This window comes from Ixodes scapularis, unplaced genomic scaffold, assembly GCF_016920785.2.
Source record: "Ixodes scapularis isolate PalLabHiFi unplaced genomic scaffold, ASM1692078v2 PGA_scaffold4__175_contigs__length_147842914, whole genome shotgun sequence".
NCBI classification, from domain to species: Eukaryota; Metazoa; Arthropoda; class Arachnida; order Ixodida; family Ixodidae; genus Ixodes; species Ixodes scapularis.
In genome coordinates, this window is record NW_024609879.1 from 106,195,718 (window position 1) to 106,315,811 (window position 120,094).

Sequence of the window (120,094 nt, forward strand, 5' to 3'; positions counted from 1 at the left end):
TAGCGACGCACACCGCTCGAGTAGATGATTCGGTCCTGCAACGAGTTTGTTGCGCCAATCATGCGGCGTGAATAAATTAGGGCAAGGTTTCCTACCTGCCCACAGATGCATGTACTGAGACCATTTTTTATGTTGTGAACGTAGTGCTCTTTCTTTATTTTGGAAGACGCGTTGGTGCATTTATTATGGTACAATCACTTGAGAGTTGAGAAATTGGAGAGCGAGCAAGCTTTCTCAACTTTGTCTCTTTCTCTCTGGCACTGCCCTGTTTCAGTTTCAGTAGGCATATCAACTAGCAGGTACAAACTGCTCTAAAGCAGGTAAAAAACGGGAAGCTTAGGACGGTGCGGACTCCGTATTTCGCGCTTTTCGCAAGGTGACAGGGTAAATACTTTTGTGAGATATGCGGAATGTGCAAGCGATTTTGTTATGCCCGTCGTTTGCGTCTCTCCAGCAAAACGAATAAGATGATCTACTACAAAGGCGCAATCACTAGCCAAGATTTAAGATAGCAGTCGTTTGCTTCGGTGATCCGTGTAGCTGTATTTTACCCTGCTCTCTGCAACACCGTGTCATGACGAAGAGCTGGAACGGTTACGGTTTGTGCTGGCCTCCCGGTTGACAGAAACCCGCGTCGCCCGGATCGGCACCGAGTGCGCTTGGGCTGTTGATGCTCAAGCCTTTCATCCGCGGCTTGTCGCCAGCTCATCCTGCTGCTCAACGGTGAGGAAGCGGCGAAAGTAACCTCGGAAGTGAATGTAAATCCTCGTTCATTCAGTTATCCGGTGTCAAAGTGTGGAAGATGTCCAACGTGTACTGAGGGCGGGAACTACGAGCGTTTTGCCTTGCTTTTATAACCGAAACCAGACCAACGAGATAACTGCCTTGCGTACTCTAAAATGACGGAAGCAATAAGTTTCAACAGGTCGAGTACGTCACCGGGGATGTAGGCGAGACGGTGCACACTGTTTAAACGCTTGCAGTATCCACGAGTGGTACCAGGAAAGCGACGTCAACAGAGAATTAGCTCGCGATTCAGCATAATGCACTGCTACGGGCCCGTGTATCTTCAAAGTTCGGGGTGGTGGCAGTATAAAAAAAAGACGCATCAGCGCCCCACACCAGTGTTCACGAATAACACCGGTCACAAACTCCCAAGCCCCACCGCTCTTCTCGACACCGACACGACATACGACAACAAACTGCATCAAAACGCCCCAAAAGTGAAGGCGTCTGCTCCCGTACTGCAACTGCTGCAACTAGCGGAAGTGAAGTGTTGGGCGGATGTCCGGATGTCCTTCACAAAAATATATAAAAAATGCTTTGCGCAAGGATCATTTTCATTTATTTTTGTATACGTAATGACAAAATCCCAATAATTTGTTTTCCTATCTGATTCAAGCTAGTCGGACTGCTCATAACACTGGTCAAGCAAGAAAATAACAAAAATTTGAACTTTTTCATGACCGGTTTAAGATTTATTGTTAACATATCGTTATTTATTGCAACGGACTAACATTATAGATTTTGCCTCCATACTTTTTAAATGCAAACAGTTCTGACACACGGCTGTCCATTGCGCCGTGTTTTGTGTATTCTTCTATAAATCTGTAATGGTCAGCGACCAAAGAGCTCACCCGCACATGTCAAGCTTATATGCGCCGCGGGGAGAATTGGATAACGAGTAGGAAGTGTCGGGCGTAGTGTCGGTTGTTGTGTTTGCGTCAATGTCGGTGCTGTGTAGCTGTGTGCTGTGTTGCCTGCGTTGTATGTAGGGTTGCTGTGTAGTCGTGGTCGTTCGCAGTGTTAACAGACTCGTCTTTTTTTTTTAAAAAACAGGCTGCTAGAAATCTCGATAGGTGGCGCAAGTTACCGCCCGATTCTAAATAGTTTGCTCAAGTTATTTATCTATGTAAGTTCGGCATTCGCTTTTTTTTTTTTTTTGGTCTAGCGGCTCGTTGAAGCTACTGACGCCGCCGACCGCCGACAACGCACGTACGTAGCTTTGCAAGTAGCTACGTCCGCCGCTTGGAGACTTTACTGTGTATAAAAGACATCGAACGAGAACTAACGCTCCCTGTGTGCTTTCAATTCGGCTGAAAGGCGCGCGGCTCGCTGGGCTCGTCTCTCGCCTGTTCTCGGCCGCTGGCCGCCATGTTTCATAAGGAACGCGCTCGAAACGGTTTTGCGGAAGGCAGACACGGTGTAGCGTGTTAAGTTTACACAGCACCTCATGTGTAGACGGAAAACACAGATGGCCTCGTGTAAAACGAACACGTTTTGACGTGTCCGCTATGGGACAACGGTTTACACGTCTGGGCGTGTTATTTTTGCTAACAGTGCAGTCATACGTTAACCGGAGCGGAGCGAAACTACTCAGCAAGCGAAAAAGAGTGCCTGGCAATTATTTTTGAGCTTAAGAAGTTTGACATGTACCTTGAAAGCGCTTCGTTTATTATTCAAACTGACCACATGGCTCTCTCGTGGCACAAAGGGCTTCAAAACCCTGCAGGACGACTCGCTCGATGGGCCCTTTCAGTCCAGCGCTACAAATACACAATAGAGTACAAGCGTGGAGTGGTTAACCACGTTGCAGATGCGTTGTCCCGTCCTCCACTTCTCGGGCAGAAAATGCAGGTGGATCCCGACTTGGTGGCACTGGCCAAAGCGGCGCCCATCACACCAGATTCGCGGTGGGGAACCCTGGTGAGCAGAGAGAAGCTCCGAGCGGCCCAGCTGTCCGATGGACTTTGTCAGAAGGTGATGCCCCAGCTGGCAGAAGAAAACGCAGCCGACGCTGGGAATGCCAGGGACTTGGACTCATACCTGCTCAGCAGCGACGGCATCCTGCTGCGATACATCCCCCAGGCGGACGATGGGTCCAGCGGCCCGCCATTCAGGACTGTAATACCACGTAAACTGTGTAAGTCATTCATAAAATATATGGATGATCCCGCCTTGGCAGGCCACAGCAGTGGGAGCAAAACTTACGAAAAGTTGTCCCAAATTGCAACGTGGCGAGGTATGAGGCAGAATGTAATGAGGTACTACCAAGGTATATGAATTGACCTTGGTACTACCTAGAGCACTATATAGCTCCTTCGGAGCAGAGTAGCGCAATCTAGAACGCCGTCTCTCGGCGACTAGCGGCGAACGCCCGGGGGTTCCAACTCCGGCCACAAATGCATGGGGAACGGGAGAAAATCGCTGCTTCCTGATTATCTTGGGAATCTATGGAACGACAATAGTCTTTGACATTATAAGGGAATAGTCTACAATAATGTGCGCTGAGCTGTGCGCCATGAAATAAATAAATTTTTTTTTTTTTTAAATTGCCTGAGCAGCATCATGCAGGAGACGACGCGGCGACGTCACGCCGTTCACGTGACCCGCTCCGGCCAATCCATAAAGTCCATATCCGCTGCGTAAAACAATCGTCTGCTTCAAACGCCATTGCTTTGAAAATTGCATTCGTAAAATTTTCACACGCATCCAATATTATTAAAACTTTGATAAAGTGTTTAGTGCTTTACCCAATTCACGACAGACTAGTTTCGAAAAGTGTGAACTTGGCGTTTATTTTTTAATCAGCCGTGTTGAGTCGATCGCCATGTATTCTCCCATAGGGCGGGCCGCCTCTTGGAACCCTGAGTACCACGTGACTCGCGCCGAGCTGCTCTGTCGGCCATGTTGTCGGCGAAACACGCGGATCAAAGGATTGCGCTACTCTGCTCCGTAGGAGCTGTATAGTGCTCTAGTACTACCACGATCAATATGAGTGCGAACTTCGCTCCGCGTGTCACGCGCAGGTCACGCGGTACTATCAGTGCCCCCTGTCGACTTCTCTTTGAAGTGCATGTGCACCTTGGTTTCGAGACGTATCGTCTCTAGCGATCGCCGCACCACTCTGCACTTCCGGGTCGTCTGCTAGCGAAAAACGGTCGGCGAAACCGCGAAACGGTTCACAAATGACGAGCTTCCGCAATGAAGGCTGCCATTTTTCGTCCGGGCAAGCGGTCATGCAGCGGGGCCACTGGATGGATGAATGGTATTGGCTAAACCCTTCGTATCGGGCGTAACTTGCGCCATGGCAGTGGTGCGGTCGCTAAAGTTGCCCTCGGTATCCGGTTCCGTGTCAGCGCTCGGGGGCTCGGGCAGCTCGGAAAAGTGGCCGAGCATTCGGCTGGCGCGCTGTTCCTCTCGCTCGGATTTCGAGGCGCTCCCGTATCTCCCAGGGGGGCTATGTTGCGCTTTTTGCACTCCCAGGAGACTAGGGAGAGGGAAGTGACGTCAACGACACGGCAAACGCAGATTGGGTGTTGATTTCTTTTTCTTCTGTCAACATCCAATCTGCATTTGCTGTGTCGTTGACGTCACTTCCCTCTTCCAAGTCTCCTGGGAGTGCAAAGAGCGCAACATAGCCCTCCAGATCCTTTTCAGAGGATTGGGGTGCTGAAAAACGACCAGCTGAAGATACCTTAAAGGACACATGCAAAGGAAAAAAACATTTTTTTTAGAGAGCTTAGATGGAAAAAGGATGTCATAAAACGATTTTACAATGAAAGAGAAAAAATTTTAGAGCGATGGAGGAGGAATAAACGTCTTTATTTGCCTGCAGAGCTAGGTCAAGCGTAGCCGGTTATTTACGGCGCTATACGATTTTGTAGTTGGCGCTCGCGGGAGCCGCCGCTGGTCACGTGGTAGGCCCACGCGCCGCCGCGCTGCGTCTCCGCCGCACGCTGAGCGTTGTGCGAACGCCGCTTCAACGCGTTTCTCCACGCCGCCGTCGCCGCCGCCGCACAAGTTCGTCTGCTTCGGGGCGCCGCTGCCGTCGTCTGACCGGCGCACAGGTCTACCACGTCTGCTTGCGCTTTTTCAGGAGTTTCCTTTGGGCTCTAAAAGTTACTTATTCATCTTAGTTTTTTTTTTGTTATACTTCAAACAAAGATGAATAAGTTACTTTTAGAGGCCATAGGAAGCTTCCGAAAGAGCGCAAGTACCACGTGACAAATATGGGCCCGTCAAGGGCCACTTCTCCGCGGCGCCCGGCGGCGCCAACTACAAATTCGTATAGCGCCGTAAATATAGCTCTAAAAATTTTTTTTCTTGGTTGTAAAATTGTTTTATGATATCCTTTTTCCATCTAAGCTGTTTTAAAAAAATGTTTTTTTTCCTTTTCATGTGTCCTTTAAGAATAACGCTCCTTTCCACACGCCCTCTTCGTGATTAGATTTTTTTTTCTTTATTTAACAATACTGCAGGCCCCGCTAGGGCCCCGGCAGGGGTGGACGTGTAACACATAGTTCAGGACATAATGAAAAGGGAAAACTTCAATACAATGAAACAACACTCTACACCAAAAAATAGCAAAAAAAAAAAAAAATCAAATCAAACTGTCAGGCTTGTAGAGCTCGTAGATGTTCAAGAAAGTCATCCGGCGATGAGCTGTCGACGATCTCTTTAGGGAGCTCATTCCAATCGGTTATTGTTTTTGGAAAAACGAGTTTTTGAAAGTGTTATTGTTACTGCGATATGGTTCCAGCAATCTACCGTGATTGAATCGCGTATCACGACGCAAAACAGGTGTTAGGTAGGGGGAAACGTCAACCTTCAGGTGTCCATGGTAAAACAAATATAACAACCTAAGTCTCAAGTGTTTTCGACGTAAATGAAGATAATCTAATCTAATGCTTTAATCTTTCCACCGTCGGGCATAGCTCCAACGGACACGGTTATCGCGTTGCCATGGGCGACTGTGCTCTGCTGCCAGAATGCCGCGGTTACCTAACAAGGAACTGGGATACGTCTACGAACCAAACAGCCTGTCGGACTTTCCTTGCTTTCGTCGCGGATCGCAGGCATTAAGATGACGGACGAGAGGCAGCAGGCCAAGTAAGTTGCTGTCTCTTTAATACCTTGAGCATTTAATCCCCAGCCTTTAGACGATTCCCAAGGCACCCACGGCGGCGATTGTTAAATGTATTGGCGAAGTCAGCTGAATTTTGAGCGAAACTTGTAGTCTTTCTTCTGCATATTCGTTGGAACGTAGTTTACGCTACCGGTTGGGCGGGGAAGTTCATGGCGGTAGTTGTTGGTGGAAGGTGTGCCAGAAAATCTTTATTTGTTTGTCAAGTAAAACATTCAAACTTGAATTTGGTAAATGGTTGTGGTTTTAATTTAATAATTGAAGATTATACCTACGGTGTGTTCATTTTTGTACTGCGTCACGCGTAAAGGAGTTGCATGTTAAGCGATCTAGAGCGCTTGGTTTTGGAGCTCACATAGTATAAACGTGAATTAGTGCTTTGTGCAAGTGAGTGATTTTATGTTAATCAGATGGGACATCGAATATAGGCGAAAGTTAAAATCAGCGGCAGCGTAAAATCCTTTTCTTTGGCAGATGTATTAATTGACCCATGAGGGCAGGGAACGATTGTATATACTTTGGCGTTTTTTTTTTATTGGATCAAAAATTAAGAAAATAAACTTTGTGTATTGTTGCTTTAGGTCTGGATAGCCATTGGCAGCCATGAGCGCAACAATTAAAGGAGACAAAATGGTTAATCAGTTAGATAAGTCACCAAAATGCTTTCATTCACAACTAAAAGTTTTGTTTTTGGAGGTATAATGTATTCGTAGAACTCACGTTCGACCTCATTAGAGTATAAGCGTTTAGTTAAATTTTATTGAAACAAGTTCGTAGCAGGCGGTTCGAGGCGAGAAGGGTCACCCTTGTGCTGCATACCTTCAAACCGAAACTAAGCGTTCATGTAGTGGCGCTATCACTTTTGGGCATTGCTTGCAGGACGGGCGGAGGGCTAGAGGATCGACGTCACTGGTGCTGTTTACCCAAATAGTTTCGGTTTAAGACATGTACAAGGATGATATTTCTCATCTCGGAACGCCTACTACAAACATTTTTTAGCAATATCTTAAAATGTGTATTGGAAACGTTTTAGGCAATTGAAAGCTAATGAAATAATTTCGAGTCTTTTCTGGTAGCCGTCGCGGTCACTAACTTAACCAAAGAATCACAAAAAAGAAAAGGAAAAAACTAAAGCAATTTTTTTGCTTAAAGAATTATTGTTTGACTAAGAAACGGCTTGTATGAAATTCACCCACGATTTAATATATCGTTCTGGTAAGAATATTGCCGCGCGCCAAGTAGGCAGCGCGGCCGTAGCCTAACGGTTATCGCGCTTGCCTCCCACGCGATGGGCCAGGGTTCGATTCCTGGCCGCGGCTATGCATTTTTGTTGACACTGTAATGTGATGTTCTGGTGAAATCGAGAACCGTCTAGCTGATTCGAGGTCAGAATGTTCTACGCGTCGAACCTTCTACGTCGAATGCTCCAGAAGCCAACGTGTGTACAAAAGCGGTTCCGCGGGCAAGCCGGAGTCAGTTTTCGTCTAGCGTTCGACTCTGCTGCTACGCCGACTTCGACGCCCGCGACGCTCCGTTATTATCTTTTGTACCCTTTTATTTTTGGCATAAGTCCGCCACATTAAACGTTTATTTCTTCCTGTTTATTTCCTGTTTTTTTTGGTCACCACCCGTGACAATATGTTTGTCGAGGTCAGTGGTTATCGAACTCGTTTATAAGAGTTCATCTTTGAAGTGAACGACGTAAGGTGGAGTGGTATAGCTCGTAGTCGCTTCAAGATTGAAACGCTTAAAACAATAATTGTAGGCTTCGGACTTTATCAAAGTGAAACAAATCTAACGAACAAAACTCCAGATATTGAAGTGAACTTAAAGGGTTTGAGTGTTGACAAAGTTTTAATTAATCTGTAAAATGAACAGGTGACGAAGGTATTTCTATTTTGTTTATTAGGTCGATGAATCTATCACCAACAGAAAAGTAAACAGAATTAAATATTACAAATAAGTCAACCTGCGAAGTAAGATACATTTTGTAATTTTTACGTCACGGTTCAGAAGTACCCCAAAATATTAAACACGTATTAAACACTTTGTTAGAAAATAAAATTCACCACTGTCTTCTGGCCGGCACTGTGAATCAGTGTGATGCGTTAGTCAGTCTTATCTTTACTAGATTACGCACTGCTATCAACACAGATTCTAAAATTTAGGAATTGACGGCCAAGTGAGGTGTGAGCTTACAAAATAGGAACTTCGAGGAATAATGGGGAACACCGCAGAACACTCTATGTCGAAACCGTGGGCTTTTGTTTTCTTTCCAACTTCGCGTGTAGCTCAGGATATCTGCGGCCGTCACCTGCTCTTAAATGTATTAGTGACACTGAATTGCGCATAAAAATGGGCGGCGGTTTTCGCTTAAAGAAAATAACATGTTTTATTTGACAACTTAAATTGCAGAAGACTGTTTCTATTTTGCAAAATTTGGTTACACATATTTCAAGGAAATGTTTTGAAAACATTTTAGTGGTGAGCCAATATAGGGCAAACGTTCTGACGAAGTGCGAAAATTTTGCTGAAAAATAATACAGAAACTTGCGTTTGTTTCGTCAAGAACGACTGAAGCTCCGGAAGCAACGAATTCAGCGGGACAACCTTCTCACCGCACGCCACTTGACAAGTGATGCAAAAAGTAGCTTCGTGAAGCACTCGTGGATCACGGATGTACACTTTTGTCACTGACAGGACTAGAACGGCATGCAGGTGTTTCAGCTGTCCGCCTTCCAGTTCGGATCACCGACTGAACCAGTGCCGCACAAAAGACGAGGAGGAGGGCGGCACCTTCCTTGTGCCGGATCGGTTTGGTCGGAGATACTTAACACGCGAAGACGAGGACCGTGAGAATGCACTTCTGCCGCTGATTTATAGACTACTCCGTAAGGTCGGCTGCTATCAGAATTAAAAAGACGAGGTCAAAATTCACACTATACCCTGTTTCATCTTTATGTTCGAACACTACTAACCTTACGAGCCAATAGGGTCTAATCAACCCTCTCAGAAAGTGCTACAGCACGAGAGGTTTTCAGTTTCTATGCGGGCGTTATTACCAACTGATTCAATCAAGCGACACGAAGAATCCTTCGTGACATTGCCTTTGAAGTCTGCTTGTGTGCGCTTGTGTATCGAGTCGCGACTAGTGTTTTGGCCTGCACGGGTACAAGAGAAAACAGAGTCGAGACAAATATAACCACTACACCTTACGAGTGTTGGCCGTAACACGTTACAAGTAGCGGCGTCACCGGCAACTTGTTACTTTATTCGGTAGCACAGTAACGTACTCGTTACATTTTCGAAACAGTAACGGGTAATGTACTCATGTTACTTATTTCGAGTAACTGGTCACAGTTACCCTTACGTGTTACTTATTCCTAAAACTTAAAAAAATTACGCTTCAATATTTGTTTCGTGTTTTGGCGCCAAGCCATGTGAATTTTCACGTTTTTTTGCGTTCTTCGCATTTGTTCTTGTGAGTATTTAGGTGAAACCATAAAAAAAGACGAACTGATTATGTTCACTTTTTGCATGAACATAATGTTTCATGAAATATGGCGCTTATGAATACCTCTACCGTCAAAACGGTAAAACGTTCTAATTCATAATTTAAAAAGTAATGCAAAAAGTGACGTGCGTTACTTTTCATCCGTAGCGGTTAAAGTAACGCGTTACTTTTTTTCGCAAGTGATGGGTAACGAATCTCGTTACTATTTTTCGGTAACGCCTACTACACCTCTGCTACTTACCAAAGAGATAGTCTGCACATCACAATTTTTCGCGTATACGAACCACTCTGAAAAACTCAATTTAGTCATACCTAGCGTTTCGAAATTTAACCGCTTATTTATCTAATTTATAATAAAACTTTTTTTTTTAAATTTTTTTATTGCTGAAAAATTTGTTTGGCTTTATTGATGCCCCTGCTACACTTTTTCAAGGCTTAGACATCCTTAACCCAATGCCTCTATCTTCCTCTTCGTATCTTTTGTTCTAAAAACCTAAACCAAAATCAACCCCATTTTTTAAGAAACCTGTTTCGGGTATTGCTCTATCTTCTATAAAAGTCGTACGCGCATACTTATATTAAAATAGATTCAAATTAATTTTTAAAAAAAACTAAAGAAGAATGCCGTCTCGGAATGTTCCCCGTGTTTTCAAAACGAAAATGGGTAGTGATTATGGGAGGGCGGCATGATAATAGGTTCTCCAAATATACCGGGTGTTTAAGCGACGACTTTAAAAAATTTCTACGAGTAGGGTAGGGTGATTGTGGAAAAAATAATCCCTTTTCGGGAACAAAAGTGGCAGCCACAGTGGACGTCAAGAATTGCAAAAAAAAAAAAAAAAAAAAAAACATTATTACTTAGTGTACAGCTGCAACGGAAAAAGAGTAGCACAAGTGACCGAGGACCGGAGCGGCAAAATCGCGACACGCGGCGCTATTGTTCCCGAGCGCGCCGATAGCGAGAGTGCCAGTCACGTTGTGTATCTCAACCTGGGGGTGGCCGGCATAAAATTAAGAGATAAGATAGGATTTAAAATGCGGGTTTAAGACGGGCTGCTTTCTGCCGGCCGCCCCCGCGTTGGGGCATGGGACGTGACTGTCACTCTCGCTATCGGCGCGCTCGGGAACAATAGCGCCGCGTGTCGCGATTTTGCCGCTCCGGTCATCGGTCACTTGTGCTACTCTTTTTGCGTTGCAGCTGTACCTAAAATTTGCTAACTTAATTTTTAATTAGTGAAAATACCAATGTGCTTTCGATTAGAAACTTGCTCAGCGTTATCGAAACCCTCAAAATCAGTCTATATTGTTATATTTACACGGTCCTCCACCGTGTTGGATTATTTTTGCGCGTGTCACCCCTCCCCTAACGAGTAGTCGGCGACGAAAGTAAAATCCATTCGATTCTGTCTCCAGTCGTTTTGTTGCTGCATTTGTCATGACACTCAAAGGAGTGAATATATCGGTGACTGTAATATTACTCTTTCCGAAACTTATGGGTATTAAAGTCTCTATTGTTACTCAAATTTCTCTTAAGGCCACACAACCAAGATATCACACGTCCTTCTAAATCGTGTTTTGTGCTCGTTTTTAGCAATGCTAAATCACTTAATATTTTTCCAGTATCAACAGAGAATTTCGTCCAGTGAAAGGATTCGATGGGATTGAAGTACGTTACTTGAGGTTTCCACATGACGTACTAGACAAGGCGGAATGTGATTATTGCCAGTACATTCCAAAGCAAGTATATTATCTTCGTTGCTTCAAGCATAAACTCTGTCCGGAATGCAAGCATTATTACAGCGCTTATTACTGCAACAAATGTGGAGTTCAAACAAGCACCAAAGAGGTGAGCATTTTTATTTCATATTTAGCGGAAGAGGTACCGTCCAATGCTGAGGATTTCATTTTTCTATATAAATTATATGGCGGAATATTGTTTCTGAATGCGTACATTGGGAAGATATTTTCTCTCTAGAATGAATTTGTCACTTTCCCTGTCTAGGAATTGTAAACAAATATTTTCTAAAATTACTGTAATTATAGAAATGAACCCCAAATTTTGGTGTTTGTTAAAAAGCTACATCTTAGCTGATGCTGCTGAGCTGAGTGCGAGTCCCCCTTTCTGCGACCACGCAGGGTGATTCTCTGCATTTGCCAATATAATTTTTTATGACCTTTTGCACGCGTTCTTTACTAGGACTTGGGGGAGGGGGATGGGGGGATGCAGACGTCAGGGTGCATAAAAAATTATATCCATTTAAATCTGGAATTTTAAAAATAAGCACCTTTTAGTACAAATGCGACTCCATCGTTTAGAAAAGCGAGATGGTAAAAATAAACGTCATCGTTTCTATCCGTGCCAGCTTGTACATCTCTCGCACTATAATGCCCTTTTTGAGCAGCCGGATTACCTGAATAGACAAATAGATATAAGTAATCATATTGTGACGGAGACAGACAAATCAGTTTGTATATATGTGGATAGATTTAGACGTATGTTAGAACCCACATCACGTATCTCAAATAATGAGTTTAACTCTGTTCCTTCTGAATATGTCAGCTGTGGAATTTGTGAGTTGCACATTCTAGGATCACATGTACTGTTTGATGGTTGAGGCGAGCGCCATCCATTGTGTTTGGAGGAAACAACCAAGAGATATGAATATTCCTGCGGGTGCAGGAATCGATATTTGTATGTGAACTGAGAACTTAATAGAATAATTCTTTAATTAAAAAAAAAATATTGTTTTAACACATTGCTATACGACTAGGTGAATTCAACAAGTCGCAACATAGCGTGCATCTCAAGAATATTTTTTTCACATTTTAATTTTATTGTGCAAAATACTAGGAAGTGCACGCTCTGTCACGTAAACTGGCCTGACAAATATGGCATGTTTTAAAATAATAAGTGCATCTGTTATTATTCCGCCAGTAAAGTTTCGTCGTTGTTCTTCTTGGCTGGCGGCTTGGTTGTTTGGTGGACGATGGAGGCTTTTGGGGGTTACGAGTTCAAGACATTTATTTACATTACAAACTCTGTACAGTTTTATGTACAAGTAGGGGAAGTTTGCATCTCCGTCGAACTTCTTTACAGTCGTTCCCAAGCAGGCAAAAATCGCCCCTTCCCGCCCTGACACGAGCTTTTAAAACCTCGGTCTTCCTCGCCCTCGGGAAGGGATCGGCCAATAGGTTTCAAACCCCTCGGAGTCACGTGCTGCCACCCGTCCAATGTCCGACAGGGCGCAAACAGGCACATTCGTCAAGTTTCCAACGGACCCGAGGTGACAGCCCCGTAACTCCGACAGTGGTCGTCGTCGCCGTCCTCGTGGCGCCACAGGGAGCCCCTTAGTCGAAACCCGCTCGGCCACGGGGGTGCGCCCGGCAGCAGCCGCCCTCGTAAACAAACAAAAGGTAACACTTCTCGCGCACAGCGACCACCCGGGGGCTGCCCAACCTGCATCGCACCGAAGCGCGCAGGCTCCTAACGAACCCGAGGGGAGAGCCCCATAACATCGGTGGTGGTCGCCGTCTTCTCGGAATCGCAGCGGACCCCTCGGTCGAAACCCGACCGGCCGCGGAGGATTCGCCAAGTGGCAGACGCCTCCGCAAATACAAACAAAAAGAAAACACTCCCCGCGCCCAGTGACCACCCCGGAGGGGCGACCAACACGGCTCGCCCCGAGGCGCTCCAGCTGCGGACGGGCGGCCGCTAACAAAATGAACAAAACGAAACACTCTGCGGCGTCACCCAACCTTACACCGCCCATGGGGGATAAGCTACCGTGTTACCTGCTTTGAGTGCTGTGCCTTATACACACGTATTTTATATATGGCTTGTATTTTCTAAGCAGAATATGCATTTCATATATCTTGTATTGTATGTGCCCCTTTTTTGCTAGTTTTTCTACTCATTATGTGCTATAAAAATTAAAAAGTATATTCTTTTTTTTTTCAAATTTACCCCAAGTAAGCAAATTCCTGGCTAAATATAAACAGCATTAAAAATATATTTTCAGCTTAGTGATGCTAAGAGATGTATCAACGATGAGGCAAAACACCTGCGGGTGCTTTGCCCATTTTGTGAGAAGGAAATGCGGCTGGAATTGATGGAGGTACGTACGCTGAAACCTATATGTTTGAAATATTTTTAATATATCCTTAAAAAGCTTCAGCAAAATGACTACACTAAACAGCAGCAACACATACGTCAAAACCGGTGTTCGGTTGAAGTTTTTTTTTGTTTGTATTTATCAAAGTTTAAAGGGAGCTCCGGCAGAATATTCATATTCACTGATTGGCTTCCAAATGGGTTAAACACGTTAACAGACACGTCTGAACTACTCACCTGAATTACAAGTAACTGTAACAGGTTTCTTGGCGAAGTTATTGATATAACAAATTTGGTCTGAGGCCACGGGGGAATTACTGGCAACCCTGAAAGCGTAACGTAGAGGTAACATAGGACACGTAGAAATGTACAAATAAATATCTGGGAGTATGGTTAAGTGAAGGAAGACGGTATCTAAAAGACCATAAAGACATTGTAATAAAGAAGGGGAAATGAGATTCGGCTATCATGAAACACAGGGCACTATGGAACTATAATAGATATGAAGTTGTTAGGGGTGTATGGAAGGGAGTCATGGTGCCAGGGCTGTCATTTGGGAATGCGGTATTGTGTATGAGGTCAGAAATTCAGGCAGATACAGCAAAGGAGTGTGGGTAGGTTGGCATTTGGGGCACATGGGAATACACCAAATGAGGGAGTGCAGGGGGATATGGGTTGGGCATCTTTCGAGAGTAGAGAAGCGATCAGTAAAGTAAAATTTGAACAAAGGCTAGCTGAAATCGAGGATACACGGTGGGAAGCGAGGGTGTACAAGTATCTATACACCAACTCAACTCTCCTACGTCACGCCGCGGTGGTGGCGCGCCGGACGCACTTCCGGTCTTGGGCGGTGGGCAGAAGTCGCCGTGCCAGACATGCATTCCTGTGTTCCCTTGGAAGAAACGAGACAAAAAACCTTCCTTCTCGTCAAAATGCTGCGATGGGGGCTTTACCAAGAGAGTCTGGGAAGGTTTGAAGATCAGTTTTCATGTGTTTTTGCACCCTCCGTTCGTCCGAGAACCGTGAAAAGGGCAAACCAGACGCTGTCGAACTACGTTTGCGTGTGCGGGCAACAATTTGTGGTCGCCAGATGTACTTGCTTTGTTCCAACATGACCGAGAGAAAAACCCCAAGTTGTCCGGACCACCCACGGATTCAGTGCGTCTTCAAATTCACATGGCCGCCCGATCGTTCGAACTTTCGTCTGCTCTTTCAAAGTTGTCTGTTTTTTGTCGTCTGCTCGTTTAAACCAAAGCGGCCCGTAGACCAAATTTTGACCCGGTGATTGCAATAAGAAGTAATTGCAGGCCTCAAAAGACTTAAGTAGGCTCGGTATAAACAGTAGATACAAGATATGTTAATTATTGGTACCAGTGGCCATCACCTACTTGTTACGCTTGGTCTGTTCCCGCTTCCGATTTTCAGTGTCGACTTCGATCATCGCCGCTACCTTTTACACTTTTGCAGCACGAGCGACGTCGCGACCGAAAATAGCTGCAAGAATCTCATCATGTTTTTGGCGTCCATTCTGCAGCGTTCATGCGAATGAATCGCCGCACGTCAAATTATTTACGGAAAGTTTAGCGGCGTAACAAGCCTTCATAATTTCGCTCAGGCGATTGAAGTGGTAAGACATTGCGATGAGGACGTAGAATCGACAACTCCAACACGAAAAAGAGTGTGCAGACTCACACAGACGCCGACAACGTGACATTCGAATGGTTTGTTCACGCGGGACGCGGTGCTTCTTGCCGGTACTCCATTGCGCGTGCGTTCGAACTGTCGTCTGCTCTTTCAAACTTGGCTGTTTTTTGTCGACAGTTTGTTCAAACGACAGCGGCCCGTAAACCAAACGTTGACCCGGTAATTGCGATAAGAACTAAGTGCAGGCCTCAAAACACTTTTGAAGGTTGGTTGGGGTAAGTCGGCTAAGTGTAAACAGATACAAGAAGTTGTTGATCATTGTTACCAGTGGCTATCACCGACTTGTAATGCCCGATTCTACTTGCGGTTTTCAGTATCAATGTCCACCACCTCAGCTACGGTCCACGCTTTTGCAGTCCGAGCGACGTCGCGACTGAAAATAGCGAGCAGAATCTCATCGTGGGAGTCAGGCTTTAGCGCCCATTCTGCGGCGTCCACGTGAAATGAATTGCCGCACGTCACATTATTCACGCAAAGTTTTGCCTCGATAGTTTTGCTGAAGCCGCTCAAGTAGTCAGACATTGTTAGGAGGACGTAGAATCAACAATTCCAACGCGAAAAAGAGCAGGGGGACTCCCACCGACGCCGACAACAACGCAATTCAATGGTTTGTTTATGGGCGACGGCGGGCTTCTTGCCCACCATCCACCGCGCATGCGTGGCGCCGGTGGCGTCCGCTAGGGGCGCTCCGGTTTGTTTGTAAACATGAGTTGGTGTATATATGAAAAGTCTAAACACTAAGTGGACAAACCGAACCCGCAAGCTGAGATTTAAATACATTCAACGAAATGGAGCCGATCAGAGCATATCAGTAGAAAAGGGAGTAAAGGAAACAGAGGAAATTGTGGGAAGAAAGAATGCAGGGAATATCAGCTTTAACAATATACAGGGCACAAAAACAGGAAATAAAGAAGGAACAGCTGTATGATAATTCAGTGGGGAGCTCTTTGTTGTTTGAGGCTAGAACGGGGGTGCTGCGAACGAAAACGTATAGGGCTAAATTTCAGGAAGTAGACACTCTGTGCGACGTATGCAACCGCGGAAGAGAAACTATAGAACATGTAATTTTAAGGTGCACAGGGCTTCGTCCCGCCCTCTTGGGGGGATGACTGCGGATTCGGAGGGGGCACTGGGTTTTCCGGACATGGATGGACGAATGGATAGGGAAAGAATTGCGGTAACTAAGACGAGATTGGAAGATTGGTGGAAGAGATCTAGGGAAGGATAAAATAAAAAAACATATAAAAATAGGCAATAAATTCAATTTAGAAGAGAGGGGGGTCGGTTATAACAAAATTCATACAAATAACAAAAATAGAAGCGATGACCAAATGTTAGGCTCGGTGGCGCAAGCTGCCGCCCGTTACAAAGGGTATAGCCATTACCATCCATTCATCCATTCAAGTGTCATGTGGTGTGATACGGGTGCATTACAGCTTGTTCCCGGCGAGTTACAACAATTTTGTAGGTGTGAACTGAATGCTATAGTCGGTTACAAGTCAAGAAGGTAGGAGAAGCTCCTCCCACAAGCGTGATGCGCCCGTTTTAAAACCCTCCGCAGTCGAAAGAAGAGTTCACTGGAAATGCTCCTGGTTCCGCCTCAGTGGATAGATAATAACCACAGAGCGGTGCCAACTTGTCTTCGATCCCCACTTTTTAAGAAAGCGACCTTTGTATTTATTGGAGAGGGAACCGAGCCCCTGAAAGCAGCCTTTGTATCCATCGGAGGGGGAAGCAAATCCCCGAAAGTCGTATTTCTTTCCATCGGAGGGGGAAAGCTCTAATCTCCCTCTCGTGGCTTCCTCAATGCTAAGTCAAAGTCGACAGATAAAGCAAATATGGTACGGAAAGGCAAGACCGTCCTCGCGCGTTGGCCGCGACGTCACGGAAACTTTGGGACGCTATTGGATGCGGAGGTGGCGGAGGGATACATGATTCCATTTGAGGTGCATTTGCCGCTACCTTTTTAACCTGTAACCTACTATAGTTAAACTCACGCAAGCAAAAAAAAAAAAAATGTATGCGCCATTTATTGCTTTTGGTCTGTCTTGTCGACTTGCAAGTTATGCAATATGTGACATCACAAAAATAAAGATCGCGGGATAATGTGTATATTTGTTTTGTCATTACCTTCATTGTCAGTTTTCTCACAGTTATTTTGAATTTAGAGATATTAAATTGCATCCCTGAAAAGTAATGCGAAAATGTGTTTATTCGAAACATATATAACAAAAAAACCAAAAGTTCTTTTATTTTTCAAAGAATTTTTTTTTTAGAAAATTACATATGTACCTCTTCTTTTTGTGTGGAATTTTTATTATATTTCTAAGTCGTTCGGAAACGGCATATGTATCGAAACATATACGCGGTGTTGATGGGCAGGAGTGTTATTTAAAACGGAAGTAGCGCGGATGGAAGTTTTCTCCAACAATACAGGGCGACTTTCTTTTTTTTTTTTCTTATAAAAACCAATTTTTACAAAAAAAAAAAAAAAGGGGGGGGGGGGTGATAGGTATGTGGATGCCGTCTTAATCTTGTGTATTCGCGTCTCCAGCTCGTTGCTCGCCCTCCCGCGGCGGAAACGGGAAGCTCTCTAGTGAGAGTCCCCCGATTCTCCTGCTCAGCGGGCACGGCGGAACTGCTCACGATCATGGCTTGACAAAATGTCATTTCCGAATGCAAACAACACTCTTCACTGTCCCAACAGGATTGCACCTATACTAGAGAGTTCAGTATTGCGTATAGAAGCAAACGCAAGCGGTGTGCGTTTGCGTTAGAGTTGTGGGCCCCACGTTGTGCGTGCGCCTCATCGCCATGCACCAATCCAAGACCGCAATTTTGGGTTACGCGCAGTGTGGAACACGCAAAGCTAACGCAAACACACGGTCTTTGGGTTCGCACGTAAACAGAATACTAAAAGTCCCTACTGTTTCACCGGCTTCCAACGCCAACGAAACGTGCTGCAGTGAGAAGACTCGCAAGCAGGTAGGCGTTCCCTCGAACTGGAAAGGCTGAGATTGGCAAAACCACGGAGCGTAAAAATGAAAGTAACTAAATGTTATAAAAATTATTAATTAAAAAAAGGTTTTTTGTTTATTTATTTTTTATTTGTTTGCTTTTGGGCATTTCGTCCGGAAGAATATTGGCGGCGACTTTGGACGTTTTACCGATTGTGAAAAGTCGCGATTTTGATAGCAAAATATACTTTACCCACAATTAATGCTATTTTACATGAATTCCTCTCGTTAGATGAAATGTCTTGATTGACTTTAGACTATTTTTATTTTATTACTTGGTAATTTAAAATTCTGCAATTGGCACCAGTGAGATAATTAGCACATTTTTGATTGTCATGTTTGTTCGCGCTTTTGAAATTAGATCATAAGCACCAAATTATATTAGAGCTTGAAAAATTACGTATTAAAATATATCAATTTTAATATTATTATTAATACAAATCATGGAAATTAACGCCAAGATCACGAAAATACGCCATTTATTTATAATAGTCTTTCCAGAAAGGTATAATTTTGTTTTCTTCTTAGAATATGATAAAAAGCTCTGACATCGTCATCAAGATAGACAGACATTCAAACACTGGATGCAATATAAAGTCCTATGCGACACGCGCTGCTATAAAAAACACACTAACTTTAGCTATCTGATTCCGGTTCCGTATTTGGGTTGTTTTAGTGAGAACCGCGTTTATTAATTTATACGTTTTGAGGACATATTGTTAAAATTGGATTTGTTATCTTTTTCTTGTGCCCGCAATTTATTATTTGCCATCAACAATTATCTGAGCGAGAAAAGGCAGCGAGAACGCACAAATATAAGCACCGATTTTTTCAACAACTACAATATTCTATGCTATTTCTAAGTTGTATGAAAGACGCGGTTTTTAAAGGGACATTGAAATCTTCAAAATATTTTGAAGTGCCTGGATCGAACATGTATGTCACAAAATAAAGTGTCCGCGAACAACTTCTCTAACTAAATAATTACGATGCGAAACACATCTTGGGGTATGAAAGAATCCGAAATTAAGACTTGTACCGAGAAATTAAATCCAAAATAGAGGTTGGTTTCGGTTTCGCACCAGAATTAAAACTTGTATAAAACTTGACGAAGGGACTCCCGGCCCTTGGCCGGGAGTCCCTTCGTCGTCCTCGACCACGACAAAGGCGGTCAGCATAGGGACTTGGGCTATCCGCTTCTCTCGACTGGGAGTCGTGGGCAGCGACCGGGTCACCACGAGGGAGAAGGGAGGGGTGGGGGGGGCGAGTCTTGTGGGTGGATGGACAGATTCTGGTCATCCTTAGGTTGTTCTGACGCCGGGGAGACGACGGGGATAGTTGCAGCCTTCTGGGGCGCCTCGCGAAATGGCAGGGCGGTTGTCGACTGCGTGACGGCGGCATAGGTCTTGCGTTGTGTGCAGTCCACCGTCGCGTGGGTATGCCCACACCGCTGGCATGGGTTGGTGCAGCCGGCTGTTGCGTGGCCAAGAAACGCACACTGGTTACACCGTGGGGTCTTGCAGGCAGGCCCAATGTGACCCTCGTGCCCACACTTGCTGCGCACTCGACGCAGTCCTCTGTAGTCCACCATGACGCGGTGGCCCCAGATGTTGATGAGGTTGAGGATAGGTTTGGTCATCTCCACCTTCATCACCCTGGTGCCGGTCACGATGTCTGGGCGGTCACGGAAGGTCACATAGGAAATGCCCTTCACTTTTCCAAACGTGCTGAGGGCTTGGACGACGGGTTCCTGAGTCACGTAAGGGAACAGAAGGTAGACGGACACGTGGAGGAGTTGGGCGCCAACTAGCTCCAGAAGAACCACCACGTTGCCAAGCATCAAGTCTCCTTGAGTTACTAAACGGTCGGCAACAGCCATGCTGCCGACGGCTGCCATAATCCTCGCCCCACCCTGGTGATAAAGGTACTTTAAGCCACCGGGACTGGCGGCAACTTGGAACGTGTCCATTATCGCGTCGACTGCAGTATTGCTTGGAAAGTTGAAGAAAAAACATTGTGCCTTCGTCGGCGCGGAAGGCGCCGCCATGACTTTCATTTCATTTCATTTATTTTTCCCTCAGGGCCCGAGGGCATTACAGAGGGGAGTGGGTTACATAATATAAAGTAAATCTAAGATATGCACATGAAACAGAACATGAAAAATAACAATAGGTTAGTCAAATTCTGGAATATAAATATTGGCAATACAGTTTTTAAACGCCACACCATCGGAAATCGATACCGCAGAGGCTGGAAGGTGGTTCCAGTCAAGCGTGGTGCGAGGTATGAACGAACTATGAAAAGATGTAGTTTTACACGAGGGTACGTCCATTTTATGTTGATGATCGAGACGTGACGAGATGTAAGGTGCAGGCGTTAGTAACCTTTCACGTAGGAAAGGGTTATGATGGTATAGCTTGTGATACAGGCATAAGCGAAAAATTTTTCTGCGCAAAGCAAACGTTGGCAGTTTTAGGCCCAATTTCATTGATGTTACGCTAGCGATGCGGTGATAATTAGTGAGGATGTAGCGAGCAGAACGGTTTTGGACCGCTTCAACTGCAAGGGTTAGTACGTCAGTACCGGGGTCCCAGATGGAGGAGGCATAATCCAGTTTTGAGCGAACGAGTGTTTTGTAGAGAAGTAATTTTAGCGACACAGGAACTGTTGACTTCCAAAAAGAAACTCGGGGGACCGTTCAAGAAACTGGTTCACGGGAACGCACGTGAAAACTTAACTCACCGGCCGCTGATATGACAAGCGGGTTTCGGATTCACTCTCTCAATCAGTACTCTGCGTAAAACATTCTATCCCCGTAAAACAATGTCAACATACACGTTGAATAGTAAGTTAGTAGTAAACTCCAGTAAGCTAAATATTTTTCACGCCTAAAATTACGATCCTTTGTGATTTGGTATTAAATTAAGCCGATCTGTTATGTTGAATTTCTAGAATGTGCGGTAAATATTTTCAATATTAGCGGAAATTGCCGTTTTGGGAGTTGCAGAGGAGGTCCAATATGACGTGCCCACGCTTTGCCCCCTTGGAGCCCACATCTATGCTACCTTTGACCTCGTATTCGCGACTCCAACGAACTATAGGTGGCGCCACTCGTTTTCCAAAATGTCGGTTATAGTGAGGGTCGGAGATGAATGCCGCTGCTGAGCGTGTCTAGTGTGCTGGCTTTACTAAGTGACACAAATTATTTCTGGTAATACGAGGAGGCTAGGGTGTTTTCAGCGCAGGTCACCTAATTATCCTGAAAACAAAAACGATGTTTGGCATAACACTTACTCCAGGAGGCAGGTTTTAATTCTGGAGCGAAACCGAAACTAACCGCTATTTTGAATTTAATTTCTCGATATAGGTCTTATTTCAAATTCGTTCATAACTCAAGATGAGTCTCCAATCGTACTTATTTAGTTAAAGAAGTTGTTTCCGGAAACTTTATTTTGTGACATACATGTTCGATTCAGGCACTTCCAAATATTTTAGAGATTTCAGTGTCCCTTTAAAGACGGTCTTTCATACACCTTAGAGGTGACATAGAATCTTGTAGTTGTGAAAAAAATCTGTACTGATATTTGTGCGTTCTCGCTGCCTTTTCTCACTCAGATAATTGTCATGTGAAATAATGAACTGCGGGCCTTTTAATGGGTTTTGGATATTTAGGTGATTAATTGCTTTGACAGTATTCCTAGTAGAAGAATAACATAATAAATCAAATTTTTACAATATGCCCATAGTATAAATTAATAAACGCAGTTCTCACTACAACAACCCAAAGACGGAATCCGAGTCAGACAGCTGAAGTGTGCGTGATTGTGTTTTTTATAGGAACGAGTGACGCATAGGACTTTATATTGCATCCAGTGTTTGACTGTTTGCCTCTCTTGATAACGATGTCAGAGTTCTTCATATGCTAAAAAGAAAAAAAGAAAACAATTCTACCTTTCTTTGGAAAGACTATTATGTTTAAATAGCGTATTTTTGTGATTGTGGCGTTAATTTGGGGCATACATTGCCGTGATTTGTATTAATAATATTATTAAAATTCAGATATTTTAATACGCAATTTTCAAACATTTGTTTGTTATGATCTAACTTCAAACGCGCGATCAATTATGACAATCAAAAGTGTGCTAATTATCATCATTGGTGTCAAATGCAGCATTTTTAATTGCCAAGTCATAATATGAAGATAGTCTAAAATCAATCGAAACATTCTCGCTAATGTGATAAATTCATGTAAAATAACATTCATTGTGGGTAAAACATATTTTGCTATCAAAGTCGCGACTTTTGACAATCGGCAAGAGTTACAAAGTCGCCGCCAAAATCCTTCCAGGCCAAATGCCCCAAAAGAAAAAAGGTATGTATATATATATATATATATATATATATATATATATATATATATATATATATATATATATATACCAATATTTTTATAACATTTTGTCCCTTTCATTTTTACGCGCCGTCGTTTTGCCAATCTCAGACTTTCCAACTCGAAGGAACGCCTACCTGCCTGCACGTCTGCTCACTGCAACACGTTGCGTTGGCTTTGGAAGCCGGTGAAACAGTTCTGAGGTTAAGTATTGCGTATACGAGCGAACGCAAGCGCTGTGTATTTGCGTTAGCGCGCGCGCGGAGCCCGAAATTGCGGTCTTGGATTGGCGCCTGGCAATGAGGCCCACGGACAACGTAGGGCACGCAACTTTAACGCAAACGCAATGCTAAGACTTTCTAATAAGGTAAAATCCCATACTGACTGCAGCACTACGTTGGGACAGTGAAGAGTGTTGTTTGCATTCGGAAATGACATTTCGCGAGCCATGATCGCGAGCAGCTCCGCCGTGCCCGCTGAGCAGGAGAATCGGGGGACCCTCACTAGAGCGCTTCCCGTTTCCGCCGCGGGAGGGCGAGCAACGAGCTGGACACGCGAATAGCCGAAGGAGGACCCACAGGGGCATTGCATGGTCTGCCCAAGTTTGGTATGCCCGCGCGGTGCCCCTGTGGAGCCCAACGTTTTTGCTAACTTTGACCCCGCATAGCCGAAGTGGACCCACGGAGGTATTGCATGAGAAGCCAAGGTTAGGAGTGGCCACGGTGTGCCTAACTTTGCCCTCGCATATCCGAGGTCGGACCCACCACGGAACTGTAAGGGAAGCCCATATTGGGCATGCTCACGCTGCGCTTAAGTGGGAGAAACGTAGGTTTCGTAGTGGCTGCCCGAGCCTCCATTGCAACTTGGGCCTATGAAGGGCCCACATGGGCCCCACCCTCTTCTGCTACTTGGGAAAGATAAAAAAAAAATTCGTTTCCTTGCTGGAACGACTGTTTCTTCGTTTAATTATATATTTCTGATAAACTTCTATTTTAATCGTTACATATCGCAGAAACAAAAATCCGGGTTCTTTATTAGTGAAAGAATAAAGTGCCTTTATTATTCGAATAAAATATTCATAAATTCGACTTCCTTCCCATTAATAAGGAGATTTTATATGTACAGTTTTTAACAACAGTTCGGCGTGTATGAAAATCATTGTGCAAGTAGTCTTTAACATGTTTTATATTGCTTATCACAATATGAAGGATCATTATCAAGAATGCCTCAAGAAGCGAATTGTCTGCATCTTCTGTAAGGGGCAGATACTACAGAAGGAGAAGACGAAGCATAACCTCCAATGTCCATCGCGTTTTGTGCGCTGCGAGAAATGTGAAACGTTCTACGCCTACTCTTTAGAAAAGGTGAGGAAAATGCTCGCGATTTGTTGTACTAAGGTGCCTGAAGCGTATCTTCGACTTGTGTGTTTAGCGTCCTATCGCGTCCATACATCAAAATTGCTCCCGAAGGGGTAACAAATGACGTCACAAAGCCAAATTGTCTTGTTAATGGATGTCGTGGTCCTGGCGTTTGGACCTACGAGTCATGACCAAAAGTACGGGTGAAGGCGAGACTCCCTGTCGTCGTGGAGACCCAACTCTTGGCTGCTAAACTTCCGTTGACGGCCAAGCTCGAGAGCGACCTGCAGTAGAACAGGCGTCTGCCAGATTCACCACCGCTGCTATGGCAGCGCCAGGGTCGCGCGCAAAGGGACCACTTTTTAGGACGTGGTAAGGGGTGGGAGTTGTGAAAAAATCTAAGAGATTACAACGAATCGGTTGCGTAAATATGTAAGTGAATTATTTTACAATCACTCTAGCAACTATATAATTTAGTGACTAAATTACTGATAAATTGAATGGATTACAAGTAATTTCGTTCCTTGTAACGGATTCCGTACAAGTCTCAGATTAACTTGTCACTCGAAATTCGTACAAGAGCAGGTTTGCGGGTAACGTTGTTTGCGGTTAGTTGCGGTGGCCCGATTGATGGGGTGCTTCGGCCGCTTCGATCGGTGGCTGAACGGCTACGGGATCCTGTCGACGTCAGCCTCGCCGCAGCTTCGCTGGTCCCGAGACAGTCTACATCACGATTGCGCAGGATGTCACGTGCTCTCCGCTGGCTGCTTTCCGAGCGCTTGCCATAGTGGGGGTCGTTTATAACGAAAAATACAGCCACGGAGGCTCAAACTACAAACCTGCGATTCCCATTTACGGATATTGTGGGTCATATTCAGCCTATTTCTGGACACGGCGGGTATAATATTTCGCATTTCGTTGAAGTATCACTATAATGCAGCATTGATACATTGTACTCTAATAAAGTTAAACAAGTATTCGTTTTGAAAAAAAGAACACCCTGTTGGTACATGGAGATTTAAACGAGAGGCATCATTCGCTGTAATATGTTCATTAATTATTAGCCTCCAATGAAAATACTTAATTGCTAATAGCTTTACATTTCTAAATAATTTATTACTTTATTAAATAATGAATGCTCGATGGCTATAATTAAAAATTATATTTTGTATAGCGTTTCGCAAAATGAGACTGATGAGTATTCAATAATGCGATGCTTCCTCATCTGTGTTAAAGAAAAGTTGCACCACCGTACTTCTAATTGTACTACTTCTACCTCATTGTTTTCATACTAGATTAACTTCAAACTTTACACGGGATGTACCAACAATAATGCATACCAAAAAGAACAAAAATAATTGTTATGATATGTTATTCAAAGTTTTTCGCATAAACACATATTTACAAACAAAAAGCACAGAACAAAATGTTGTGAACCTATTGTTTGAAGTTTCGAGTAATGAGAAGTCATGTAAATGCCTGTATAAAAAAGACGTCACCTAACTTTAGGACTCATTGATGGAATTTTTCAGGCACTGTCCGCCCTTTGACTGATGACTTTGCGGAGAGCAACTCATCTGCTTTTTGAGCAGGGGCTGTGCTGACGTCAGCACGATGCTGAGTTCTCAATGGCTTAGATTATAATGACCTCAATGCTAGGTGCCTTGAGGTATACCCACTATTTTCAATCAGCCAATAAGAGCTGGGAGTTCTGACATCATAGCGTCGACGTCGTGACCTGCGTTCCGTATTACACCACTCCTCACAAAAATCGAAGTTTTTTTTTTGTGCGATGAACGGCGAGTTTGAGAGTGTGCTGATATCTTTCCGGCTTCATTCTATGTTCATACCGGGAGTTTCTGCAAATATTAAAAAAGAATTGCATAAAAAAAGGGGTGGTTGGGGAAAAAGAAAACTATCTTAGGGAACAAACTGTCACCCAAGGCGGAGATCAGGGATATTGGAAATACACACCGATTAGCAAACTATTAAACTAAAATTTGAATAACCTTTTAATTAGTTAGAACAAACTTATGACTGCAATTTGAAACTTTCTACGCGTCATACAAAACTCCAAAGTTCGTCAATTTAAGAAATCTTGAAGCACGTGGGAAGCAGCGGGAGGGGGGGGGGGGGGGGGGGATTGCTCAAGTTTCAACTCCTGCAGCAGGCGGAAGCCTGGTGATGGGAAGACTCGATACATAAGCTAACAGTTTAGTTTTGCGCTTCGCCAGCTTTCCGTTTGCTACAAGAACGGAAACTTCAAAACTTGCCCGCTCTTCTCACGTGCTTTAAGTCGTTTTAAAATGAACTGATTTAGGTTTTCTGGTAGGACTCAGCAAGTTCATATTAGAAACCACGTTAATCTTTATTAATTAGAAGGTAATAAGTAAATGTTACGTAATTAATTCGCTAACTAATGTTTCGCTAATTAGTGTTTTCTTTTACAACCCGGCGTCCGCTGTAACTGTCAGTTTGTTTCCAACAGTTTTTTTTTCTGAATCGCCCTATTTATAGAGAGTTTTAAAAGTATTAGTAGAAACACCGCGTATTATTTTTTCTTGATGGTCAGCAAAAGTACTGCGATTTTTTTTTTCTGCTGCCAGTTAGCAATTTACGCTAGTTTTTAGTTATTATTTTATGATCATCACCAGTGTATGCCCAAGTGTGTTCTTCTTCCCAGAAACACAAGTCTGAGTGTCCGAAGACCGAAAGGAAGGGTTCCGACGGCGATGTCAACGTTCTCAACGAAAGCCTACAAAATAATCAAGACATGGAGTGCCAGGAGCAATTGGTTTCTTGTGACACCTGCACCGGTATAATGATTTATGAGGACCTTGGCGTAAGTGCTTTTTAAGGCTCGGAAAGAGTGCAGTATTTGATGTCTCTCCCCCGCTGCTTTTTTTTAATGAAGTATTTCTTTAGCACCGAGTTTATAAGATTCTTTATTTCTCTTTTTCCCGTTGTGATGCAGACAAGATCCAGATAATACTAAAAAGAAAGGATAAAAACAAAAACTGGTTCAAAATTGCACACAAAAAGCGCCCGAAACACGGCCCACAATGATGCTCAGACGAGTGACGTAGTCATCAGTCATGTCATCACTATCTCAACAGTGTGTTGTCGGCCCCTCTAACAAGGACGCGCCACCGAGATAGTGGTCTGGTTCGATTAACCTTCACCTCCTGCACCCGCTGCACTCGGTGCAGACCGCCGTATTCGATTTACGGGTGCAGCCTATCTGAAAACAAAAGAAGTACATTATCTTTCACTTTTCTGCACGGGTGCAGGCTGGTGCGGGGCAAGAAAGAATAAACCCAGTGACAACGTAATTGAGATTATTACGTCACTCTTCTAAGTGTCAGTGTGAGCAGGGCTTCCGGCGCTTTTTTTTGGCAGTTCTAAAATTGGGTGAAAAATCGCGACAACTGATTTATGACTGCAAAGGCCGTTGCCTCTTCGCGAACTCTTTCAATCGGTCTATCGGTGACGAGGTGTTTAAGTGGCGCCACCTCGCGGCCGCCCTCCTGTGACGGAGGTGGTAGGATGCGTGCAGACGACGCGCTAAGTCAAAGCACGGAGTGGCTATGTTAGTTTGCATCTATGAAGATTAAAAATAGTTTGTATATACATTTTTTAAATAAGTGTAAGGCGTTTTTTGTGAGCGACACTTCTAATGAATACCAGCGCCTTGAAGTTGCTTTTTATAGTAAAAAACTTCAAAATGTTCAAAAACAAGCCTGGAGCTTCTCATTACAGCTTGCACTGCATGCATCAGGGCAATTCACAGCCTCTCTGATTCTAGTTTTTTTTAGCTCTGTGGAGGATGGTGTAGAAAAAGGTTTTGCAATCATCAGGGTAAATGACGTGCTGTCTTCTTAGCTGTGGAGGCGCGCATAGTTGCGTTGCAAAGCGCCGCCCACTTGTTTTAGTTACATTGAGCTTGCCGATACCGACGCTTCTATCCAAGTGTGACTCTACAGTTGCTGACGACCAAATGCTCGTTTGCAACTGCCCTCCCGCATCCAATACGAGGCAAAGAAGTTTGTCACATCGAGACTCCTATTCGAAAGAAAAGCCTAAATTTTCATAACTTCTTAAATTGCCGGAAATGGGCAACTGTCGGTTAGCTCCTCCCACATCGAATACAAGGCAGAAAAGTTTGTCACACCACGACTTCTGCTCAAAAGAAAGGCCGAAATTTTCAGAAATTTTTAAATTGCCGGTATTGGCCCTGCAAATTCAGGCGATTGATTCATTAGTCCTATCCAATTTTTACTAAGAATTGTTTGCAAATTTAAAATCACTCGCTGAGAACCATACCACGGATTATGGGCCTTTGTGCTCGCAAAACTGAACATACAAACGGTAGCAATTCATAGAAGGCGTATACCTTATCGTTTTGGGACGGTGAAGTGTCACCGACTTATTGAAGTGTCGCCGACTTCGATCTCGAGGGGGTCCCGCACGTTTTGCGTCGATAGGGTGAATAGGCAAGGATTTAATTCAAACGACTCCGGAAGCCAGCCACGGCATCCTCCTGCCAGTTATTCCGAGGAAATGTTTGATTACTGGTTTATAAAATTAAGAAAGGAATAAACTCAGAAGTAATAAGAGACCAGCACTCGCACAACACGCTGGAACCAACAGCATACACGGAGTCACTTTCACTGAAGTGTTTACGATACACACACAAAAGGCTTTCGAATTTCGTTTTCCTATTTTCTTCTAATCATAAAAAAAATACACCCTAATCGCCGTGGTAGACGTTGTAGTGGGGTGAAGCGCTGGACACTCTATTTCCATCGTCCAGCTTTTTGTACTGGAGTCGGGTCTAGAGAACAGCACTCCACCATCCGAGCGCTTCGATACCTCAGCGCCAAAAGTGTTTGTTAGCACGACTACGCGAGCTACGGTTTCAAGCTTTGGTAAAATGTCCTACTATAAATATTACTTCACCACATAATGAAGAATAGAACCAGTGTAAAATACATTAAAACTCAATCGAGCGTGGTTTCATGTCAGAGCATCTGGTGATACATTCTATTTCTACTGAATACATTACATTACATCACAAAAAAACACCTCGTTGCATAGGAGTAAACGAAGAAAAAAGCGACATTGTAAAAATAGCTAGAAAACAGTTATCATATGTAAGTTCTAAAGACGCATGCAAGGCACGTGATGAAAAACTAAGTGATATTCAGGGACAACTCTTCTTGTCAATGCAGTGGAAGGTACAGGCAAGCGTTCCCTCTTTCATTTTGAGCGCTGATTAAAGCTGTGCGCGGGCTCCCCTCCATTCCCCGCTCGTGCAACAGCCGTAAGGCTGTCGATGCGAAAACACGGTGGATAAGACGATCATCCAAGTTTTTGCATCGCCAGCCTTCTGTATGCTACAGGAGTGGTAACTCTAGCGCACGCCCGTGCTGACCACGTGCTTCAAGTGTTCCTAAAATTAACTGATTCGGGGGCTTTCGATGACGCGCAGCAAGTTTGTATAGGAAACCATGTTTATTTTTACTAATGCAAATATTAAGAAGTACATATTAGGTCAGTATATTGCTAATATGTGTGTTGTTTGCAATCCCGGACGTCCGCCGCAACTGTGTTTATTACAAGTTTTTTTTCTTTCTCAACCACTCTATTAGTAGAAATTTCTGAAAGGATTAACAAAAATACCTGGTATTCTTTTTTCCTGATGGTGGACAAAAGTGCTGAGATTTTAATTGTCTGTTCCCAGTTTGTAACCCGCGCTGGCTTTATTTTTTTTAATGCTCTTCACCAATGTATGCAGAAACGTATGCTTTTTCCCAGACGCACAAGTATCAGTGTCCGTTGATGGAAAGGGAGTGTTCCGTCTGCGGTGTCAACGTCCTGAACAGAGACCGTCAAACTCATCTAGACTTGGAGTGCCAAAAGCGAGTGGTTCTTTGCGGCGCCTGCGACAGTACAATGTGTTACGATGAACGTGACGTAAGTTGCTTTAAGGTGCGGAAATAGATGACGTACTTGCTGTCTCGCTAGCGCTGCTGTTTTAAACCGACAATATATTTTAAACCCAGAGTTTCTATACTTTTTGTTCATTCCTGTTGTACGATGCAGACAAGATCCAATTAATACTAAACATACACAATGAGAGAAAAAAAGTTCAAATTTGCACAGGAAAAAAAAAAAAAAAAGCGCCCGAATTCCTGACCGTAATGTCGCCTAGCAGAGTAATGTGCTCATTTCAGTCATGTCTTCCTTATCTGAACAGTGCGTTGTCGGCACCTCCACTAAGGACGTGCCACCGAAATAGTTGATTCGTTTTATTTACCTGCATCGGCACCAGCTACGCTTGGTGCAGACTGCCACGAGTGAAGCCCATCTGAAAACAACCGGAAGTATATTGATCTGCACTTTTCTGCACCGGTGCAGGCTGATGCAGGTAAATTTATTTATTATTTATCTTTTTGTTTATTTAGTACATACACTAAGCCTTTCGAGGTCCAAGCAGGGTGGGCGGTAAAGATAAATGACACTACACAAAACAATGGTTACACATAAAACAAGAAAACAATGGTTAAACAACTGCGCCACAGAAATACAAGAAATACAAAATATACATATATCAAAATCTAGTAAATCACAAAGTTACAACAATGACCCATCAAAATATACAATGACAAAGATAACAGTGAAACTACAAAGCTGAAAGCTGAAAAGTCTACCAAAATATACATTGGCAAAAGATTACATTGAAACTATAAAGCGGTAAGGGTCACTGGGATAGATTCCAAAGATGATGCAAAATCAGGTGATTAAAACAGTTCCAGGGGCAATTTCTTGGGAAATACGAAAACTTAAATATATTTGTACGTGCGAAATAGGTCGTTAAAGAGTAGCGGTGATTGTGTCTTGTTTGCCTGGTGGAAAGTGGACTAACGTCAGAACAGGAATTTAGAGAAACCTTAGAATTGGCAAGTTGGTGTAAAAACTTTAAAGAGCAATCTTACGTCGGTGTTGGAGGGTAGGTATATTGTTTGTGTGCATTAATATTGATGGGGAATCGGTGCGTTTGAATTTACCATAAACAAAGCGAGCAGCGCGTCTTTAAACATTTTCTAGAGTGTCGGAATATTTTTTTGTAGATGAATCCCATTCTATGAAACAATATTCGAGTTTGGGTCGAATGAGAGAAGTGTAGGCTAACAATTTACCGTTTGGGGGTGCGTTCTGAAGTTCATACCGTACAAGATCAAACTTGGGGAAGGCTCCCGAGGAAACATTTTTCACGTGATCGGACCAACTCAGGGTTTATTGATGGTAAAACCAAGGTATTTAAATTGATCAACTTCAGAAATGAGGAAGTTTTTAATCGAATAGGAATTTGTAATTCCTATTCAATTATGAGGAAGTCCTTAATTGAATAGGAATTTATTTGTAATACGTAAAAAAACGGTATTGTCCAGATTTAACCTCATAACCCACAGGTCGTACCAGTCTTGTATCGCACCAAGAGCTGAGTTAAGCAAGCATTGATCAGATGATGACGCTTTACTTTTAAATAACACACAGTCATCCGCTAAAAACCTTATACTTAACGAAGGAGCAACTGCGTCAACAATATCATTTGGATAGATTAAAAACAGTAATGACCCCAATACGCTGCCCTGTGGCACTCCTGACGTTACATCCAGCGTTTCCGAACAACAACCCCCTACGTCGACGAATTGTTTGCGATGTAATAAGCATGAGCGAACCCAGTTGACGATTGGCGAAGGAAGACTTTTATTATCCAGTTTTTATATTAGTTTGCCCTGGGGAACCCTGTCGAAAGCTTCACTGAAGTCTAAAAAGATAACATCTACTTGGCCTGCCTTATCCAGTATTTGTGCAAACTTGTGAATGGTAGTTAGGAATTGTGTTGTGGTTGAAAGGCCTTTTCTAAATCCGTGTTGAAACTGGGTCAGTAAATTATTTTCATTTAGATGTTCTCTAATAACATTACTAATGATGTTCTCTAAGAATTTACAACATCTGCACGTTAGAGAAATAGGTCGGTAATTACTTGGTTATAACGGGTCACATTTTTTGAAAACTGGTATTACAATTGCAGTGTGCCAGTCATTTGGAAACTCACCCGAAGAAAAAGAAGCACGAAAGATTATAGTCAAAAACTTTGCCATGATTATTACGTACCGGTTCAAAAATGAATTCAGCATGCCATCTGAGCCGCACGACTCTTTTTACTTTTAGGTTTAAACACATTGAATATATGCCTTGATAAGATATAACGTCAGCAGTAAAAGAAGAGCCGTCGTCATACTCAGGCGCGTCAGGGGCAGAAAAGACCGACTGAAAGTACCTATTGAACTGCCCAGCAATTTCACCATTGATCGGAAATGAAAACGTCGTTTACTTTAATCTTATTGAGTTTTGTTTGTTGCCAAGGTTCCTCCAAAATTTATCTGGATCGTTTTTTATGAAGTCAGGGAGCGGGAATGAAAAGTAACGTCGTCTCGCCAGTTGTACGTGCGTCCGTAATTCACTTTGAAGTTCAGGAATTTGAGCTTTATTGCGGTTCCCCTTTTTTCTGGGCCGCTTGATTCTACGTTTTAAGTGGATTATTGTTAAATTAAACAATGGGTTGCAACGCTTAACACGTTTACGTACACTAGGAACAAATGTATCAAAGCAGTAATTACATATTCGTTTGAACTTATTCCAGATAAAATTAATATCAGAGTCATTAAAGTTGTTTAGTGTCTTCTAAAGGAATGATAATAGAATTATGTTCAAAACGAGAAAAATCTTTGACACTCTTAATGTTAGCTTTTTTGTTGGTTGACTGGATGGGTAATGAGCAACGAAAGTGAACAAGTTTGTGGTCAGAAATATTCTTCTCAACCGAAACTGTATATTCTGTAACGCTTCGACTAATAAAAACAAGGTCCAGAATAGACCCACTACATCCGTGTTCGTGTGTTACCTCATTGACAACTTGCAAGAGGTCGAAAGCAAACATGGTGTCAAAAATGTCAGTGTTTTCACAAGAGCCAGGTAACAGTTTCACCCAATCAACATTGGGTAGGTTAAAGTCACCAACAATTATTTTTTTATTGTTTCGGTGAGATAAATGGTTGCAAAATTTATGCAGAAATTCAGGAGGAGAATTAGGAGGTCTGTATACAGCGTACAATATAAAAGCGTGCTATCTTTTATGTGCTAACTTTCAAACACAAGCTATAATGTTCATCTATTTGGTCCCAAAACAGCGAAATCGACATTTTTTTTTTAACACGAGAGGTACCCCCTCTAGGTGATTGGCGGTCTTTCCTAAATATTTTATGAGATGCAAGAATGATGCTATCATAACCAATGTGGACACAGTCATGTCTCAGAAATCACTGTAATTGGGGGATCATGGGTTAACAACACTGAGTCAAGATGTTCAACACTGTTCACAATGCTTCGAGCATTTAAGTTTAACACACAGTTTTTTCACCGATGGGTTTTCTGGTTGTCAATTCGGTGGATTTGGCAATGACAGAGCGGGAAGTTTGACACGCGCGTTCTTTATATCGTTCCAAACATATCAGTCATCATCGGCTCGCAGTTTGTCGTTAGAAAGAGATACCCTTTTCCCTGCCGTTATCGGCTTTAGCACTTTCCCGGAGAAACCTTCGTTTGGACAAAGTGTATTGCGAATAGTCATTCCTTATGTAGATAGTCGATCCCTTCAATTTCTTTGCATTGTGTAGTACAGCTTGTTTTTCAATATAATCCTTAAAAAACAGAACAACCGGTCTTCGGCCACTACTTTTTCCGAGCCCATGTATTTTGTCAATCGAAGCACATTTCACTCCAAGCCTTTGCTCAAAGACTTCAAATATCACTTTGCTCCTTGATTGCGACTCGGTTTCTGTCTGTTTCCCGAATTCCATACACAAGAAGATAGAATGACGGCTCCGATCTTCATGAGCGGCAATTTTACGGTTTTGGGAACTAAGGGAATCCTTAAGGGTTAAAATAGTTCGTTCAAGCACCTCGATTTTCTCTGTTTTCACCCTAAGTTCCTTCAGTAACTTCTCAACATCGGACAATTTTATACGCAATTCATCGACCTTAGCGTCTGTTGAACTCTGTTGTTTTCTGACAGTTGCAACTTCGGTTTTTATAGCATTTTGTCCCTCCATGATTTGCGCGAACATTTCTTCAGTCGTGGGACCCGGATTGGTCTGAATATCACCACAAAGATTCAATTTGCATACATTAAGACAATCACTAGCAATGTCAAAAAAGGTTTGTGGGCCCGGCACAACTATCATTGTAAGATAGTCACTTTTGCATAAAGATATTTTGCTACCAACCTAGACAAAGAACAACATTGGCTTAGCGATCGTCATGCTCCTGTGACGTTCGCCGAGCCCACGTTGTCACTCAACTCGAACGAGTCCAGTGACAACGTGCCTGAGACGAGAACGTCACTCTTCTAAACATAATTTGTGAGCAGAGCTTCGGGCGCTCTTTTTGGGAGCAATTTTCAAATCTGGCGAAAAATCGCAAAAACCTATCGACGGCTCAAAAAACCATTGCCTGTAAGCAAACTCTTTAAATTGGCGTGGCCCCTAATAGTTATTTCGGTCAATAACGCAATTGCAACGTGACCCTTAAAACCAATATTTAGAAAGTTACTCACCACGTGTTAATTACCCAACTTACAGTGACGGTTATTCCCTTAATTAATGTCCTTTGAGCCTCATAAATAAGTGCTGGATATGCAGCCATGTAACTCTCATTTAGTAGGGTACGTTGTTGGGCTAGTTGGTTCATCTTAGTAAAACATATGAAATAGCACAACAAAAAGACAAGGACAAGAAGTATACAGACAGGCGCTACTCATTCTTTTTTTTTTTAATTAGTTCGAGATAAAAATAGACAGCCCGCCTTTTTTCATAGTGCAGGGCCCATATCTATTTTATTTGAAGTATACCTACACTAACTAGGAGACATCATTATAGCATGACAAGCAGTCTTTCCAAACGTCACCGAAACTAATATTTATCTTCTTTGTTCGTGATGCTTACCGGTTCAATATTAAAAACATGCTACAATCAACGTTCGCGGTCAGTGGAGGTTGTTGACAGCATTCTTAATAAAAAAGCACTGTTTAATAATTATATGCTCCCCTATGTTTTAAAGGCATTTGCATTTCGGGCAGCGATATGATTGGTATACTATCATATCTTATATCGAATAAACTAATAAGGACAAAATCTATTAGTTGATACTATTTCTAATTTTTTAGTTTGTTCCCTGTTTTTAGTAGATTCAAAAATGTATAGTATACCAGCTCACCAGTGAAAATACCCATGTTTGAAGAATAGAACCAAAGGAAAATGCGTTAAAAGCTCAATCGAACGTGCTTTCGTGTCAAACCATCTTGTGATTAATTCTATTTCTACCGAATGCATTACATTACATTACCAAAACAAAACACCTCGTTGCATAGGAGTAAATGAAAAAAAAGCTACATTGTAGAAATAATTAGACAACAGCTATCATGTGTAAGTTCTAGGGACGAATAGGAGGCGCGTGATGAAAAAGTAAGCGATATTCGGGGACAACTTTTCTTGGCAATGCAGTGGAAGGTACGGGCAAGGGTTCCCTCTCCCATTTTGAGCGCTGATTAAAGCTGTGCGCGGGCCCTTCTCTTTCCACCGGAAATGCCAACAAAAGTTGTCGCTGAGAAGATTCAATACAAATATAGTCTAGACGGCCTTGTCATTAAAATGGCGATTTTATATGTATAGTTTCTAACCATAGTCCGGCATGTATGGAAAAATAGTGCAGGTAGTCTTTAGCATGTTTAATATATTTTATCGCAATTTGAAGGACCATGACCAAGAATGCCCCGAGAAGTTAGTGTACTGCGACGACTGTTCGGACAAGGTTCTACGGAAGGAAAAGTTCAAGCATGCCTCCGAGTGTCCAATGCGTGTTGTGTACTGCGGGAACTGTGAAGGGTTTTACGCCTACTCTTCAGAAAAGGTGAGGGATAAGCTCGCGATTAATTGTACTAGGGTACCCGGAACGTGTCTTCGGTTGGTTTGTTTAGGCCTCTATCGCTCCATGACATCAAAAGTGGTCCCAAAGGGATAACAAATGACGTCACAAAAGCAAAAGTGTCATGTTAATGGATGTGGCGATCTTGGAGTTTGGTGCTACAAGTCATGGCAAAAAGTATAGTTGAACGCTGGCGTCAATGTCGTCGTAGAGACCGAACTCCTGGCTGCTGAAGCTTCAGTGCCACTGTCAAGGTGGAAAACGACCTGCAGAAGAACAATGTGTGAAAAGGCGGTGACGCCGCCAGGATCGCGCCCGGCGTCATGACACTTCTCTGACGTCATGAGGCGCAGCTGGACGGACTACTTTTTAGGAAGCGGGAAACACTCCAGTCCGAGACGTGTCCCACGTATAGTTGTACGTAGTGTTGCCGTACACTTTGTTATATTCACGTCGTTTGTTCCGAAAACGTTACAATGTTAGATTGTGTAAAGGGCTACTCAAGACCAAGTAATACTTAAAATAGATACTATGTTTGTATAGCTATAAATAGGTATACAAACATACATTAATATCTATACTTAAAATATATATTAATGTATGTTTGTATGCTTCTTTATTTTATTTAATTAGGTACACTTTTGTTCATTCTCCTACTGATTCGTACGGGAGGGCGATATAGGTCGGGTTTATTAAAGACTTCTGCGGATAGTTAGCAGTTGGGGTCGCTGATGCTTTGCACCACAATTTCTACGATGCTTCGTGAAGTACAGGCTTGTGAGATGTTTTGTTTCACGCTATAAAATAGACTTCAAAGCTTTAATAGCACGAAATAGTTGGGCGGTTCCTTTTGAGTTCAGGAAGTGGAGTAAATTTGTAATTTTTTGACTTCCTGTAAACTTTCAAATGTTGTGGTGTGAACCACATAAAATACAACGCACTACATCTGAAAGCTCAGATATGTTTAGTTTTTAAAGAATAAAACTCATCATGAGCGTGAAGGACGACAGAATATTTTATTGTCGTCACTGACTTGTTATATTCGCGCTTGAGTCCTATATATTCACCACAAATACTTCATACATCTGAAAAAGAAAGAAAAATCTAATTTATTTTTGTAGTGAAGCCGAGCAACCAACCTTTTCTTACAGCCTAGTCAATGATGACGAAATGCAATATTGACACATTATTGTCTTTAATCAACTTAAGCTATAGATTTTTCTTAAAAAAAAAACGTGTTGGCGAACGAAGATTTAAATGTAGAGGTGTCATCCGCTGTAATATATTTGATGTTATTACCCAGGAATGATAATGCTTGATAATAAATATACACTTCAAATAATTAAAAATGATAAAGAATAAATTTTTGCTGGAAATAATGATTTCTATTATGTATAGCAGGTTTCAAAGTGATAGAAATGTGTAATTGAGAATGCAATGTTAATCTGTTTGTATTAATATAATAAAAGTTGTACCCAAGTAACTCTGCTTCAAAGCAGCAAGAAGTAAAAAAAAAATAGTTCCACATCAACGTGGTTTCTTGACTGCAATACTTCAAAGTTACGCTGGTACACAAGAAATTAAGATAAACTGCTAGTGTTAAAAGCTCTTGGTTTTGTTACATATACCAGGTGTCATTTATGATTGTAGTTGTTGTGTTTGTTGATTTTTCTAGATAGACTGAGCCTTGATCTATATATCTAATTACAGGAGCACAAAGAGCAGTGTGAAATAAAGAAACTTGCTTGCGAGTACTGCACATTGGAACTGAAAGGCGATGATGAAGTGAGTATTGGTTATAAATGTCAAAGCGGACATTTTGCCGAACTCTTAGAGTATGATGTTAAAAGTCGGTGTCTATTCTCCCGGCTGCAAGTAGAATAATTTCCCTGAAAATCCATCGGCAGTCACCTTCTATTGGCGGCGGCAATCAGTTCATAGAACGACATTTTGTCGACAAATCGTTTCATCGACAACCAATGTTTCGACAGATCGTTTCATCGACAGCTGAGATTAGCTTTTCCTGTAATGAGCCGTCCCAGACTGTCATCGCGAAGCGGCGTTAACGGGTGGGCCAAGTAGGTTATCACGCGCTCCAGTGACGCGCGACGAGATATCGCTCCAGCCTGTGATTCGCGTAACGCGTAACGAAAGCTAATTGACCTAGAAAATAGAGGAAGGCGAAATAATCTACTTATATTTGGCTTACCCGAAAAACACAACGAAAGCACTGAGGAACTGAAGCGTACCGTAACGAAAGATGTCTTCCTGGAGACTCTCGGCATCACAGTAACTTCGATTGAGCGAATTCACAGACTTGGACGTAAGCGCGAGGAAACGAATAGACCGGTCATCATAAAGTTCTTCGACTAGAACGAGATAGAGGAAATATTTAAAAACTGTAGAAAACTAAAAGGAACTAAGCTCAGTATCAGTCGTGACTACGCAAAAGAAACAGTGCAAGTAAGAAAACTGTTATGGGGAAGCGCGGCATCGAACAGAGCAAAGGGCGATAAGGTATAACTTGTACATGACAAGCTGAAGATTAATGGTGAAACATTTGTGTGGGATCTTAATCTAAACCAGCGACGTCGTGTTCAACCCAGTGGGGCAGCCTACAACTGACGCGATGCAAGGGCGGCTGAAAACGATCCACCTGAATTGAGAGTTATTAGCCTAAACGCCCGAAGTGTGGTTAATAAAATTGAAGCTCTAGAAATTTTGTTTCTTGCCCACAGTCCCCATGTGGTAGCTATTACAGAAACATGGCTAAACTCCAATATAGAAAGCGATTGCATTGTTCCCCCCAATTATAAATTAGTTAGGTGTGATAGAACTACCAGAGGCGGGGGTGTGGCTATTTGTTTGAGAAATGACATTGATTGTGTGGTGCTTGAATGCGACTGTGATGAAACTGTTTGGTGCCGAATTTCTTATTACAGTCGAACAATCCTTTTCGGAGTGGTTTATAGAACGCCAAACGCACCAGTAGAATTTTTGGAGGGCTTGAATGAGTTTTTGTGCAAATATGTAAATGATACAACCAAGGTAATCATGACTGGAGATTTTAATTTGCCCCATGTAAATTGGGCTCTTTTGACAGCTGGTGGCATTGATATCCTTAACGGAGAAAAAATAATTGACATAACGCTTATCACAACCTTACCCAAATAGTCAAGGAATACACTAGAATCACCGACCAGTCTCAGTCAACATTAGACCTTGTCTTTATTACAGAAAACATATCGGATTACGAGATTTCAATTGTAAAAGGAATTTCAGACCATAAAATGATTTTGTTTACGATTCCACTACCACGACAGGGTCATTGCAGGGTTGCTAGGCCCCTAATTGTTAAAGACTTTACTCGCGCAGACGATACAAGTATTATAGATTACTTAGAGACATCCTTAGAAACATTAGACCAACTAAGCATTACAAGTACAGTAGATGATCTGTGGAATTTTTTTAAAACTACTACTTCCTTTTGCATTAATTCCTTTGTTCCCAATAAAACTAAAAAGACATATCGCACAAATCCCTGGATAACGCGTGAAGTTATCCACCTAAAACGTCAAATCAAAAGGCACAGAAAAGGTTTTAAAGAACATATAAATGCTCTAAAAATTAAATTAAAAACATCACTGAAACAAGCCAAAGAGAGATTCTTTTCAGTGACTCTTCACAACTTTATAAAAACTGCCCCTCAGAAATTTTGGCGTTTCTTAAGAGGAAAGAGGGAAATGATCGAGCAGATTGTTGAAAACGATGTGGTCATTACTGACAGTGCAGAAATGGCAGATCGGTTTAACGTGTTTTTCCAATCAGTCTTTTCAGCCCACGTGGTACAAAATCTCGATGAGGCCTTTCATTCTGATATTGAAACGAGTACGCCAGAAATAGAGATAAGCCAGTCCGGAATATTTGCTAAGCTATTGTCACTGGATACAAAAAAATCAACAGGCCCGGATAAAATACCTAATGAATTCTTAAAGCGATATGCAGAGTGGCTATCTTTTTATTTAAAAATTATCTTCGACAAATCATTACAAACGGAGTCACTCCCGCAAGATTGGTTATCCGCACGTGTCGTCCCTGTGTTTAAAGGAGGAAGCCGCTTTACGATAGAAAACTACCGGCCTATTTCATTGACCAGCGTTTGCTGTAAAGTGATGGAGCACGTCATTTCAAAATATATATTTACTTTTTTTAGAGGAGCGAAAGACGTTATACTCTCATCAGCATGGCTTTCGAAATGGTTTGTCAACCGTAACGCAGCTTGTTGAAACGTTTCATGATGTTTCTTTATCTGTAAATAATAGGGAACAGATCGATGTAATTAGTATAGACTTTTCAAAAGCATTCGACCGCATACCTCACAAAAAATTACTATTCAAATTAAAAATGATAGGGTTGTGTGATAAAATCGTTAACTGGATAGAAGCATACCTGTCAAATCGGAGTCAAAAAGTTGAGATAAATGGAAACATATCTCCACCTCTATCTGTAACCTCAGGAGTCCCGCAGGGCTCAGTCTTAGGACCATTATTGTTTTTGATATATATAAATGATATAGCTACGCATATTGCAGAACCAGTAAAACTAAAACTTTTTGCAGATGATTGCCTTCTTTACTCTGTCATAAACAATACTAATGATCAATTAGCTCTTAATAGGAACCTGGAAAATCTAAGGCAATGGTGTGAGGACTGGCAAATGCAAATAAATTTTCGTAAGTGGACATATATCCATATAACGAACAAAAAAGCGTTTTGAAATTTTGTTATAATATAGGCAATGTTTATTTGAGTGTTGTAAACAGTTTTAAGTACCTTGGTGGGGTGATCTCACACGATTTGCAATGGCGCACCCATATAGATAATGTCTACTCCTCTGCCTATCGAAGTTTGTGCTTTCTTAAACGAAAGTTAAAACATGCAACTAGTAATGCCAAAATCACAGCTTATAAGACAATGATCCGTCCTATTTTAGAGTACGCCAGCATTGTATGGAGTCCAAACAAAAAGTAGACATCAATAGACTAGAAAAAATTCAAAGGCAGGCTGCACGTTTCATTCTTAATAAATACAAACGAACAGACTCTGTGACTGAAATGCTTAGCCAGTGTGGACTTCAATCATTAGAAACTAGACGGAGAATAGCGCGGCTAAAGTTCTTATTTGCGTTGTATAACAATCACTTAAACATTGAACCTGAACTGTATTTAAATGAAACACATAAACGATCGCGCAGATTAAATCACAATAAAACAATCCAACCGTATAATAGTAGGATAGACGTTTTTAAATATTCATTCTTTGTGCAAACAATTGAAGACTGGAACCAACTTCCAGATTATGTCATTAATTCTGCAAATATGTCCCAATTCGAGTCTTCTTTAGAAAAGATATTTACCCAGCAATAAATAAGAGGGGCGTTTTTCCTTTTTTTCTATTTCACTTCTTTTTACAAAGTGTGGCGATATGGTTCACGTTGTCTTCAATTAAAAATTGTATAACAGTCTTCTTCTATTACGTACATATGTATAGAGTTCAAATTTTTGATATGACTGTATATATATTGTTGTTACCTCTCCTGTAATAGCCTTCAAGTGAAGGCTGACAGTATTCTTAAAAAAAAAAAAAAAAAAAAACGAGTGTCAATGAAACGTGTAACTACGAAACGTTGTCCACGGAACGTGTTTGTACGAAATGCCGGGATGATAAGAAAGTTAGTATCCTAACGGCAGCCGTCACATGATTTCAGACAGTCAATGGGAGATGATTCTCGGTAGACTTTCGGGGATTCTGCCGGCTGCCGAGAGGATAGAGCCGGCCATATGTTTAGATTGTTTGGGCTGCGCGAAGCACTTTGTTGTTCGCGAACGACAGGGTTAATTGTTCATCTAGTACTGGCACGACAATGATTTATTTAAGCAACCTTGAAACTTAATTTTCGGTGTATCAAATGATTCATTAGGTACCACCTTCCATTCGCAAAATTATGGTCCCTTTCATCCAACAATCATGGCAAAGGCAGCTTGAATTTACTCTCTCGACGGATATTAAACATTATTAATATTATTTTTATATTATCATTAATAATAGTAATAATAATAGTATTTATAATCATAAGAATATTAGTCATTTGAATTCAATAACATCTATGAAAGTGTACAAGACTGCGAGGGCAAACAAAGCCAACAATGGCTTGTGTGACGCCGCCGAACTAAAAGTTAGGAAGTGAATTGCAAAATAATGTCCGAAAACAGAGGCAGCAACTGTCGCTCAAAAAAAAAAAAAATCTACAAAAGCAAAGTTCAAAACAGCTTGGAAAACAACAAAAAGCAAGATGACAATTATAATACATAGTTGGCACGTACTAGATAGAAAAAAATCATTAGGAACGCAAATCGTTTAAGACATCAGGCACATAATATTCGTGTGTAGACCTGCCGTGTGGAGTCCGCACAATGGGAATTTTGAGTCTATTGGAGTCGAAGCGAACAAAGTGAAGGGTGTTGGGTTTTAAAATCGTCTGACCAAAAGTACCGTAGGACAACAGTTTGAATAAATAGTGCTCGGAGGAGGTGGCAATTTCAAATAGGAAAACATGTCAGTACGCTCGGAGATTTTGATGCCATAGGAAGTACTTTTCGATATATTTCTTAAAGGGCAACTCCGCTTCTTTTCCAGCAGTGCAAAACTATACAGTTCTCTTTGTTATCATCTACAAAACCCCCATGGCAAATATTACGACGGAATTCCGCCTAGAAGTTCATTAAACTCGCTGTCAAAGTTTTGACAAGCACGAATCCGCTGGTTTTGGATGAGACGTGCAGGCCAGACAACACTGCCCGGCTGCATTTCCGCTTCCTCCAAATTCCTTCTCCCGGCACGTCCGCGACGTCATCAAGCATGTACAGCTTCTTTTTTTTCAATTTTGTTTTCTTTCCCGGGGAGAGCACGGGTGGCGCCAGCGCCGTGAAAGACGTGAGTGACGCGCTCGGCCGGCCCGGCGCTCGACTATTGATACTACTGATAAGCCGATCGCCTCGTTGAGCGCGGCTTGTGTTACATCTCATACTTTTGAACACCAAGTAAAAGGAGGAGAGGGAAGCTGCTTTTGTAAGAATTTTGAGTGACAGGTTAATCTTCTATAATCTTCTGGGAGGAGAATAGCGACGCCTGTGCTAATCCAGGAGGCACAAAGGAGGATCCTGATAAGAGGGGAGCTCCTTCTTCCCCTTGTATATCACGTGGGTGTACATGCTCAGTGATGCCGAATATACAATGTTGTCCGGCTTTGCCACCGTTTCGGTTTCGGTTTGGGATCACGGCTAGAGTAAAATTACACGAAAAATATTTGATTTTTCGCGAAACAAAGGATTGGGGATTGTTTTTGAGTGCTTCGAAAAGCGAAATCGGCCACTATCTCAAAATTTTTGAAATTAAGCGGAGTTGCCCTTTAATAGAATCAATTTTGTCATAGCAGTAGCCGGAAGAGTGTCCAAACACCGTAACCCCATATCTTAATACACTTTATGCAAGCGCATGAATGATTATTTTACGTACTGAAAAAGGCATAAGTGATTTTCTATTATATAACACGCAACACTCTTTTCCGTTTTGCAAAGAGGGATGTAAGTAAAGTTCAGGTTAAACCACAGTCGAAAACAATACAAAGCTATATTACACTTTCGACGTATACTAAAGGAAGTTATTTGCAAAATACTCATTTTGAGTGATCTAGAAGAATAGGGAAATCCAGTCGCACGTATTTAAAGGGATTATAGGCACAAATTGTTTTTGTGTTCTTTACATTGATGTCCATAAGACTTTGCTCAAACCAATCCATGCCCGTACCCGCAGCGCATTGCATTGAACGGGCAACATGTTCGTAATTAATATGACGCGTGACAATGACCGTGTCGTCTGCATAATGATAGTTTGGCCCCAGAAACAAATGTATGAATGCCATTAGCAAAAACATTAAGCAGAAATGGATATAGAATGGCGACATGAGGTACAACTACTCTCGGTATTGTTCGTGGACTTGGCGACTCTGCTGCAATTTCTGTCTGATATCTTTGTTCAGCTTGCCCATCGTAAGAATAACCGAACTGGCTCAGCTTAACCGCGTGAAATTAAAAGTTGTAAGCTATTTTTATAAGGTAGGCTGAAAGAAGGGAGAGAGAAAAAAAACTGGCAAAAAACCCAAAACTGTTAACCTTCTTCAGTAGATGTGAATGGCTAACAATATCAATTGCTTTTGATTAAAAAAAATCTCAGCTAACATGGTGTTTTTGAAAACAGAAATTAGCTAATATGCAAAGTCCTCGAGCACCTTCTGTGTTCCCCTCCCCTGAAGAAAACTAAACTGACCTGGATGAAATGTCAATATAAACATCCAGAAATGACGACATAACATGAACATATATTTTCCTAGAACTTGTGCAATAATCGGAAACAGAGAAATCGGGCGGCAGTTTTCAATCCGATTTGCTGCTCCACGTCTGAAAAAGGGCCTCACAATGGCGGCTTTTAATTCTTCCAAAATGTCGCAACTAATAAAAAAAAAACATTAAGCATATGAAGAAGTATGTGTTTTATAACCATGTAATAATAATAATAATAATAATAATAATAATAATAATAAATTTTTATTGGTACAAACATTTCACAAGGCAGATACTTGGGTCTGTCAAAGCCAGAAGAGGCTTGTGGGACAGCACCCTACAGTTCATGCTTGAAAGAGTCCCCACAAACAAGAAGTTCAAAACTCAAACACAGCTACAGACACAGAACAATGTAGGTAATGACGGTTATTTCCACATATGCACACTAAAATATAGTTACAACTTCTCCCTAATAGCTTGGAGTGATTCTTTAAATTTTTTAGAGCCTACAGGATAGATATGATCTGGTAAATTGTTGAAAATAAATGGAACGTAAAAATTTCGCACTTTGTTTTCGTACTTCGTTTCTGCGAAAGACACCTCAAACCATTCAGCATGCCGAAAGGGTCTACATAGGATGCGATCGAGGCATTTTAGAAGTATTGCTCCGGAAGTATTTTAGAACAACCGTGTTTACAGGTAAAGGATTAAAAAAAGGCAACCCCAAGCATGTTAGCATTTCTTCTTCAGTTTGTGACACTGCACTGTGCACAATACTTTTAAATATTCCTTTCATGGCTGAGTAAATTTTTTTGCCCTATAGTCCTGGGCTGTGACCAAAAATGGTATTCCCGTAGCGTAATGCACTGTATGCTAAAAAATAAAATCAAATAATAATATTAAGTAATAATAATGCAGGATGTAATGCTGCCTAAAGCTAGATTCGATCCCCTCGCCGCCGTCTGGAACGGCACGGCAACTCCAGTATCAGAACTTCGGGAGGGAGACATAACATAACCGAGAAGATGAAAATTTACGCCGTGCCACGAATTCCTCGTGAAGGGCCCTTACCAGGAGGCGCACCCAAGTGAAAACTAAAATGAAAAGAAAAAGGTTGGAGTGCTTGGCCACTAAAAGCCTGAATAGCTTGCTCGTTTCATTAACAAGTGTTAAGGAGAAGAGCGGATCGTTGGCGTCGGCTTGATTATGTGTTGCGACTCCGCGGGAGCAGCTCGGCATCTCCTCAGCAAGACACGCGGCTGGCACTCGAGTAACTTACATCTACTTAGGAACACACGAGGCTGGCAGTCGCGTATTTGACTGCTATAGCATTTAAAAACGCGAGTGCCAGCTTCTCGCGTATTTGTAAAAAATTGCAATATTATAAATGGTGTCTCCGAAGACTTCTTTGCGACCGTGTCCGCCTAATGTACGATACAAAAAGCGCACAATATGTTCCGTTTGGAATAATTGCAAATATTTATTTTTATTTGTTGACATTGTAACTATATCGCCCTGTGGGCATTATTGTATTTTTTTTTTTTTAAACACTATTACAAGTGAAAAACGACAGCGTCATTATCATCAATGGACACAATATCTTCCGGGAGGCCGCTCTATTTTCTCGCGGTTTTGACAAAGAATGAATTAGCAAACCTGTCAGTCCTGTAAGTGGATACGGTAACCTTCTTAGAATTCGGAAAAGGGGGTTCAAAAAAAAAAAATAAAGTCATGTTTTTTTTTTACTACGAAAACAAACTACGCACCGTCAACCACTCAGTTCCCGTCCAAATGTACCGCTAGCGGTCGGAACCAGAAGCCAAAGTTTCGGAAGGAGCCGTTTTCTCGTTAAAAGTTAATTGTTTTAGAAAATTTTCAATGGTTAAATGGTGGCTGAAAACGTCTACAAATACATGGGCCTGAATGGCGCAAGCTAAGGAGAATAAGCCCCGTTTTTCCATTGAAAGGTTCTGAAAATCACGTAACTTTTGAATAAGATAACTTTTAGTTCTGGCAGTGGAGCCTCGTACGGAGCGCTAGAGCTACATTTGGCCGGACACTGAGCTTTCGGCGTTTGATTTATGGTGGTGAAAATATCCCTGCCACTTTGTTTTGTGGCACACTGTAGATAAAATGTCGCCTGTTAAGCCTGCTAATAGCTAAACCTTGTTAATTTTGATCTCGCAGAAAAACGCGCACCTTGAAACCTGCGAAGACGCTTTGATTGAATGTCCTTTTAAAGAGTTTGGATGCAGCGAGAAAGTGAGTATGTTGTGTTTAGTTACATAAACGGGTGTCATAGTGCCTATGATCAAGCTGGATTAAGACACGTATATATATATATATAATTTTTTTTATTCATTTTTAACAAGCTTTTTTTTTTAGTCACTCAATTTGCCTCCAGTTTATACCTCCAAAAACGGTCGCGCGGACTTTCTATAAACCCCGACAAATATGCGAAAAATATTTAGACTAATACCTTGCTATAAAAAAAAGGATGTGGCTAAATATGGTGGTTTTTCGTTGCCGGCAAACTAAAAATGCTTTATCCAACAAAACACGTAGTATAGATCAATTATCAGGGCGTATGAGGCAAAGCGTCTACCTTTTAAAGAAGGACAATCACCTGATAGTATGCAAATAATCTCATGAGACTAAACTCCCGCAAATTCTGAATGCCTTGTTTAAAATATACCGACATTATGCCAAAGGAAAACCGAGGTCCTTTGTTGAGCTAGGTATGTATAAAAAATGTGATGGAAGCTGTTCTCCGGAAAATTTTCCAGGGACCAATTTTATTTTGCTGTTCTTTGCTATTTTAATAAACTTAACGCGTAACAACTAGATATTGCTCAAATTACATGCTATTTTGAACAACCGTTTTTAGCCCCAAAGAAAAAAAATGCAGGAACATGAGAACGACCCACACAATGCACTGCTTAAACAAGTGATCGTTGTGAGTATACGCTATTTTTCTGTTGGGTTCCTTGGATAGGTGATTAGTGGAGTCTCTATAGACATTTTCCACAAGAGCGCCGCCATCTTGAATTGTCGTCACTTCCAGTATGGGCGACGACAAAATAGTAAAACGTTTCAACCTGTAACTAGTAAAAAAATAGAGGGGAGCCAAAACGAGAATGTATGACGGTTAGGCTTATATCCTAAATGTCTTCTATTGGTGTGGTGACGGCAAAGTAATGTTTTCGCCCATACTGGAAGTGACGACAATTCAAGATGGCGGCGCCCTTGTGGAAAAGGTCTATAGTCGGTTACAAGTCAAGAAGGTAGGAGAAGCTCCTCCCACAACTGTGATGCGCCCGTTTCAAATCTCTCCGCAGTCGAAAGAAGAGTTCACTGGAAACGCTCCTTGTTCCGCTTCAATGGATTCCCACTTGTCTCCGATCCCACTTTTTAAGAAAACGACCTCTGTATTCATCGGAGAGGGAACCAAGCCCGTGAAAGCAGCCTTTGTATCCATCCGGGGGGAAGCTAATCCCTGAAAGTCGTATTTGTTTCCGTCGGCGGGGGAGAACTCTAATCTCCCTCTCGTGGCTTCCACAATGCTAAGTCAAAGTCGAAAGATAAAGCAAATATGTACTGAAAGGCAAGACCCTCCTCACGCGTTGGCCGCGACGTCACGGAAACGGTGGAACGCTATTGGATGCGGAGGTGGCGGAGGGATATCTGATTCCCTTTGAGGGGCATTTGCCGCTACCTTCTTAACCTGTAACTGACTATATATAGTGCACTCGTGTGCGGGGCGTTACACTTTGGTCGAATTGTATCTGCGAAAAGTACGAATCGCACTGGAAGAATTTGTCACGTTACTGCCTGCCAAACGGTCTATTATGTTAAGCCGTTCAGTATGGTAGATGCTAAATTATTTCTTCGTTATTAACTTTTTAACTGGTAAATTGATAGGTATGGTCTCGATTATAAACATTCTGGCCAACGTCGAAAACCATCAAATTAGCGCGCTTTGGGGAAATAATTTATATGGGCGGCATTTTACGACGTTAAAAAAACACTCAATTTGGACGCGATTCTATAGGTTATGATTTTTTCTCGGAGCTTTCTTTTGCTCCGGTGGTTCTGCTACCCGTGAGCCGACCTCGCAGTTACCGCCTGGCCTCTTCCGTATATGAGAGAAGCAAGTGTGGTGTCAGTTCCAACCTATCCGTTTCTGCTCTTCGAATGAGAATACAAGAATTGGCTTTGATTGTTCGGGTTAACTGCGTCATGCGAAAAATGCGTTTCGGCGCACGTTGATTTCGCGCGTTGGCCATCGCGGACGAAGGCAGCTGGTGCGGAGATGTTTTGATAAAAAAAAGACTATTTCAAAACGCTTTTCAGTTAAATTTATTCTCGGAAAGCTGTAAAAGGCTCCCGTGCCACATAATTTCGTAGAGTGCGCTGGTTTAGTTGTTTCGGTGATGGCCACGGTCTATTAAAAACAACAAAAAAAATTTTACCAATGAAACGTTAATTACTCGAACGAATACGTGCAATATAAAACACATTTTTTATTCTTCTGTCATTGAATCAAAGCACGCTTCTGGTAAACTACGACGGGGCATTTTGATTCTGTACTACTGCTAAACATAATAAACATAATATTTTACCAGATACGTTGATAATAGTTTTTATTTATCCTCGTTTTCCGATGTAATAACTTTCCTCGAGAAAAATTTGAAGCTCTGAAAACAAGAAGTTAAATGAAGAAGCACTAGGCAAAGTATATAGCATTTAATTAACGGGACATGAAGTGATATTCCCAATAGACGACATGCGAAACTGCTTGGTGCTCTGGTAGCACCGTGTTCGCCGCCATCTTGGCTGAGTCAAGTTTCTTGAGTTTTGTTTTCATAGCATATTGAGGGCAGTGACGCCGTGCAAGTTTTTGTGATGTAGCAGCTTCGTGGTTTTACAACTTTCGATCACCTAGTGTGGACGAAGGACTGACCGCCGTGGCCCTGATCTCCGAGTAAACTTTCAATTCTTTTTCAACCGCAAGGCTCACGAAATCGTACTGTCTAGCGGTTGAAAAGATCGCCCGCCATCTTAACTTTAGGCCACTACTTTTTTTTATTACTGCAAAATCTATAAAACGACCACTAAACTGAGATTATAACGAGTTTTTTTTTTGTGTGTGTTTCCAATCACAGAAGGCGATGGACACGATTTCAGAGCTTCAACAGAAAGTAAAAGAAATGGAGCGGTGCAACGTATGTATATACATTTTCAGTAAACATGAATGAAGTTAAATTTTTTTTATTAGAAATCCATGTGCAACTTGGATATACTAAAGCAGTGCAATCGAATCGTTGTTAATAACGATTGCAAGTGTAATGAGATTGAACACTGCAGCGTTCTCGATGTGATTCGCATTAGCTTCGCCTGATAAAAAAAAAACTTCCACGCAGAAGAAATTTCTTGAAGCACGTGGGAATTAATTCTTCATGTGCAGGTTTGGCTCGTGCCACCTGCGATCAATATTAATTTATGCATGTCATAAACTTCAAGGATTCACAAATTCTATGCCTCGTGTGAGGCTTTTGTGAGGCTGTGAGGCTTGAACATACGATCATATCAGATATGATTTTGGTTATGAGGCTCTTCAGGCCTTGTGAGGCTCTATCGGGTACCATGGGTCGAAATGTCGGCGTTTTAGAATACGGCCCACGGCCTTGTACACGTTTAAAGAAAGAATATAGATGAATAAATTACAAATATTTTTGTTTACGAATGTAATCAAATAAATTACTTGAATGCTCAAGAATAAAGTAATTCACCGTTACTACAAAAAGTAACCGTTCCTTTTCGGATTCCTTGATTTTGAAAGCGAAATATTTGTTTTTGCCGGTTTGTCGACGGGGTTTTCAAACTGTTTATTATTGGATTACGGTACAGAAATTATATTCTAACCTTAAGCCAGCAATTTTTTTGTAAATCACGCTTCTATCGGAGACTCTGTTTGATCATTTATTGATATAAAAACTTAAAAAGAAGATCGCCTTTAGAAAGGGGAGGGAAACATGGGAACTGTTAAATGTAATTTCGATATTTCCAAAATAAATAAATGTAATGTTGCGATTGCTTGGTAATAAGTGTGTTCAAATTATTACAGAATTACCACAAAAATATTCGATTACAAGTAATTTGATTATTTGTAGTGGGTACTGCAGAAGTGTGAATACGGGGTAGTCTCGGAACCTGAGCGGCTCGCATTAGGAGCGTGGTGTAGATCGCGGCAGATGTCGACACCGGTGCATTTTCGGTAGGGTGGTAGGGTCGTGTGGCGTGCGCCGCAATAGGCACTTTGCGAACGTTTGCGAACGCCTGAAGCAGTATTCGGCAAACTTGACGGGCTTCAGCGAATTGTTGTCTACACACACAGCCTCACGAGCTCCCATTGCCGAGCCACGCCGGTCCCAACACTACCCTACCCTGTATTCTAGTATACTCTAGAATTGTCTCAAGCCCTGCTCCTTCTTTGTCATCTCACGTGCTGTCTGTGATGATTATATCCCACCTTCTTCAGTTCATTTTTGCAAGTCTAAGCCAAATTTCCGAAGAACGCAATCTTCGATGTTCCGTGTCTTCGCTATGTAAATATAAAAAAAAACATTGCGATGTAAAATCGCGTTGAAAATATAGGAATATGGGATCCCGCATAGTTTTCCTGATGGTAATATTCGGAAATCGCAATAGCATAAAGATAAAGTCAACTTATGATTACTACATTTATTTAGGTTTGAAGGAAGACGGAAATACATTCTTGAGTGAGCATATATACGAGTGTTTATTATTTTTTGCAGATGTCTCAACAAGAGGAAGCGAGGAATGAAAAAGCGAAGCTGGAAAAAAGAATACAAGAACTGGAGAACAGTCAGGTACAGTGAAATACATCTAACTAGAATAATATTGAAATGTTTCTGCTTTTTGTAAGCTACCTTCAATTCGGAAAAACAACTTGCATTGGATGTGGTGTAATGGTGCTTACGAAACTCATTTCAGCTTGAGGCGGATCAATATCGAATTGACCTTGAAGGTCTCCAGAACTGTGCTGCAGGTAGGTTAAAAATTTAACCTCGTAACTTCGAACACTACATTAAGTTTGCCTGAAAAAACTACAAAGGTAATAGACAGCCTGAGACCCTGTAGGAATGTTTGTTTTGTTCGTCACGCTGTGCCGAAAATCGCCGCTGTAAATTACGTTTACATTCAGGTATTCGTTAGGAAGAAGACTCATGCGTACGCAGTTATGGCGGGTGCAGGCGATGCCACCTAGTAAACAATGCCGGGGCCCTCACCCACCCCCTCCACGGCCACCCAAGCATCATTTATTTACTCGGTAATGCAACCTCTTTGAGGCTTCAGCATGATGAACACTGCGGTGAAGCAAAGTAGACGCCAGTCGCCGCGAAATGTTAACATAGCATAAAGGAAGACACGCTTCAAACTTGAATCCCGATGGCCCAACTATACTCCGTTTCAAACATAGCGTGCAACGTAGTCAAAGCTAGCGCGCCGGTTTGCACAGCCGACCGCGACTACGTTCGCTCCACAAAATAGTGCGGCCCCTGAAAAAAAAAAAAAAAGTCGAAAAGTGTACATCTTTGTAGCTAGTAACTAATAGTGGCGTTATGATTTCGAGAGAACACCGATTCTTTTTCAATAAAAAGGAAAAGATAATGTAAACTACTCCAAATTATTTTCCGTTTTCGTTCGTGCGGCACTCGCACTCGCTTCGGGTTTTCGGGTTGTGCGGCTGCCCCTGCCTCGCCGGTTTCGTGAAGATGGCGTCTTACGCGGGAAGCTTTCTTTTCCTGCTCGGATATTTTCGAAGATTCGTTGTATGAAGATCTCGCAAAAGTGCAAGCAGGTGATCGCCAACGTGTACGCGAGTTCAAGAACGTGTTTCCCGGAGACGTCGGTCCGAGAGGTCCTGGAGACGTTCAGTAACGACGCCGGAGTGTCTGGCAAGGTGGCGTCCCCGAAGCGAAGACCTCGCAACGTGAAAGTTCCGAGCACGCGGACAGTATTGTGAACTGCCACCTGTTGTTTCTGGTGTTGAAATCGGCCTTATGGCTTCAAAGTGAAACAAGCGTCAAGAAGGAACTGTGTCGGTGATGAATCGTGCCTACGGCTCCGTCTGCTTGCGGGACCTTACAGCAGGCGGTGCCCGTGATTGCATTCCGAAGCGTCTGGGTTCTTCTGCCTGCGGGACCGTAACCATGGTCGGCTCCGTCTGCCTGAGGCACCTTAACCTTGGTCGGCTAAGTAAACGACGCACATGCCCGTGCCTGTATTCCGAGGCCCCTGCTTTCCTCGAAAAGGAAACAACACTCGATCCTGATCTCGAGTGCCGTGTGTTGTGTACGCGTCTATTGTGAATCACTCCCGGTTCATGGGGGCGCCGGCATTAGAGCACCGAGATACTGCCGTCTGGATGACTTTTTCCATACACCGGCGAGTATTCTGACTCTGGAGGAAACTTCCATGAAGTCACATCACGTGAGGGAATGCCAAGCCGTCTGAACGATGGCAGTGCGGTCCCCTAATCACAATATTCGTTATATAAAGGACCGTCCACCACACTCTCAAGGTACTCTCTGATTTTCACGCTACCATGTAAATAAACGGTTTTAAATAGAGACGCCCTGGATCTCGACCGTTCTTCCGTTTTGACGAGGCCGGCGCAAGTTCGAGCGGAACACCGGCCCCTAGTCTACCTTCTTATAAATAAAATCAACAAGAAAAGAGGAATTGAAATATGCACTTCCGCAATACGCACAATCTTGCACAAAAATCGGTCGAGAAAAAAAAAAAACAAAAAAAAAACTTTGCGCCCTAAGTGGATTCGAACCACCGCCACCGAGATGTCGGAATCGCAAGAGCAGCGCCTTGTACCGCTCGTCCACGAAATCTCGCGGAGTAACACAATTTTGTGTGTTTTTTCATGCGCACTACTTCAGTAGCTTTCCCAGCGTTGCACGCGATGTTTGAAACGGAGTATAGTTCAGACAAATCATTATAATACACCAATAAAAACATTTCAAGAAACCCGTACAAAAGATGTTAGTCAAACACTGTACGCCAAAAGCAAAACTAAAACACGTAAGTAGGTAAGATGCAACCTTCCAAAGCAAAACATCTCGAAACATTCCTTGACCCCTCAGCTCTGGTGAGGGGCACTTCTTTACATGATTGCCCATTAATGCCTGAATAAAGGGCCGTTCACCCTTCAAAGCTACAAGCACCATACTCCGTTCATCGTTAAGCTGACCAGGAGCTCCGCCTTCAGCGTGAGCTCGCTGGCTTCGGCAGTGCTTGGGTTGCGCGTGCCCGCGCGTTAATACTTGTGTTATCAAGACCAGAAAGCTCGCGCTGAAGTCGGAACTTCTAAACACAGCTTAAGGGTGAAGGGCGTATAGCTATACCCCGAGATCGGGGCTTTGAACACTCTTCTGCAGAACGAGCTCTAGCACTAGAAAGGCACGTCTCAAAGCCAGTAGCCGGGGCTAGTTCGCGCTTCTAGCTTTAGCTGGATTCTCAGCACAAGGTTGAACGGAGTAGAGGCCATTGCAAGCATGGCTTTCCGGCCGGTGCCCCCTGCGTGCAAGCACGTGCGGCATGCGCGTGAAGAAACGTTTTCCAGGTCCGCGATTGCGAATGCTTTCTCGCTCGAGTAGAGAGACGCCGGTAGCCAGATGCCCCGCTTGCAATCGTCTGTAGCTCGCGTCAGCATCGCAGCCAACGTGTCCAGCAGCGTTCCACAACAAGCACGACGCAGTCAGGCGGCGACGCCAAGACGGGCGCGTCGGAAGGTGCAGCGACTCTCGAGGAGCTTCGGCGTGATCCGCTTGGGGCGGGCCAGGAATCCACAAACGATCACGGTACGCACACGCCTTGCATAGGTCGTGCATAGGACTTATGCTGCAACGTAGTATAGGGGACATAAGTGGAGGCCGCGGTGGTGCCCTTGCGTCGCTCTGGTCGGGCCAGGTGCGCTGGAGCCCCGATGGGGCCTCGGCTGGACGAACTCGGGAAGGTTCCATGGAGCGCGCTCGGTCCTGATTGGATTGGCGGGGAGGATACGGCATATCTGCACCTGAACCTCGAGGGTTCTTCTACAAACATGCAACGTTACCTTCAAGGCCCGTTAATTATTAGCCATTTATTTCCCTATTCCATCTAGACAACTATTCCCCTTCATTGGTGACATAACATTTGCCTTCCTTCCTTCGTCCGCTCAGCTTTATTTTGTTTTATTTTATGATAAAAGCTATGTATGCACAAACAACACTAATGGTGGTATGAAGGTATGCGATACATGACGGACTGCGAAAACGCCCCCTGAATATACTCGGGTGCGTTTTTCTGGTCAGCTCCGGATCGCTCCCAGATTTCCCCTCCCCTCTCTCTGCCTCTCTCTTTCTCACACGCACACGGACACACCGGATTGTCGTTTTTTTTTTTGCTTTTGTTTTTACACATAGAAGCATGTATGAGCATGCAATAACAATGTTTCATCTAAGGGTGTGACTTTTTGGGTGGCATGTAATTATTTTCTTTAGGCGACTTCTATTTCGGTGTGCTACTTCGTTACACAATTACGAATCTATGTAGTTCAACCTCGTGCTTCATGGCGAAAACTAGATCTAGGAATTGCTATTAAACTCGGTATTCGACGACCATGGAAACAAAGAAATTACAATTCTGAATAAACAACGGCCGAGTAGGGTCACTCGAGCGAGTGACCTCAGGTTGGGATATCGAGGTGTCACTACATTGTACCATGTCACGAAAAGTGCAAGACAAGAAATATGTCTTAGGTTGGGGGAATGCACACATGAATGACTATTTTGCCTATGAAATAGTTTGTCCATTGTACAAAATATTTTTTCACAGAGCGTGCTACAAAGTTACTGAGAATAAAATTTGCGGTCGGTATGCGGGAAACAAATCCTCGGCACTGAAAGGGTATATGGTGATGTAAATCAGTAGCCTATATAATCACAAAAAAGAAAAGAATCTTGCCTGCCACAGAGTCTTCAGGCGTCGTCTTTTCCGTGCTTTTTTTTTTTAGCGTAAATAGCCCATTTATTTATTTCAATTAAATATTGCAAGTTATGGTGATGACGCGGTGATAAAGAATGACATATGATTGCGTAGCTTCTCTTTTCTTCTTTCTCACCAGAGCCTAGAAGATAAAGTCGGTCGCATCTCAAAGGAAGCAGCCACCCGAAGGAGAGTGGACATGCTCAACGAAAGAGTCGAGACGTACCTTGGTTCTTTGGAACGGCTGCTGAACGGCCTGCGTGATGTAGACGAACAATGAAAGGCACTCCCCCACTTGTACCTGTCTCCGATTCTGTCTGTATCGAGCTGCTGTGTTCCGAGCGTTCCAGCACCCATACTTCTGTTGACTGCATATGAGTGGCAGAACTCATCGATTAAACCAGGAGTCTTCAAAAGTACACGTGTTCAGGCGTTAAATAAAATGAGTAGTTTCCAGATCTATACATTTTATGGGGTTTCACGACGTTGCTTGCGCTTTTGTTTTGTTCAGAAATACTGAGTATCTTATGTAAAGACAACCTTAGAAATGTGAATTCGTTTGCTTCTCGTTTGCGCGGTAAACATTCGTGATGCAATTTATAACCCGCCCAGTGGACGTTTTTTTTTTTTTTTCAAGATGGGTTCTTCACATGTGCAGGCCATCTTCTTGCAGCGGCGAAGGCTCGAGCTTCGCTTGGCGTTCAGAAGAATACTTGCACTACCTCTCCTGCCTCTTTCGCGACTCGGGTCAGCCGCAGAGAAGTCAGGAAAGGTATCGCAGCTCCCATTCCACACACCAGCCGTAGTTGGAGTTTTTGCCACTTGGTGTAGTGTTTGATAAAAAGTTCCATTGAAGAAATAGTGTTCGCTATATAATACCTCGTCTTACGTGACAGTAAAATGTAACTTCTCAATTACTTAAGGTGAGTCTTGAGCTGGTCGAAAACTTGCTAACTACATTAGATATTTTCAACAAAACTATAGATCATTCCAATAATCGCCATCTTCTAGCCGTCATGTTCGTCTGCTTGGCTGTTGAACTGATGCTGAGTATGTGTCGTAGCTTTGTTTTCGCGGAATATCCAAAGGGCGGCCAGCCTCTGATATTGCTTCAAAGTGGTATAGTGTTTGCAATTTATAAGTTCTTTGAACTTACAATTAACTGTCATCGTATGGCACCAGCAACGCGTCTTGGACGGACATTTTGGCCAACAGTATACAGGGTGTGCGGGGGTAAGCAAAAACATAAAATTGAAGGAACTTCCAAGGGCAGTGTGTTCCTTCCAGTTGGCTATTATTTTTGCGTTGTTTTTGAGGGCCCGCAATGAGTGGTGAGTATTTTAATGATCTCAACGTCGAGTGCTAACTGCCGTACCTCCTAAGATTTACTTATACGGGATCGACATGCCTTCATGATCCCGTGGGTGTAAAGAAAGTTCACTTGTTTCTCGAACAAATGACAAATCTGCAGAAGCTATCGTGGGCGCATCTTCAGCGCTAGCTATTTGATTAGCTTGATCCATACACCTGAGCACGATTTTAAACGTACAAATTTCTAAGCGTTTCAGCTACTTCGTGAACGCGTCAAGGCATCGGCTTTGGGTACCTACCTACCCGAGGCGCCGAAGATATGCGCCGAGTTTCCCCTCGGGCACCCGCAGAGGTCACCGAGCTGGGTCCTTGTTTTAGCAGACAATCTTTCGAAAGCATTTTTTTAAACTATTATCACGGCTCCTTTTACGCGAACGCTAGTCCCTATATACAATTTTCTGGTGTTTCGACTTCCCCACTATGGTATTCAAGGTTTCTTTCTCAGATCATCATGCACATTGCATTTGGGTGTATAGTGCGCTGCAATATGAAAAACCCTCTGGGAACGCGAGTCCGAGGCGGTGGCTTTCGGGGGCGCTGCGAGCGCTCCGGGCAGTTCCATTCTGCTTCGAGGGGAAAACGCTCACTCGGGGCTCAGCTAAAGCGCGCGCTTATCAGTTTGTGCTGAGCCCCGAGTGAGCGTCCTCCCCTCGAAGCAGAATGGAATTGCCCGGAGCTCTCGGAGCGCCCCCGCCAACCTCCACCTCAGCCACGCGCTCCCAGGGGGTCTTTTATGTTGCGGCGCACTGTACAGTGTGCTCAACTATTAAATAAAGCCCGGGAGCGGTGGTCGAAACTTACATCAGAGCTGTCCAGCGATTAAATCACTGATGCGGCGGAGAATAAGGCGGCTCTTATTCTTGCGATTGTCGCCACTCCCCGCTACAATTATCGCATGATCTCCTGGTTTCTTTATCGCCTACGCTCTAAATTTGTACTTCTTTGATTTGTTGTTTTTGCCGCCTGTTTTCTTTCTTAGTCACACCGACGGACTGACCATATGGGCTACCATATCTCGGTGATCTTGCAGTTTCCCTGATAAAGGCAACGTTTTTTAAACAACACAAAACAAAATCGGAGGACGACATTTTTTATTAATCGCCAAGTCGCGCACTGGTGATTTTTTTGGAGCTGAGAGTGTAACTCCAGAAAACAACAGCGGCATAAGCTGCCAGAGAGAGCCGGTAGATGACGCATGCAGTCTCTCCGGCCACCACCCCGCGTTATATTTAACTGTTGAGTACACTGTACTTGCCGCTCGCCGTAACCGTAATGGCCCATCGCTGTAAGGAGAAGGGTCGGTCGAGGCGCCGCATTGTCGCGCTTGTCGCGTTGCGCCATCTGTCGGCAGCCCATCGAAGCGGGCTAGCACATTCTATCAATGCCGCCGCCGTCCTGCGATTACCGTCGTCCGGCAGACATCGGCAGCTTAAAAAACATGACACTGGGGCATTTCGAGGGCGTATTTCTTACGGAATCGCTCGCAAGTCCAACAAGAGTCGTTGCACACCCACCCAAACACAAGTTAAACATAAAAGAACAGGAAGTAATTCTGTCTCCCTGTCATGGCGGCCTGAATTGGCCCGCACATCTTGTATACAGCCAACGGTACATGCCCTTCTTCTCTTAGAAAAATCTCAATGCACTACGACCCCGGAAACTCGGCAATGAGGCCCGTGCCTGACGCCAAGAGGCCGTGAACAAATTGGTCAAAAACCTGCGCCAGTAAATGTTGGCGATTGCGCATTACGAATAACGGCGATAACGGTAACACTTTGATTTTCTCCTGTGACGTAGCAACTTACGAGTTAGGTTTTACAAAGAGTAACAGATAACGTACTTGCGTTACTAATTTCGATGACGGGTAACTTCGTTACGTTACTAATTGCATCTTCTCCGAACTTAATAAAAATGTCTCATCGAAATTTCTTCGTGTTTCTAGGCGCCAAGCAATTAGAATTTTTGCGTTTCCACCTTGTTTATTTCCGACTATTTCTTACCAGCATTCAAGTGGAACCATGAACAAAATAAGGTAATTATACTATAATCGTGAAGGGCATATGTTTTGAAATATAGAGCTTACGCATGCCCATAACGTCAAAACAGTAAAATGTTTCAATTCATACATACGAAGTAACACGAAAGTTACGTGCGTCACGTTTTATCTGTAGGTAGCGCGTTTCCTTTTCTTTGAAGGTAACGTAAATCGGTAACGAGTTGCTTTTATCTAGAAAAAGGAGAACCATTTTTTATGTTGCTCTTTTTTAGTAACACGCCAACGACACGAGTGTCAGCCGATCGCTAACGCATTACTCGCGTCGGATCAGGGCCGGCACTCGGCCGTGATGCGATGACGTCACACTCTAAGTTCAGGGGCCTTTCTAACCCATACTTTGTTTCACATTAACTCCGACTGCTGCCAACGTTACGATCCGGTTGAGCCATTACCATTAACTGTTTGTCCTTTTAGACGTAGGCTATAGGTGACGCAAGATACCGCCCGTTACAAACGGTATAGCCATCAACATCCATTCATCGAATCAACTGGTACATAAAGTGCAACGTCACGACTCTCGCCGCTATTGTGCGCTTTCTATCACCGGCTCCACCAATCAGGAATAGTGAATGCGGTCTGATCATGCACTTTTCTATGTGCGTGATTGGCTGATCCGGGGATTGCAGACGAACAGTCACGACGGACGCCGTAAAGGTGCACTTTTGGGGCAGCCTGATTGGGTCCATCGGATCATAGCCTTGGCTACGGTCGGACTTCATGTGAAAGAGAGCGTAAGCTGTGTTTCTTTAGCTTACTAACCTGCAGCGGAGGAATCGCCTAAGTGCCAACAAAATGTGTCAAAGGAGCCGGCGTGTCACGCTGCGCGATGCCAATAACCTGAAGTTTGGTTAGACAAGGTGAGTCGTAGGAATCTTTAGCCCTTTGAGGGCATCGCATAAATCGGTTCTTTAACATATTGAATCAGTGTTTTGTATGCAGGTGGCCGATGATTGTATGTTTTTGAGAGTGAACTTACCCGAGGAAAGAGTACGAAAATACGAGCTTGATTTAAGCGACCTACGGCCTTCGTCTGCTAACAAAAGGCGTGTGATCGGCGAAACAGCGGGCAGGTAGGTGCATGTAAGAGTGCACGGGTGCGGGGTGGTGGAGGGTTGTATAGAGATCACGTCACGGGCAAACCGTTGCACAAATTTGTTTCGTTGACCTAATATCTGCCATGTCGCCGAAAACGAAATATTTGAACATAAAACAAAAATGCTGGTGTATGACGAGCCTATAGGGGAAGCGCTCGCCGCCCCCCGTCCTTTAAGTTTACGCGTGGTCACAACCCGCTGACACACACAAAAAGAAGCATTATGAATAACGCTTTTTTTCAAGCGCTCTCTTTCTTATTTTATTCTGCCTTAATCTTTCCACCACAGGGCGACGCTAGCTCCAACGGATACGGTTATCACGTTGCCACGGGTAACTGTGCTCTGCTGCGAGAATCCGGCTGTTATCTGAACGAGGGACCGGCATACGTCCATAGAGTAATATAGTAAACGTAAAGAGAGGACACAGGAGCCGATTCGCGGCCCAGATAGTGCGTTTCATACCCTCCGCTACGTGGCGCTTTTCTACAATTTGGTTAGAATTAATTAAAACTCTTTTTGTGAAAAGTATTTATTTTTTAAATGGCAATGCTTTAAAATTGTTTAAAGTACTTAAAACGACTAAATAGATTAAATCAAATACGTCACAAAAACCACGTGATGAATGGCGCCTGCCATGGCCTGCCTGCCTGCACGCCGTCGCCTCCTCTGCATCATTCTGCATGGCCTCTGCTCGTCCCTGCGTCGTTCGTGTGTGCCGTGCGTGCCGTCCATCTGTGCTTTCTGCTGCATCATGTTCCGTCGACTTTGCAACAATCAAGGTGACGCATGACCGCCCGCGTGCTCGCATGCTCGGCGTGAATTCGTGGAGCCGATCGGTTCGAGCTTCTCGCGCTGTTGTTTCTGCCGGGCTGTCTGGCTGCACTTGAACGTGTGTGCATGTTGATTTTCGATGAGATTGTTTTAAAAAAAGAATTTAACTTACGACCTTGCACACGACATTGTCCATGGGTTTACATATGACGGTGTTGAACGGACCTCTAACATTGCGGATGGAGCCTTGGTTCTTATGCTTTCTGAAATTTCCAGGAGGTGCGTTTGCACACACTGTTGTGCACACTCCAACAACGTCTTCTGTTTAACGCAGTCTCCTCATTTCTCTCATTCGGGAGCTTAAAGGGGCGGTGCAATGATATTCAATTGGAATGTTTTTCACTTTACACGAGCTTACTGGCACTAGTGGGACTCAAGGATACTCGCACGCAACGCCACTGACCAAGAAACTCCTCTGTTGCGCTGTAATTTCGAGGACAAAACCCAGTGTTTTTATTCAATCTCTCCTTCGAAAAACCTGATGACATAGCTGGACGGTAGCAGTACCACCCAGTGACGATATTTGAATACGGCTCATAGATTGGACCCGAGCATGGCGTGGACACTCGATTTGGGCTCGTGATAATCGATAGCTCGAGAAACATTCGGGTAGTGTCCTGTGTCCAATCGCTGCAATGACGACAACCGCCGAACCATAACAATGTCTGGAACTCAGCGCGTATCCTGTGCCTTGCCAACCCCAGCGCATGACTATGACCAACATTGGCGGCATGTACTCGGCTCCAGATCACGGGGCCGCTTCTTCTGGCTGCGAGTTGAGGGGGTGAACTCTGCTCGTTCTTCTTTATTTTTTTCTGCGACTTCGATTGCGTGTGGTGAAAACGAACGGGTATATTTTACGGATCATTAACGTTAGGGATTCTTTCTAAGCGGTATTTGCGCAAAATACAAATATCAGTGCATCGCCCCTTTAAGACTGTTGGCTTCACAGTAAAGGCTGTGGTCTGTGGTTAGGGGGCTTCAAACGTAAGCTTGGTGTGTCTGGTGATAAGCCATTTTTTGAAGTTGACAACGAACACGTTTACTTTGATGAAAATAATCCCTGGAGAAGGGGAACAAGAGGGACAAAGGTTTGTCCTTTGTCCCTCTTGTTCCCCTTCTCCAGGGATTATTTTCATCATTCTTGTCCAGCTCGCTTGCACCTTTGCATTTAATTGCATTCTAATTAAAACGTTTACTTTGTCTCTGATGTTCCGGATCTTCCCAAAACAACCAAGAGCAATCTCCAAGGCCACAAACTTTGCATTGGAAATGAGGTCATTGAGCGGTCTTCTATTGTTGAACTTCATTGTTCTATCCATGAGATTAGCTTGCAATTGACTCCGAAACTTACTGAGAGACACATTTATTCAAAAACCTTTCTGTAACATGGAAGAAAATTGTGCCCCACAGGTACTGAGTGCCTCAAACTTTCATGTAATCATATCTCTTGTTTATGCAAAGGAACTTCCTGAGGCAGCCATGGCTACAGCCTATTTCTGTGATAGGATGGACATACTTTTTGATTGTCAAAATAGCTAAAAAATTCAAGAAGACAGGGCAGAAGTTGTGTCATGCCATTCTGAAGGGTGAATCTCAAATACTTGATTTTCTCCACCAGTAACTCGGATGGATTTCAGCATGGCAGTTCCAAAGTAGGAGGCAGCCATAAGCCATCATTGGGTGGCAAGTTACTATAAAAAGTGTCCTCATGCTCTGGGATGAGCTTTCAAGCAGCCATGACTTTAAGTTCTTACTTACACGACGCCTGCAGCAAGACGCACTTGAGAACGTTTTTGGAGCTAGATACGACAAATGCTGGGCTGCAACACAAACCCAAATGTGCATCAGTTCACCTCAGGACTAAAACACCTCTGAATAAAGAAACTGTTCAAACTGTCGGACAATGAAAACGTAGAAGATGACAAGGCTGACCTCCTAAAGGAGTTGCAAATATCTTCGCACCATGAAAGTTTAATTTCAGACATTGCGGAATGTCTTCCAACTGATAACTTCCCGCCACTAGAGGATATTTCTGAGCTGGCATCAGACATCTGGTCTAACATAATTGATGACTCGTCCACGTTTTTATTAGGTTTGGGGCTATTTGATCAAGCTTTTGCTTGAACAGACAACTTACAGCTGTGGTTGTTCTCAGCTGCTATCGAATGAGTCTAATAACTTGACCAGGCCTCACCAGTACTGCCTTGTTCCTAAAGCATACCACGTGCCTGGAAAATTCTTCGGAAACTTAGTAGTACCATCACAGGCTGCCTTTCATTTCATTCAGCAACAAGAAAATCACTTTCTTCCCATAATAGAGAGTGTGACAGATGTTCGAGGAGTGTGTGCCGCCTTGTATAGCACACTTTAAGGTCTCGGTGGTTTTCGCCTTTGCCCAGAGGAGTACCACAAAGGGTTTTTAAAATTGTTTTGCAGAATACGCTTGTGTTGACATGTTTGATTTCTTAACCGGAATTCGGACAAAGTTCGGTTGCACTCTTCAGTGGCTAGTAAGAACGAGACAGGTTTAACTGTTAATAGCGTATTAACAGAGGCGGTTGCCAAACCAAAAACAAAAAGTGATTAAGTGGGCGGTGCAGCTTGCTCTCCAAATATTTGTTTCCCCCTTTTTCCAGCGAATGTGTATCACGGCCCTCTAACAAAAATATTTGTCCACTTTCTAAACAAATTCGATAGAAAATAGTGTATAGAGGCTAACAATATCTGAAAGAAAATGTATCCACTTTTGTATCCACTGTCCATAGTTTTTTAGCCTCTTTTTTCTGAAGTCATATTTCTTTTCTGGACAATTTCGGGGAATATTTAGGGACGTTGAATCTTGTCAGATTTCAAATAGAGTTCTCATTGTTTGGTAATGGCTCGCCCGCAGTGAGTTTGAGGCTATGCAAATTGGTGTTTTTTTATATTTGCCGGAAATCGGGAATTTGTGTTATCCGGCGTGTGCTTCGCACTGTTATTATACTCTTATGACTGGTAATGATAGCGATGTCTTATTTATTTTTGCACTTACTTCTTGTACCCGAGTCGGCGTGAAAGTGAATGTATCATACAACATGTTCTCCGTGGAAGGGTTTTGTTAACTTGGTTCCGCTAAGAATCTATTACGAAGTGTACGAATGCCGAAGTCCTTCATATTCATTTATTTTTGTGAGTATCGATCTCTTTCGTATAAAACATACAGAGCTTCTGAAGTAAATAATGTGTACATGAATGTGGTCCAATAAAATGTGTTCGAACCACTTACTGTTGTTGACCCCAAAATGTTCCACCAGCCAGGAGTCAATGCGGCGATTGTGTAACTTCAATGCTTTACAATAGAAAAAGAACAAGAAATATATATACTTCTGCTTTGTGAAGTAAGTTGAAATATTGTTTGACACATTTTGCACGGACTCTATCGTAAAAAATAAAGCAAAAGTGTGTCAGTATTAAAAAAAAACAACAAAAAAAACAGCGGCTTTGGGAGTCAAGGTGCTCCCGAGAGATGAGCGAGGCGGGGAGGAAAGAGAGAGAGAAGGGTATTGGAGAACCGGAGCAAAAACGCCCAAACCGAAACCGAAACTAACTTGACCGGAAACGGAATCAGATTACACTTAATACCGCCCGCTAGGAGCGCTACCTGTCACTGGTCTATCTGGGCCGCTGGGGCCTATGGCAGTGTCCGCTCTTTACCTTGTGTATATTACTCTATGATACGTCTGCGAACCGATCGAGCCCGTCGGATTTTCGTCGCGGATTGCAAACATCAAGATGGCGGACGGGAGGGCGCAGGCCGAGTAAGCAGCTGTCTCTTTTGCATCTCGAGCGTGAAATTTTTAGATGATTCCAAAGGCACCCTCTGGGGCGGTTGTTCAATGTCATGGCGAAGTCAGCTGTATTTTGGGCGAAACTTGTGGTCTTTCTTCTGTATATGCGTTGGAATGTGGTGTAAGCTACCGGCTGACGGCGAGTTTCATAGTGGTAGTTGCTCGTGGAGGGTGTACCAGACATGCTTTGTTTGTTTTTCAAGTAAAATATCGCAACTTGAATTTGATAAGCGGTGGTAGTTTTAATGTATTAAGAGGATAATATATCTACGGGGAATTTTTTTACAACGTTAAGCGCAAAGGACCTGCCAGGCTAAAGCGATCTGGAGCACAAATGTTTGAGCTCACGTAGTATAAACGCGAATAAGTGCTTATTGCGAGTCAGGAATTTCATGTTTATCAGGTAGGAAATCGAATATAGCCTAACGTTAAAATCAGCGACAGCGTAAACAAATTGTTTGGCAGATGTATGAATTGATCTATGAGGGTGGGTAACGGTTGTATACATACTTTTTGTAGTATAACCGGCGTTTTATTAGTAGGTCAAAAATTAACAGCATAAACTTGGGGTATTGTTGCTTTAGATCTAAGTAGACATTGGTAGCCATGAGCGCCACAAGAAAGGAGGTGAAGGGTGTTATTAGTTAGCTTATTAACTAGAATGCTTGCATTCACATCTACAACTGGTGGCCGACCTCAATAGGGTCTAAACGTGTAGTTAAATTCTAATGAAACAAGTTTGTAGCAGGCGCTTCGAGGCGAGAGGTTTCATCCTTGTACCGCATACATTTAGATCAAAACTAAGCGGGATGGAGTGGCGTTACCGTACCCGGCTTCGCTCGTGGATCCGGCGGAGGGCGAAAGGATCGATGTCACTGGTGATGTTTGCCTGAACATTTTCGGTTTGAAAACCAGTACAGTGATTCTATTTCTCACCGCGGAGCGCCTACAACAAGCTTTTTTTTTATAACATTTAAAAAGCCGATGGAAAAGGTTTAGTTAACAAAAGCTAATTAAATATTTTCGCATATTTTCTGGTAGTCAGCATCAGGGTGTTGGAACGAAATGTTTTTCGTTCCGTTTTCATTTTCGTTCCATACAAAAAAGTTCCGTTCCGTTTCCGCTCCGGAACGAAAAAATAATGCTCCGTAACGGTTCGTAACGGTTTCTTTCTATTAAAAAAAAAAAAAAAAAAAAAAAAGATCGCAACAAAAATTAAAAGGAACGTAACTTTTATTTTTACACAAAAATAGATAATTCAGGCGCTCTAGAGGAATCCGCGGAAACGACATTGCTTCTGAGATCATGTTCATTGCCTTGAGAATGAGATCGTGATCAAGGCACAGAGCATAATCTCAGAAGCAGCACGTCATCAAGTGTGCTCGGTGAAAGGCAAGACCTCTGGTCCGATAAAATAAATTTCAGCGCCGAGAAGGCCCTGAAGGCCCATAGGGATGAAGAAGTACACCTTTGCAACAGAGTCTCAGACTGCCATATCCGTAGAAAAACAAAAGATGGACTTCTACAACGCCGGGTCACAAACTTCCCTCGCTTGCCGTGATCTGTTGTCTGTCTGTGTCGTCCGAAGAAAGCATGGAGGGAGAGGGCGCAAGCAGAGCCGTATATGTAGAGAGTTTGGCCATTCGTTGGGAAGTATAGGAGACAAATGAGGAGGCGCCATTGGCTGAAAGCTGGCTGGGCGTGTTCCAGGGCGTGTTCCAGGGCGTCTTCAGAAATTCGAAAATGACCAACCAGAAGCCGGAAATAATACCCTGGCGGTGGTCGCGAGAAACAAAGCTGATAACTGCATTGGAGTAACTCTCGATGACTGAAAATATGGTACACGTGATGTTTCAATCACGCTCATCCAAAATGATGTGGAGGAGTGCGACTAGCGGAACGATCGACATAATCCGTACGCCAAGCGCCGAGGGCCGGGAATCCGCCGTCCGAGTGGTCACACTCTGTCCGAGCAAACCAGAGTTGAGTGGCGCATTCGTTTCTTACATGTTTCTGCATGATCATGATCAAAACAACACGTGCACCCTATTTTCAAGCATAAAGAGTTACTAAACTTCACTCTGACGCGCTTATTAAAACCATATACGAACATAGACCTTTGATCAGAACTGTTTCTCGCTACCACCGCTAGGGGATTCTTTTCGGCTTCTGGTTGGTCAAGAGAGCATGCCAAGCCCTCTTTCCGAGTCTGCCGCACGCCCTGGCTCTGCCCGCACCTCCCCATTGACCAAACTCTCTACATATACGGCTCTGGGCGCAAGAGCCAAGGAGAGCATTGCGAGCGTGTGGAGGCGTCGCGCCACCGCGCTCTCATTGGTGGGAAGCAATGGCGCCTTGCGTCATGTTTTTTGTTTCTCGTTGTATTTTTGTCTTTGTTTTTGCTATGCTTGTTCGCCCGGAGTTAAGACGTGGGGGCGATGGCTTGCTTGTCTTCTCTTTAATTATGGTACAAACCAACGGCTGTCTCTTCGCTGCGTGAAACGAATTACTGAAATACCTGATATTTTCCCTTGAACCAAAAACCGAAAAGAAAATTTTTCGGTTTCACTCCGGAACAAAATAATAAATAACGTTTCGATTACGTTTCCGTTCCGCCCAAAAATATCGTTTTTTTCGTTTTTCGTTTTTGGTTTTCGTTTTGTTCCGATACCCTGGTCAGCATAACCACCAGCCTGGCAAAAAAATTTAAAGAACGGCTAACGAAAGATTTTTTTTTTTTAGTTCTGGATTGATGTAAAAACACCTTAGATAAAGCTCAACCACTGATTAATATATCGTTCTCGTAAGAATATGTTCGTGGCGGTCAGTGGTTTTCGAAGTAGTTATTAGAGTCCAACTTCAAAGTGAACGGCGTTTGGTGGCGCAGTGTAGCCAACTGCCGGTACAAGAATAAAACCCTTAAAACAATACCTGTGGGCTTGGGACTTTCTTACTAAAGTAAAAAAAAAAAATCTACCAAACGAAACCCCAGATATTAGAGCGGACGCAAGGGGTTTGAGTGTTGACAAAGTTTCAATTAAACTGTTAAATGAACAGGTGACGAAGGTATTTCTATTTTGTCTTTGTAAAGTAATCTCGCAAACACGGAAATAAACAAACAAATATTAATAATAAAAACCAAACAAGGTAGTCTAACAAAATTTGTAATGTTTTTATCACAGTTTGGAACCTTGTGTAACGTTCAAAAATACACTAAAGTAATAAACATTTTATTAGAAAATAAAGTTCACCACTGTATTTTACCTGTACAGTAAGTCGGTGTGAGGCGTCAGCCGGTCTTATCTGCCTTAGATTGCGCACTGATTTTAGCAGAAGTCCCAAGATTAAGAATGGACGGCCCAGCGAGGTGTGAGCATATAAAAAAGAAACGAGAAGAAATAATTCAGAACGCCGTATAACTGTTCGCGTCGAAACCGTAAGCTATATTTTGCCTCTTGTTTGCTTTCCAACTTTGGGTGTAGCACAGGATGGCATCTGAGGCCGTTAGTGTTCTTATATGTATCAATGGCACTGAACTGTGCATAAAAACGGGCGGCGGTTTTTATTTAAAGATTATATCATGTTTTATTTGACATCTCTAGTAGCAAACGGCGGTATCTTTTTTTTTTTTTTTTTTTTTCAAAAATTTGGTTGCATTTATTTTAAACTGGTTTTTTTGAAAACCTCTTAGTGGTGAACCGAGATAGAAAATTCTGACGCAGCGCAAAAATCTTTCTACGGAGTGATCAAAAAGTGCAATGATTTCGTCAAGAACGACTAAGCGCGGAAACATCAAATTCACCGAAACCAACTTTTTGCCGCACACAACTTGACAAGCGATGCAAGAAGTAGCTTCGTGAAGCACTCGTGGATCCCGGATGTATAGTCTCATCACTGACAGGACTAGAGCGGCATGCAGGTCTGTCAGCTCTCCGGCTTCCAATTTGGGCGTCTTCCCTTCGATGGTACTTCGGCGTCTCGTAAGCTTCGAGTGTTCACTCGCAGCCGGAGCACAGCAGAAGGCAACGAGCGCTTGTTGGATGCCGGGAATTCGAAAGTAAAACAAAACACCCTGTCGTTCTTACTCTGTCAATGACTATAAACTCTGGGTCGTTTCGTTCCCCCAGAATAAAAACTTGTCGTATTAGTCCTCGCACTCAGAAGGTAAACGGCAAGACTCCGTTTCACTTTGTCTGACGGGATCCGACGCCACAATCTGATGTATCCTATTATGAAGAGACAGAAGTGCATTCTCACGGCGCTCCACGTCTTCGTGTGTTAGCTATGACCGACTAAACCAATGCCGCACAAAAGACGTGAAGGATCGCGGCACCTTTCTGCTGCATGATTGGTTTCGTCCGTGATGCTTGACACGCTAAGACGAAGTGCGCCGTGAGAATGGAGTTCTGCCACTGCATGATTGGCTACATAGTAACGTCAGCTGCGATTGGACTTAGAAAACACCGCCTGTAGACGCTTCCATCGCTTATCACCCCGGTGAAAAACGCTGAGTCACTGAGCTGTGGACGCACGCGGAGCGTCTGATACGCCGCACAGCAGATCGACAGCGCATGCTCAAAAGGCCTTCACAGCCCAGCAGACAAAGATGGCTGTGGCCAGAGGGCGATTTTCGCAAAGGTCTATAGTCTTACTATACTGAGCTTAGTCTTTATGTCCGAGCAGTACCAACGTTACGAGCCAATGGGGTCCAACCAACACTCTGAAGAAGCGCCACATCACGAGACTTCTTCTGTTTCTACGCGCGTGTTATTGCCAACTGATTCAATCAAGCGGTTCGAAGAATCCGTTGTCACGATGCGTTTTTAGTCTTTTACGCTTCTGTTGTAGGTAGCTTTTTGTCCTGTTCGGGTTGAGAAGGAAACGGAGTATGAACACCTTTTTTTTAACTACTCTTTATCAAACCGATAACCTGCGCCTCGCAATTTTCCGCGCTCGAACCATTTTGAAACACTTAATTTGGTTATAACCTAGAGCACACATTGCAAATTTATGACCGCTTCAGTTATAGTTTTAAGATAAAACGCTTTTCCAGAAAATTCTTTCATCGCTAAAAAAGATAATTCGGCTTCATTACTGCACCCGCTACACCTTCTGAATGCTTCGAAACATTTAGCCCAATGCCTCTTTTTTTCTCCTTGAAACTTTTGCTCTGAAAACCTAAAACAATTCAGCCCCATGTTTTTTTAATAAAGTTTTTCGGCTCTCTGCGTCGTCTTTGTACATTTACATTTAAATAAATTCACATCCCTTCAAAAAAAATAAATAAGGAAAGACGTCTCGCAATGTTCACCATGTTTTTAATATGAAAATGGGGTGCGGTTCTGGGAGAGCGGCAGGATAGTACAGGTTCTCCAAATCGATTTCGTGTAATTTTGAATGCATTTATGTATGAGCCTGGACGGCGACACTCATCAAAATTATTCCGTGTGTCTAGGCAAAACCTTTCGAATATTTCTGTTAATAAGGGGAGGGAGGGAGGGGGGGGGGGGGGCAGGTTAAAGAAAAAAGAAACTTTTTCGGGATCAAAGGTGGAAGCCACCTTAAACGTCAGGAATTGCAAAAGCAAGATTAACACACTAGTTCCCTAAAACTGTCTGGTTGACATTTTAATTGGGGCAAATAAAAATATGTTTCTGATGAGAAACTTGCTCAGCGTCATCGAAAACCTCTAATTCAGTCAATTTTAGGTTGATTTAAAGCAGGTTTGAAGCGTGGGTTGCACTTAAGTTTCTACTCTTGTAGCAATCAGAAGGCTCGCGATGCGAAAACGCGGATGATATTCCTGTCCTTCGAGTTTTCGCTGCGAGCCAAACACTCGGAGGTTTTCGTTCCGACCCCCGTAGTAAATCTGGGCTCCTAGAAACGCTTATATTCTTTCACTAACTTTTTTTTATGGTGTATTTACGCCGTTAGGCGCAATTTAGTTTGAGGTCAAGGCACGCTATAAGCCCCTCCCACAGATCTGTAGCCCCTCCCATTACTAGTGGATTCGTTTGGCTGCTCGGCTGAACACGTTAAGAAGTCTCGTGTGTCCCTTTCACGACATCCGGTGCGTCTACTTTGGGCACCGCCTGCTAAACTTCGTTTCAGCTTCCGTCCAAGCGCAGCCAAAAGCTGAGGGGCGGTTCGCAACTTCGAGAAGAGTATTCCTACGCACCACAAAGTAGTCCGCAAAAGTATTTTTTTTTAAAATAACTGTGTTGTGCGTAAACATTGCATAATATTCCAGATGTGTACTGCTGACAATGATTTGCGACTAAAGGAATTACCTATCTGAAGTTTATGTTTTTATTAATATATGTAAATGCATGTGGTTTGGTGAGAACACGTACATCTGCTGGCAACACGGCTGCAGCGCTCGAATGTTCTATGTGATCTCGTTCCCGTAATGTCGCTTTCCTCACCAAGTCGCTTCAAAACGTCCTTTCGCGAAGGCACGTTTCGGCATCAAACGTGAGAGGTCGTGATGAATGTCTGCTTTCACATTCGGCAGGAGACTCCGGCCGCGTCGTACAGCGAAGTTGTTAATCAAACCGGGCCACTACAATTCACTGATACGCGGCGAAATCAGGGCACACCTTTACCTGCCGATCACATTGAACGCCGAGAAGCTGGTGGAAAGGACTGCGCCTTGGGCCCTAGCTCATCGAGCACCTTCCAACGTGTACTTACATCTCGAAACTATGCCGAACAGGTGGAAAGCTCGGACGCAAACGCCAGCGGACAGCCTACGTACTGACATCTCCTGTGACTAAATTTTAGAACGGGAAAGGGCACTTTTTAAACCTGTAGCATATGATACCGTTAATACACCCGTAGCAGACGAAATACATCCCCTTGGCTACTCGGCGAGGGCGGGCGGCACGGACGGCGCGGGCGACCAGCGGCGCAGCGGAGTGATACAAAAGTGCAGGCGAGATCGCTTGACCTATTGCCGGCGCGTGATTGGCTCCGGTCACACGTAGCTTTGGCTGCGCTCGGACGGAAGCTGAAACTAAGTATGGTCGTGCGAGCAGAAGCGCGGCAGCCACCGGCATCGTCTGCTATTTCACCATCGTCTATCTTCGTCTGCAGTGTCTGTGAGACGCGGACAGGAAAGCTGCGCGTCGGCGTCCGTTTTCGCCTCCGTTCGTCCGCAATTCCGCCCCGCCTAAAAACTTCTGCAACGCTCAGAATACGCTATCATGAAAGCGGCGTTCTGGCGTTCCATCATGCACGAGCCGCGGTCCAATACAAGCGCCTGTCAGCGTCAATCGATTTGCGGTAATAAGCGGCAGAAAGTGTTGTGTCCCAGCACGGACCAACGACGACGACGTTGACAACACGACGCCACAGAGTATGCTCGAACTAACGCGCAAGCCCCAGCTGAATTATGCAGATACCAGATTCGCCACCATGTAAATAGTTGTAATTTATAGAGAACTAAAGCCTACTTCATGGTGGCTACGAGTTTCAATCAAACCTAAATATACAACAGAGAGGACTAAAAAAATCAACAAAATACTTCGTCTTTCCAGTTTTACTGTTCTTGTTTTTTTTTGTTGTTGTTTTTAACGTGGCGTTCGCGAGCAAGGTGGGTGAGCGTCATAACGCACAATTAAATGCGACGTAAAAATATTGGCTTTGGTAGTCCAGATGCACTGGAAAACATGAGCTACTTGCTTTTCGTAGCGAAATGACAAGAACATGTACAATATAACGCCCAATTGCCTCCAGCCGAATGGCTCGCGAATCATGACCTCTGTAGTAGGTATCTTCTGGGTATTAAAGCGTGGTTGCAATCAGAACGGTTGCACGGTCCACTGACGAGCGGGGTTGCTTTTACGGGAACCAACATCTGTAATCAGCGCACACACGCCCAAGGGAACAAATGAAGCCAAGTAAAGCAATTTATTTGACGTGGGACACTACGTGACAGTCCCACAACAAACCCAATCACCCACCCACACCGCACTTCCGAAGGCGTGGGACATAGGCTTAGGCCAGTCCCGCCACGAACCCAAGCACCCGCGCCCAGCGCTTCCGAAGGAGTGCATATCCGACAGTTATTTGCATCAAACTAGATCGGTTGAGGAGATCTTCCTCTAAGAACCTCGGATAACGCAGAACTACTTGCACTAATAAAAAATAAACGAGCTCAACAAGCGTGCACGCAGCAAACGCTGCCATGTTCCTTAACGTTTGAAGCCGAAGTGGCTGAAGCAGAAATACACTCTCGGGATATTTCTGAAAGCAATAATGGCTCTATCTAGTTTTATTTGTTTTCAACACGAAGAAACAAATTTACAGCGAACATTTCATACGCCAATCATCACTCCATCCAATGAGAGCCGAGAAAGGGTGCTTAGTTTTGAAGCACGGGGCGGGGCGGAGAGCAGCGTTACCCTCTAGATTGCGTGTAACGGTTTAAATAGTGCAAAAAACAATTTAGGGGAAAAATTTACCAAACAAATATTAAGCTTACTACGGGGATGAGTTGAGCTAGTTGGTAGTCCAGCGATTGGTGGTTTTTTCTGTTTCTCCTTCCTTGCTTGTTCAGCTGGTTCCACCAGAAGTATTAAGCCCCTAATTTTTTTTGTCACTTCATTGTCTTGTTAAGCAACTGCATTGTAATTATTTTTTAGACGTTTTGAATGGAGGAACATAAGGCGGTTATGGTTCATTTATTGTTGAGTAACACTGTAGGCTCTTCTTGCGTACCAAAGTAAAGCATTATCTTATTTTCCCCGCAGGGGGCACCTGTGAAAGCAGGTGTTTGGAGAGTGGCGTCTCCACGGACCCTGAGTCATGCGGGTTCGCCCGCCCACGTCTGGCTGTGCGTGGCTTTCCCGTGTCTGGGGAAAAGGGAATCCTGGTGGTTGAGCCGAGCCCGGGGCAGGTTTGGACCACTTCGGCCCCCGCTTCTCATAGACGGGAGTCATGGTAAGGCCCGGCCAGGATGATTCAGTCTAGTCGCCATTTCTTCTACTATCCCCTCCGATCTCTCACTTTTACCTTTCCTGTTTCCATTACTTCTCTTTCATTTATCTCACTCCTTTTTCACCCCTCTTTGGCGGCAAGGGCTAACCTTGGGTGGCAATGGACCTCTGTCTTGACCCACACTTGGGTATAGTTTCCCGGCAGCACTGTTAGCGTAACGTCTCCAGCCAAGCCCTTCTTGTTATGGTGCGTTACCTAACCCCTTGTTGGGCTCGGTGGTGGGCGCTGCACCGCGGATTCTGAACACTCTTTGCCCTCTTATGGCGCCCCACCCCTCTAAACCCCGTTCAGGGCAAGGCTTTAAAAGGCGTTGTCTTGAACCCGAGACCACTGACAAAGATCCTGAAATCGAAACATTTACAAAGTTTTTCGTTGTTCATTCGCTTGATGAACATAAACCTGTTGCAAAGCTGTCGCCTTTTGTTGTTGCCAAGGTACTAGAAAACCTTGTCTGGTTCTCCTACAAGGCTAAAAAGCAGCACTCCGGAGACCTCTTAGTGGAGGTAACCACCACAAAACAAAGTGAAGCGATCCTGAAGTTGACTAGTTTTCTTGACGTCAAAGTGTCAGTTAGCCCTCACCGCACGCTCAACACCATCCGAGGGGTCCTCTCCGAGGATGACTTCTTGCACACTAGTGAGGAAGAACTCCTCGAGGGACTCCAAGGTGTTGGTGTTGTTGCTGTTAAGCGCATTATATTCCGAAAAAATGGTGAGGAAATCCCTTCCAAACACGTCATTCTTACATTTGAACGACACACACTGCCAGAAACCATCAAGGCAGGATACCTTAATTGCCGCATCCGCCCCTATGTCCCCAACCCCCAGCGGTGCTTCCGTTGCCAGCGCTTTGGTCACGGATCGCGCAGCTGTCGAGGGAGAGAGACTTGCGCAAAGTGTGGCAGCCACGACCATGTAGCCGACATCTGTGACGATGCCGTTTCCTGCGCCAACTGCAAGGGTCCTCACCCTGCCTACTCTCGCTCTTGCCCCTTGTGGCGACAAGAGAAAGAAATCCTTACCCTGAGAGCCAAAGAAAACATATCGTATCCAGAGGCAAAACAAAGATTCTCTTTTCTTTCTAAAGGCACTTACTCCGACGCGGTGCGCAGGGGCCCTCCACCGCGAACGGAATCGAAGGCCACCCAGGTCTCGCCTGAAGCCCTGGCAGTGGCCCTTCGGGCCCCCACCCCCCCCCGCAGGGGCAGCAGCTCTCCCCACCTTTTGGAGGGAGCACACTAGCTGCCCTCAAGTCTAAGGACAGGCAGGCAATGCCATTGCCAGTCCTTACTTCGACGCCTTCCCCCGGTGAGAAGGGGCGACACTCTCGCTCCAACTCGCTGGAGAGGGCCTCCTCCAAAGAGCGGCACAACTCCCGTGCTGCTCCCCTAGTACCCAAGGGGTCGGAGCAGGCAGAGTGTAAAGACGCTCTGCCCAGCACCTCCGCTGCCTCCTCGGCTGGTCGCGGCCGGGGCCTGGCTCCCCGTGATCCGAGTCGAAAGAAAACGCTGGCTAACACCAGCGACACAACTCAAGAGGCAGACTTGTCCATGGAGTTAGACGATTTGGCTGCTCCTGCTTCTGACCCGGATAGTATGGAGTGGCAGACGCAGACCCGTGCAGGGAAGAACAAAAAACCGGTTGCTGCGCCAAAGTAATTCAAGTGGTCTCTTATCCTGAGTTTTAACCTTTTAACTACCAAGTTTTATTAATTTGCATTTTACGACATATACAAATTTTATAAATGACAAAAGTAAATTTTATGCAATGGAACTGTCGCGGACTTTTAAGAAATATTGATGATGTAAATCATTTCATGGATGAGCTTCGCCCGATAGCTCTTGCTCTTCAGGAAACTCATCTTCATGACCGCTCTCCTCATATTTTAAGACGTCACCGGGTGTTCAGAAAAGACTGTCTTAGTGACACTCCCTCTGGTGGCGTGGCAGTGATTGTACAGGGTGGAATTGCCTGCTCTGAGGTCCCACTCTGCACACCACTTGAAGCCGTGGCAGTACGCCTTCTTTTAGACCGCCTCATAACTGTAGTATCACTTAATTTACCACCTAACACTCCATCACATCTTAGTGAATTGCAAGGTCTTGTAGGTCAACTCCCACAACCCTTTATGATTCTAGGCGATTTTAATGCCCATCACCCCCTATGGGGTAGTATTCGTCAAGACACTCGTGGAGGTGTAGTTGAACGTTTTTTATTGGCATCTGGGCTAAGCCTTCTTAATGGGAGAGAGCCAACATTTTTCAGTGCAGCTCACACCACATTTACATCCATAGATCTGTCGATCTCATCTCCCTCATTGTTTCCTTGCTTTACATGGAATGTTCTCAACAACCCTTTTGGCAGTGATCACTTTCCGATTGTTTTAGAGAGCGTTGTTCAGCTGCCCTCACTTTTGAAACGTATCCCTAGGTGGAAGTTAGATAAAGCTGACTGGTCACTTTTTGGGTTACATTCCACCTTGGACCCTTCTCTGCTTTCTTCTATGTCACCCGAAGATGCTACACTGTATATTACTGAGCAGATACAAAATGCTGCTGAGGTGTCTATTCCACGAACCTCTGGTAATGCGCCAAAAAAATGCAAACCATGGTGGAACAAGGAGTGTGCCACAACCTTAGCGGATCAAAACAGGGCTTGGGGCAAACTTCGCAGATATCCCACATCATGTAATCTCGCAGAGTTCAGGCAGCGGAAAGCTAAAGCCCGTTGGACCAGGAAGCAGTCGAAATGGAAATCCTGGATGAAGTATGTTTCTTCTATAAATAGTTTTGTGCCTGCCAAAGAGGTTTGGGATAGATACAGGAAAATAAATGGAGATTATAGGTGTTCTGCAATTCCCACTTTTGATGCCCCTTCCTCATCTTTAGTTGACATCGGCAACATCCTTGGTGAACATTTTTATAACACATCCAGCTCGGCGAACTACAGTGATTCGTTCAGTAGATTTAAATCTCGTGCAGAGCGACAAAAAATCTCCATATCTGGAGGAGACTCTGAGCCTTATAACCAGCCTTTTACACTGTGTGAACTTGAAATGGCTATTGACATAACGAGGGTTTCTGCTCCAGGGCCCGATGCAGTTCATTATGAAATGCTTCGTCGCCTTTCTCCTGAGTCCCTGAAAAGTCTTCTCTTGTTATTCAATTTATTGTGGGAAAAAGCCTGCTTTCCCCATGCCTGGAAGCATGCACATATCATCCCGCTTTTAAAGCCACAGAAAGACCCTTCACTACCATCAAGCTACCGTCCCATTGCTCTGACGAGCTGTGTCGGGAAAACATTTGAAAGACTTATAAACAGGCGGTTAATATACATATTAGAAAGCCAAAAGGTCCTTGACAAAAATCAGTGCGGGTTTCGCCGAGGTCGATCTACTCTCGATAATTTGGTTCGCCTGGAAACCGTTATACGCGAGGCATTTGTGAACAAGCAGCACTGTGTTGCAGTGTTTTCTGACTTAGACAAGGCGTATGATACCACTTGGAGATATGGTATCCTGAAAGACTTGTATGCTTGCAATATCCGTGGTAGGATGTTGCAATGCATTAAGAACTTTCTAACAAACAGAACCTTTCAAGTCCGGCTTGGCAGCACCCTGTCTAAACCTTTTGTTCAAGAAAACGGAGTCCCACAGGGAGGCATTTTGAGCGTCACTTTGTTTGTACTGAAAATGAATTCTCTCGCACGAATGCTACCTCGGTCCATTTCCTACTCTCTTTATGCTGACGATATACAGATCTCCTCATCTTCTTGCAATCTTTCTAGTTGTGAGCGGCAATTACAACTGGCAATAAACAAACTTTGTAAGTGGGCAGACGAAAATGGTTTCAAGTTCTCTGTTGCAATGACAGTCTGTGTGCCTTTTTCCCTACGTCGTAGGCTCTCCTTAGACCCAGTTTTGAAACTAAACGGTACTCTGATCCCTGTTAAAAAGGAGCACAGGTTTCTTGGTGTCATATTTGACAAAAAACTTACCTTCATTCCCCACCTGAAATTTCTCAAGGAAATTTGCCTTCGTTCCACAAACCTTCTGAAAGTTTTGGCTCATAAATCATGGGGGTCAGATCGGAAATGTCTGTTGCATTTGTACACCGCGCTTGTGCGATCTCGTCTTGATTATGGCGCCGGGGTGTACGGATCGGCTCGCCCATCTGCTCTCAAGATGCTGGATCCTGTACATCATCTTGGCTTGCGTTTGGCAACAGGTGCTTTTCGGACATCGCCTGTACTCAGTTTGTATGCGGAATCAAATGAAATGTCGCTGTGTAAAAGACGTCAATACCTCAGCCTAACCTACGCGTCTAGGATCCTAGCAAACCCTGATCACCCAACGTATCATTCCGTACAAAGATCTCAATTCCACCGTCTCTTTGAAAATAAGCCAAGCATTGTCAGACCCTTGAGTTTTCGTATAGAGCAATTTTGTTCCTCACTTCAACTTCATCTGGACGAACTTAACCTAATTCACAACACATTCTGCGTGGCACCCTGGAATGTGGTGCGTGTGTTTTGTGACTGGACTTTTACTAAGTTTAATAAGAATAGCATATCAGCTCTTGTGATTCAGCAGGAATTCTTTGACCTAGAAGAGATATATAAAGATTATGCTCACTTTTACACAGACGGTGCCAAGACTTCATCATTTGTCGGGTGTGCCGTGCATTCAGGTCGTTTTGTAAAAGTTAAACGTCTAGAGGAATTTGCGAGTATATTTACTGCTGAAGTCTATGCTGTGTCTTTTGCATTGGATTATATCCTGAAAACTAAAACTAGACGGGCCGTAATATTTGTGGACTCTCAAAGTGCCATTACTGCAATATGCCCTCTAAAAGCCACTAAGAATATGCTTGTGGAACAGGTGCGAAGTAAACTTAACGGAGCTTTACGTAAAGGTCACAATATAAAATTCTGCTGGGTTCCGAGTCATGTGGGAATAAAGGGTAATGAGGAGGCAGTCAGGCTTGCTGCATCTGCAGGTAACTGCTCTAAATATCAAGCAAGCTTGCCCTATCAGGATATCAAATCATTAATTAAGTCATCACTTTTTAGTTTGTGGCAGACAGAGTGGGCCATGGAGACTAATAACAAGCTCTATGTAAGCAAACCAGTCCTTGGGTGTTGGGAAAGCTCCTCACTTAAGAACCGCTTTCACGAAGTTGTATTGTGCCGGCTTCGAATTGGGCACTCCTTCCTTACACACAGATATCTCCTTTGTGGGGAGGATCCACCAGTTTGTGAGCACTGTGGAAACAATCTTACTATTCTTCATATTTTGTGGATCTGCCCGGAATTCGACACTGAACGACGCGCTCATTTTCCAGAGTTTTTTAGATTTTGTGTTCCGTTTCATCCCGCTCTTTTGCTGGGAAAGCACCCTCTCGTTCCTTTTGATCGAGTTTTATCATATATTACTAGTACTGGCCTTATACACCAGATCTAGTCCCAGTTGTTTCCAGGATCGCCTTTTTGTTATGAGGTAACCATAGGAGTTTGATTAGTTAACTTAGTCTGGCGCAGTATGGCCTCCGTTGCTGTTGCGCCAAAAAACCCGCAAACAACAACAACAACAATCTTATTTTGACCTTCCAATTATTGCGGACAACCACTGTCCCTCCTGCAGAAGACCCGGTGGCGTGCTGCGTGCGATCGTGGTTGGCGTGGTGGTGCGCCGGTGGAACCCTCGCCTCGGCCAGCGCGCGCTCGTGCGCGACGTAGTCTATCTGTTTATAACAGAATTATACACCATTTAAGTGGCACATACAACGTTCTAATGTTGGACAAGCTTGTAAGAATTAAATGTAAGGCTTACCTATTTTAGAAAAGCATAGCAAAAACATCGTTTGGTCGAAACACGGTGCTCCGCTAATCGTTGAATTATTTTAGTGCACGCACACTTCCTCTAACGAGGAGTCGCCGACAAAAGTAAAATGAAATTGATACTCTGACTGCCGCCGTTTTGTTGCTTTATTTTTGATTATACTCCAGGGAGTGAGTATATTGTTGACTGAAATATTACTGTTTCCGAAACTTCTTCGTATTAAAATTTATTGTTATTCGAATTTCTCTGAAAGCCACACAACCAAGACATCACATTTTTTTTTTTAACACATGGTTTGTGTTTATCACTAAGAATGCTAAATGACATCCTTTTTTTCAGGCTGGACAAACAATTTCGTGAGGTGAAAGGATTTTGGGGTCTTGGAAGCAATTACCTGAGGTTTCCACATGACATACTAGACAAGGTTGAATGTGATCATTGCAAATGTATTCCAAAGGGAATATATTTTCTTCGTTGCCTCAAGCATCGACTCTGCCTGGAGTGCAAATATTATTGCAAAGATTATTACTGCAACAAATGTGGTATTAACACAAGCCCTGAACAAGTGAGCACTTTTTTTTAACATTTAGCGGAAGAAAGAGTGGGCAACGGTGAGAATATTGTCTTGTACATATAATATATCGCGGCATATTGCTCCCAAATGCGTACATTTTGAAGATGTCTGTCACTTGCATGCCTCTGTCTTATTTCCACTCTACCAGAAGTAAACAACTATTTTTTCGAACGAATGTAACCATGCAAATGAACTTCAAGATTCGGTATTTGTTAAAAAAAAAAAATCTGTCTTGGCTGGTGCGGTGGAGCCGAGTGCTAGACCCATCCTGGAACCATGCACGATGATTTTCTACAGTTAACAGTATAATGTTTTTTAGAACGTTTCACGCACGTTTATTAATAGAAATTGGTGAAGGAAAACGTCAGACTTCAGGGGGTATAAATAATTATCGCAATTTATGTCATATTTTAAATAAAAACATTTCTTTTTTGGGGAGAGAAAGGAGACTCTCTGGGCTTGAAATCAACTATGTTGCTTTAAAACTCCACTCATCCTGCGAGCATGTGCATTTACCACTCTCCCGCGATAATGTCCTTTTTGAGCAGGAGAATAACCTGAATATACAAATAAATACAGGTGATATATTCTGAGCAAAATATAGGTCGGTATACATGTGGGTAGATTTAGTCAGGTTAGAAACTCGCATCATGATTCTGAAACATTGCGTTTAGCTCTGTTCGTTTTGAATATATCAGCTGTGAAATTTATGAACTGCACTTGCTAGGAGCACATTTAGTGTTTGATGACTGAGGCGAGCGCCGTCCAGTGTAATTGAAGGAATCAACTAAGAGATGTGAAATTTCCTGCTGCTGCAGGAATCCGATAGTTGTACGTAAAATGATAGCTTCATAGAACCAGTCTTCAACTAAAAAAAGTTATTACACAGCACTAATACAACTAGGTAAATGCAATAGATGACAACATAGTATGTATCTCAAATGTATTTTTTCAACTTTTAGTTTTTTCGCTAGATAATAGGGAGTGAACGCTCTATCAAATACAACTGTCGGACAATCAAGCTTGCAGCATCATGCTTTAAAATAATCAGTGCATTTTCATTTTTCCCGCAATGTGTAATAAGTTGTCATGTTACCTGCTTTAAGTCACCTTCCTTTTTATACACACGCATTTTATGTATTGATTGTATTTTCTAAGCGTAATATAGGTTGCATGTATCTCTTATTATATGTGCCATTTTACAATACCTTGTACACGTTTTTTGTTATAGGGATTCAAACGTATATAATTTTTATTTGTAAATTACCCACCATAAGCAAAAATCCTTGCTGAAACGCAAAAAAAGAAATATATATATATTTCAGCTTGAGGCTGCTCTGTTCTGTATCAACCATGAGGCCGAATACCTGCGGGGACTTTGCCCCTTCTGCGAAGAGCAAGTGATGCTGAAATGGATGGAGGTACGAAACGCAAAAACCTACATGTCTTTAATATTTTGAACAAGAGACTTAGAAACTTCTGTAAAACGACTACACTGCATTGTTAAATCAGATACCACAAAGTCGGTGTTCGTCTGAAGGTATTACACTTATAAAGCTGAAATTTTAATATTAACTCATTTACCTCAAAACATTTTAGAACAATGATAGACGCGTTTGAACAAGTAACCAAAATTACAAGTCACAATAATGTTTTTTCCGCGAAGTTATTGAGGTATCAAATTTGATCTAAGAAGCTAAAGCAATTTACTGGCAACATTGAAAACATGTATTGTAGGGTGATACGGGGGTGTTACAGCTTCTTTCCGACAAGTTACAACAATTTTGAGGGTGTGAAATGAACGCTAATTAACACCACGCAAGAAAAAAAAAAGACATGTAGAAATTGCCGTTTTTTTGGTTTGCCTGGCCGACTTGTAAGTTATATAACATGTGACGTCATCCCAATAGAGAGAGCAGGAAAATTTGAATGTTACTCTTGGCGTTACGTTTATTGGCCGTTTTCACAGCAGCTAATCTAAATTTCAAGAAAAATACCATCCCGGAAAGGTATTCCGAAAATTTGTTCAATTTAAATATCTATAAAAAAATCGTCAAAACTCTTTTTAGAAAAGCTTTTTTTTTTCTAGAAAATGAGTATATGCGTACTCTTTTATATTCATTTTTATTATTTTTAAGTGTTATGAAAAGGGGCCATACAAATAAAAACATATTCGCGGTGTTGACGGGTAGGATGAACTTGTCAAACGGATGGAGTTTAGATTAACGCACCCTGCAGGATATACAGGGTGCTTTTGTTTTATAATGAAAACAATTCTTGTTACAAAAAAATATAGGGTTACAGGTATGTGGATGCCGCCTTCATTGCGGATATTATGGGCGAAGGAAAGGATCATGATCGGAACTCAAATTAACTAAAATACGTTGATGAAAAAAATTTGAGTCTTGCTTTTATGGGCTATTTTGCATTTGCAGTCATGATGGCAACTAGTATTAGAGGCGAGACCAAATTAAATAACTTGTGACACGTTCAATATTTTTTAGATATCACACGATCAGTGTTCGCATTTTTCTCCCGATTTAAAAAGAGCGAGCAAAAAGAGTGCCTGATGATTCACCCACAATGAGGCTTAAAACTGTAGCGGAGCAATTTCAGTGGGATTGTTACTATCTCGGCCGTGTGCCGTCGACGTATTCGCCAAAGACGTATGCAGGTACCGCCACCTACAACAGGCCAACTGAAAAAATCAAACGCAAAAATTAAACCACTTCACTGCACGTTGGGAAAGTGTGCTCTCATCATCGCTTCTCTCTTGCGAATTCAACTATTACTGCCCCCTATAATGTTGATATATTTTCAGCATCTAGATGACATCTTATGCTTAATGTTAATAAGCATTGCCTGGACTGTTTTTTTTTATTATTCACACAAACAATTAAGGTAGACAGCGCGACAGCTGCGTCAGTGGATCGCGTTATAGTTACAATTTATTATTTTTCAGAACCACATTTTGGCAAGGCACACGTTCGACTTCAGTATTGTACAACCGAAGGTCCAGCAGACAAAGAATGAGGTAAGTGTTTTCTTGTTTGTGCGTGTATTGGAATTTGAAGTAAAATAGTACCTGGACCAAAAAAGCTCAGGTACACATTATATATACTATATCTACGTTTTCACCTCAGTTTAAAAGTAGTTTTGGAGTACATTCTTTTTTTTTTTTTAAATTTGCCTAAATATATATGTATATACATATGTTTTGGCAGCATTCTTAAGATAAAAGACTGCGCAAACAGCAAGCTTCGTGGGTACTTGGTTTTCAAGATATTTACCATTGTCAGAGGGGAAAACTGACGAAACGTCAATTTTCGCTTTGATCACTGAAATATATTAAAAAAAGGTAAGAATTAAAAGGCGCCAAACTTCGCTAACAATTATCAAATGGACACACGTGTTTTTTCTACCTATTGGGAATCACAAGTTTGACCTCTCGCTATTTTGACGTACACTTTTGAAAATACTGCACTAAGACTGTTCTGTGACACTCTTAAAATACATTTATTATGCATAATGAATCGAAAAAGATTGCTATTGTTCAAGTATTAAAGAAAAATCACTCTCTTTTTGATGGTATTTAGAACAGTTCGAAAAACTTTAAAGTTTGGCCCGTTTAGTGTGTGTTAGTGACCTTGAACTCACCGTAAAGCTAGAACTTAGTTCGTTTTATTGAATGCAAATTTAATACAATTTACAAATAAAATATGTTACCTACATGTGAATGAACGAATGTTTAAAAAATTCAGCAAAATCGGGAGCGATTGCTTTTTGTGTGTGTGTGAAACAGCTTTAATTTCTTGAAGTTTTATTGTAGCAATGCATGATTCTCTTGTATCAACAAATATAAAGAAACAATATTGTATTTTGTTCGTATGACCACACAGACTCTTTTTCTCAAACGTCCATGAGCAACATCGGTGGTCGTCATTTTTTTGGCAGGATCCGTGTGGTTTCATCCGACTCGTCGCCGAGTGCTAACGTAGTACTCGTTTTCGATACAAGCGTGGTGCTGCAATCCGCCTCCGACTGGTGCGTGTACAGCGCCCCCAAGAACTGGTACCTCGATTTCCACATGATGACGTCTGAAAAGTGTCATACTGTCGCGGGTCGCGATCCTGGCGGTGTCCCAGCAGCGGTGGTGTGTGTAGCAGGCGCTTTTTCTGATGAAGGCCGCTCTCAAGCTTGACAGTCCACGGATGCTTCGGCAGCCAGAAGTTGGGACGCCGCGACGACAGCGACACTCGCGTTCGCTCGTACTTTTCGCCAACATTTCCACGACCAACCGCCAGGATCATGACCTCCGACCTCCGACAGCATGACACTCCGGCTTTTGTGACGTCACTTGTTGCCATTTAGGAACAACTTTGGACGTATGGGCGGCATAGAACGCTAAATACAGAAGTCTGAGAGGCGCTCCAGGCACTTTAATTACCGATCACCGTAAGCTAGAGGGATCATGTTGAATCACAGCTATCTTTGATGCTTTCGAAGTTCAGACAGATGGTTTCACGGGCTTGCGGCGGGTGGTGAAGCCGTCACCATCCACGGTGCTTTGCGGAACGGAGTGTCGTTGCGCTGTAGACGCTGCAGAGGGAAGGCACGATGATGGACCGATGATTTTCGTCGAAGAGTCAACTGGCACCATTTTCCGAGTCCCCGGTAGGCTTGGCTGTGTGATACACGAGGCGGGAAAATCTGTAGCAGCAGTGGCGTAGGACGACGGATGAAAACCACCAACTCAGTTTTCATGGAGCGTTGGCTCATGAACAAAGAAACGTATCGTTGACATGACGAACTTGTTCACGTAGCAATACGTTTTCCGCTTTCAGACGTGCGAAGTTGTCGACAAGAGCTTCCAGAACCGTTTGAGTGCCTTTCTTGGATATCAATGAACCTGTAGAACACGGAATGTCGTCCGTGTACGTTTCCGCATCCATTCTAAAATCCACGGTTGAAGTTCTAGGCGTAGGAATTTCGACGTTGTCATTTATTCGCTTGATGCATTTTGCACACTTGTACTGGCTCACCCCATCTTGCATGAGTAGGTCCTAGTCATTACTGACGATGTTGACACACTTGCAGTGAAAGCGAGTCGAACACATACAGCGAACAATATGTTTCTTTGTGTAGCGAAATCCCGCGGACCAGCTGCTACACACGTCCTTCCCATGCGCCACTCCTAATAATAGATGGCGGGAATTTGTGACGGTAATCCCTTACATTTGAGGCTCGGTGATCTGTAATTGTAATCGATAAGATTTTTCGAGTAACGGGCACAAGTCTGCGAAAATCTAACGAATTCGAAAATGTTTATAGCGAAAACGCATTTTGTATTTGTTTTATTTTTTATTAGCGGCAAGGTTTAGTAGTGGTTTATAACAAAATATAATTATATTGTATAGTATGAAGTTTAAACGGACGCAATTAAAGCTTAAAACTTGTGAGATGTAGGTTATAAAACGGAATGATATGTTCATACTCAGCATCGCGCAAAATTTCGCTGTTTTAAGGCGACCTTGTAATTTAAGTATTTGTACTAGGCAATTAAGTATAGCACTCCACAAGGCCATGGCCACAGGAGCCCTTATGCCAAGACGCTGTCAAAACGAAGAACTGACAACATTTGAACTTTAATGAACACTTTTCAAATGTCTGTGCCATCTAGTAGCCGGTACGGAAAGAGACCATATGAGAAATTGTTCGAACGTCTGGCAACACTCTGTGCACTACCATCTTTGTGAAATAATAGGAAGTGATAGCAAGTGACTAAAACTAAAGTTTGGAACTGCACAACCAGAGAAACAAATTCTTGAACGAAAAAGTATATATTGACCCTAAACGATTCACAAATACAAGAAGTGTCAGAACGAATTAAGACTATAGTATCCAGACAACTGGAGCGAGAATGGACATATGACGATTTAGTAAACACTTTTAAAAAAGAGTTAGATAAGTTCAATATCAAACAAAAAGGAAGAAGGAGAAGGGAGCACACACCAAATAGCTGGTAGGGCAGTGAAGTTAAGGCGGCCATAGCAGGGCCACAAGGGGCCTCAAGGGAACACAGATGGACGAAGGAAAGGAGGGACTCACCCGCTGAGGTAGCATGGAAGTGGAATACTTTTCAAGAAAGAAAAGGAGAGACATCTGCTCTAATCCAGGCCAAGATTAATAGAGGTGGAGTGCAGTGTATGGTGGAGGTAAATCAAAGTTATATGAATGCAGCAAAAAGGTTCTGAGAGTACAGTAATGCACAGGGAAGAAAAACAAGGGTTTAAGTGCTCATTGACCACACACACAAAAAAATCTAGAGGGCGAGGAGGCAAGGGAATTTATTAGATGAATAATCGAGGCAACATCCGCAAAACTTGAACCGAACGAAATTGGAAAGAGCACAAACAGCAACACGGCACATGACGAGAACGCTAGCGAGACAACTGACCCGACCACGAGAGATTGGGACAGAGCAGAAAGTAAGGTACCTGCTTAAATGGCAACAGGCCCAGATAGCATAGGAATGAGACTAGTCAAGACATTAGGAACAAAAAGCAAATTAAAGTTAAGATAGGCAACTGATTAAACAATAAGTGGGGGAGAGGTACTCAATGATCGCAGACTAAGCAGAATGTGAATGCTCTATAAAGGCAAGGGAAATAAGGACAGCGTAACATCATACCGCCCAATAACAGTAACTTCGGTCCTGTACCGAGCAGCGATGGAGGTAGTAAAAAAAAGTCAAAGCCATTTACAACTCCCTGTAACGCCGAATTAGAGCGCCGCTCTTGAGGAGGAATGAGTATGGAAGGGTACTGAGGGGGAGGAGGGAAGGGTATTGAGGGGAGGGTAGACCCCTCCTCTTTCTCATCCTTCTCCCCTCATTCTTGAATATGCTCCGGGGGGTCACCTGACCTCGGGGGGAAGGTGTCACGTGACCTCGGGGGAGGGTGGTGTCACGTGACTTCGGGGGGGGGGGGGGGGGGGGTGGTCTCGTGACCTCAAGGGAGGGGGTCACGTGACCTCGGGGGGTGTCGCCGCTTAAGCCGGAAACAAGCCCTTATGAGGTTTGCTCTAAAAAAAAAATGGGCCGAAAAGATTTTAGGTGAGCTGCAGAACGGGTTCCGAAGAGATAGAAAAGTAGATGAAAACTTATTCATTATTACTGAATGTATAGAAGTCGCACGGATGAGAAGGAAATCATCATTGAGATTTTTTCTAGACATTAAAGGGGCGTGCGACAATGTGAGTCGGGAAAAGCTTTGGGTACAGCTGAGAGAGTATGATTTAGATGCAGACTTGATTAGGCTTTTACAACAGGTATACGCAAATAATGAGATTGTTATAACATGGGAGCCGGAAATAACAGAACCGGCAGAAATAAAAAGAGGAATCAGGCAGGGTTGTCCCCTATCACCTCTACTTTTGTAATATACCTGAGTATAATAGAAAAGGTATTAGAAAAGTGCACTTTAGGTTTTAATATGTCCTATATGTAGAAAGGAAAAAAAGTAAACCAAGTTATACCAGGAATGTTCAACGCACACGTTGTACTGTTAGCAGATAACAGGGATACGTTACAGGAGCTGATCAATATTTGTGGAGAGGAAGGACACTCTTTAGGCCTGAAATTAAGTAGCGACAAGTCGGGAATAATGGTTTATAATGAGGAGAGGGGGACCTTTTGAAAATTTAAGACTTTTAATTGAACACTTGGAGAAGTACAAATACTTAGGAGTATGGCTCAATGATTGAAAACAATACTTAGAAGAACAGGAAGAAAATATGCTAAAAGAAAGGGAAAGGAATGCAGGAATTATGAACCATAGGGCACTATGTAGTTACAAAATATATGAGGTTGTTAGGGGAAGATGAAGAGGAGTCATGGTAGCGGGGTAGTTTTTTTTGGCAATGCGGTGTTTTGCACGAAATCTGAGGTACACTCTAGCTTAGAGACTAGGGGCCCTAAGCTGGACGCTAGGCGAAAACGACAGCGAGAAATCTGGCGGCCGCGATTGGTCAACGCCACACTTGACCTTGGCGCTGGCCAATCATAGCTGCCGAATTTCTCGCCGACTTTTCCGCCAAGGGTCCAGATTAGGGCCCCAGGCAGATGAGCTTGGGCAGACTGGCACTGGGGGCGTATGGGACTACGCCAAATGAAGGAGTGCAGGGAAACATGGGCTGGGAATCTTTCGAGGCTAGACGGGCGATCGGAAGGTTGAAATTTGAATAAACACTGTACCCAATTGAGGATACACGATGCGCGAGAAATGTACATAACGAATTGTACATGAAAAGTTTGAACACTATATCAATAAACCGAACCCGAAATCTAAAATTCAAATACCATCAGTCAAGTGGGGGGCAAAACAGATTATCACAGTAAAAAAGGATGTAAAAAAAGCCGTGAGAAATGTGGGAAGAAAAAATGCAAAAAAAATTAGCTTCAACTATATATACGAGACGAAAACAGGAACAAAGAAGAAACATTGGTGTGATAATTCACGGGGGAACTCGTTGTTATTTGACGCTAGAATAGGAGCATTGAGGACGAGGACATATAGGACAAAGTATGAGGAAATTAATACGCGGAGTGCCGTATGCTCAGGGGAAGGCGAGACATTGAAACCAGTGGTGTTGAGTCGCTAAAGCCTTGCTCCCGCCCTCCCATAGGGGGTGGCGAATTTAGCCGGAGCGCTAGGGCTTGCAGAGGGGAAAGGAAGAGTGGATGATAAGTGTATTTTAATAACAAAGAGGGAATTAAGACTGGTAAAAATTATCTACGGAGAATGAAATGACGTACAGTTAACTGACACAAGTGGGGACAGCCGGGACAAAGAAAAGTTGGGACTCCCTCCCCCGTGGCTCCGGTTCAAACTCTCCACACTGTCTCCCAGTGGGTCCGGTGCCAGGATAAAGGCTACTACGTTTGACCACAAGAAAACTGGCGGCTTCCTCACCGGGGGGAAGAAAGGAGGGGATATCACAAGAAGGATATCTAGTTCAAAGTGGATTGGATATACACCATGTGAACCTTTTTTACAACCAAAAAATGATTACAAAACAAGGACCTACAGACTGAGGGTGCGATTTTTCTTCTAGATATAAGGACTTTAAAAAGAAATCTAATATTAAAAAAATAGGGTGGTTCAAGGAAAATAAACTCTCTGGGTACAAAATGCCAGCTACAAGAAACCGTCAGTAATTACAGAAAAAATACAAATTAGCCAACCAATTACCTAAAACTTACTCATTTACTTTTTATTTAGTTAAAATTATGGTGCCTGGATCGCGTCTTTAACTGGTGTGTTTACCGCGGCCAAAAAAGTGGTCCCTCGATTTCCGCCTGGTGACGTCATAAAAGTGTCATGTTGTCGCCGGTCGCGACCCTGGCGGCGTTCCAACAGTTATGGTGTATGTAGCAGATGCCTGTTCTGCTGCAGGTCTCTTTCCACTGTGACAGTTCACGGAAGCTAGTGCAGCCGGAAGTTGGGACGCCTAATGGGACGCCGTGACGACAGCGACACTCGCGTTCGCTCGTGCTTTTTGCCAGCATTTCTACGGCCAACCGCCAGGATCGCGACAGGCAACAGCATGACACTCGCGTCATTTGTTGCCACATCGGGACCACTTTTGATGTGTAGGCGGGATAGGACGCTAAACACACCAGTCGAAGACGCGCTCCAGGCACCATAGTTAAAATACATGGTTCCAAGTACATACTTGATAAGTGTCGTAGAAAACCACTAAATTAGTTTTAGTACGACTGGATGCACGTGTGGGAGCGCGGGTGTGCTTTAAAGTTACCGCTCGTGAAGCAGGCGCAAGACCGGCCATAAGAAAATGTAGATGATATTCTTACCCGCGCTTTTGGATCGCTGGCCTTGCGTCTGCCGCACAAGTGCTAACTTTTGCGGACCCCCATGATTTCCGTGTGATACAAGTCATGCAATTGTTGACTGATTTAGAGTTTTCGATGACGCTTAGCAATTAGAACAAAATATTTATTTTCACTATATAAAGGTCGATTAGTAAATGTTATGTAATTAGTTGGCTAATTAGTATGTTTTTCATATTTCTGATGTCGACCGTGGCTGATCGTTCATTCCCGCAATTTTTTTTATGTCACTCACCCTAAAGTTGGGAAGTTTTGAAAGTATTCGCTGATCCACCAGGTGTAGTTACACATTTAGTATGAGACATGCGTCAGTGCTGTGAGAATAAAAAAAAACTGATTACTTTATTGCACCCTGATGAAAAATAAGTACCATTTTTAAAACGGTACAAATTTCACTTTACATTCTTACCAAATATTATAAATAGTGTTTATTTATCATAATGTAGATGATACAATACCACAAAAAGCAGCACAGATACGGCTTGACAAGTAACCGACCCCATTCTTTTAGAAATCGCAATAGCAGCGATTGCATCACAAACCCAACAAGCAGGCTCATTTTCGTAGTAGGTAAAGCATGCGTGTGGAAACAAACCTCTTGTTGTATCAAGGCGAAGTTTTTTACTGATTCAACGTAGTGCTTGAAGGATGACAGCTGGAATACTGGCGATTTCTAGGACACGACTATGGATGTTGATGAAACTGGCGACGGCAAGACCTGGGACCATGATTTTGAACAGTTTTCTGACGAGGTAAGTAATGTGTTTTTGAAATTGTAATAATTGAAACCAGTCGACTGGTAAAACGCTTTAAAAGTTAGGTTTGAAGCTTTAAAGGTTATTTCGCGATAATTTATAAACACTCAGGAGAAGGAAAACAGCACTGCTAGTTGCTTCATCAGCACGCTGTTTGATCATACATGAAACTTTTATGAAGCACAGAGTCAATACTATAATGAGAAGGGGTGTCAAAATTATCCGCGCATTTACCATCATAAAGATAGGATAATGCACTCAAGAGGTGACACTGGCGCTGGTGTCTATGCGACATTCGGAATGCAAATTGAACCAGAGAGACCCCAGTGTACTTTTGCGGTGCTCCTGTGCGTTCCTATGGGAAAACGCGTGTGCGTTTTGTCTCTTCGCCGGGAAATAACATAGATCACTTCTGTTGCTTTGATCGTACCGAAATGCATGCACATTTTTTATCATTGTAAAGGCTTAACTGCTTTAGCTACAGTATTTGTTTCGGCAATAAATGACGTTAAACTTCGCTATATTTAAGGTTCAGACCTGTGTTCCATAGCAGGTGCGTAAATACGAGCGACGATTCCAAGCAAAATAACAGTTGAAAGGAATGTAAAGTGTTCAAGGTTTGCCAGCCGTCTTGCCACTATATGAAAATTACACCATCCTGCAACTTTATTACCGGTTAAAAATATTTTTACGTAAAGTATAAATTACGTGGGCTATGAAAAGTGTTCTTAAATGTTATTTCCTATGCTATGGCAGACTTTATCGTGCACCTGCTTTCTGGCCCCTCCCTATTGTTAGATTTCAAGCGCACGGTGCTGGTTTGAAAACATAACAATTCTTTCTGCACAAGCAGAGATGCCAAAGTCATACTTATTTCTTGCAAATCGAACTATGGTAACGTGGCCTTTACTTCATTTTGATCGTGTTCATGCACAGGAAGCTACTGCTTCAATTTACTGCGTAGTTATCGCCATCTCGCTAGGTTTTTCAGATGTCCTTTGTTCGTTTGGCGCGCGAATTTCCCAAGTTCAAAAGCGCCGACGCCGTGTTCGCACAACAATGTCCGATAGTGCACATAAATGCATGCATGAAGCTGTATTGGCACTTTATTATATGCCATGAATTCTAAAGAAAAACACTAGTTGACCAATACTTTAATGTCATGATTTAGAAATGTTTCTAACTATTTGCTACCTTACAAATATTCGTAAAAATTTCTCCTAAAATAAAGCTAAAAAAAACAAAACGCTCCCGCTTTTTTTCCGTAGAAATGCATTACCGGTAGCCTATCGCCGGAAGTCAGTTTTTGACTGGGTGCTGCCTGCTGCAATTTGCAACAGCACGCACGCGTCAGCTGAGCTCTAGCGTACGTCATAGTAACTCTATGCTTAGCATTGCTTACCATAACACATCTTTAGGCTTTCCATTTTGCATTCTGCGCATGAGTTGATACTACTGTGGTCACGTTATTGTTGTTTAACCTTGATAGCGTAATTTGTCTTGCTTCTGTTTCACTGTAAACATGGCCGCTCTGCTAGCAGCGTGCACTAAAGAGAAACAAAGAGCAATGGTTCAATTTTTTGTGTGCCAGGGGCTGAAATTTATCGGTGGCTGATCACACGATACGGGTCAGTGCTCTGTTACATGAAAGTTTATATGAGTGTATTTAGAAGTTTGGAAGTGGCCGGATAACCTGGATGTACGAAGGTGGAGCATGACGTCCATCGGTGCGATAGCGCGTAAATTGTTGGGCGACAAACCGAAACATTTGTCCTGGAGGGAGTACGCCAGCAAGTGGCGCTAGACAAAGTGTATTGAAAAGGGAGGAGACAATGTAGAAAAATTATGTACTTGTTCAACTCCTACATTTCTATAATTTAGTGTAAAATGTAAAGTGCGGATAATTTTTTACTTGCCCTCGCATTACCATCCACCACAAGGTGTCCTGGAAGGTTTAGTGTGAGAAAACATAAATTTTATTATTGACGGGGTTGAATTCCACTCAACATTTTTGAGCTATAACTATAATTAAAAATGACACATGCATATACAAATAAAATAAACAAGTATTTGAGTGAAAACATTACTATCCCATTTCACATTAGAGGTTACGCGCACAATCAAACTAACGATCACTGCTGTTGCAGATTTTATTACAACAGGAATATATATTCTTATAAACCATATAGTGTGAATGCGGGTGTGTGCGGAATGGTATATTCTTAGGTCCAGAACTGAAAGACCGACTTTAAATTGTGCAATCTTCTATCCTCACTCGTTGCTGTTCGTAATATATGGAAGTTAGTTTATGTAGTATATGACGTCGCAAGATTGCGTAGATCAGGAAAAGTATTGATGAAAAGGGATGCGTCCCTGATACGTGTATGCGTCAATGTTGTAATGGAACTTCGATGCAGAACATAAACTTTGAACAAATTATACTAACGTGTATGCATCAATGTTGTAATGGAACTTCGATGCACAACATAAACTTTGAACAAGTTATGCTAACTCAGTTAGCGTCAGGGAAAATGTTTATTTTGTTTTATTAAAAAAAAACGTTTAGATATTGCTATTCCAAAGCAAAACGATACTTTTAAAATATTGTTTGGAAGTTTTCCGTTTTTTACAGCAGACTCGATCGTCGTGGAAGGACTCACCAGTTTTTGAGGCCGCTGCTGAAAGCAGTTCAACCAGTCGATTAAGTAAACCTATTGCGGAAATATCCACATTCCCCCTGTGTGAAAACAACGTACTGGAAAGCAAGCTAAAGGTAGGTGGTACCACCAAAACCGGCCGCCAAACGTCAAAAGTTTCATTCGTTGAAATAACATATTAAACACTGCATTGCCTGCACTGAAAATGGTTAGGTATAAAATAAATAATGCAAAGTTTAAGAAGTTTAAATTATATGGTAAGAGTGAATTTAGAAACGAATTTATAATAAAAATTTAGGTATTTTTAATTAAGGTCACAGAAATTATTTTTATTGCTGATATATCACTGCAGAGTGAGGGTCTATGTTGTATCTTAAACGGGGTGCGTAAAACCTCCACTATCAATCTACGTGAACCTGATAATATGTTTCTCTCTATGTAATTTTAAAATTTATTATATAACTTTCAGCCGTCGTTAGGGAAAGAAGATATTATAAGAATACATGTTAGGATAATAGAAAAGATAAACCCATACAATTTGTTTTATTGTGGCTATGAATACAAAGTAAAACTTGTATTTGGCCTTAGAATTAGTGCTCGTATCTTATGCGCAAATACTGAAATCAATTTTAACTTCTGGCAATAAAGAAGGGTATTAACTCTGGGTATTGCAAAATATTCGCCGTTCTTAATAATGGTAGTTCGCTACATGCTAAGAAAAGTAGCCTCTTACATGCCGATCCAGTCTACAAAGTCACGCTCACTCTTTGTATGGCAGATTAACCTGCAGTCTTAGTCGTGGTATCCACTTCCCGAAGTGTTGCCATTCTAGCAGGTCTTGAAATTCGGAATGGGATGTACCACAATAATGTACACCAGAAAGAATGGGGGTCAACTTTATTACGATATGCTAATAAAAGGATTCGGCATAAAGGCGACAAATATACAGATATTTTATATATTTTTTATTTTATTTATTACATACTGCAGGCCTTTTGATAGGCCCTTGCAGGTGTGGGGTACAAAAGACTTGTAAACCATCATTACACATGGCTTTCATAATGTTTCGCAACTAACACTCTCATAACTAACAATCAACGGGGAAAAAAGTTTGTACAACATATGTTCAAAAAGGTTCACAACACAAGAGCACAATGGCAATACCTAAAAAGGATGATCATCAAGTGCTTTTTTTAAAATTAGGGGCTATGAATATATTGTAAGGGAGGGCGTTCCAATCTGATATGGTGCGTGGAAAATATGAAAACTTAAAAATGTTGGTTCGAGCAAATATTGGTTGAAGAGAAAACTGATGGTGGTTCCTAGTGGCTCTGGAAGATAAAGAGGTTATCTATGGATTAGGACAAAACGTTGCGAACACTATAATTGGATCTCTCAGTAATGGGAAGTAACTATGTAAATGTCTTTATAAAAGGCATTTCACCTTACCATACGACTGATCTGGGTCATTTTTACATACCTTCCCTCTGACCTATGACTTTGACGCAAAAGTATAAAATAATTTAAACCTTTTTGAGAGATTATCGACATGTTTGTGAATGTGTGGATTTTCTAGATGGTTCATTATAATTTTATACATTATTTTCTGACAGTAAACAAAAATGCTGAAATTTAATTTGTATGCAACCTAAGCTTGTTTTTACTTTAAGTTAATAAATCATCCCCATGTTATGCATAAGTGTATGTTTCGTCCCAGGAACATAAGTATGATTGTTCGAAGATCGAAAGGGAGTGTTTCGACTGCGCTGTCAAAGTTCTCAACGAAAACCTACAAGATCATTTGGACAAGGAGCACCAGAAGCGAATAGTTGTTTTTGATGCGTGCCACAATCAAGTAACTTACACTCAACTTGGCGTAAGTGCTTGCTTACTCTCTCGTGCTTTGTTTCTTAAAATATTACCCAGAATACGTTTTAAACCCAAAGTTTTTAAACTTTTCTAGTTCACTTTTATTCCTTTGTTATGCCGTACGCAGGAGGGCCAATAATATCAAGAAAAAAAAACAAGTACTGGTTCAAGGTTGCGCGCGAAAAGAACGCCCGAAGCCGCGCCCACAATGATGCTTAGGCGAGTAACGTACAGTTTAGTCACAGCGTCACTATATCCACTCTGTGCTCTCAGCGAATCCACCAAGTACTGGCCTCCGAGATAGTGACAACCCGACTGAGATGACTACATTACTCTTCTACGCGTCATCATAGAAAAAACTTCAGGCGCTTTTTCCGTGTGCAATATTTAAATGGGGAGAGAAGTCGTGAAAGTCTAATAAATATTGTCTAAAAAATCATCGACTATTCTTCAATTATTTTAAGTTGTCTGGCATCTAATATTAATGTCCTGAATACTGCAGTTGCAACGTACGCCGTAGAACCAATTCAAAATAAGTCAACATAGTTTAGTTAATTAACCAACTTACGGTGACGGTTATTTCATTGCTTAATGAGCACCGAGTCTGGTGATTATTTCGTTAAGACGACCCCCCAGTAACGCATCGTTTTAAGTGCGTTCAAAATCAAATCATGCACTCAGTACGCTCTAATGGTTTGGTACCTATATTTTATTTGGAGAATATCAACAACTTATTGAAGGCACTATTATAGCATGCCGAGCGGTCTTTCTAAACAACAAAGAAGCGAACATTTATATAGTTTATTCTTAATGCTGACTTGATCAACACTGATAACCTGGTCCAGTCAATCTACGCGCTCAGGGTAAGTTGTGGGCGACATCGTTAATAGGGGTGTGCGTATAGTGATTTTTGAAACCGAATCAAATACGAATCGAATAATTGTGGCACCAAATTGAATACCAATTACGAATCGAATAATTTTCGAATACTTTCCGAATAGTAAGTAGACAGCTACTAAAGAAGGGCGAAGAGATTATAAAATTATTTATTGTTCCAAAATATTTCTTGAAATTATTGTAAAGACGCTACTAGACGATAATGAGTAGGGTTCAACGAGATATAATTAAATAGGGTTAAAAGCTACTAAAATATTAGAATGCTAAACATAATATCACGATTCACCCGGATGTTGAACATAAAATCAGAGCTCGCTTGAGCCTGGTACATCCTGAAGCAATGTACTTACTAGGAACTCTACATTCTCTTTTCATTCCTTGTTGTAGCAGATGTCCTTGAATCGAGGATCAAGGAAGGTGGGGCAAGGGCGTGGTGTGCCAGTGTACTTACGTCCAGGAACCTTGTTTTCACTGATCTAAGAAGATTGTGAGAAAACGTATACCTTGTTTCACTTGCGCCCTCAAAAATCAACATTTTCACACACTGAACAAGTGGAACGACCATGGAAAGTGTTGGGAAAGACTGGAGACAAGCAGTTGTTGTGGCTTCTTCAATTGGTTGCATGGGAGCGGCCGAAAAACTTCCATATTCTACTGCGCTTTCTTTTCGAGCAACTTCCCGCTTCTGCCACTTCTACTTCGCGGATACAGAGTGGCGGTACAGTTGCAACCAATTTTGAAACGTTTCGACAACACGATTTCCGAAAGCGTTCCCGAGAATTTTCGTGCGAAAGCGGTCCCTAATGGCTGAACCGCATGTAAGCGATTTAGCGAGAGACAAGACTAGCGACAGCGACGAGAGTCAGCAGCGAGTGATGGAGATTTCTCACTGTCGCTCGTCGCGTCGCTCGGTGTTTGGATTTCTAGAAAACGTCCTCATCGCCTTGGTCGCTTGCTCACACTACTTCGCTGCGGCTTGCCTCATCGCGCGACTGAACGAGCGACAGCGAAACGGGTCGACGTCGCCTGTCTCGTCTCTTGTCGAATCGCTTTCATGCGGGTTATACTTAACAGGGGTCCCTGATGGAGGCAACCGCAACGTACGTAGAGAGAGAAACTACTGCTGCCGAGGATATTAATCATTGTCTAGGAGAAGAGGCTACGTATTGCCATCTTGCGGGTACGTATGGCAGGCGTACCGGAGCGCTGTGGGACGCTTGTGAAGGGAATCTCCCGGCGCGACACTGTAACGACTAATCGGAAATTATTCGAAAAATATTCGAAACTTTTGAAAATTATTACTCGATTCGATTAACAAATCGAATAGGGTAATATTGGATTCGTTATTCTAAAATGACGAATATTCGCACACCAACAATCGTTAATGAAAAACGCTGTTCAATATTTTAAGATACTGCCAAATTTTAAAGTAGTTTACACTTCGAAGAGTACTGCTGATGGGTACAATGATGCCTTCTCTTTGGTTACCGAGAAGATCAAGAGAAACTGCTGGATAATATTGCTAAATCTTCTTATAGTTCACTTTTTTTTTAACTTTCCTAGCGAATTTAGGCCAGTCACCAGGAAAACTACTGATGCTTAATGAATAAAACAAACAGAAAATGCAAGCTATTAGCATGTTGAAACGATTGTTTCTTCTTTTCTAAATATATTTGGGTAAACTCCATATCTGATCATTACATATCGCTGAAACAAAACACTGTGTTGCTTATGAGTAAAAACAAAGTGCACTTGCAACAAAATAATTAAGTAACCATGTGCGGGTATTAGTTCTGTAGACGACTACAGAGTGCGTGATGTAAACTTATTATAGTGGTCCCGAAGGGCAACAAATGACGTCACAAACGTCAAATTTTTAAGTTATCGGATTTCGCGACCCTTGCGGTTGGTTCTAGAAGTCACGGCAAAACGTACGAGCGAACTGAAGTGCCGCTGCCGTCGCGGAGTTCCCACTCCTGGCTGCTAAAACTTCTGTTGCCTGTGAAGCTCGAGAGGGACCTGCAGTAGAACAGGCGTCTGCCACCTTCATCCCCTCTGCTGTTACTCGGCCAGAATCGCGTACGGCGACAACATGAGACTTCTGAGGCAAACCACTTTTTAGGACGTTTTGAGCAGACCAGTCGAAGACGCGTTCCATGTGAACTGTAGTTGTACCTATTGTACTGCTTCAAACACTGTCATAGTCATGTCGCTTGTTTCAGGAACGCGCTAATGTAAGATAAAGAAAAGGGCTACCCAAGGCCAGATAATATCAATATAGTTGAAAGTAAAATTAATGTAAGTTGATATATTTCTTGGATTTATTTAATAAGCTACACCTCTTTTTAAACTCCTACTGATTCAAAAGGAGGGCGACATTACCACGCGCGTCTCCGAGCAAGCGCGCTCGTGACCGAAAGGTTATGCGTGCCATTTGCCACAACACACGAGCGCCATTTAAAACTCTGGCGTACATTATAATAACTCTATGGTTTTACGCACTGAAATACAAAAAACCAAGCTATTAGAACACAAAATGGCTGGGTGGTTTCATTTGAGGTCAGACAGTGGAGTACATTTAAAATTGTTTGTTTATCTTTACGATTGGTTTTGTGTTTCGGCATGTACTAAAATAAAAACAAGGCTTAATATCTGAATCTTGAGTCATATTTAGTTTTAAAGTGAATTGCTAAAGGAGCAGAAAATCTGACGGAATTGTGAGGATTTTCATCTGTAACATTTTAGATTCGCGCTCGAGTAAAACTGTCATGTGTCTCGATAGGGTTACTTTTAATTCTCGCACCTACTTCTAGTAAAGACGAGCACCAATATTTTCTCACGGAGAATTAATGCAATATTGATAAATTATGGTCTAATAAAGTTAGGCAAGTGGTCGTTCTGCAAAAGCACGCCCTGTTGGTACAGGAAGCTTTCAAGGCATGGGCATCATTCGTTGCAACATATTTTTATAACCTATAAGCTTGTAATGAAAATGCTTGCTAATAGCTTATACGCATATAAACAATTTACTACTTCCATAAATAATAAATTATTGCTGACTGTACTTACAAATTCTACATTGCATAGCGTTTGCGAAATGAGACTGATATAAGCTTGTAGTAATGAAATGTTTCTCCACCAGTATACGTAAAGAGAAATTCACCACTGTACTTCTTTTTGTACTATACTTTTACCTGATTGTTTCCATCTAGAATTACTTGAGACCCCTCACGGGATATAATACAATAGTGTAAGCCACAACGAATGTACTGGAAAAATGAATTATTATATGTTATTTAAATGTTTTTGCTCAAGCCCAAATAATGTACAAGCCAATAACACATAACAAAATGTTGCGAACCCGTTGTTTGGGGTTTCGAGTATTGAGAAGTCATCGTGTAAATGTCTTTACAAACGAGAAGTTACCTAAATTAAGGATTCATCAGTGGCATTCACCAGTTACCGGCCGCCCTCTGACTCATGACTATACGGGGAGCAAGTCGTCTGCATCTTGCGCAGGGGTTGCGCTGACGTCAGCACGACGCCCAGTTCTGATTGGCCTTGATTGAAAAAATAGTGGGTAGACCTCAATGCTAGATGCCTCGAGGTCTTCGCACGATTATTTTGAACTTGCAAATAAGGACTCGACATTCTGACATCACCGCGACCCCTCCTGTGCAAGAACTAGACGAGCTTACCCTCTGCATTGCACAACACCTCACAGGAATCCAAGTTTTCCTTTGTACGATAAACGGCATGTTCAAAACTCTGTTAATATCCTTGCGGGTTCATTCTATTTTCATCACGGGAGTTTGTGCGAATATTTTGAAATTTCCATTGAAATAGGGCGGTATGGAAAAGAACGAAACTATCTTAAGGAACAAACTGTCACCCACGGCGGACGTCAGGATTATTGCAAAAACCCACTACTTATTTACCAAAATGTTTACGTAAAATTTAATTAGCATTCAAATTAGTCAAATATACACATGGTTCAAGTCAGTTCACTAATTTAGGAATTTTTGAAGCCGGTGGGAAGCGGGAGAATGCATTGAAGTTTCCACTAGGGCACCAGGCGGAAGGCTGGGGATGCGAAAACGCAGTAGATGAGATAATAATCCAGGTTTTCGCTTTTCCAGCCTTCCGTTTGCTACAACAATGGTACCTTTAGCATTTTTCCGCGCTTCTCACGTGCTTCAAGTCTTGCTACCATTAACTTATTTAGGGGGTTTTGACGACGCTCAGGAAGTTCATAATTTAAGCTTTCTTTATTTTTATTAATTAGAACAGTAATAGGTAAATATTACGTAATTATTTGGCTAATTTGTGTGCCTCTTGCAACCTCGATGTCCGCCTGTCAGTTCCTTTCCGACGCGTTTTTTTTTACCACCTAAATATAGGGAGTTTTGAAAGTATTAGTACAAGCAGAAGGTATTTTTTTTATGGTAAACAAAAAAGCGCTATGATTATATTTTTGTCTGTTTTCAGTTTGCGACCTACGCTTGTTTTTATTTCTTATTTTTAATGATCATCACCATCGTATGCACAAGTGTATGCCTTTTCTCAGAAACACAAGTCTGAGTGTCCGAAGATCGAAAGGAAGTGTTCCGACTGCGGTGCCAACGTTCTCAATGAAAAAATACAAAATCATCAAGAAGAGGAGTGCCAGAAGCGAGTAGTTCTTTGTGAAGCCTGCAAAAGTGCAATGTCTTATGATGAATTTAGCGTAAGTTGTTTTTAAGACGCGGGAAGAGGTGCAGAACTTGCTGTCTCTCTTGCGCTGCTGTTTCTTAAAATAATACCCAGAGTATCCCTTATACCGGAGTTTTTTTTAATTTTTTATTTCTCTTTCATTTATGTTTTGACGAAGAAAAATCCCGATAATACTAAGAAGAAAAGACAAAAAACAAAATCTAATTCAAACTTGCACAAACAAAAAGAAAAAGCGCCCGATGCTTAGCCTACAATGGCGCTCAGACGAGTGACGTAGTCATGAGTCAGGTTCTTAGTATTTGAACAGTGTGTTGGCTGCCCCTTCTTCAAAGACACGCCACTGAGATAGTGGCCTCGTGCGATTTACCTGCGCCAGGTGTACTTTGTGCAGACCGCCGTATTCGATTTACGGGTGCAGCCTATCTGAAAACAAAGGAAGTACATTAACTCGCACATTTCTGCAGCGGTGCAGGCTGGTGCAGGTCGAAAAAGAATAACCCCACTGACAACGTAATTGAGATGACTACGTGACTCTTCTAAGCGTCAGTGTGAGCAGAGCTTCGGGCGCTCTTTTTAGGCGCGATTTTAAAATCGGGTGAGAGGTCGGGACAACTAATCAGAGTATTGACTCCAGAAGCCATTGCCTGTTAGCAAACTTTTTCAATTGGTGTAGCTCCTATATAGTAATTGCCAACAATAGCGGAATTGCAGCGTGGTCTATAGAAACAACATTGAAAAATATAATCAGCAGATATTAATTAAGTAGCCGACTTACAGTGACTTGTATTCCGTCAAATAATGTTCGTCGAGCACGAGAAATATGTGCTGATACGGCAACCATGCGGCTCTCACCCCCTTTTTACAGAAAATAGTTTGAAATAAAATTAAGCACCCTGCATATTGTTCAGGTGTGGGACATACATTCATGTTATTTGGAGTATACTCGTTCTCCCTTGGAGTATACTCGTTCAACATTAATAGTTTGCTTCAATCAACACTTCTGCTCAACCGCAGGTTGTTGACGGCATTCTTAATCAAAAACAATCTTTTATATACCCATATATGTATTTGCACTACCTAGTCTTAAAGGCGTTTGCCTTTTGCAGAGCACTGATGATCGGTATAGTTTGATATCTTACATTAAATAGACCGATAAGGTCAAAAGATATTCGCTGATACCATTTCTATCTGTATTTTGTTCCCTGTTTTTAGTAAGCATAAGAAATGTATACCAGCCCACCAGCGAAAATACCTATGTTTGAAGAATACAACCAAGGAAAAAGACATTAAAAACTGAATCGAGCTTGGTTTCGTGTCAAGACATCTTGTGATCGATTCTATTTCTACCGAATATATTGCATTACATTACCAAAAACAAAATACCTCGTTGCATACGAGTAAACGAAAAAAAGCGATATTGTAAAAATAATTAAACAACAGTTATCGGGCGTAAGTTCCAAAGGCGAACACAAGGCGCGTGATGATGAATTACGCTAGTAAAGACAAATATAGTCTAGACGGCCTTTAATTAATAAGTCGATTTTATATATATAGTTTCTAACCATAGTACGGTATGCATGGAAAAATGGTGCAGGTAGTACTTAGCATGTTTTATATTTTTTATCACAATTTGAAGGAACATGATCAAGAATGCGTCGAGAAGCCAGTAGTCTGCGATGACTGTGAAGGCGAGGTACTACGGAAGGAGAAGGTCAAGCATGCCTCCGAGTGTCCAATGCGTGTTGTGGGCTGCGAGAGCTGCAAAGGATTCTACGCCTACTCTACAGAAAAGGTGAGGAATAAACTGACGGTTGATTCTACTACGGTACCTGGAAAGCGTCTTCGACTGGTGTGTTTGGGGTCCTATCTCGCCCTGACATAAAAAGTGTCCCCGAAGTGGGGTAGCACATGACGTCACAAAAAACGAATTGTCATGTTAATAAATTCTGCAACCTTAGCGTTTGGTGCTACAAGTCACGGCAAAAAGTACGGGCGAAGGCGAATGTCGCTTCCGTCGTGGAGAACCAACCAGGGGCTGCTAAAGCTTCCGTGCCACTGTCAAGGTGGAAAGCGACCTTCAGTAGAAAAGGCGTTTGCCAGATTCACAACCGCTGCTGTGACACCGCCAGGATCGCGCCCGGCGGCAACATAACACTTTCGTGACGTCATCAGGCGGAACTGGACGGCCTGCTTTTTAGGACGCGAGAAACCATTGAGTTATTATAATGTACGCTAAAGTTTCAACCGGAGCTAGTGTCTATGTGACTTCCGTAATGCAAATTGAAGCAGACAGTAACCAGTCTACTTTTGTGGCGCTTCTGTGCATTCCTATGGGAAAACGCGTGCATTTTGTCCCTTCGCCGGAAAATAACCCGCAACACTTTGGTTATTTTGGTGGTGCCGAAGAGTATGTACCTTGATTAACATTGTAAATCTGTAATTGCTTTAGTTAGCGCATTTTTCCTCATCAGTGAAAGATGTTCCACCTCGCTACATTGCAGTTCAAATCATGGGTTCCGCAGCAGGTGTGTAAAAACAAGCGACGATTCAAAGCAAACTAACAATCGAAAGGAATACAGAGTGTGTTCGAGGCTCGCCAGCATTCCGGTGACGCTTACATATTGCTAAAATGCCAGTCTTGCCACTATATAAAAATAAACTCGTCTAGTATCTTTACGAGCGGCTAAAAACATTGAAAACGTAAAGAATAAAGTGCGTTGGCTATGAAAGGTGTCTCGTTTTATTATTTTCTTTCTGCCAGGTAGCATTTATCACGCACTTGTTATAAAAATTTCGAGCGTGGCGGTGATGATTTGAACGTAGAACAAGCATATTCGCACAGAGCAGAAAGAATAAAGCGGTACTTACTTATTGAAAATCGAACTTTATTGCGTGGCCTTCAATTTATTTTGATCGTACATGCACAGGCAGTTACTGATCCAGTGCTACTGCGTAATTCTTGCCGTCCTTCTTATTTTTCCAGATGTCCTTTCATTTGACACGTATATCTCCCATGCTGAAAAGCGCCGACGCGCGCACTAACAGTGTCCGAGAGTGCACATACATACACGTGCGATGCCGTTTTCGCACCATTTTTAATGCAATGATTTTGAACGAAAAACGCCAAAACTCGCCAATTATTTTGCCGGCCTTACTGAGAAATGTTCCAAGCTACCTACTACGTACGAATCATTCGGGATATTTGCTCTTATGATCGAGCGCAGGGAGAAAATAAACGCACTTTTTCCCTAGAAATGCATTACCGGAAGTCCTATTTCAACTGGTTGCTGTCTGCTTCAATTTTCGTCAGCACACTAGCGCCACTTGAGCCTGTAGCGCACATTATAATAACTTTATGCGGGAAACAGTCCAGTCAGAGACGCGTTCCATGCACCGTATAGTTGTGCGTAGTAGGTTTCCGTAAACATTCTCATAGTCTCGTAGTTTGTACCGAAAACGTGCTAATGCAATATACAAAAAAGGGCTAATAATAACCAGATAATAATCATCTATAGAGCTTTCCATCGCTTATCACCCGGACGAAAAACGTTGAGTCACTGAGCTGTGGACGCATCCGCAACGTCCCATATACCGCCGACCAGACCAACAGCGCATGCTCAGAAGGCGTTCCACAGCCCAGCAGACAAAGATGGCAGCGCCCAGAAGTCGACTTTTGCAAAGGTCTATAGTTGAAATAGATCTTAATGTGTGTCTATATATTTCTTGATGTTATTTATTAAAGTACACCTCTGTTTAAACTTCTACTTATTTTAAAGGGAGGGCGATATAAGTAATGTTTATTAATTATGTTGGTCACTTATAGTAGACACCACAATTTCTGCGGATGAATGGATGTTAATGGCTATAGCCTCTGTACCGGCGGTAGCATGCGCTACCTAGCCGAAGTCTAAAAAACAAAACAAAAAAGTGATTCCTCCCGCCCTTTTAAAACCAATTTTCTCCCCCTAACTATCACCAGGCAGTGTGGGATATCACCAGGATAACCTTCAAGAAATCGGGCCAAAAAAAAAAAAAAAACAAAAAAAAAACATCTTGCTTTTTTTCTTTGTCGAGGGAGTCACCAATTTTCGACTGGTCAAATTTTGTCGGCCTTACCCCAGCACCGGACCCATTCACTGGGAGACAGGGTTGAGACTTTGGGCCGGATCCACGCGGGAGGGAGCTCCAATTCTCCTCTGTCCCGCCTGTACCCAGCTGTGCTAGTTAGTTGTCCGTCATTCAATTTTCCCTAGATAATTTCCACCAATCATCTAATCGTCTCTTTGTCAATGCAATACTTTTCTCTTCCGCCCTTCCATCGTCGCCAGTAAAACCCAGGGCCCTGGACAAATCCGTTACCCCTTCAGGTAGGACAGGGCGAAGCACCGTGCACTTCAAAACCAAGTGCTCTAGTGTCTCGCTATCGTTATGGCAGGCGGTACCTAATCTGTATATCCCCTGAGATTTAGCCCTATACGTCCTCGTCCTCAAAACTCCCGTTCTTGCCTCGAACAGCAAAGCACTTCCCAGTGAATTGTCAAAGTTTTTCCTGTCTTATGTCCTGCTTTCGTAACTTGTACACTGTTAAAGCTGATTTCTTCTCCATTCTTCCCTCCCACATTTTCCTGTTTGCCTCCCGCACCCCCTTTTTCACTGACGTAGTCTGTTCAGCCCCATCACCAGTGTGTAGGTATTTAAATGTAAACTTTCGGGTTCGGTTTGTGCATTTTGTGTTTAAACTTTTCATGTATAAACACTTGAATACCTTCCGTGCCCACCGCGTATCATCCATTTCAGTCAACCTTTGTTCAAATTTCAACTTACTAATTGCCTCCCTGCTCTCAAAAGACGACCATCCCATGTCCCCCTGTACTCCCTCATTTGATGTTCCTCCATGTGCTCCCAGCGCCAATCTACGGTGCGTCAAAAAGTACACGGTTGTTAGATCACGCTATGAAATAGACAAAAAGCTGTCATAACACAACATGTTTGGGTGGCTTTATTTGAGTTCAGGAAGTGTTATTTATTGTAACTTTTGGAATATTTTAATGTTTATATGTTGTGGCGTAAGCGATACAAAAGTCTACACTTTACATTTGAAAGCTAAAATATATATGTAGTTTTTAAAAAAAAATTGAACTGGAGCGTGAAGGACGGCTGAATATTTTATTGTAGTCTCTGACTTGTTACATTCGCGCTTGGGTCTAAAATATTAACCACAAATACTTCATACACCGAAAAAAAATATTTTCGTTTCCCAATCATTTTTGTAGTGAAGCCGAGGAACCAATCTTTTCTTACAGGCCTTGACCATCGAAAATGTTCAAAAAAGATTGATTCGTATTGTTTACGATAGGTACTTTGAAAGGCGCTGTTATTATGACTATGAATACATACTTAGGTCATTTTCGCTTACACTCTTGTCTGAAAGGCGAACGATTGATGATTTTGTATTTTGGCATAAGGTTGTGAATAGTGTAATTGATTCGCCATCAATGCTCAGCAAAGTTAATTTTCATGTTAACTTACGCCATACTAGACATCCCGTATGCTTTGATGTACGTTCACCTTGTTGTACTTCACCGCTTTCTCGGATTCAGACATTATACAACAGCATTGCTCCTAAGCACCTCGATTTCTGTACATCCATTTCATTGTACCGCCATCAGTTGAATAACCTTGTAATTTACTGATAACATTTTGTTTGTTTATTTGTTTTTGGGTGATGGTAATATACCAACGTGTTTCTAGGATTGAACAGGTGCACCAAAGTGAAGACCGCTGTGGTTGTTTTTGGGCACTGAAAATAAAGTCATTATTATTATTATTATTATTATTAAGTCAATGATGACGTAATGCAATGTTAAGACATTATAGCCTCGCATCAATTTAAGCGGGTGATTGCTCTCCAAAAAACAAACGCAGTTGGCAAAGCAAGTTTTTAATGTAGAGGCGTCATTCGTTGTAATATAATTTATGCTATTCGAATCGAATGATAAGGCTTACTAATAAAGATATACACCTCTAAGTAATTAAAAAGATATGAAAATAATAACTACTTGCTGGAAATATTTATAATTTTCATTAAAGTTAAGTTTGCACACATTAAATTAAGATAAACTGCTAGACCTAACATTAACTGAAGAGCGTGTTGGTAACAATGACTGGCAACAGAAAGAATGAACTCTGGACGAGGGATAAAGAACATTTCTTTCATGTTTTAGTTTAGTTTTGTTTTGTTTTATAGACAAGGTTACGTTGATGACTGTAGTTGATGCTTTATATTATTATTCTAGATAGCCTGATCCATATATTTAATTACAGGAGCACAGGGAACAGTGTGAAAAAAAGAAACTTGCTTGCGAGTACTGCAAATTGGAACTGAAAGGCGATGGTGAAGTAAGTATGCGTTATAAATCTCAAAGCGGACGTTTGGCCTGATTCTTAGATTACGGTGTTAACAGAAAGTATATATTCTCCTGGCAGCAAAGAGAATAATTTCCTCCAAATTCTACCTGCAGTCGCCTCCTGTTGGCGGTGGCCATCAGTTCATAAATCGACGTTTCGTCGACAGATCGTTTCGTCGACAGATCGTTTCATCGACAGATCGTTTCATCGACAGATCGTTTCATCGACAGATCGTTTCATCGACAGATCGTTTCATCGACAGATCGTTTCATCGACAGATTGTTTCACTGACGGCTCAGATCAGCTTTATTCTGTAATGAGCCGTCGCAGAATGTCACCGCGAAGCGGCGGTAACGGGTCTACCCGAGTAGGTTATCACGCGCTCCAGTGACGCGCGACCAAATGCCCCTGCAGCGTGGTATTCGAGTAACGCGTGTCATTGAAACGTGTCCATGAGACCTGTATCCGCAAAACGTTGTCCACGAAACATGCTTCTACGAAATGAAGGGACAATAAGAAACTTTGTATTTTAGAGGCAGTCGTCGCATAGTTTCTGACAGCCAATGGGAGGTGTGACTGCCGGGAGAATTTCGCGGATTCTGCCGTCTGCCGGGAGAATAGACATGGCCATGTTTAGATTGTTTAAGCGGCGCAGAGTACTTTCTTTTTTTTTTCGCGCACGACAGGATTAATTGTTTATCTACTGCTGGTACCAGAAACATCTATCTGTGCAACTTTGAAACTTCATTTTCGGCGGATCAAACGATTCATTAGGTGCAGCTTCCATTCGGAAAATAATCTTTCCATTCCACCAGAATCGTGGCCAAGGCAGCGGTAATTAATTGTTTTGACGGAAAATAAAGGTTATAAGTTTTTAGTATTAATAATATTATTAATATTAATAGTCATAACCATAGTCACTCATTTGTATTCAAGAACAATCATGAAGGTATACAAGAGTGCGGGGGCAATAAGGCCATTAAAGGCATGTGTGACGCCGCCCAATTAAACGTTATGAACACAATTTTATACTAGGATGTACGACAACAAAAGCAGTAGCTGCGCTACAAAGAAATGTGCGAAAGCTAGGCTGAAAGCAGTTTGGAAGACAAAACAAAAAAGCACGGTGACAAGTATAATATGTAGTTGACACGTCCTAGCTATAAAAATCGTTAGGAAGGATAACGGTTAGAGTAGATAAAATCTTATCCTTGCCTTCAGCTGTTTCAGGCAGTTAGCCTGCAGAATTTCAGAACGCATATTATTAACGACATGTGGTACATAATATTCGCGTGTAGTCCTGCCGTTTTGAGTCCGGACAAAGGAAATTTTGTCAGTATATTGAAAACGAAGCGAATGAAGTGAAGGGTTTTTGGTTGTTAAATCATCTGACCGAAAGTGGCGTAGGACAACAGTTCTAATAAATAGTGTTCGGAGACGTGGCAATATTAAATAGTAAGACAAGACAGTACCGCGAGGAATTTGCATGCCATAATAATCAGTTTTCAGTCTTTTTTTTTTTCAAAATACAATCCATTTCGTTATTACAGTAGCCGGAAAAGTGCCCAACACCGCAACTCTATATGTTAATACACTATATGCAAGCACATGAATGATTAAATTACGTTCTGAAAAAGGCATAGTAGTCTGTTATAATAGGCTACAGGCACTCCTCAGTTTTGCACAAAGGTATATCAGTTGAATACCCCCAGGTTAAACTACAGTCAAGAACAATGCCAAAGTATTTTACTCTGACATTTGCAAGATACGCATTTCGAGTGATCTAAAATAATAAATAAATTCACTCGTACGTATTTAAGGGGATTATGGAAAAAAATATTTTTATCTTATTTACATTAATGGCGATAAGATTTTGTTGAAACCATTTCATGACTGTAGTCGCAGCGCATTGCATTGATCGGGCAGCATCTTCGGAATTAATATGACGCATGACAATGAGAGTATCGTCTGCATATTAATAGTGTTTGGCTTCAGAAATATATGTATGAATATCATTAATCAACAAATTAACCCGATGTGGAGGTAGAATTGCTCTCAGGATTGTTCGTAAATTTCGCGACTCTGCTGCTATTGCATGTTGTGAGCAATTTTGTAAGGTAGCTTGAAATAAATTAAAAAAAAAGACCACAAAGCTCAATACAATATAACTGCTTTAGTAGGAGGGAATGGCTAATATGGTGTCGATACATCTAAAAGATAGCGCAGCTAACGAAGTGTCTCTCGAAACCGTAAAGTAGCAAATCTGCAAAATACTCTTGCAATGGGTATGTTCCCCTCCCCTGAACAAAAAAAAAAAAAACAAAAAAAAAATGCAGATTGTTGGGTTAGTTGGTGCTGGGAATTTGACGTCGTGATGGCGCTTAAGACGAGGACAAAAGGCAGACTAGACCACACGGAGCGCTACTTCAACTGTTTATTTTGAAGAAAAAAAAAAGGGGGGGGGGGGGGACATGTATACACTCAAACCGCTTCACCTCAGCCAATCCCAGGCCTCACCGTCACTCGCGAAAACGCTATCTCCTTGTCTAACAGGTCAATGGAGGCGACGCTGACACATTGTTATCCAGACTGTTTTATCAAGTCTGCTTCTATTATTTCCCTGACCGTCTTATCTTTGTGTTTGGCTAGAATCGCGCATGTGTTGAACAAGGGCCTGCATCCACAATCGTGACAATGAACTGAAAGATGACCGTCACGGCGGTTATTAACGTTCAAATTGTGCTCTCGTAACCTATCATTTAGGCATCTGCCTGTTTGCCCGATGTGCTTTTTACCGCATGACAACTGAATCACGTACACGGCTCCCTCTGCGCAACTGACGAACACGTTTCTATGCTTCTTGCCACAGCACAGGGGGCCTCCGCGAAAGGGGTTCGTTAATCTGCACAACCTGGCTAGCTTCTTCGGAGCCGAGAAAACAACCTTTGTATTCACTCGGTTAGCTATTTTCTTTAGGTTATGCGCAGTGTTGTGCATATAGAAGACAACCGCTATGTTTTGTTTAACTTGTTTCTCTTTGACTAAACCTGGACAAGGGTTATCTTGAACACTTAGCCCCCTGAGAATGCCTTCCACAACAGACACCAGCACCCTCTTGGGATAACCGGCTGATAACAGGCGCTCTGACTGCTTCCCCAGACTCGAATGTGTCATATGGTTACACGATTTGCGAAGGGCGTTCACAAAACGCAACTTCACAAACCCTCTTTGGACGAGTTTAGAATGGGATGACTTATACGGCAACAGGGGATTATTGGCCCTGGGCTGGTAGGTCCAACAAACATGATGATCCGACAGGGTTAGCTTGAGGTCTAGAAACTGTATGACGTTATCTATTGGAAGCTCATACGTGAGGTGGAGGGGTGTCAGGGCGTCTCTAAAAGTGGACAAGAGACAGTCGACCGAGTGAAACCGGGACGTATCGTGGTTAAGAAAGACTAAAAAGTCATCTACATACCTAAAAATTTTCCTTCGATTAAAACCACTCAGGCGGTCCGAAAGGACGTTGTCATGATGGGCTAAAAATATATAACTCAGAATAGGCGCTAAACACGAACCGATACATATGCCTCGTTTTTGGAGATAAACACCGTTATTCCTTTCCGCAAAAGTCGAATTCAGATAAAATGAAAGCAAATCCAACACGTTTTCCACAGTCATGCCAGCTTCATTTTGGAAAGCAACTAGCCCGTAACTCTTAATACATTCTTCCACGCAACCTAACAGTTTGTCATGGGTTAAGGAATAATACAGATCTTTGATGTCAAAAGAACAGGCTAAAAAAACTTTGTTAGTGTTCGTCTTCAAAAATTCAACGACCTCGTTAGAGCTCCTGATCAAAAAAGGGTCGTCAATGCTTAGGATTTTTAGTTTTTCTAGTAGAAAGGGTAGCAATCGACTTCTGCCATGTGCCTTGCTTTGAAACTATCACCCTCAACGGGCAGTTTACTGTGTGGGTTTTAGCACTGAACAAAATTTGCAGGCACCCGCTCTTGCTATTATCAATGCTGTTTACCAAACGGTCAAGTTCTTACCGATTGCACAGATCTCCTTCTACTTTAAGCTTCTTCAGTGACACATCCTGCCGCTAAGTGAACACGGAGGAAATGGCTTCGAGGGCTTTGCTACCAAACTCGCCCACCGTTAACACAACAAAACCTCCATCTTTGTCAGCGGCGAGGACTGACAACCGCCGTTCTTTCAGAATAGAGGCCACGCGTTTAACCGGCACGTGAGACAATGTCTGATTGTTATGAGGGAGCACATCAACACCCTCGGAAATGCATCTCTCAACCTCGTCCACCGGAGCACACCTAGAGACCGCCCGGACAAGGCCAAGTAATTCCGGTGCACTCATCCTTGGCTCAACGGCAAACTTTAGTCTTAAAGAGAGCACACGTCTAGCGTCATCAGGGAGGTCCACTTCACTCACGGTCTTGACGTCTCCAGTAGCCGCAGGACGCCTCTTGGGTACGCTGCTGCAAAGTCGCTGTAACGACAGCTGCCAAAGACACTCCGTGGTTCGGTCCACGATGATGACGACATAACATGGAACTTACGTTTTTCGAGAATTTAAGCAAGAATTGGTAACACAGAAATCGGGCGGTAGTCTTTAATCTGATTTGCTGCTCCACCTTTGAACAAGGGCCTTACAATGGCGGTTTTTAGTTCTTGTGGAATACCGCAACCCATAATAAAAGCATTAAGCATACGAAGAAGCACGTGTTTGATAACCTTGGTTTAACAGTAGCAATAACAATAAAAATAACAGCAATAACAGTAACAATTATAATAATGAATATTAAGACGGGATGTGATGCAGCGTCGAGCTAGATTCGATCGCTCGCCGCCGTTTTGGGTGCCGCGGCAACTCCAGTATCACAACTTCGGGAGCGAGACATAACAGAACGGAGATGAAACTCACGCCGTGCCGCGAATTCCTCGAAAACAGCCCTATCAAATTAAAAAAAAAAAAAAAAGACGCTCCGAAGTAAAAAAAAAAAAAAAAAAAAATGAAGGGAAATATTGGATTGTTTGTCGGAAACGCTCGGAGCCTGAATAGCTTGCTCGTTTAGCACGTGCTATGGAAAGTGCTAGACGATCAAGCTATCCACACTTCAGAAGAGCGCGTCGTTGGCGTCTGCTTGATTATCTGTTGTGACTCCACGGGAGTAACCGGGCATCTACTCAGGAAGAGGCGAGGCCGGCACTCGCGTTTCTAAATTCCAAAGCATTTAAAAACGAGAGTGGCAGCCCCTCGCGTCTTGCAAAGAATTGCAATATTATAAAGTGTGTCCCCCGAGAATGTTTCATATCCTTCATATTATAAATATATACCATATCTTGAGGAGCTGACATACTTCTTTGTGCCTGTGTTCGCGAAATGCGCGATAGAAAAAATGTACATTATGGCCTGTTTGGAAATGATTGCAAATATACGAAATACTTCGGATAGAAAATGTCATGTTTTTTAGTTAAAAAATTAACTACGCATCGTCAAACGTGTAGTTCTCGACCAAATGTAGCGCAAGCGGCCGGAACCAGACGCCAAAGTTAAAAAAAAAGTTTAATGTATCGGAACTTTACAACGGTAAAATGGTGGCCGAAAACGCCTATGAATACATGGAAGTATCCAAGAGAATGGGGGCGCTGCCGAGCACAATGAGCTTAAACACAAAATCGCAAATATATGGTTGTGCTACTCGAAAAAATACGTGGACAGGAAGGTATAAAGGACTTTTCGGGCGGACGCCCTTCTTCAAGAAAGGCGTCCGCCCGAAAGGTCGTGTATATCTTCCTGTCCACGTATTTTTTCGAGCAGCACAACCATATATTTGCGATTTCGCGAATGCATGGACCTGAACAGCGCAAACTACGGAGAATAGGCACCGTTTTTTTATTGAAAGTTTCAGAAAATCACTCAACTTTTGAATAAGATAATGGTTAGTTCAGAAACTGGAGCCTGGTACGGACCGCTAGCGCTACATTTTATTTGGCCGGACACTGGGCGTTCGACGATTGATTTTTGCGGTGAAAAAATCCCCGGCACTTTGTTTTGTGGCGCGCTGTAGATAAGATGTCGCTGTTAAGCCTGCTAATAGCTAAACTTCGTTAATTATGATCTCGCAGAAAAACGCGCACCTTGAAACCTGCGAACAGACTTTGATTGGATGTGCTTTTAAAGCGTTTGGATGCAACGAGAAAGTGAGTATATTGTGTTTCGCAACATAAACGTATGTTATAGTGCCAATACTTTAGCTGGATTAAGACACGTATATGCATATATAAAAGATTTCTTGTCATTCATTTCCAACAACTCTATTTCTTTTTAGTCATTCATTTTGCCTTCAGTTTATACGTTTGAAGATAAGCGCTCGTACTTTCCTTAAACCCCGACAAATATGTGAAAAATATTCAGACCAATATACCTTGCTAGCGAGAAAGCATATGGCTAAATATAGTGTTTTTCGGTTGTCGGCACCACAAAAATGCTCGTTGTTAACGAAGCATATGTCAGTTGTCGGGCCCAAATGGGGCAACGCGCCTATCTATAATAAAGGAGAAACATCTTATGGCTTGCAAATAAATTAAACTTGAACTTGAACTTTATTTTCCAGGGGAGAGGGGGAGGGAGAGAAAAAAGCAGTCTGTTGTCGCTTGACGGAGTTCCTTCTAAACTCACGCAAGTTTTAAATACTCGGTCTAGGGAAACCAAGTGGCTTCGTTAAGCTGGGTCTGTGAGAAAAAATGGGATGGTAGTTCTCCGGAAACTTTTTTAACGACAAAGTTCATTTTCATATCCTTTGCGATTTTTATATTGCTAATCCGTAACCACTAGATATTGCTCCTATAACAAGCTTTTTTGAACAACCGTTTTAAGGCTCCAAGGAAAGATATGCAGGAACACGAGAAGGACCCACACAATGCACTTCTTAATCAAGTGATCCTTGTGAGTATACTTTTTTTTGTTTTTTTTTTACAGCGAAGCTCTATATGGTTAGGCTTCCGTGGATCTTTCGTGTGCGTCAACAAAAACTCAGAGGGCTCGTACCGGCCTCTCTTTGTCGCCGTTCCAAACTCTTGCGTGCCTAGTTTCCTTTCCTTCCGCCTGGTGGCGGTCCCGTCGCGCGTGTCTATTTTCCTCCGGCTTCTCGGGGCGGCGATAACCCTCGACATGTGTGTGCGTACATTTCGTCACGACGACCACCGATCAAGGGAATAAATGTGTTCGTACCTTTGTTCAAGATACTGTGCCACGTCTGTGTCGTGTGCTGAACAGCATCGCGGGTCAGTGGTCATCCACCTTTACAGAGTGGAATGGCTCATGATTTTTTTCTGTTGTGCTCCTTGTATAGGCGGTTAGCGGTGTATCTAGTGCACTCGTATACAAGGCGTTCCGCGAGCCGTTGGCCAAATTGCATCCGCGAAAAGTACGCATTGCACTGAAAGCCTTTTTTCACGTTGGCGTTTGCCGAGAGGCATATCTAGAAAGAACCTAAGAACGTCTGGTATAATTAAATTCTTCATAAAATTCAAGTGATAAACTATCTAAATACTAAATTTCACGTAATGGTTTCATTTATAATCTTTCCTTGCACCATCGAAAACCACGAAATCAGCGTGCTTTACTCATTTTGAACGCATTTCTGGGTTTCGGTTTTCTGTCGGAGTGCATGTTCACGCCTGAGGTTCTGCTACCCGTGACACAAGCGCGCAACTATCGTATCGTCTATCGCTCTTGTAGGGAGAGAACTGTGGTGCGGGTCGGCGAACTAAAACGCTGTGCTGTTCGAATGACAAGAGAAGAATACGCTTTGATCCTTAAGTTCACAAGCGCCATTCCAAGAATGCGTTTCGGACCACGTTGGTTGCGCGCTTTGGCCGTAGTGGACCAAGACTGCTGTTCCGGAAATGTCTTAATAAATATCATTTAAAAAAAAAAATCAACATTTAAACGCTTACTAACTGAGTGTTTTTTCGTATGCAGTAAAATGATTTGCATGTCATATGGTCCTGCATCGAATATGCGGCGAAGAACCGGCGAACTTCACCTGGCGGAGCGTTAGCTTAGCGCGCGACGCGACGGACACTATTTCGAATCATATGCGAGCGAACGCGGCCGGGCGAAATTCGTGTCTTGGTTCGCTCTATAGAGTTAGCCGTTAGTTGTTTCTGATGGCGCCTACAAAGTTTCTAATTCAATAAATACTTTCAAATTTACCCATAAAAGGTTTATTCCTTCAATGTAATGACAACCTTGCTATACGAAACGCTATTCATTTTCCCGAAAAGGCCATTTGGTAGACACCAATAAGACAAACTTATCGTTCTGTGCGGTGCGTACTTTTCGCAGCAGTAACGATTTGTCCCGCTTTTCGAGAAATAACCTTTATATAGGAGTTCTCCTTCTCTTGGTGACAACTTTCGTCTTTCCTCAGTCTCTGGTTGCCTCAAAATGTTCAGTATACACCAGGTCACCAGCGCCCTTACGTTCTGTTCTGACAGTATAAGTGCGTGGTACTGACGATTCACATTTGCCAATTCGTTTGAAGGGGCTGCAAGAAAGAATCGAGAACCTGGAACGGCCCCTCACCGCCCTCGTTAAAAAACTTCGTAATCCGGATTCGGTGGGCACCGGTCAATGATCGCCGGCCGGAAGAGACTGCACTGTGCGATGTTAGGCAAGGAAACTTGTCGATATGAAGGGTATTGTGAAGGTCTTTAAATATTTAGTGGTGGTTTAATTTTTTTAGAGGTACCACAATTGTTTTTTTCTTGCAGCAAAACTTTTGACAAAATAAAGTTGTAAAGAGTTCTCAGTGCTTCGATCTGTCTTTTGATGCGCTCGCGTGAAAGTAGTAGTTTCGTGATGAATTCGGCTACATCACGCTTACGGGAGGGTTCCTCGTCAACAACCACGGTTCACGTGGAAAGCACATGCCATTGGCTTTTGGCACCAGCTAGCACGGACCCTGGCCAAAGGTATCAAATGCGACGCGAGAGGAAAGAGAGACCCACCACGACCAAGCCTGCAGTATAGGCTCGACGACCTGGCCAGTGGTCGGAGCGGACGCTAATTTCGTCCACACATATGTTGGCGATTTAATATTAGGTTAGATCAGTTATGTGACATTAGAAACTAAATTAGTTCTTAAAGCACAAAAGGAAAGATGTTGCATTCTAGACCCAGCTTGTCCAAACGTTCGGGCTAAAAGGACGGGTCAAACAGAAATGCTCTGTCATTAAAAAAAAAAAAAGAAAGAAAATAAAACAAAACAATTCCTTGATAAGCATTAAATGCAGATATTTAGATTACGGCGAAAATAAAAAAAGAATATTCTTGGGTGAAAACACTTCTACAGCGTAAACTAAGTTTACAAATATCTACAACACGAAATTAGACCGCAGCTCTTGAGGAGGAGGGGGAGGAAGGGAGGGTATGCACCTCCTCCTCCTCTTTCCATCCTTGTCTCCCCTCCTTTCCTTCTTTCCCCTATTCCTCATCCTTCTACTTCCATCCTCCTATCCTCCTTCTCCTCCTTCGTACCTTTCCATCCTCCTCCTGCATACGCTCCCCTCCTCCCACAGTTTCCCCACTAAATTTGGCTAAAAAGTTAACGCCACGTCGCTTAAACATCAATTCAATTCCCCGCTAAATTTAGCGGGGAATCGAATTGCTGTTGAGTTCACGTGACGCCAATATTCAAGCTACATCCAGCGGAGAAGCTGCATATCTTCATAGGTGACGTGACACCCAATCATGTGACGTTATTTTCCCCGCTAAGTTTAGCGGAAAACTGATTTGGTGTTGTGGTCACGTGACGTCAAGTTTCTCGCTAAATCTAGCGCAGAAACTGAATTTGTTCATAGGGGACGTGATACCAAGTCATGCGACGTCATTTCCCCGCTAAATTTAGCGGGTAATTAAATCGGTGTTGAGGTCACGTGACGACAATTTTCCGCTAAATTTAGCGTGGTTACGTCGACGGCGACTGCGACGTTTACGCCGCTCATCCCGGAAACGGGCGCCTAAGAGCTGCGCACTAAAATGCTGGCGAAGCTAAGGTGGTCTTATACGCATTTCTTGAGCTATTGCCGAGCTACCCAGTTTTTTTATGAAGCCCGAGTAAGAAAGAAATGAAAGAGGTTTGCAAATCTCACTAACGCGAAATCAGAGGGCAGCTCTTGAGGAGGACGAGGGGAGGGGGAGAAGCGGAGGGTATGCCCCTCCTCCTCCATTCAATTCAGATTGGTGTTGAGGTCATGTGGCGTTAATTTCCCCGCTAAATCTAGTGGAGAAACTGAATTTCTTCAAGGGTGACGTGACGCAAAGCCGTCTGACGTTATTACCCCCCTAAGTTTTGCGGAAAAAACCGACGTCACGTGACCTCAACACCAATTCAATTTCCCGCTACATTTAGCGGGCCGGCTACGCCGACTCCAACACCGACGTCGCGAAACCCGGAAGCGGGCGCCTAAGGGCTGCGCACAAAAAAACAACTCTGTGAGTCAACTGATTTTAGAAAGCAATTATCGTCAACATGGCGTTCCTCACGCGCATGATAACGGTTTACCAATGATCATTGATTGAGATGTTCAAAAATCTTTTAATTCAGGCGCTCTATATTTCTTATTGCCGCTTGAGACTTCACCCGCAGAAAGGTACCCCCTAGAGTACATCCCGACCGTAGATGTCCAAAGGTGCCGCTGCTACTGGGTGACAAACTATCATGTATAGACCGACGCTCTGTTTACAAACAAGCCCGCGCTTATGCCTTGTAACCAGATTCCCTTGAGGTGAAGCTTTCTGCGCATGCGCCGTGGCGACGACAGCGCCACCGCAGAGGCGTGACGTCAGAGCCGCGTGTTGGTCTATAAACTCGTAGAAAGTCAGATAAGAAATTACGAGCTTTAGTTTTGACGTTGGTGCCTGTTTTCGTCCTCCAACTTTTTGCTAGCCTTAAGAGGTCTATCCGCGGTAATGTCCACGCCATCGGACAATCGGAGCCTCATAAAAAAGAAAACAAGAAAAAAAAACAAAAAAAAACAGTGGTATCTTACTAATGTGGGCACGTCCGGTAACCCCCCAAAAGCACCCACAGTGCGAGTTTTCCACAATAACGAGACAAAAGTGCATGTATTTACCCAGTTTGACCCCGAAAATTGTCTTTATATCGGTATGTCCGTATTAACTCGGTTCGTAATTAGGAGGCATGACGTAGTTCCAGGAAACCGCACATTTTCAATAATCCTTAATGCCGTTGCACAATCAGCCATGAAACAAGCCAAAAAGGAAACAAATGCGAAAAACAATTTACACACTCAAGGGTGGCTTGAACCTCACAAGATTACCTAAATTCTTAAAGCTAAAAACGCGTTTGGCGATTGTTCATTTTGCGTGAAGCCTCGGGGTGACAATGTTGGGTCTGGCATACATCGTCTACTTTGACTGGTACTGTGATGAATGGCCCCCGGACTATTTTCGTAATGGGTGCATCTGGCCGTTTGTTTTCGTCGAGCGTCTCCTGCGGGGTCAAGGTCATCTGACTCAGCGAGCTTGGAGCAATCGTCGCTTCAGAAGCACGCCTGGCCCGCGAACGCACCAGACGGGCGCCGTGATATAGCCAGACTTCAACGTGCACAAGTCTGGATATAGCCTCCGAAGAGGCAAAACAACGTCTCAGGTTTCACGACCGAAACACCAGGGCACGATCCGGGGCGATGAAATCATCAGGACGCCTTCATTCAACGCGTAGACACGAAGAGTCGAATGTCGGCACGTCACGTCTCGGCCCGCGGACGATGTTTTGACCCGCTGCGTGGATACCAACGAGCAGGTGTTTTGGTGAGACTCTCGGCGCCGTCTAGACCGACGGTGAAGTGTTTACGGCGGCTTAGTGTGCCTAATAATGGAATGTGGGGCGGTGCTTGAACGGGACACTTTTCTGTGATTGGCCGACCATCCGCCGATGTAGGTCCCTACCTAGAGACCTAGGGAGAACGAAGTGCTAAAATGAGCGAAGTTTGAGAAGCAAATGTCTTCTCTGTTCTTGAACCAACTGTACATCATGTAAATAAACTGTACTTTTCGAGAAAGATTGTGGCTTATCGTTGTCCCCGCTGAGCTCTAGCCCGGTGCCTGGCTCGAGTCGCCCCTCCACCACCACGGACCCCGCACGGTCAAAACAGTACCTTGGTGTGCATCCGCCAGCGTAACTAGATAAACGCAGTTATGGAACTGCCCAGGGACGCTGCTTCATGCTAGCAGTACCCCTCTCTTCCCCCACCGTTCGCCTCCCATCGCTCGACGCGCCACCGTTTTTGGGGACGGCTGCACAGGTAACCACGGCCTACTGAAGCTCAGCATCTAGATGACACTTCACCATAACGTCGCCTGGAGAATCTAACTGTACATGCTCCGCTTGTAGAGCAGACTATTGCAACAATCAGAGATTTTTTTTTTTTTTTTTTTTACACTAAGTATTGCGGGAAGAAGTGAACTTCGCTCTTGCACGAGGCGCGACGGACGCGACGACATGAGGCGCGGTTCACCGCCTATGCACCGTCGTGCGCCCCTCGGATTCTACAAAAGCGCGCGTGCCCCGTGCTTAGTCGTCGTGGCTCTCGTGTCGTCTGCTTGCTCACAGACGCTTTAAAACTGCGCTCGCGTTATAAAAATAACGCAATTAGAGACATATAAACGGCACACACAATGTCCAAAGGTTCAAAAAACTTTC

At 42.9% G+C, this 120,094-nt stretch overlaps 1 protein-coding gene and 1 pseudogene across 3 annotated transcripts; both read left to right on the forward strand.

Annotated features, from left to right (window-relative positions):
• Positions 1-5,781: 5,781 nt before the first annotated feature.
• On the forward strand, positions 5,782-55,989 carry LOC120837932 (annotated as a pseudogene).
• Positions 55,990-64,611: 8,622 nt separating this feature from the next.
• On the forward strand, positions 64,612-116,176 carry LOC115316298 (TNF receptor-associated factor 4). Of its 3 annotated transcripts, none has more exons than XM_029975693.2 (12): positions 64,612-64,685; positions 81,453-81,548; positions 83,090-83,161; positions 90,715-90,789; positions 93,425-93,565; positions 95,167-95,325; positions 100,783-100,941; positions 102,565-102,720; positions 107,253-107,327; positions 113,487-113,561; positions 114,238-114,306; positions 115,910-116,176. In XM_029975693.2, the coding sequence occupies exons 2-12, from the start codon at positions 81,531-81,533 to the stop codon at positions 116,000-116,002; spliced, it is 1,092 nt and encodes a 363-aa protein (XP_029831553.2). In that variant the 5' UTR covers positions 64,612-64,685; positions 81,453-81,530; the 3' UTR covers positions 116,003-116,176. The 3 variants fall into 3 exon arrangements, with proteins under 3 accessions (XP_029831553.2, XP_029831554.2, XP_029831555.2); XM_029975694.2 differs by having other exon boundaries at positions 93,428-93,565; XM_029975695.2 differs by lacking the exon at positions 81,453-81,548 and having other exon boundaries at positions 64,622-64,685.
• Positions 116,177-120,094: the final 3,918 nt, after the last annotated feature.

Excerpts from the sequence above, each read along its gene's own strand:
- LOC115316298 (XM_029975693.2), top strand. Across the intron at positions 100,942-102,564 it reads TGTCTTATGATGAATTTAGC|GAACATGATCAAGAATGCGT; the intron begins GTAAGTTGTTTT and ends CACAATTTGAAG. Across the intron at positions 113,562-114,237 it reads CGTTTGGATGCAACGAGAAA|GCTCCAAGGAAAGATATGCA; the intron begins GTGAGTATATTG and ends AACCGTTTTAAG.